Source organism: Carassius auratus, chromosome 28 (assembly GCF_003368295.1).
Source record: "Carassius auratus strain Wakin chromosome 28, ASM336829v1, whole genome shotgun sequence".
In the NCBI taxonomy this organism is placed as follows: Eukaryota; Metazoa; Chordata; class Actinopteri; order Cypriniformes; family Cyprinidae; genus Carassius; species Carassius auratus.
Genome location: NC_039270.1, coordinates 21,689,389 through 21,804,364, shown reverse-complemented (window position 1 = coordinate 21,804,364; position 114,976 = coordinate 21,689,389). Strand labels below are relative to the sequence as shown.

The 114,976-nt window shown below is 39.1% G+C and overlaps 5 protein-coding genes, 1 long non-coding RNA gene and 2 pseudogenes across 9 annotated transcripts; 2 read left to right on the top strand and 6 right to left on the bottom strand.

Moving 5' to 3' along the window:
• Positions 1-8,413: 8,413 nt before the first annotated feature.
• On the bottom strand, positions 8,414-25,124 carry LOC113047145 (transient receptor potential cation channel subfamily M member 4). Its single transcript, XM_026208424.1, has 28 exons — positions 24,910-25,124; positions 23,264-23,325; positions 22,555-22,720; positions 20,849-21,029; positions 19,717-19,886; positions 19,190-19,367; positions 18,482-18,546; positions 17,363-17,611; positions 17,180-17,282; positions 16,987-17,105; positions 16,614-16,907; positions 15,722-15,823; positions 15,474-15,602; positions 14,923-15,052; positions 14,274-14,419; positions 14,075-14,187; positions 13,898-13,993; positions 13,761-13,807; positions 13,442-13,674; positions 13,249-13,364; positions 13,038-13,170; positions 12,785-12,959; positions 12,362-12,527; positions 10,908-11,089; positions 10,452-10,584; positions 10,083-10,155; positions 9,635-9,731; positions 8,414-9,111 (listed from the first exon to the last, which is right to left on the bottom strand). The coding sequence occupies exons 1-28, from the start codon at positions 24,979-24,981 to the stop codon at positions 9,077-9,079; spliced, it is 3,765 nt and encodes a 1,254-aa protein (XP_026064209.1). The 5' UTR covers positions 24,982-25,124; the 3' UTR covers positions 8,414-9,076.
• A 9,212-nt stretch (positions 25,125-34,336) lies between these two features.
• On the bottom strand, positions 34,337-44,693 carry LOC113047143 (splicing factor, arginine/serine-rich 19-like). 4 transcript variants are annotated; one of them, XM_026208421.1, is made up of 11 exons: positions 44,512-44,693; positions 43,963-44,016; positions 43,691-43,813; positions 43,469-43,545; positions 41,666-41,766; positions 39,227-41,578; positions 37,886-39,127; positions 37,704-37,786; positions 36,034-36,342; positions 35,477-35,605; positions 34,337-35,372 (listed from the first exon to the last, which is right to left on the bottom strand). In XM_026208421.1, exons 1-11 carry the CDS (start codon positions 44,515-44,517, stop codon positions 35,214-35,216), a joined length of 4,635 nt encoding a protein of 1,544 aa, XP_026064206.1. In that variant the 5' UTR covers positions 44,518-44,693; the 3' UTR covers positions 34,337-35,213. The 4 variants fall into 4 exon arrangements, with proteins under 4 accessions (XP_026064206.1, XP_026064205.1, XP_026064207.1 ...); XM_026208420.1 differs by having other exon boundaries at positions 37,886-41,578; XM_026208422.1 differs by lacking the exon at positions 43,469-43,545 and having other exon boundaries at positions 37,886-41,578.
• Positions 44,694-45,408: 715 nt separating this feature from the next.
• On the bottom strand, positions 45,409-47,057 carry LOC113047664 (insulin). Its single transcript, XM_026209009.1, has 2 exons — positions 46,582-47,057; positions 45,409-45,681 (listed from the first exon to the last, which is right to left on the bottom strand). Exons 1-2 carry the CDS (start codon positions 46,757-46,759, stop codon positions 45,527-45,529), a joined length of 333 nt encoding a protein of 110 aa, XP_026064794.1. The 5' UTR covers positions 46,760-47,057; the 3' UTR covers positions 45,409-45,526.
• A 1,888-nt stretch (positions 47,058-48,945) lies between these two features.
• LOC113047389 (synembryn-A-like) lies at positions 48,946-53,945 on the top strand (annotated as a pseudogene).
• A 661-nt stretch (positions 53,946-54,606) lies between these two features.
• Positions 54,607-76,065, bottom strand: LOC113047142 (proline-rich protein 12-like; annotated as a pseudogene).
• A 1,599-nt stretch (positions 76,066-77,664) lies between these two features.
• On the bottom strand, positions 77,665-79,749 carry LOC113047141 (uncharacterized). The gene is made up of 2 exons (XR_003276220.1): positions 79,720-79,749; positions 77,665-78,701 (listed from the first exon to the last, which is right to left on the bottom strand). It is a non-coding gene; the product is annotated as an uncharacterized LOC113047141 (long non-coding RNA).
• A 17,700-nt stretch (positions 79,750-97,449) lies between these two features.
• Positions 97,450-98,562, top strand: LOC113047663 (lymphocyte antigen 6D-like). The gene is made up of 4 exons (XM_026209007.1): positions 97,450-97,616; positions 97,697-97,816; positions 97,998-98,123; positions 98,419-98,562. The coding sequence occupies exons 1-4, from the start codon at positions 97,565-97,567 to the stop codon at positions 98,484-98,486; spliced, it is 366 nt and encodes a 121-aa protein (XP_026064792.1). The 5' UTR covers positions 97,450-97,564; the 3' UTR covers positions 98,487-98,562.
• A 3,417-nt stretch (positions 98,563-101,979) lies between these two features.
• LOC113047662 (lymphocyte antigen 6D-like) lies at positions 101,980-103,550 on the bottom strand. Its single transcript, XM_026209006.1, has 4 exons — positions 103,465-103,550; positions 103,266-103,385; positions 102,970-103,098; positions 101,980-102,674 (listed from the first exon to the last, which is right to left on the bottom strand). The coding sequence occupies exons 1-4, from the start codon at positions 103,514-103,516 to the stop codon at positions 102,607-102,609; spliced, it is 369 nt and encodes a 122-aa protein (XP_026064791.1). The 5' UTR covers positions 103,517-103,550; the 3' UTR covers positions 101,980-102,606.
• Between the last annotated feature and the right edge of the window lie 11,426 nt (positions 103,551-114,976).

Genomic DNA, 114,976 nt, shown 5'->3' with positions numbered 1-114,976 from the left:
TATGCGGCATGAAACCATTTACAATGAGTTCACTCATTTTTGATCGTGACAGTCATAAATCCAGTTGTCAATGAAACAATAAAAACCATAAAGCTGATGCATGGAAACACACACAAACACTCGATGATCAGATCTCCACTTTTATTTTTTGGACCAGTCATCTGTCAGTCTTGGCTGTGACAGTAACAGTGCCTTGCGACCCTTTCCCTCTCATGTTTCCCAAAAATAGTGCACGGAGGGCTGGATGGGGTGTGAGTCTCTCTATTTAAAACCTAGCTCTACCACAGTCAGGGTAATGTGACCTTCCCTGGCACAGTGCACCACTGACTCTCCATAGACCCACTCCAGCCCCAGCATACCACACAGCTGACCCCCCCCCCCAACAACCCAATCTATCTATCTACAGCATCTATATTATTTTCCTCCTCTAACTCAGTGTGTTCCTCAATCCTTGTCAACCAAATAGCTGAGTGTTCATAAACTACTTGAAGCTATTTGGTTGATGGTGTGGCCCTAGAGGGGAAAGAAATCACAGTAGAATCTCTAATATCTAAGGTTTACACTAAGGTTCAATTTGTTAACAATAGTTAATTCAGGCCACAGGATACTTTCATGCTATCATTAATAAACAGTACTTTTATGGCTTTTAATAATTTGGGTTTCTACAGATATTAATAAAATGTGACATTTTTATGAAAACTACAAAAAATAAAGTTATATATAAATAAATATATACATATATATATATATATATATGTATATATAAATAAATAAAGAAAAAAAAAAATATATATATATATATATATTTTTTTTTAATTTGAATAATCCATATTAATATTATTAGTTAAATTAACAATAAGCAATAGTAATAATTATGAAAAAAAGAACATTATAGGTACAATAGTATACACTGTAAAAAAAAAAGATTAATGCTCTCTTAAACCACATTGTTGTCACGATTGGTGATACAGGAAACCACGGAGATAGAACCAGTTGCAGGTAAGTCTTTATTAAAGGGTAAATCCAAAAGAGTAACAGTCCAGGCAGTCGAAACCAAAACATCCATCCAAACATAAACAAGACACGAACACAAGGCAAGGGCAAGAACTGACGGACCTGAATTAAACATTCAACAAGGACTCCGTGACACATACTAAGACAGACCGGGTTTAAATACACAAGGAGAGACAAACGCTAATGGGAAACTAACAGAGTGTGATGATTGGTAATTAGTGAACAGCTGGGTGCAATAATTAAGCAGGGACGTGAGGAATGTGATTAATGAAGTGACAGACACTGTGGGAAAAGAGCATATCTAGTGGACACCCAGGGAACACAACCCAGACACTGTGACAATACCCACCCTCTACGGAGCGGCTCCCAGATGCTCCACGACAAGACACAACACAGAGACCAGGAGGGAGGCGGACAAGTGGAGGCTTAGGGGGAGGGACGGAGGGCCAGGCTCACAGAGGGGAACAGACAGAAAACATAAGTCCATAAGGACATCTCGTGGCGCCCACCAGGGCGGAAGAGAAGACCACCACAACCGTGTGATCAGGGCAGAAGACCCCCCAGAGCGGAGCAGAAGACCACCACATCCTTGTGGTCGAAGCCAGAGTCCTCCAGGGCGGAGCTTAAGACCACCACAACCGTGTGGTCGAGGCCAGAGTCCCCCAGGGCAGAGCAGAAGACCACCACATCCTTGTGGTCAAGGCGGAAGCCCCCCAGGGCGTATCAGAAGACCACCACAACCGTGTGGTCAGGGCGGAAGCCCCCCAGGGCAGAGCAGAAGACCACCACAACCTTGTGGTCGAGGCCAGAGTACCCCAGGGCGGAGCAAGCCTCCGTGCGGCCGGACCAACGGGACGACGAAACTCTGGTAATCCCCTGGTGTTTTTACTGGACTCCAGAAGATCGGTGCTGGCCTGACTCTGCTCGCGAAGATCATTGGTGACTGGCATTTGTTCATGAAGACCATCGGTGACTTGCACTTGTACATGAAGATCATTGGTGACTTGTATTTGCTCATGAAGATCAATGGTGACTTGCCTTTGTTCATGAAGATCACCGGTGACTTGACTTAGTCCTTGAAGATCACCGGTGACTTGACTTAGTCCTTGAAGATCACCGGTGATTAGCCTTGTCTCTGGAAAGTCCATGGTACCTAGCCCTGGCCCAGGAAGGTCATCAGTGACTAGCCCTGACTCTGGAAGGTCAGCGGTGACTAGCCCCGACTCTGGAAGGTCAGCGGTGACTAGCCCCGACTCTGGAAGGTCAGCGGTGACTAGCCCCGACTCTGGAAGGTCAGCGGTGACTAGCCCCGACTCTGGAAGGTCATCGGTGACTAGCCCTGACTCTGGAGGGTCCACGAACACCTGACTCGACTCTTGAGAGTTCACTGGAACCTGACTCGATTCTGGGGGGTCACCAAGAACCTGACTTGACTCTGGGGGGTCAACAGGAACCTGACTCGACTCTGGAGAACTCACTGGAACCTGACTCGACCCTGGGGGGTCAACAGGAACCTGACTCGACTCTGGAGAGTTCACTGGAACCTGACTCGACTCTGGAGAGTTCACTGGAACCTGACTCGACTCTGGAGAGTTCACTGGAACCTGACTCGACTCTGGAGAGTTCACTGGAACCTGACTCGACTCTGGGGGGTCAACAGGAACCTGACTCGACTCTGGGGGGTCACCAAGAACCTGACTCGACTCTGGGGGGTCAACAGGAACCTGACTCGACTCTGGGGGGTCAACAGGAACCTGACTCGACTCTGGAGAACTCACTGGAACCTGACTCGACCCTGGGGGGTCAACAGGAACCTGACTCGACTCTGGAGAGTTCACTGGAACCTGACTCGACTCTGGAGAGTTCACTGGAACCTGACTCGACTCTGGAGAGTTCACTGGAACCTGACTCGACTCTGGAGAGTTCACTGGAACCTGACTCGACTCTGGGGGTCAACAGGAACCTGACTCGACTCTGGGGGGTCACCAAGAACCTGACTCGACTCTGGAGAACTTACTGGAACCTGACTTGACCCTGGGGGGGTCAACAGGAACCTGACTCGACTCTGGAGAGTCCACTGGAACCTGACTCGACTCTGGGGGGGTCAACAGGAACCTGAACTCGACTCTGGAGAGTTCACTGGAACCTGACTCGACTCTGGAGAGTTCACTGGAACCTGACTCGACTCTGGAGAGTTCACTGGAACCTGACTCGACTCTGGGGGTCAACTGGTACCTGACTCGACTCTGGAGAGTCCACTGGAACCTGACTTGACTCCGGAGAGTTCACCCGAACCTGACTCGACTCTGGGGGGTCAACAGGAAACTGACTCGACTCTGAAGAGTTCACTGGAACCTGACTCGACTCTGGAGGGTCAACTGGAACCTGACTCGACTGTGACTGTCATCCTGTGCAGCGGCGTTGGGCAAGCAGCCATCTTGGGCCATGACTCTGGACAGATGACCATCTGGTGCTGTGGCACTGGGCTGGCAGCCATCTTCTGCTGTGGCTCTGGATTGACAGCTATCTTGGGCTGTGCCGCTGGATTGACGGCCATCTTGGGCCATGACTCGGGACGGGGAGCCATCTTGGACTGTGGTTCTGGATCGGTGGCCAACTTGGGCATTGGCGCTGGGTGAGTGGCCATCTTGCGCTGTGGCACTGGGCTGGCAGCCATCTTGTGCTGTGGCGCTGGATTGGCGGCCATCTTGGGCCATGACTCTGGATGAGGGGCCATCTTGGGCCTTGGCACGGGTTAGCGGCCATTTTGTGCTGTAGTGCTGGGCTGGCGGCCATCTTGTGCTGTGGTGCTGGACTGGCGACCATCTTGGGCTGTGGTGCTGGCTAAGCAGCTGTGACGTGAACAGTCTTGGGAATCTCTAAGATCCTTGACAGCGTGGAAAAGTAATCCAAGAACGTGTTAGCAGCCATCTTGGGCGTTGGCGCTGAGCTGGCGGCCATATTGCCCCTTGGCGCTGGACTGGTGATCGCCTTGTGTTGTGGTGCTGTGTTGGCATCCATCCTGACTCGTGGCGCTAGACATCATGGGCAGTGGCGGCACCATGGCAGACGTGCGCTTCCTCTCTCCTACGAAAAATAACCATGGTTTTATTATAGTAAAACCGTAGTAACCCATGGTTTTTTTGGCGTGTTGACTACCATTTGTATAACCACAGATTTACTACAAATACCATGGTTAAACTATGGTTAATTTAGCAAAACCATGGTTAATTTGTGGTTACCATGGATTAACTATAGTAACCATGGTTTTTTGGTTTTATTTGTAGTAAAACCATGGATAATTTTCGTAAGAGGCTCTCCATCTGCCATGGTGAGACGGTGGCTCTAATCCATCCCACACGAGCCCCGGGTCGAAGGGCGGCCCTGATTGAGAGTGGTACTGAGTACCTCTCGACCACTCCCTCCTCGGCGTCCTCCTCTGGTTCCCCGGAAAACCACCAGGCGATTTCCTTCAGATCCATTTCTCTCCCCGCACTGTGGCTGGGAAGGAGACAGAAGCCGACATACCGCTGGCTCTTGCAGTGACGGAGTCCTTCTGTCACGATCGTTGATACAGGAAACCACGGAGATAGAACCAATTGCAGGTAAGTCTTTATTAAAGGATAAATCCAAAAGAGTAACAGTCCAGGCAGGGGTCGAAACCAAAACATCCATCAAATATAAACAAGACACGAACACAAGGCAAGGGCAAGAACTGACGGACATGAATAAAACATTCAACAAGGACTCCGTGACACATACTAAGACAGACCGGGTTTAAATACACAAGGAGAGACAAACGCTAATGGGAAACTGACAGAGTGTGATGATTGGTAATTAGTGAACAGCTGGGTGCAATAATTAAGCAGGGACGTGAGGAATGTGATTAATGAAGTGACAGACACTGTGGGAAAAGAGGACACCTAGTGGACACCCAGGGAACACAACCCAGACACTGTGACAAATGTAAAGCATTTCTCAAATGTTTCACTTATATAAATAAGAGTCTCCTGCTTTTCAGAGGTTTATTAAAAAAAACCCAGTTATGTCACGTACAGTCAAAAATATTGGCACCCTTGGTAGATACGATCAAATGAGCTTGTGAAAATTAATCTGCATTGTTGATCCTTTTGATCTTTTTTTTTTTTTTTTTTTTATCACAAAAATCTAAACTTCCATTGGATAATAAGAATTTAAAATGGGGGTAAATATCATTGTGAAATGAATGTTGTTGTTTTTTTTATATACATTGGACACAATTATTGGCACCCCTAGAAATAATTTTGAGTAAAATACTTCTGAAGTATATTCCCATTCATATTCACAATTTTGAGCACTCTAGCATGATTATAAACATGAAATTATCCAGCCATGGCTTCCTGTTTCACAGAAATATAAAGAGGAGGGAAAACAAAGACCAAATTCCCTTAATCACCGATCACAATGAGAAAAACCAAAGAATATATTTCTGATGTCCAGCAAAGATAACTGAGCTTCACAAATTAGTCAAGTGGCTTTAAGAAAAGAGCTTGAGCAGTAAAAATTCCCATTTCCAACATCAGGGCAATAATTGAGAATTTCCAATCAACAGAAAATGTTACGGATCTGCCTGGAAGAGGATGTGTGTCACTGTCTATATCGTCCTAATGCTTGGTGAGGAGAGTTGAGTAACTAAAGACTCTCAAAAGACCACAGCTGGAGAATTGCAGAAAATAGTTTAATCTCGGGTTCAGAAAACCTTTTAAAAATGGTCAAACAGAACCTACATCACCACATGTTGTTTGGGAGGGTTACAAGAAAAATTCTCCTAGCTCATCCAAAAACAAACTCCAGCATATTCAGTTATCAGACACAACTGGAACTTCAAATGGGACTGGCTTCTATGATCAGATGAAACTAAAAAATAGCTTTTTAGCAGCAAACACTGAAGATGGGTTTGATGAACACATAGATAAAAAGTACCCCATGTGTACAATGAAATATACTGCTCTATTTTTGATGTTGTGGGCCTATATTTCTTGTGGAGGTCCTGGACGTCGTGTTCAGACAAATAGCATCTTTGATTCTATCAAATACCAACAGATAAAAATCAGTAAGCGATCTTCCAACTGTACAATAATCCAAACACAAACCTAAAAAACAACACCGAAATGGGTCACTGAGCTCAAAACCAAGCTTCTGCTATAGCCCTTCCAGTCCTCTGACCTTAACCCTGTAGAAAATGAGAGGAGTGAACTGAAGAGGAGAAGCTGGGAATCTGCAGGGTCTGGAGTGATTCTGGATGAACGAATGGTCTCTGATCTCTTGTGAGGTGTTCTCTAACCTCATCAGGCATTATAGGAGAACATTTAGAGCTGTTAAACTGGCAAATGGAGGTTTCAAAAAGTATTGAATAAAAAGGGTGCCGTTAATTGTGGCCAATGTGTATTAGAGAAAAACGTTTATTTCATAATGATATTTCTCCCTATTTAAAATTATTATTATCCAATGAAAGGTTAGATTTTTGTGAACTTTTAAATAAAAGATCAAAAGAATTAACAATGCAGATTAATTTTCACAGCCTTCTTTGATTATATTTGCCAAGGGTGCCGATATTTTTGTCCATGACTTTCATAATTTCAGTGATGTATTAAATTACAGTAATATTTGCCAAAGTAAGTCGCCTATTTGCCATAATCCGGCATCAAAACATAGAGATTTCAACGTTTCAACATGTTCCATCTAATTTTTCCTGGACTATTATCTATATTGATGTTTTAATGTTATAGCACTATACTTCTAATGCATTCAACAATTGTCTCATTTTTTCCGCTTTATATTTCTCTTGAGGAATTTTAGAAGAAACATCTGAGAAAGCTGATACTTAACATAAATGAGAACTTCCTGAGCTGTGAAAGCATAATAAAATGTTTCTTCTGGGAATCCAACTCCTTTAAACTGATCTATTCACTATGCACTAAAACATGAACAGTGAGGTTACTGGGTGAGGGGAGGCGGTGTGATCGAGGGGGGACGGGGGGTGGTTAGCAAGATGTTAAATTGCTATGTGGTTGAAAGTGGATACGTATGCAGACATGCCTTTGAAATATCAGGTCCCGGATCATCTTCTCTTTTTCTTTATCCTGCTCTTTCTGCTTGTCCGAGAACAGCTGAATGTGTATGGACTGCTCTCTTGATCCGACCTACTTTTTTTCATGATAGCACTCAGACCAGAAGTTGCTAAAATCCTCCTCACTCATAAACCGAAACTCTCAGCCTGTGCTCCACCTGGTCAATTCTCTGTTCAGTCTTCATATTTCAAAAAGCATCTTCAGTTTTGGATTTGCAATCACTTGGGCTAATTTTGTTTTGTGGATATGATACTTTTTATATATATATATATATATATATATATATATATATATATATATATATATATATATATATATATATATATATATATATATATATATATATATATATATATATATATATATATACCACTTCTTCATGAGTATATTTAATAATATTATGAGATTTTTGCCCCATGATTGAGGTCTATGTCTAAGCACATGACGACACATAACCTTTTCAAGCTCTTAAAGGTTAAACATGTAAAAAAGGGAATGGTTCCATGGATATATGTCAAAGGTTCTTCAAGAAACCATAGATGCCAGTAAATAACCTTCATTTGTAAGAGTGTAGTAACGGACACATAGCAAACTAAATTAGTTGATATGCTAATTGTTTAAATTCCACAGGCATGTTCATGCAAGTAAAGCAGCCTGCACACAGATTCTGTTCTGAAAACAGCAGCACTTCCATGTTCACATCGAGCGGGTGGCTAAACTAAGCTGATGTGCTGATTTAGCTCCAGTTAGATTTAAGCAGAGATCCTTAGAAGAGTCAACCCCTGCCCCCCACTCCACCCCCTTCACTTCACTGTTACTGAAGATGACAACCTGATCCTCATCGACCGCAGCTCTTGCCATGTAAGGCTTATAGGAGACTAAGACCATGCCAACCTAGGAATCAAATGCTACTCGAAAGGGGACAGGGTCATTACAGATGGTCACTGGTGAAGACTGAGAATAGAAGGCCAAGAAGATAAAAGTAAAAGCACATTTAAGTTTAATTGGTACACTTTAAAAGCCACTTTTCAGCCATTTTAAAACACATTTTATAAAACCATAAAAATACAGGTTTGTAATAAATGTGATAAATTAGGATCACGGAAAATATACTGATTTCCAATAGTCAGTAACAGACACAATAAGAAAGTTATCATGGTTATAGTTGACTGCATTGATAGTCACAGAAATGTACTTATAAATCATTTTGTATTACAGGACAAAACATAAATATCGTTGAAAACATATGTCCAATGATTAAGAGATTTTGTCTTATTAGAAAAAAATAAAATAAAAAAATTAAATAAAAATAAGATGCAATTACAGACTTGCTAGCTCTATAGCTCCATTTGAAACTTGTACTTTACTTGTTCACAAGAGCATTATGCATTAAGACTTAAGATGCAGAAACCTCTAAGTTCTTCTGAGATTTTTTGTTCAAATTAGTTTATTTTTTTTATCAGGCTCCATTGAAAATATCATTAAACATAAAAAAAATAATAATAATAATGCTTTCAATAACTGACTAATAACCTTTGTTTGCCATTAAATTGAAATTACTAAACATAAACATAAAATGATAAAAATACTCATTTATAAGAAAAAGATTTATGCATCTGAAGTCTTCATATACATATATACAAAAGAATACCAGGTTTTGAACATAAATAAATTATTTTTATTATATTCATTTTCTTTTATTATCAAATGAGAGTTTCCTCCATGCCCCTGGTGCTGATTGTCAACTCAAATAATGAAATCAAAATCAAAACTTAAAACTTCAGAACAAGTCATATCATTCTTTCTGATACAATGTAAGAAATCTGATAAAAAAAATAAAAAAAACAATGTCTCCTTGACATTTAACATGTCAAGCTAAAATGACATAAAGAATCGTACAAAAATAAGTTCATAAAATACACGATTATGTATCTGCATTATCAGCATCATTTTTATCTGGACAAAGTGGTCCGTTTAGAAGAAATACCTGAAACAAAGCCAGAAGAGACATGATAGTTAACATAACACTAATAGTGTTGAAAGTAATTCCAATTCCAATCTATCTATCTATCATCCACAAGGGTGCCCTCCAGTTTGCATATATATATATATATATATATAATATATATATATATATATATATATATATATATATATATATATATATATATATATATATATATATATATATATATATATATATATATGGAGACATAACATCATCACATAATATTTCTCTCTCTCTTTCTCTCTCTCTCTCTCTCTCTCTCTCTCTCTCTCTATATATATATATTTAGAGAGAGAGAGAGAGAGACAGATACTGTGATGTTGTTATGTCTCCATCAGTAAGAAAGTACTATAACTGTCTATTTATATGTAAATAAGTATCATTAAAATGTTACAGCCAAACCAACACTGTAAACACTGCTACTAAAAGGGAACCTGAGAAACATCAGCTACACTTTGACGCTGTAAAGAGAGGGAAAGGCAGAGGAGAGTGAGCAGCACACCTTTGAAAGGAAGAGGAGGAGGACGCGTCTGCTTTACAAGATCACTCTGAGACAGTGCCTCCACTATCCAGGAGAGGGCAGTAGAGCAGTACTCCACCTGTGTAACAAGCAAACAGAAAAAGAGAGGACAGAGAGGACTAGTCAAAAAAACTGAGCTCCCCTATAAAGCCCAGGTTCATTAATTACATCGATCGGCTGACAGCTTGGCACATTCTCAGAGCTGATCTACATTTTAAAAGGGCTCGTACAGTGATAGGGAGAATGACGGATGGGCCTTGGTCTGTGCTGAGCAAGCAAACACAACAGCTGCAGCTAAAATAAGACAAGGCCCACAGGCTTGCACCCACAGACACATGCGTGCACTCTGTGGGGTGCTGCTGGGATTTAAAAACAGGTGTCAGTGTGTTTCATAGCCACAGGTAGACAGGTGTGCACAGTCGTCACTAACCTCCGACTCCAGTTTTCTCAACCTGCGATCGTGATCGTGAATCTCCGACATCTGCTTCAGGACGCTGTCCACCCTACACACACATATGGACACAAATACACACATTCTGTCATTCAAGACGCCGGTGTCTGATTCAGCTGGAGTTGACAGTCTCTCCCCCCTTCACACGCACATAAACGCGAAACGAGAGCCGCCACTGCAAGGTTACTAAATGTCCCCGGGTGTGTGTTACATACAGATCTACTTGTCAGTGACAGATATGTTCTCCACTCACTCATCTCTTTTAGACCTCACATGTGAAGTATGTGAAAAAAGTTGGTAATTTTTGTTATATAAGAGTATTTAAGAACAGTAACAGGGTTGACTGACTTTGTGGAGGTGCGTTTGAGGCGCTCTGTGTCGCTCTCTCGTTGTTTCTTTCCTTGTGTGGAAAGCAGGTTCTCCTTCAGCGTGGACTCCCATGTGTTCAGCAAACTGGCCTCTTTGCCTTTTAGTTCCAACACTATGGAAAAAGACAGGGTTAAAGGAATAGCTCCTCCAAAAAGATGAAAACCTTGACATTATTTACTTAACTTAATGTCTGACCAGACCTGTATGACTCTCTTTCTTTTCTGAAGGTAGATGGTAACCAAACAGTCAAAAAACAGTGATGCATTTCTTAGAATAACTTCTGTAAAGTTCCTCAGAAGAAGGACAGTCATACAGGTTTGGAACGACATGAGGGAAAGTAAATGAAAACAGGATTTTCATGGGTGAACTATGCCTTTAAAGACAGAATGATCAAATGAGACTGTATGTAATGTGGCATCATATATCAGCACGTACTAAAGTGTTGGTTCTTGTTGGAGGGCAGTCTCTGAATGACTCTTTTGATGAAGATATGGAGGTGGGAGATGATGATGAAGGGCGGGGAGAGGCAGGGCCGCGAGTGGTACTCCGTGATCAGGTTGTAGCGCTGGAACTTCCAGTGTACATCACTGTGCTCCTGGACTTTATTGAATGTGTAACTGATGACAAATAACATGAACATACAATCATACCAAGCAATACGGCTAGAGGTCGTGCTGTATTGAAGCCGCAGAAGAACCCTTTCTAGTGTTTGGCATACACCAATAACACAATTCTGTCTGATACCAACGCTGATTAATATTTTCATAAAACTATTTTACTATTACACTAAATACTATTATTCTATTTGTTCTAAAAATTAGCTATAAATAAAATGAACCCTATTACGTGCTACACTACATATAATAATGTACAATATGAATCATGGATACACAGTTTAAAATTGGCTAAAGATTTATTATAATTGTTTTGTTCCATTGTCTATGTCTTTAAATATTAACTTTATGTGAGAATAAGATAATGGCAAAATTTATTCAAATATAAAAGTAAGTGAAATGAGCATGAATAATTGAAAATACAATATCAGCTGACATATATACAGTCAACATACAGTACTGCTCAAAATTTGAGGGTTGGTACAATTGTGTTATTGTTTTTGAAATGAGTGTTTTATGCTCACCAATCAACCAGAGGTTGAAAAAAAAAATTATTGTTAAAAAATACAGTTGAAACAGTAATACTGGGTAAAAACAGCAATACATTTAAAAAAAAAAATGGTTTTCTATATGAATTTAAAAATGTCAATTATTTCTGATTTATGATCCTTCAGAAATCATTCTGATATGCTGTTTTTATGCTCAAGAAACATTACTTATTTCCAATGTTGTGATGCTGAATATTTTTGTGGAAACTATGATACATTTTCTTCAGGATTCTTTAATGAATAGAAAGTTCACAAGAAGAGCATTTATGTTAATATTATAACATAAATATTATAAGTGTCATTACGGTCACTTTTGACCCGTTTAATGAATCCTTGCTGAATATAAATGTTAATTTCTTTTAATCTTACTAACCTGAAACTTTTAAACTCTTGTATATATTAACTACATAATTTGTAATATCAGCTAATAACAAATACTGCTTTCATAAACTGGTTACTACACAGATGTAAATGTGAACTTAAATGTAACTTAACTAAGCACTTTCAAAATATTTATAAATGAATAAGCACTCAAGCTGCTTGTGCTCAAGTTCCCATGGAACTATCTTTTGGAGAAATCTAGCAATCGAACATCTTGCATATTCAGACAAGTAACATTTGTAACATCAGTTCATAGTAGCAGCTACTGTTATTCATTATAAAGTCCATATTAAATCAATGTTTTAAATACAAACAGTGTTGATGGTGTTGTTTTTTTTTTTTTTACCTGAACATTGCAATGAGCAAATTCACCAACAGAATATTGGTGACCAACAGGTAGACTGACAGCAGGATAAGAACCAGCCAGTTAGCATCAGACTGTGGGCATGGCTCCGCCCCCTGGTGGATGAGCGTCATGTTGTCTGTGCACACTTTCTCTTGTCGCTTGTCAGCTAGAGTCAAAGAAAAGAATGTATTACAATCAATAAAATCAACTGAAAGTATAAAAGTTTGGGGTCAGTAAGTACTACTTTTATATTTAGCAAGGATGCATTAAAGTAAAAGTAAAGGCTTTTTACATTGTTACAAAAAACAGACTTTCGATAGAAAACAGAGTTTTAAATAGACAGACCCCAAAGTTTTAAAAGGTATACTGTGTTTAGTAAAAATAACACACTACGGAAACACAAAGACACACACACACACACACCATCAATTTCATCCAGTGGTATCTGCCCATATATGTGCATGTATGGCCTGTAGAACACACGCCGAATTATCCATCCAGGACGAGAGTCGTAGGAGTACAGCAGCGCCTGATTGGCTACTCCATATGCCATTAGCCACACCCCCAGGAAGAACAGGAAGAAAAACACATCTTTCACCTGTGGAGTAAAATATCATTCTTTAGCAGGATTATGTGCACTTTTTAGGGCACGTTAAAATGAAAGACTCCTTCTCACCATTTTCCCAACTATGATTATTTTGGGACCAAGTTGTTTGTGAACTGCAAATATATGAATGAGTCTGAGCGTGAAGACCACATAGTCGACACACATTACCGCACGACCGAAACTATACGTCCACGGAAACATCCTGTAACAAAAACGCACATGCACTAACCAATACAATCACATGCACGGACATACACAGGACAGATCTCACTGCATTCACCTGCAGACAAGCCCAAGAATGAAGAGCGCGAGGGCCGTGATGTCGCACTTGTTCCAGATGTCTTGGATGTACAGCTTCATCCTCTGAATTAGAGAGGTAGATCCTACAAAAAACGTCTGCGAGGGAGATCAAGATTCAGCAGACTGAACAAGAGCGTTGAAATGTGTGTAAACACAATGAAGATTGTTCGTACCTGTCGAATCTCCTCACAGACCAGAGTAAAAACCCAGAAATACAACACAAGCTCTGAGGGGGCGGGTCCTTTGGGAGGCGGGGGCTTGAAGTCAACCAATAGGATGTAAGCAAACAGGAAGAGGAAGAGGAAGTACATCAACACGTTGCCTAGAAACGAAGTGACCGGTGCAAACCAGAACTGCCGCCATCGGTGCAATATAAAAGGCCGTTTTAGAGCGATAGCCTTTGATGCTGAAATATAAAAAAAATTAAGAGGTAAGCTCCTTAAAAGCAAGTCAAAGTATATCAGGATTTGTGATCATGCCATTTAGACGCACCTTCCAGTTTTCCTCTTAAAGCGTTACATTCCTCCACGTCGTCCTCCCTGTGAAGCACATGTATGACTCTCTTTATTTTATCTGTGTCTCCTTTAACTTAGTAAAACTGTTTATGGTGCTGAGAAACCATGAATTACGTGTTTATAACATCAGCCAATGACTCGGCTCCATCGATGCTGTCTAATTCTTTACCAGGATGAAATTCCTCTGGCTTTTCGTATTTCTCCTGCTCCCTAAGAGATCGGAGGGCATTAAAACTTTGACGACTGTATCAGAAAGAAAACTATTGTTGGCCGAAAATATCGGGTACTGACTTGAAACTGATGATGTTGGTGTAGATAAAGGGAGGCACGAAAAACGAGAGGACCAGTTTCCACACTTCTGTATTGCTGTCCATGTCTCCCCACCAAATCTCTGACAGTAAAGTCTGGCCAAGGATGGGATGAAGAACCATGACACCAATGTAACTAAGAAAAACTGACACTCCAACAGGTAATCATGACCACTGCTTACCTGCACTCCATCATGGCTGAAGAAGAGGCGGGCGTCAGCCGCGGTGGCCATCTGCAGACAGGTGGCGCTGCCCCAGACAGTGGACTGTCTGATGAGAAGCTTGAAAGAGCGGCTCTCATTGCTCTGGTAACACTCACTGAACACATCTATGAAGACATAAAACATGTAATGTAAGATTTCCTAATGCTAAAGACTTAATGCTCCACAATGTTACACACACACACACACGTTTGTTTTTGTGAAAAGTGGGGATATCCCATAGGCGTAATGGTTTTTATACTGTCCAAACTGTATATTCTATCGCACTTCACCAACCCTAAACCTAACCCTAACCCTCACAGGAAACTTTGTGCATTTTTACTTTCTCAAAAAAACTCATTCTGTATGATTCATAAGCGTTTTGAAAAATGGGGACATGGGTTAAGTCACCTTCTCCTTGTAATACCTGTGTCATACCCATGTCATTATACAGAGTTGTGTCCTGATATGTCACAAAATCAAGAGCGCACACACACACACACACACACACACACCACACACACACACATATATATGAAGTATTTTCACAAGCTGTCTCATACTTTTGGGCCCCACTGCTACACTGAAAATCATTCCCATCTGCCATCTCTTTAACTGGATTCACACCCACCATGTGCCAGATTCTCGAAGGTTTGAGCAAGTTCTTTCATGGAAAGCTTGGCCTCAGTCTCTGTCTCCAGCTCTCTTAACTCTCTTAATATCTTACACCCAGCAAGAGCACTTAGCACCGACTCCCCTGCCTAGCATTGAAAGAGAGAGCGGGAAAGGAGCAAAACAAAGACATTTTTTTTATTTAATATAATTTGTATTAATAATAATACACTGACCATGGGAATTATCATGATCAATGACTATAATAATAATCATAATAGTCATAATAAATAATACATCTGTGGTATTCTGCATGCAACCCTCCTGCTATTGGACACTTTTTAATTAATATGACATTTCTACAGTTGCATCAAGAGCTGAATACATTAGTGTGATACTGTATCCACGCCACTAGGTGTCAGTACAGGGTCCAGGATAACTGTCATGTGCAACTTTAACCTACTCATTTACAAATGTATATTTCTGACCAAACATCGCAGGAGATTAGAAAGAATCTGCAGAGAATATGATATGGGTTTCAGTTATGACTTATGGGAAAAAAAAAACTACCATTTCCCAGAAGTAGATAGACATTTCTCTGCGATTCTGAAGAACAGCCCAAATGAACAGAGCTATCCAGGGAGTCATGCAGCGCTGCTTCCGGTACACACTCTCTGTCAGCAGCAGCTTATTCACATGCTGAAAGGACGAGACAGAAACTATGATCACAACATTGTTATCTACATCGTATTAACATAAGTGCCGCAAATCAAATCATTTCACCAATCCTAAAACCTTTGAGAAACCCTGGCTGGTACCTTCATTGCTTTCCTCGAGGCCCATCCCTGTTCTACACCAAGAGGAGCGTAGTAAAACGGCTGGCAGACATCTTCCATGATTTCTGACAACACCCGTGAAACCTGGGAGATCAAGAAGAAGACAATCATTATTATTCCTTCTTCTATTTTTTACATTTCTACATTTTTAGGAGGAGTGCATAGTTGCGTGAAGGTACAATTTATTTGGAAACATGCTTGAACAAGCTAATAAAACTGAATATTTCAGAGGGATTTTATGGTTCCATTTGTTCAATTGTTTCCCGACGCTTGACAAATCTTTGTGTGTGACATTTATATATTGTTACTTTTGAAAAGAAACAAAAATCTCATCTTTCAAATTATGTCCTTTTTCCCCAGGATATTCAAATAATAAATGTTGTTTGGATGCTCTTGTGTCTGATGTGACATGACAGGAATAAAAGTTATTCTAAAAACAGCATTATGTGCAATTAACAATATATATATATATATATATATATATATATATATATATATATATATATATATATATATAAAGTTGAGTGTTGATTTTTATATCTAAAAATAAATAATAACTGAATTGAAGTTTGGGCTCTATTGTTAATCTTATAGTACTGTAAAATGGCTCAAAATAGTTTAAATCAAAAGCTGGGGTACACTTTATTCCTAGATATTTTCTAAAGAAACAGCCAATTGTTCAGTAAACAACTGTTTAATTTAAAAAGAAAAGCACATTTATGTTTTCCCCCTGCTGTACTAAATCCAAGGTGTGGTCTCAACCATCATGTTTTTGTGTGTGTGTATATATATATATTGTCTCATAATTTCTCTGTTCCATTCTTTTATTAAAAGCTTCAAACAGTAGTGTTGGTTTGAGCATCTGTCCTCTGACCTCATACAGGGTGAGTTCTCGAGCAGCAGACGGGGCGCTGAAGGAGCTGGTGTGGTGGTTCTCATCAGGTGAAGCTAAGCGGCTCTGAGAGCTAACTAAGCCCACCCGCTCCTGCAGCCTCCTCTGGAGGAATGAGGACACCGGACTGCAGTCCGACACTGAGCTGTAAAGACTCTCTAAACGATGATACGTCAGATAGTCCAGAATGTTTAAGCCGTTTTCCACGAACAGACGCACAAAATGGGGCTTGTTGTTCACCAGCGCATCGGTCATTGATTCCTCCAGGTCTTCATACTAAGAGAAAGATCAAATCAAGAGAAACTGTCATGTTAAAACACACGTTTGGTTTCATTCATGTTGCTATTAATCTTACCCTCCAATGGATGTCACCATTAAAGAGTTCACTCTTGGCGATATCCACTCTGTCCCAGGCCACTGCCAGCTTCAGCTCTTCAGTGTACTCGCTAGGGTCACTAGCATCCCGTTTAGCAGCTGAACACACACATACACACATAAGTATGTACTGTAAACATGTTGAATTGTCAAAGCAGGTCATTTAATCTCACCTCTCACGAGAGCTCTGAGGATGATTCTGTCAAAGTCATCTCGCCCTTCCTGGTCTCCATGAAACACAGTGATCAGATCTCGGTTGTGATAGATACTGAGTGCCTGTGTGAAAAAGAGAGAAGTAACAAAAAATAAAATACAAAAACCTTCGGCCTGCATGCACTGTCTTGCTGTACGCTCACCTGATCCACAAGCTTCTCCAGTGCAGTCTCAGAAGGGAAATGTTTCTTAATTTTCTCTCTGACTTGGTCCCTCAGCTCAACACTTGCACTTTTCCTGCTTTCCTCGGCAGCGGTCGCTAAAGTGGGACTCACTGGTGGACTCAGAGGTATGCTGAGATCCTTCAGTAGAGCCGCTATCAGGTCTGCCGCCGGACCCGAGCCTGCCAGCACCAGCCATGGAGTGGTGTTTTTCAGAGATAAATCCACTCTCTGCCATAAGAAAGATGATATCGTTCATTTCAAATATGCTTAAAATGGATTAAACTGATAAAACTGTCATTTTAAACTTTACATTTAAATTTGAGATCCCTAGACATTTTTTATGACGTTTATGACTGTAACAGTTAGAGGTGTATAATCAGTCACTGCTGGGCCTCATTCCAAAAACAGTGCTAAAGGCAAAAAGCACATGGACAGCTGGGTCACAGGTTACAGGCATTAAGAAAGTATGAACAAAACAACATAAAGTAATCTTTCAATTTGCATTATTTTGTTCATGCTTTTGGAGATGACCCAGACTACACTGAATAGGTACATAAAATAACATAAAATAAAAAAGCATATTAATAAAATAAAACTGTATTCTTTTAAAATACATATTATATATGTGACCCTGGAGCACAAAACCAGTCTGAAGTCGCTGGGGTTAATTTGTAGCAATAGCCAAAGATACATTGTATGGGTCAAAATTATACATTTTTCTTTTATGCCAAAAATCATTAGGATATTTAGTAAAGATTATGTTCCATGGAGATATTTTGTTAATTTTGTTAACTATATCAAAACTTAATTTTTGATTAATAATATGCATTGCTATGAATTCATTTGGACAAATTTAAAGGTGTTTTTCTCAGTATTTTGAATTTTTGGCATCCTCAGATTCCAGATTTGCAAATAGTTGTATTTATTAATAGTTGTAGCTTATTTATATATGTGTGTGCCTATAAGCTTATTTATTTAGCTTTCAGATGATGTATAAATATCAATTTTGAAAAATGTACTCTTAAGACTGGTTTTGTGGACCTGTGTCACACATAATTTATTCATATTAAAACAGTTAAAATAATCTTGTGTCATGACCTCTAGCATGGCAGCATCTCCTGCGATCAGCATACACAGAACTGGAATCTCAATGCTTCCACTTCCTGTTCAGGACAAGAGGAAGACAGATGTGTTTATATAGGAGAAGTACAGCATTACTCAAATTATATTATGAGTTAAAACAAACAACCTAATTAAGTGACAAAAATAGTGAATTTGCCTCAGAACTTTATTCTCATTCTGATCCACCAGAGGACAGTGTAGTCCTCACATTACATGCTAAATTTGTCCTTATTTTATTCTAAAAGATATAAAAATAAAAATAAATATATATATATATATATATATATATATATATATATATATATATATATATATATATATATATATATATATACTGGTGTCTTTGTGACTGTGGATTGCATTTTATGCAATTCTGCAAAAACAGCTTTCCTGTCTTTCTTGTGTAGGGAAAATAAATATTATTACTACTACTAAATGAAATAATTCTAAGGCCCTTTACTTTTCTAAATACCATAACATTACTGTTTAACTTCCCTCTTCCTTCCTTTCATTTTGTGTTTATTTACTTTATTGAATAAAAGGAAGCGCATGGTTCCCCAGGGATGTGCTCGTGCTTTCCGTGGCAGTCCCTGATGAAGGTGCAAGATAAATGACATGGGAAATTGCTGTTGTGCTCAGGAAGACTTGGTTTACTTTTCAGTTGAACCGTCTTCCTTCTCTCACCCCAGATGCCGGTGCGCTGATGGGAGATGAAGTCCTCCAGGTTGGCTCTGAACATTGTTTCAGATCCTCGGTGTCCAACACTTCCATCATCCACCAAGAGGAAGGCCTGGTGGTTGTTGTCCAGGCAGCTGCATTCATGGGGCATGTTGTGCACATAGTACCGCGCTGGGAAACTTCCCTGGTGAAGAGTAACCAACCATACGTTTTTACAGAGCAGCCTAGCCAAAGTCCTACAGCAGTTCACAGTACCATTCAGGCCCGTGTGACATTAGTGAGGGGTACACTCTGGATATTGAACTACACTTAAAATGTTTTGGTTTCATGTGATATTTCACAATATAGCAAAACAAATGGCTTCTGCCAATATACTATACGAGACTTCAGATCATATATTATGCTTTTGTGCTAGATTTCACCTTACAAATATATGTGTAATACATATATATAATATATATTTTTTGACATTCATGCATCTTAAGTTTGTTTTTATGTTGACACTGAAGCAGAATGGACACATATGGTAATACCTGTTGGTTTACGAGCTGTTGTCGTTGGTAAATCAATCCCCAGGGCGCGACAGCAACAGCTATAACTTTGGCCTGGGAAAGAGATGAAGCTGTTGCACAATGATCCCTCACTGCCTCACCTACACAGCGGCCAACACCCTCCCTCAGACCTGACGTCAGGATCCAAGCCCCTGGAAAAAGAAAATTAAAAGTACTATTACCTAAATTACTCAGCATTAAGTCAATTGCATAAAAGTTACAAACACCAATAAAATATCACTGATAAAGGCTTTTACCGTAATGCAACACTTCTAGATGACAGCCATTTAAATTCTAACCATATACATAATAAACCTTATCAACAGACACACAGGAGGAATGCCACTGTTGAGTAACACTAGTTTGGCCTGTCTATCACTGACCTTAAGACTAGTCACTAATTACTAGGTACTACATGAAAACAGTTATTAACAGTTATTTTCCAGAACATTCCAGTGAAGCTACCTGTCCTACCTGATCTACTCTGTGAGCCAGAGGTGGCCCGAAACACCAACTCACAACCACAGCCACATCAGAGTTAAATATTCATAAAACATACTTGGTCTCTGGATGTCTATATGCAGTGATATATGCTAAAATTACATGGCCACTGTAGTGTCATTAGCGATTAATTATCATTATCAGCATTAATGACATCTCATGACTTATCACACACACACACACACACACACACACACACACACACACACACACACTCCCTGCTTTAAGTCTTCACTGGAAAAGCTGTCTCCAGTTTCACAATCTTATATGACCTGGAAGTGTGTTGTGTGTGTATGTAAAGGCATGTCTGGATATGCTGAAGTTAAACATGCCATGCAATAATTGCTTTCTTATTTTTTATTTATTATTTTATTTTGGTTATTATTTCAACCATTTACATTTTACTTCCATATATAGTTGAAAATCATTTAAAATGAGTAAAAATAACTAACTAACTGTCTTTATCTTAGTTTTAGTGCACAATATGAACAGAGGTGGAAGGGTGGAGGTTGAATGTAGGGTTAACAGTCCACATGTGTTTGGTTAGATAAGTGAGTGTAAAGGTTTCAAGCACTCTTAAGTGAGCTAGAGATAGAGGAGCAGGAGAGGTTACCTGTGCTCTGTGCGGCCCGGACTAGACCCTGTCTGATCACTTCTCGCACCCTGGGTTTCACCTTCCCTTCCCCCTCTCCCCCCACCACAGACACCACCAGATTGGGTATCGGCAGGCCCCATTGTGACGTCATCAGCGAGTACACATTGTCCGGAGGTGTATCATGTGCCAGGCGCAGAAACTTGGGGACACAAGATGAATGACGTATGAATGCACAGCAGAAAAACGGTCTTGAGTGTTTGCATGTGTGATATTGTTCATCCTAAACTAAAATACACAGGTATTCAGACTTGTTCAAACATGCACAAGCATGTAGGATATTCATGTTGTCACTCACAAACTGCTGAATGTAGGAAGGGATTTGTGTGAGAAGAGAAAGACTGAACAATGGATCTGCCTGAGGCAACACACGGTTTCCACAAAAACATTTCAGAGAGGTTTTCTTTTGTTACTGTCTAAATTTAATTAGCTGTATTGTGGCTATGAGAAGTGTATGACTTCAGGCTCTGTGGGGCTGGTTAAAGGTTTAAAGGACAAGTTTATAACTGCTTTGAGTTACATGTTTACATGTTAGCGGTTCTGTAATTGTTCAGAAGCCTGGCATACTTTTAAACAGAACAATGGTAGACTTTAGTCTGGGCAGTGCGATGTGTCATTTTTGACATGAGTAAAAAACGAAGCCGTGAGGATCGGGGAGTTCAAGGGATTGTAATGCTGTTTAACAACATGCAAATTGTTCAGTTGATGAAAAAAAAAACCTGTCAGTAGAATTTTTGTAAATTCATTTGATATAAAAAAAAAAATCATTGGATAATTGTGGCGCATTTACATAACATTTAATGATGTTTCACTGTTCCTGTTAAATACACAAATAAACATCTGTGTGTCTATCCCTCAAAGTAGATGTCAATATGTTCCGCCCCTAAGGTCTACATCTTAATGCTTTAAAGACCACAAAATAAAAATGAAAAACATTATGATTTAAGTTATTGTTTATTTATTAACAGGCTTCTTGTTAATTTGTGTAGAAAGAAACACAAATCATATACACTGTAAAACTGTAAAGATCTCACTTTTCACTTTTAAGCTAATTTTCACAAGACAAATCCAATAACTTCAACTGGAATCTGGGTGATCTTGTATTTCTAGAGAGGACTAAATATTTCTACACACTGATTTTGCAATGGATTCAGTTGGTCATGTGAATTCAGTGTAGACTGAATACAGAAAACAGAAAACTTGTGAGCGCTGCTTCATACACGGCTATAGTTTTGACAAAAGACAATAGTTGGCTCACTATTTGCTTATGTGATATCATCTTTAGTCACTGACATCTACTGCATTTAATGTCAATGTTAATGACTAGAACCTGAACAAGCAAACATTTGCATAAAGTCCTGCACACTGTGAGAATTGAAATTACATATATTTTCCTCCACTGTATATCATTCTGTAATAAACATACATAGTAATTATGTAATTAGGCACTGAAGAAGGTTATGGTGTCACCAAAATGTTCCTCAGTAAGGACGTGTTTTTTATCATCGCATTTGTGAGTTTTTAGTCATTTCTTTAAAGAATAGATCCTCAGTGTAAAGTATTACCAATTGAACACACTTGAATTGTAAGATGGAGTTCGTTTTTCAAATGACAGTAACTGTGATTGTGCATGCTTGGGGATGTGTAGAAGAAGGTGAGACACCCACTGGACTGTTTCTGCGTCCGGATCCAGCAAACTCCAGCTGTCCAAAGGCATCGGTGGGGTATTCAGAGGTGTGTTCTTTACTGTCCCACTGGCTGATCACAGCATCACCTGACGTTATGGATGGATGAATGTCCCGTGCTCCACCACACTGGCACAAAGCCCCATTACTTCCACACAGAAAGAGAGAGAGAGAGACAGAGACAGAAACAGAGAACAGGTTTCAGTGGGCTCAGATTTCTGATATCTGTATTATTCAAGCCATCATTTCAGAGGAAGAGACTTGAAGAGAAAAAAAGAAATCAACCTCCTTTGTGTGTGTCATTCATGTTACAACTAATTTATCAAAGGAAGACATTACTAGCTGAAATCAAACAGTATGTCACATAACGTACACATCATCACTAAAATTAATAAATGAAATGAAAACAGTACCTGCCCAAACCCTGTTGTGAATCACTAAATAACAATAGCTTGTAAAGGGGAAAAGGACAGGGGAAATACTGTGCTGACAAATGGCTAGTTCATCTTCATTCAAGATAAAAAAAGGCATGTTTGTTGACCCACCCTACATTACCAAATCGGCTACTTAACGGCACAGATCATATTACCAGGAGATCAATGGCTGTTTTAAATAAGCGAGTATGAAAGGACTGAATAGATTTTCTGCATACGCTAGTAAATCTGAATGCAAGAGAAAATGGCTGTTGTACCTGGAAGAGTCCTCCACAAAGGTGGTGCACACTCTCTTTTTAATCATCTTTGGGATCCAGCTCTACAACACAGACGTTACACAGTAAAGCATGAGTCAGAGACATCTGCACATGCAGGTCCGGTTTCTTTTCTTTCACAGTCAGTGACTGAGGAGAACAAACTATGAGATTACGCTTGAATGGCAAAAGAAGTTTCAAGGAAATGTTTTGATGTGTGACATGCAATTCTAAATCACAGAAACGAACAGCTTTTTTGTGTCTTCTGCCTACTTCCTGCTTAAATTTCAAAACCATGAACAACAAAACATGATAATTATAGTAATCAAAATCATAGTACTTAGCCCATAACTTGTTTTAACTATAACTGTATAATAAAATAAAAACCTTTATTCTGGGCGAAGATGGCTGCATATTAGATAACTGTATTTGGAAACTATATAATCAATGGAGAAAAAAAACGTTTTGATTATTAAAACAAATGTTGAGCTGAGATAATAATCACAGCTTTAGGAGCATTCAAAACTAAATAAAAAGAGAAAGTCTTCTTATCTTCTTAGGTTGCTGAAATTAAATGAACCAGGCCGACTTGTTTTCAACTACAAACAGCAAGTTTGTTTATCCCACATAAGAGCCGTAAAATACTTTTTAATGGATGACAATTCTGCATAAAACAAAATATACACTAGCTCTGTAATTTGACAACGTTTTCTCTTTTAACATGCTATCATCCATCTCCATTTGTTGCATTCTTTTTTTATTCTCCTATTTTTATTTAATATATTTTATAAATGTATTACATTTCATTTTCTATTTCATGCATGTAATGACTTTATGAATTGCTTTATTAATTTTGCATTTTGAGAATTATAAAATAGCAATATAGTGAAATGAATAAAACATAGAACACAAAAGGCTCTTGCATATCTTAAATGTAAGCATTGACATACAAATGTCTGTTTATGTATATGTAAAAATGGGCCTCCAATCTTCATCCTGTTCACTGAGCAAATGCAAAACCCTGTTAAACAAGCTTATAACTTTAATATGGTGCTTTAAAGTTTGGTTAATCATTTCATATGACTCCCTCAGCAACATCTGAGACAATCCCTTCCAAACCTGATTGGAAAGGCCATTAAAACAGTCATTACATTTGCATGTAGCTTACAGTTGTCACATATTAAGACACATATTCTAATACATTTTACATATTAAGATGGAGACTAATTGAAATGTATTAGAAGCGGCAGCAGGACTTTGATAAATTGCTTCTGCTTATTGTTCTCAGTCCACTGGATAAAAGCGTCTAATGCGCAGCGGTGCAAGACAATATCAAAGTATGATATGGAAACATGGAAAAGCTTGAGAAACGTTTGTCATTCAACTTATTACAGGTGCATAAACCTTGCACTCACAAAATCGTGATTTCGGACGTCTTAAGGTTTTTTTTTTTTTTTTTGCAGTGTTTACAGTTACAGGACTATTTTCAGTCAGTTTACAAAGTACTTTGTACTCAAATTACTCGTTTTAATGCAGTGGCAAAATAAATAGTACAAAGCATGAACAATAAAAAACGACTATCTTCCGTACTGAGAAACACTTAAGTGACTTTAAAACATGTTTTACTTTTAATAATGTATCAACCACACCTGATCATTTTCGGATTTTCTCTCTCCTCCACCTCCTTCATTCTCTTTCTCGATTTTCTTCATTTTGATCATCTGTCCGCCCTATTATGGATAAAATATTATTCAGATGAGATCCATGGGGAGTCTAGATCCAATTATGCTCTAGTTTGCCATCAGCCGGATTCCCGAGATATTTAATCAAACTTTTTCTGAAGCCGTGTACTGGAAGCCCCGCCCACGCTACAAGTGTCTGGACGCATTCCAGCACGAGCTCAGCTCACGACACTCGGCGCTGAATTAAACCAAACAAACGATTGTGAGCGGACAGCTCAGGGAAAACAAGATAAGAGCAGAATAAGAAGAATATGATAAGAGAGAGGTGTATTAATTCATTATATGTAAGCTGTTAAAAACAGGATACTTCTGGTTATCAGAAAGGTTTCCATTTTTCATGCCCCTACAGGCGTGTCTTTTGAAATACTATTGACCTTAAGATGCCATTTGGCGTGGCCAGTTATGCTGGTTTGACTGAAGTTAGTTTTGAACTCCAGGAAGTAGCCTAAACAAATAATCTCCTGTAAGATTCAAATATTTATTCATTTCCCCCCAAATACAGTAGAATACTCTCTCTGTCTCTAGAAAGAAAAATGACATTTAGAAAGAAATTAAAAGTACAGAAATAAATACCTAATAAAAACAAGTCAGAAAGAAAGTGTTTACACAGAATTTGACCGGAAGACAGGAACTTCCAGTGCAGAGGAAAGTACAAAGACATAATGAATTAATAGGGGAGAGCAGGGGTGAAAGTACCATTCTTCAGAAAAACATCATTTTAAAAGATAATGTTGTAGACAGAGATATATTTCTGCTGTGGCCAGCAACTCAGAAGTGTGGTCTATCAATACCAGGGGGTATTTTGTAGAAATGTAGAAAGACTTCAGTATAATTTCACTTTGAACATACGTTGCACATTGTTACTTTTGACCCCATCGGTTGGGAGGAAAGTAACACAACAATATAAGCTAGATTTTTTTCTGTTACTCTCATTTTTCTTAAGTGTACCTGATTGTGACCTTGTTGATATGTAACTGCAAACAGAGCAAGCAACCCAACTTCTTGTCCAAGCTCTTGTTCTCTCCAGACTGGACTATTGTAATGCTCTCCTGGCGGGACTTCCTGCATGTACTGTCAAGCCTCTGCAAATGATCCAGAATGCAGCAGCGAGGGTTGTCTTCAATGAGTCACAAAAAAAGCTCATGTTACTCCCCTCCTCATCAGGTTTCACTGGCTACCAGTAGCCGCTCGCATCAAATTCAAGGTACTGATGATTGCCTACAAGACAACCACTGGCACGGCACCAACTTACCTAAACTCACTGGTTAAATCCTATGTGCCCTCCAGAAGTTTGCGCTCTGCAAGTGAACAACGCCTTGTGGTGCCATCCCAAAGAAATTCAAAATCACTCTCACGGACCTTTTCCTGGACTGTGGTCAGCTGGTGGAATGACCTCCCAATCTCAATTCGTACAGCGGAGTCTTTACTCACTTTCAAGAAACATCTAAAGACTCATCTTTTTCGCCTGCACTTAACCTACTAACACCAGTACTTTTCCTCTTCTTGTTTTTTTCATTTAATAAAAAAAAAAAAAAAAAAAAAAAAAAATTATATATACCTGGCTATGCGTTCTATACTAGACTAACTGAGACTTGTCATGGCACTTATATTCTGTTGTTGTTCTCTTGTTGACCTGACTGCTTCTATTGTTCTCATTTGTAAGTCGCTTTGGATAAAAGCGTCTGCTAAATGATTAAATGTAAATGTAAATGCAAACATATTTTGTCCTTTATCTTTGCAAAAAATTAAATTACATTTTCATATTTTCATTTTAAATTTAAGTTTCATCAGACTGTATTTTTTTATTGTCAATTTCAATGTATTTTTATAAACAATGTTGTACATTTTTCAACAATGTACAATATAAAAATGTAATTACATTAGCATAATAAAAAAACTCTAAACATAATGTAACAGTAAGCATATTTATGTTTCCATCCAGTTGTTTTTGTTCAAAAATTTAAAATGTGCATTAAAACATCTGGAAACACTACAAATTCATAGGTGGAGGTGTAAAGGCTAAGATATGGCTAAAAACTAAATATAAATGTGACGTAGCAGCTACCCAGAGAGAGATGTTCCTCTATGTCCAGAAACGCCCTCTCAAAAACATCTGGATAGAACCAGACCTCCGTCTGTCTTTCTGACCCTCACTCAGACATATTCTTTTGGTATAATATGACATAAACATTTTAATAAATAATGCAAGACACAGAAATTCACAAATATAGCTTGCATTGGAACAAAATAAATACTTTTTGTCTCTGTAGCGGGAACTCCTGACATTTAAACTCAATTTAATTTTATACTGAAAAAATAAGAAAATGCAAACTTTAGGATGTGTTAAAGCACTAAATAACCTGTAGATTGATCATTACTGCGACACATGAAACAAGAAAAACAACACGACTAATTTGAAAAGATTAACGATTTAGTAATTAACTTTTTGTACTCAAACAGTTTTATGGACCTACCTTCAGGAAACGATGAGGAAATCACATGATATTTCTCAGCTCCGTCAAGGATTGAATAAGCTGTCATAAGAATGCAAATACAAAAAGAGGCTCAGAGAAAATCCCTTTGTTACTTTCGTCCCACGTTATTTTCGACCCCGCTCTCCCCTACATAACACAGTAGACATGGAATATATAATACTAATAAGAAAAACAGAAAATTAATTAATGCACTATATAGACTAACATGTAGAAAAAAAAATGTTTTAACTGTTGTTTTAATGTTGTTTAAATAAATTTACAGGCATGCTTTTTCCAAGTGTGCAGTTTACAAATGTACACATTTTGAATTTGTTGTGATGGTCAATGTAAAGGCTAGAAGTTTTAATTGTTAAGGCCTAAGATGATAGGTCTGCGGGGGAAAGCTGTTCTTGTGGCTGCTGTACTGGTAGAAGATGTTCTGTAGCTCGGACCAGAGGGCAACAGTTGGAAGAGAGAGGGGGCTCGTTGTGATTTCTTAGCCCTTTTCCTGGGCTAAGAAATCTGGAGATGGCTCCGCTTATCCTCTCAGCAGTCCTGACTGTCCAATGTAGTCTCTTGAACCAAACCAGAGAGTTACAGATAAACACAGGACAGACTCAGTGATGGCCGAGTAGAAGTGGGTGGCAGGTTGAACTTCCTCAGCTGGTGAAGGAAAATACAACCTCTGTTGGGTCTTTTTAGCAATAGTGTTTATGTGAGTGTCCCATTTCAGGTCCTGAGTGTTGCCCAGGAACCTGAATGAGTCCACTGCAGTCACAGTGTATGATATGCTGTATGATGGTAAGTGGAGGGAGAGCACGTGGTTTCTCCTGAAGTCCACGATCATCTTCACTGTTTTGAACATGTTGAGCTCCAGGTTGTTGAGACTGCACCAGACAGCCAGCTCTTTTACCATATGTCTGTAAGAAGACTCATCTGGATATATATATATATATATATATATATATATATATATATATATATATATATATATATATATATATATATATATATATATATAAATATATATATATATATATATATATATGGTAACATTTTAGAATAGGTAACACTTGTTAACTATTAAAGGGGGGGTGAAATGCTATTTCATGCATACTGAGTTTTTTACACTGTTAAAGAGTTGGATTCCCATGCTAAACATGGACAAAGTTTCAAAAATTAAGTTGTACGTTTGAAGGAGTATTTCTGTTCCAAAAATACTCCTTCCGGTTTGTCACAAGTTTCGGAAAGTTTTTTTCGAGTATGGCTCTGTGTGACGTTAGATGGAGTGGAATTTCCTTATATGGGTCCTAGGTCAAGTCTGCCGGAAGAGCGCACACTCCCGTATAGCGAGGCTGAGCCATAGACAGTAAAAGAAATGGACACAGCGACCCCATTGGAACTCAATTGAGACAAGTGAAGCCCATTTTTAGCGTTTTTTAGCACTTCCGTTTCTGACACGCAGACTCAAACTAAGCTTGATGACGTCAGCAACCTGTCTGACAGATGTAAATCTTCTAAGTGGCTGTGCGTGCAAACTGCCATCGTTAATCTTGCAGAGACGGCGAGCTTGAGCGGGGAGTTCTTTGTCGTGAGTGAGCAGGAGTAAGTATTCTGATTAATTATTTTGTATAGTATTTTAAAATGTAACGCCAGTACGCCATATTAAGTTAATTGCCTGCGAGCTTCTCCTCCTGTCTGTACGGTAATGCGACAGAGAGTCGCGTGGTTATGACACAACCGTTAGCCTATTTTTTACAAAAACTGTTTATACGGGGCCATAATGTAACATAGAAGGTAATGGAGCCCTTTATACATTGTCGTGTATCTTTAGAAATAAATAATGGACAAACGGAGTCTTTAAACGCCTCAGATGTAAAGTTATTCGCTGTCAAAGTGACGCCAAAATGAATGGGAGTCAATGGGAATGCTAACGCAAGTGAAGTTCTGCTAAAAAATGGCAGCCCCCACCCGACTTCAACTTCCGGTCGAGTTCCTTGCCCCCTGGGCTGAGCAGCACAGACATTTCACTGATCGGAGCGATTCACTGATCACAGCGAGAGCGTCGCGAAAAGTCACAAAAGAAGTGTGTTTTTGGTTGCCAGGGCAAGACAACCCTGCACAGATTACCAAAGAAAAAACAGCATTAAGGGACCAGTGGATGGAGTTTATTTTTACAGAGCATCAACGGAGTTGTGCAAGTGTTTTTGTTTGTTCCCTGCATTTCGAAAATGCTGGTTTTACAAACAAGGCCCAGTTTGACGACGGATTTGCATATCGTTTATTTCTTAAGGATGATGCAATCCCAACGAAAAAGGGTCACATTGTGTGTTGGAACCACAGGCGGTGAGTAAAACTGCTTAAAATATCTCTGCCTCCTTGTTAGTGCTTCCGCCTCCCATCGGAGACCCGGTTTCGAGCCCCGCCCGGAGCGAGTCGTTGCTGCTGCTGCACTCGTTCAGTTTCAGCCTTGGGATCTGATTCTGGATCATAAATAAACGGCTGAATCTGACTGTTAGCCATGGTTTGTTTTTGGATGATGATTTTTTCCTCAAGGCAATGTCAGAGCTTTCAAACGCTCTCAACTCAAAAGCCTACTGGTGCTCGTGATTCTTTAGCTCCGCCCACACGTCACGCCTCCAGCCGCTCGTGTTTTTCCTGGAAAAATCGGTACAGACTATCTTTCTCTTATGAATATAATAAAACTAAAGACTTTTTGGAGTTATGAAGGATGCAGTACTACTCTATAGGTACTCAAGATTAACAGGATATTGAGTGAAAACGAGCATTTTACCCCCCCCCCCCCCTTTCACTATTAACTACGACGTTTCTCTCAATAAATTCTTAATTTGATGCTCATTAATAGTTAGTAAGGTAGTTGTTAAGTTTAGGTATTGGGTAAGATTAGGGATGTAGAATAAGGTCAAGTAGAATAAGGCATTAACATGATCTTAATTAGCATTAATGCATGGCTAATGTTATAGTAATATGCATGCTAATAAGCAGTGTTGGGTATAGTTACTTTGGAAAGTAGTTAGTTAAGTTACAACGTTACCATCAATTAAAAGTAATTAGTTATGATACAGCGTTACCTATTCATAAAAGTAACGCGTTAGAGTACTCATGCGTTGCCAAAAATTAAAAGCCGTTTGCAGCGGCTCACACACGACAGACATAGCCCCCGGCCCCTTTAAATGCACCTAGAAGTCGTGACTCCCGACAATGAATAACGTCATTCATCCGACTAAATTAACACTGCAGGATAACAATAACAGGAAAGACAGTCAGCAATAGGCTATTCCACATGGCGTTTTATTTATTTATTATCACAGAACATATTATTAATCAAAATTCGCACCTAACCAGCCCGGGTAGCCTAGGCTACTGTATATTATGAGCACCACAAGATAACTCCTGATTTTTCTTTAACTTTACATAATGCAGTTATCAAAGTAAAATTATGCTTACTTGTAAACACAACCTTAAACAGGCTTGCAGATTTAAATCCATTTAGAAATGATGAACAACCAGCCAGCCAACGATCTAACAAAAATTAACAGCTGACTGTCAAACAAAAATGATAACAAACCGAATTAAATCCTTCACTGCCACACAGGCAAATGACAAATCGCTTAATAGCCGAACTAATTATTATTAAAGTGTCACTCACAGTCACAAGCCTAAATTCGCTGTAACACAGTCCTCTTACATTTACTCTTCAAAGTAGTGATTAAAACGTAGCAGAAGCAGATTTTCGAAACGTTTGTCCGACAGTCGATTTCTTTTTCGTTGACAAATTGAAAATAATGTGCATACTTCCATAAACCAAACGCGGTCCTCTCTGCTATCTTGCCGGGAGTTCGAAAAAAAAAAAACCCCACACACACAGGGTCAGGCGCAGGGCACAGACGCATCACAGCCATTGACTTTACGATCACAGAGCTTCGGCTCCGCTGATACATCCGCAGGTGGCACAGTAAACCTAGGCATACTGTCTGACAAAAAGCAGGCTGCAGTCGGGATTTTCCTTTCCTTAAAATAACGGACTACTTTTTTTAAAAAAATAACGAAGTTACTGATTACTTACGCACGAAACTAACGCGTTAAGTTACAAATTTCAGGAAAAAAGTAATTAGAGTACTGTAACGCGTTACCCACAACACTGCTAATAAGCAACTCATAGGTGTAACCTATTCTAAAGTATTACCATGTATATATATATATATATATATATATATATATATATATATATATATATATATATATATATATATATATATACACACACACACACACACACAAACCCAATTCCAAAAGAAGTTGGGACACTGTACAAATTGTGAGTAAAAAAGGAATGGAATAATTTACAAATCTCATAAATTTTTATTTTATTCACAATAGAATATAGATAACATCAAATGTTGAAAGTAAGACATTTTGAAATGTCATGCCAAATATCGGCTAATTTTGGATTTCATGAGAGGTACACTTTCCAAAAAAGTTGGGACAGAAAGCAATAAGAGGCTGGAAAATTTTTATGTACATATAAGGAACAGCTGGAGGACCAATTTGCAACTTATTAGGTCAATTGGCAACATGATTGGGTATAAAAAGAGCCTCTCAGAGTGGCAGTGTCTCTCAAGTCAAGATGGCAGAAGATCACCAATTCCCCCAATGCTGAGGCGAAAAATAGTGGAGCAATATCAGAAAAGAGTTTCTCAGAGAAAAATTGCAGAGAGTTTGAAGTTATCATCATCTACAGTGCATAATATCATCCAAAGATTCAGAGAATCTGGAACAATCTCTGTGTGTAAAATGAACTGTGGCAGAGTGGAAAACTGTTCCGTGGTCAAACAAATCAAAATTTGAAGTTCTTTTTGAAAACTGGGACGCCATGTCATCTGGACGAAAGAGGACAAGGACAACCCAAGTTGTTATCAGCGCTCAGTTCAGAAGCCTCCATCTCTGATGGTATGGGGGTTGCATGAGTCCGTGTGGCTTGGGCAGCTTACACATCTGGAAATGCATCATCAATACTGAAAGGTATATCCAAGTTCTAGAACAACATATGCTCCAATCCAAACGTCGTCTCTTTCAGGGAAGACCTTGCATTTTCCAACATGACAATCCCAGACCACATACTGCATCAATTACAACATCATGGCTGTGTAGAAGAAGGATCCGGGTACTGAAATGGCCAGCCTGCAGTCCAGATCTTTCACCCATAGAAAACATTTGGTGCATCATGAAGAGGACGATGTGACAAAGAAGACCTAAGACAGTTGAGCAACTAGAAGCCTGTATTAGAAAAGATTAGGACAACATTCCTATTCCTAAAATTGAGCAACTTGTCTTCTCAGTCCCCAGACGTTTGCAGACTGTTATAAAGAAGAGGGGACTCCACACATGTGTTGATGCCATGAAATTTATAATCAACTTATTTTTCCCTTAAAATGATACATTTTCTCAGTTTAAACATTTGATACGTCATTATGTTGTATTCTGAATAAAATATTAAAATTAGAAACTTCCACATCATGACATTCTGTTTTTATTCACAATTTGTACAGTTCCCCAACATTTTGGGAATCGGGTTTGTGTTTGATAACCCTGAATGAATATGATTTTATAAAGGCCTGTTATATATTGTGATTTAAAAAATGAATACGTTTTAAATCTTTAAAGTTGAGTTAAGCATTTCTTCCAATATATGAACCCATATGATGGGAATGGAAACATGTATAACAGGAATGACCAGATTAATTTTAAAATTTTATATGAAATCAGTATAATTGGTATGTCCAAATGAAATGCACTAATTCAACACGTGATGAAGAGGTGTTCATGTTCACACCCCCAAATAATGAAGGACATAATGCAACAAAGGTATACACAATATACTGTTTAAAAAAGCATTATCCTTGGGATGATTCATAAAACTGAGGTCCTGACCTTTTCTGTGGTCACTAAAAAAATCTCATGGCACTTCTCATAAAGAGTAGGGGTGTGTCCCTGGTGACCTGGCCAATTTCCATCCTTATAACATCTTTCAGCCCTTCAAAGAAGTGTTAAATTAGTGTACTTTAATCCCAGTAAGACCAACTTTAAGATTTTATGCAGTCAAAATAAAGACATGGGTTTTTTTTTATGTAAACTGCAATTTTAAATGAAAAGTGTACATTATCTTTCATGATAAGTTTAGTAAAATCTGTATCGACAGCTGAAGTATTAAACCTTTCAATACTACCTTTAGACAGTCCTTGTTTTATCCTCAGCTGGTTTCAAGGAAGCTTTCACCCTCAAGCTATACATATTTTTACAGTACAGTATACTGTCATTGAGGTTTAGTCTCCTTAATCTCTCTAGCATGAAGAATGGTCTCATTAGCTACATGTGAAATATTGTACACTAAGAAAGAGTCTGTAACAATATGATTTTCGTGTAATTTTCGATTTTTATAAAGGTTTTTTACCCATATTTTGAATTACACATTGCATTATGTTTGATGGATAAATGAAAGTTTACAGTATTATTACGGAGTTAGTTACATTCCAAATCTGATTTGTTTTAAATATGCACATTTGTCTGTTTGTTTGCATTTATGTAAAGTCACCATCTACTGCATAACAACATATTTTTATAATAGTAGGGTGGGAAACTGTAACATCTGTATATACTGTATAAGGTTTTAGTTTCTCAGTAATCAAGGGCAATAATAAGGCAAGCTTTTAGATGATTCATATGAATGCCTAAAATTGGGAGAAATAAATTCCAAACGATGTTGAACTCTTGCTTTTATGCTCATAGAGCTTTAAGCTGAAAACCGATGATTTGATAAAGAAAAGAGTCAGTCGTCTACATTTGGAAGGACAAATTTGAAAGTTTATCTCTCATGTGACTTTCAAAATAACTACAGTTTTCCTCAGTACAAACAAAATCCAAAACGCATGCATTTATCTCAACCATTCATATACACACGGTCTTCTGCCAACTCAATTATATTATGTGAAGCTTAGATGGGGTAAAACAAATTCTCTAGCTAGGACATTTTGTCAGATAAATTCAGCTGTTTATACTGGAAGTAAAAAGAAAAACACACACACACACACACACACATATATATACACATTCCACTGTCCTAGGAGATGGAACTGATAAATATCCTCCATTCCTTAGGTATCTCCGATTCTGAAAGTGTCACGTGTCTGAGCAGCACATCTACAAATGAATGCTCTCTGACGCAGGAAAAAGACTCAGGTTGCACTTTCAATCCTAGTTTTAAAGGACGGGGAACGTTAAATCTCTGTTCTCAGTTCTTTCATTCATTCTTTCACACTCAATAGTAATAAATGTGTAATCTAGCTGACTATTTAAAATGTGCACCCTTCTTTGAAAGGGAGAGAGGAAGAAAGAACACCCATGTAGTGTACTTAAAAGTATATACATGTTGAACATAATGTGTAAGAAAGTGTGTGCCATCTTTATCTCTCCCTCTCGAGGGTATACCTTATATCATACCACCTTTCTATATTCATACATATTTATAGCAAGACAAGAAAAAGAGACAGGAAGGAGGGTGGAGTACTCAGGTTTACATGATGTCAACACATAGGGGGAACAGAGCAATACAACAAACAACTGTCACTCAATAGCCATGGTGGGCTCAAACATGTGCAGGGGAGCAGATTTTGCAAACTTCTTTGACCAGATGGAGAGAAATAAACAGTCTTTGCCCAATCATGTTGAGGAATGCATTGAGGCAGACTCTCTGTCCTCTTTTTCCTCCTCGTCCATCTTGCGGCCATGCTTTCTGAAATACTTGTACCTCTGGACATAAAGCTTGACCAGGTTACTCACTTTAACTGGGTTTATCTCACCTGTCCGGCTGTGACAAATCTGTGAGGTAAAGACAGATTTAGTCATGGTCTGTCTAAATATTTATGAGTAGCACTGTGTTGTGTGCTGCGAATCAAGGCTATCTTCAAGTTATATTTATTTACCTTGTGCACAGCTTTCCTTAAGATATCCTTGTATTCGTCTTTGTTGATGTCTTTACGCTGGTAGTATGGCTTGATGGCCAATTTGACTTCCTCTACTGCCCTCTCCTGGGTGTGGAGCTTCTTCAGATACTAACCAAAAGTAGTTGATTTAGATTTGGATTGTTATAGATAGGGTTGCTATTCCATAAAAAATAAAAAAAAACTTATTTTGTCATATTGTAACACTGAGAGCAAGAAAACTATTAATTATCAAGCATATTTTGTCCTTGCATGTTTTTAAATTCATGTTTGGCCCAACCGGCTGCCAATAGCACTGAACTTAGAAGTAAAAAACATAATTTTTGCATCCCCATAGTAAATGGACTTTAAAGTGATTCAAATCCAAAGCACCTTAAATTATTAATTCGATTTACTCTGGCACTAAGCCATAGCGCATTTTACTTTTTGCTAATTACAGAAATATAGAAATGTATAGATCAAAAGGAATTCTATGCTTGTCTACAAGACCTGTGGGCTGAAACAAAGAGAGAGAAGAATGTTAAATTAAGTGCTGATACCTTGTCAGGGTCTTTACTTTCGCTATCCCAGCCCATTTCACTGCCCCCTGTTGGCCCTGCCATTCCCACTGGCGATGGAGGCGGTGGAGTTTGAGCACAGCCTCCACCCATTGAGAGTCCAGGGTGTAAGTGTGAAGGAGGAGTTTTGGTGCAGCCAACCAATGGGACAGAGCTGTGGAGAATAAACTGGGCAGGAGTGGGTCCTTGGGGTGGAGCATGTGATGGAGGTGGAGGAACTTGTGATGAGAGAGATGAGGATGATAAAGGAGGGTGTGGCTGGGACTGGTTCTGATTGGCCTGAGAGAGAATCTGTGTAAAATGAAAGGGAAGAATATAAAAATTTAGTTAGTTATCAATTTACTTCCCAAACAATAGCAATTGAATATGTCAATCAGCTAGCCTTAAAGCCTTTGGTAGAGCTACTTTAAAACAGGATACAAAATTATTCTGGATTGACAGTGCATTTATAAGGAAAACCAACATTATATAAAATAATAATAAACAGGAAGTAACATTAGACTTTAAAATATGCAAAAAAATAATTTCGAAGGTGAAAATTAATATTCTAATTAAAAAAAAAAGTGGAAAAAAAGGCCTGCGGTAGTAGAGGCATGGTTGTTTGCTTTGCGAGTGGGCGCGCTAGCGCGCCTGAGGGTTCAGGGACAGGTCACAGCCTAACAGGAGTCGCACTACTCAGGCACAGCATCACTGCTGAAAGTCGATGCGTCTTCATGGAAGATGCCAGCAAGTGCAGAGTCCAACTCAACAGCAGCAGAGAAAATGAGGTAAATTGTTGACCCGCGAGATAAAGTTGCATGCAAGCTATTTAAGATACAGTTAGGATAGCTACCATTCGACAACTAGCAACATGAGGTCACATCTCAAAAATGTGCACCCAAATAAGCATGGCATAATGTGTGGAACTCCAGCTTTGCATCGCCCGCTGCAAGCTCTTTGTCTGCAACACGACAAGAGGCCATAACGGATAAATTAATTTCGTTCATTTGCAAGGACATGAGACCGATCAGTATCGCGGATAGGGCACGCTTCGGGGAGTTCTGTTAAGCAATGGATCCGAGGTTTGATTATTTATTGTTTCATGTCAACGAAAAGTTCCATGTTTATCACAGCACAGCTGTCAGTTCAATGTCAGTTATATATGCTGTAAAACTTCAATTAATATTAATAATATTTGTTTCAATCACTGAATGAAGCCTGCTTTATTTGGGACAACAGTCGCGAACTTAAATTAATAAAAGAACTAAAAAATTTAAACCGTTATGCGCAGAGAATGTGAGGGTGAGAGAGCTTGAGGTCTGCAGTCTTGGCCATTAGTTGATTTCCTTGTTTTTGTGTAGGTAATACGTTGTCATATATGTTTAAACTTAAATAGACTATCTATACAAGTAGTTATGTCTCTTTGTATTATTTTGGCCTGTTATTGACGTAATGCGCGTCATTGAGAACATGCACAACCAGATGTTCGAATAGTTCGAATATTCGTGTATTTTTTAGAGGGAATATTCGAACGTCATTTTTGAGCAATTTTGACAGCCCTACTTCATATGTGCTTCCATTTCCAGGTCTCCTGAATTTGCATTCATACGAAAGTAAGTCAATGGAGAGAAAAGTTTAAAGTGACCACCTCTTAGTAATATCACAGGTTTTACCTGACTTGTGGCATGGATGAACTCTTGTGCTTTGGCTCTGCTGGCTATATTGGCCTCCTCCATTTTGAAGAGGAGAGCTGTCACTAAAAAGAGATTTAAAAGCAGAACATGACTTCTAATCCTACTATAAAATTAAAGTGCATGTGGAAAGGGAATTACTTAAAAATTAATGTAACACTCACATGCTAAAACACCTCCAGCAGTGCAGTCCACTCCGGTTTGTAGACTCCAGGGTAATGGTGGAGGCGGAGGTGGTGGTGGCTTGTTAATTGAAGATGAAGATACTGATGAAGAGGAGGATGAAAAAGGGTCATTTGCCAGAGGAGCACTGGAATGAGAGATGGAGGCTGACACCAGAGACGTTGAAGTAGAGCATGGTGGTGAGCCCTTCAGATCATCTGGTGGGAGAGGTTTAGTACTGGAAGTGGACTGAGATATGGTATCGCTCCTGCTCTGCGATGACTGCAGACCGGGAGGGCTGGAAGGGGACTTTGAGGGTGTGAGAGACAAGGCTTTGGACTGACCAGGGCCATCCTCTGAGAGGAATGAAGGCTCTGGTGTCTTGCAGCTACTATCAACAGTTTGAGAGTCTGGGGATGACTCCCTAGTATCTCGAGATGGAGGCAAAGACAGTGGGGATGTGTGTGGTGGTGAAGAGGACGGAGGAAGAATACTTGCTGATGAGGAAGTGGAGGATGATGAAGAAGAGGAGGGAGTGGGACCAGGATGAGCTGAAGGAGGACTGGATGGCTTGGATCCAACCCCAACCAAAGGCTGCATTTCTGTTGCTACTCCCGGCCAACCACCACCAACTGTGCTACAATTACTATTAACACCTTTAGAATCACTTCCATCCACATTTATCCCTTTCTCTCTGGGCTTCTTTCCAGGCCTCCTTCTACGTTTCGCTGCCAGTGAGGAAGTAGGGGAAGAGGCAGATGAAGACGTGGACGTAGCAGAGCTTGCCTTGGCCTTCTTTGACTTTAGTCCACTTGAATTTGTTGATGATAGAGGCCCGAGTATGTTCCGTTGTTTCCCAGTTTTGCTTGGGTCTTTGCCTCTCCCTGGAAGGGCCAGTGTCTCGGAGCAGGGCTTAAGAAATGGTGATCGGCTCTCATTGTCTCGGCGGAAAACCACAGCAATAGACCCACCAACAACTGAGGGCCCTGAAGCTCCACTTACAACACCACCAGGTCCAAGAAGGTCAAGGCCCAGCTTCCCAGAGTTACCAGTGGTGCTACTAACACCTTCACGCACTAGAACAGAGACTTTAGATTGGAGCTTACCCTTTCTGGTACCACCACTGAGCTTCTTGGACCTGCCAGAACGCCCGGTATCCTTCTTCCCTATTTTTTCCTTACCGGTTTTCCGTCCTCGCTTAGTAGTTGATGAGGACGCTGTGGGCTGAAAGGAGGTGATGTTGCCTGAGGATGCAGAAAGAGGAGGTGAGAGAGATGACAGAAGGTTTTGACTTTTGGCTTTTGGTCTATGAGAAGAAGAGGTGGAGGTGGATTCAGACTGACCAACTGTCTTGCTTGATCTGGATTTCTTCTTCAGATTATGTCGGCTAGTTTTGGGTGCTGCGGATTTAATTTTAGGACTGGGTTGAGGGGGCTCAGGAGGAGGAGGAAGCAGTGGTGAGTCCTCTAGTGAAGGGTAGTCTGAATCCAGTGCTTCCCCATCCAAAGAGAGCATGTCAATCTCAGGATGATCCGAGAGACGGTCAGATTCATATCCATGATAACGAGGAGGCGTGAGGGAGGTGGGGCGGGATCTGCTTCTGGATCTGCTCCTGTGGTCCTCATCCTTTCTTTCCTTATCATCTGATTGTCTCCTTCGTTTCTTTTTTCTCTTACGATGTTTGTCTGAGCTCTGGGATGGGCTGCGGGAGCACCGTTGGCTATGGGGTGGTGAACCTGGTACTGTGGTGGTCATTGTAGTGGTGGTAACAGTGATGGTACGTTTAATCGCAAAAAGATCAGAGCCATTAAGATCCTGAATGGACGGGGGTACAACAGGTCTAATATCTCTTCTCCTGTCCCTGTCTCGAACTCTTTCTCCGACCATCTCTTTCTCTCGGTCTCGCCTGTCACGGTTTCCTCTGCTCCGCTTTGTACTGCCTCTCTCTTGGCTGCTTGACCTCCTGATATCTTCATCCCTATCTCTCCTACGTTCATCTCTTCTTCTGGAGTCTCTGTCTCGCTCTCTATCCCGGTCATCTCGCCACCGCTCCCTATCCCGGTCTCTTTCATGGTTCCTTTCTCGCTCTCTTTCCTTTACTTTATCTCGATCTCTATCTTTGTGGCGATCCTCAGAGTGACTGGACCAGGATCTGCGACTGTGTGTGTGTCGTGAGGCGTTCTGGGAGTGAGAGCGGGAGGAATGTTCTGGAGTGCTCCTGCGTCTCTTTTTCATCTTGTGAACATCACTTTGGCTACTTCTCCCTCTATCCCTATTTTTGTTCTCTTTTACACTACTTTTTTCACGGTCCCTCTCTTTGCTTTCTGTTTTACCTTCACCTGACTCCTTTTCTTCTTTCCTTTTTTTCTTCTTTTCTTTATCTCCTCTTCCCTCTTTCCGCTTGCGTCTATCCCTGTCTTTAGAGCTCTTGGAGGATTTGCGACTCCTTGCTTTATCAGTTGATAGAGGTGGAGAATTGGGAAAGGAAGGAGAGGGCAAAGGCAAAACAGGAACAGGTGGCGGTGATATGGATGCAGAAGAAGGGCATGATTTGAACATCTCTTTCCTCCTACTTGTCAGTTTTCGTCTTAAATCTCCGACACCCACAGAAGCCACTGGTTCCCTCTCCCATTCTTCATCAGCACGGACAGATACAAACCCATCACCCTCTAACACTCGTAAGATCCTCTCAGGTTTTGGGACACTGGCTTGAAGATAAGAGGGACTGCTTGAAGATGGAAGCAACACCTCCCTCCTTCTCTCAATCACTCGTTCCCTTCCTCTTTCATTGGCACCCACTATCTCTCCTTCTTCTATCTCAGAGTGTTCAGAGTCTGTTCCACGTTCTCTTATATTTTTTCCCTGTTCCCTTATTCTATCTTTGATGGGTCGCTTGCTATTGAGTTCTAAAGGTACATTATTGAACATCAATGGAGCATCAACTTCTGTTGAATCTGGATGACCCCCCTCTGTGCCAGCAGGCGTCCCCATTTCCAACGCTCTATTGGGTTTCACAACATTCCCTTCACTGTTAATGCTGGTTCCTGCATTATTTTCATCCATACATCTTTTCTCTTCCTCTGCTTCAGAGGCTGGAGAACCTGTTGGCTCAAATGGATCATATTTATCAACCTCTTCCTCTTCGTCCTCAGTGGATGCCTGATCTCTCTCCCCCTCGCCTTCTGTTGGGTGAAAGGGGTCGTATATGTCATTCTCTAAACTCTCCCTCTGTCCATCATTGGATGGATTTGTGAATGATGAAGATGGATGGAGTAAAGGATTAGAAGAAGGTGGCACAGACATCGATGATGGCACCAAAGATGAAGAAGTGGATGACACAAAGTCTCCAGTTCCTTTGCTGACCCTGCTGTCTCCAGCATGGCCTCTGTCCTCATCCTCATGGTAGTTTGTACCCATTCCGCCAGGAGATGACGATGAGGGGGAGGAGGAGGGGGAGGAGGGAGAAGACGAAGGAGATGATGGTGAGTTGGAAGGTGATGAGGGGAGAGGACTTTTGGCCATCTCTATGACGCCATTAGAATTTTTGAGCGAAGAGGCCGGTTGCATTTGTCCCGAGGCTTGAATTACACTTGAGGAACATCCAGAAAAAGAGCCTAAAGGCAAAAAACTGTCTATAGAAACTCTCTTTTTCCTTAAAGACGGTGGGAAGTGAAAATTTCCATTTAAGAAGGACCCTAAGAAAGACAATGATAAAAGAGGTATCCGTTTGATCACACAGTACTATTTACATTATCTTAGGCAAGCTATGGACTTGAACCTACCTGGCTTCTGGTAACCAAGATTTGGGGTAACGCATGTCAACAAAGCAAGAGAAGAGCCATTCTCTACTTTCACTTCTGCTGTTAGCTCCACTTCAAAGTCACTAAAGAAGAAGAAAAAAAATAGGAGTTTATAGTTTTTCAGTAACACTGTTTAACACAAAACAGGGTCAACAAGATTAGATAGCATCTTTTAAACCAGAACTGATACTCAAAATATGTCCGCTGCAACTGCGACTTTATTACAAGAGTATCCTACTGATCCAGGGAAAATAATTTATAATAATAATCATTTAAAAATTAATTTAAAGATACTATAATAATGTTGTGTAGTCCATAATAGCCTACTATAGACACTATAGCCAGTTTTACTCACTGAAATATTAATTTTTCATAAAATAATTACTTCATAATTGTATTCGAGTCTTACACACATGCTATACAGATAATGTAGAGTCTTGCAATTATTTAAGTGACGACGGCTATTATGGGAGCGGCTTGATGGAGTGCAGGAGATCCAGGTAAGATAATCTTGATCCTTAAGAAACTTTCATTAATGCGGTCACGTAACAAATGTATCCAAATATAAAATTAAATGAAGAGCTACTTAATGCATTGAATGAAAAAATGTTAAGACTGTACAAATATTATAAATTGCGAATCGAAATAATTGGGAATGATGTCAAAAATTTAAATAAAACAAAAACAGTGCACATTTCACTTATCTATTATACCATTTATGCAGTTTGGATTACTTGGCTGTTTCCTTATAAAAGTCAGGTGACTGTTACCGCCAGCCAATCACTGCATTGCTGATCATGGTTTCGAGTATCGATACATAGCCCCTTTTAAATCAGATGACTCAATCCAGCCATACTAATCATCAACAACACGTGCGTTCGAAGAACCAAATTAGCCAGATCCTGATTAGCACGATGATATCATCTTATATGTGACATTTAATCTCGGATGTAATAAGTGACGTACGAGGAACGGGCCCCAGGCCTCAACAATAAACCTATTTTCCAGCTGACCCCGTTAAGATAGTATTTTAGAATATTACTTGCACTGTTGACATTTTCACTGTACCTGAGACAAAAATAAAATGTTGTAACATCTTTGACATTTTTTAGTGTTAATGTTGTAGTGCCAAAGCAAAATACATATTTACAAATATTAAAATTACATATTCAGAACACTTCAATGCAGAAGTAAAAATAATCTGATTATTCTCCAAACAGAATATGCACCAATAAAATACACCATGGAGTATGACAACAATGAAATGGCCAAGGATTTTGACTGAATTTAGTTTGATTTGATGGAGGGCTGGACAATAATTCAATATCAATATGTATTGCTAGGGGTGTGACATCCATTGTTCACACTCTTAAACAGCACTGATTTGTCATTGTGTTCATGCATACACAAAGACCAATCAGCACTGTTTAAGCGCGTCAAAAATGGACGTTTTTAACATTTCAGTACTGAACGATATTGTGGTCAGTCTGTGCTTTTGACAACACTAATCTGTATTATATAATGTGCTATATAAATAAAGGTGACTTGACTTGAATTGACAGTGTAATGGACCCAGTTGTGGTCATAAACTTTGATAAAATGTGTACTAAGCTTTTTTTTTTATATGCCAGCACCTCTCAAAGACAATTAAACACCGCTTCAACAAGCAATCAACAAGTACTGAGACAAAACACTAACATCCCTCAAAGTAAATAAGCAAACTAAGTCCAATTATGGTGCCATCATGCTCAATTTTGAACTGTATGTGCTGAATTAAGCACTCACCAGTCCAGGTACTGAGGTTGTGAGCTGAGCTGAGGCACAAGAAATACAGGCTCAGAGGAAGTAACAACAGCAGCCCCCTAACAAGAGTATAACACAAATTAAATGATTCAAGGGTCACCTCAGGTCACCGATTTCAAACCGGGTAAATTACAGACAGACAAAGCATGTAACAGGACTTAACTCAATAACTTTCAACTATGCAAATTGCCTAAATAATATTACCAGTTCACTAGGCGCATCCTCTGAGGTCTCTCTGTTTCCTTGGAAACATCTCAAGCCAACTGTCCTTCTGTCTGCTTTATTCTCCACTTCCTCCTCTTCATTAGGACTTTGTTCAGACTCTGACTACAACAACACGAGAGAGAAGACATCAAGCATATTCAGCAGAGAGTGCTGTGCATGCTGAATCTTAATCTCATTGTCAACAGTATATATATATGATCAGAGAGACTATCAAACCTGCTCTTGCACTAACAAGATGATATGACGCTTACCTCGCCTGGCACAATTTCTCCTTTGTCCTTTTCAGCCTGTCCATCTGTTCCCATCTACACATAGCAGACATCACTGTTGTTAATCAATAATCTAGATCTGATACATCAGCTCTGAACCATCATAAAGCTGAGAGATGGGAGAAAACTACTTCTGAATCTCTGTCTTTAACCTGAAGAGCACTCAGAGGAACTTGATTACACGAGTAAACCGATGAGAAAGCTTGATCTGTATTGACATTCAACACTACGCCTTCGCTTCTTGAGCCAGTGACAGCACTGATCGTGTGCAGGGAATGAAACTGATGGAAGATGATGCTATCTAGCATACTGCAGTGTTTGCCTGTGTGCTCACTTCTTATTTGTCATTTAATAACCACCAATACTGTACAGCACGTCTCATTCATAATGCACTGAGCATTAGTAGCTTACTTTCTCATATGTGCTTCATTTAAGCGCTAGCAGCAATAATTTAAAACCTAAATGATTTTGTCGCCCAGAGGGGTTAGTTAGCTGGCTAGCTAAGTTAGACAAGCTAAGAGAGCCGTTTACCTTCATAGTGCAAAGAAGAGCCGGCTGATGAATCCCAAGGCTGATGAGCTGCTAAAACCCGTCACAGTGTTTTTGCTAACTTTAAAACGACATGTAGAGGCACGAAACATTTTTCTTTAAGAGACACAATAAGAGGCCCTTCCCATCCGATTCCGCCATTTAGCTTCCCCTTCTGTGAAGCTGCCGGCATGGGCTGATGGGAAATGATGTTTTTCATCAAAGACTGTTTCTGTGGCGGCGGCGACGCAAATCAGAGATCAATGGGAATTTCTTATATATATATGTATATATATATATATATATATATGTATATATATATATATATATATATATATATATATATATATATATATATATATATATATATATATATTATTTTAGCTTAAATTATCAAATTGCATTAATATGAATTAATAAATGTAATTTAGTTGATTCTTGTTGGTCATATATATGGCGATTGTTCAAGTTATTTTGAAACAGTCCTACTATGTAGGCTAGCTACTATAGAATATAATATTTTAATAATACAGTATTTGATTTTAAATTGGTATTTAAATGCAACCGATTAATCACTAGGTTTTTCTTTGCCACTTAATGGCAAAGAAAAATATAATGGTTAATTTTTAATAAAAATATTTTAACCATTCACATTATCTTGAAAACATTTTTGCTCTGTGTCCCTTTTTTGTCATAAACATTTGTATTGTTTTCAATAATGCTTTCATTTTTTATGCATTACATTGCATGCATTCCCGTGGAATCAAACCCATCTCCTTGGTGTTGCTATAACATCCTTTGTCTTGTGCAACACAAACAAAAACAGTCTGATTAATTTTTTTATATATGCAAACATTTTAATCATAAACGTGCACATTGTGTAACATTTCAAGTGATCCTTAATTTACCAGTGTTCATAATTAGGTTGGTATCATCCAAATAGGCCTACCATATCCCAGACCTGCAGTAGTTAAATAAAGCAAGTTATTACTCAGGTGAAGTGCATGCAGCAGACTCTCTATGTGTTACAGTAATTCTCCAGGTCGTAATAGTCACAGTAGAAATGACAGCACTGCTCCACAATGCCTCTCTTTGCAACAGAACCTCTCTCTCCACTCGGAGCAGTTGCTCCAGTCTGCCACAGGAAGGGGACACTGCTCCTCATCATGACACCTGTTGAAAGACGAGCAGTGTAATTAGAAATTTATTCATTATATAATATAATAACATTTAATTAATTAATCAACTATGTTCCCATTTTCTACACAACGCATACAGATGGAAAGACCTGAATGATCTTTTAATAAATATCATACTCCGATACGAGATGGGGAGAATACCTCAGGGATGGTTGGCTACAAGGGATTAATTGGATACTGTCACAAAAATGCTACAAAAATGCAAAGAGTAGTCTAATGGATTAATATATATCATAAATCTATCCTATTAATTTCTGTCTTAAAATGTAGTTCACCCACAAATTAACATTATGTCATAATGTACTCTCTTGTCTTGTCATTAAGCCAGTATGTCTTATTTTGAGAAATGTCTTATTTAAATAACAGTGGAAGAAACGGGCAGATTGGTCATCAACTGTGTATTTGACAACATTTTACTATATAATTTTCATTTGTTTTGCACTTCATATTTGGCACAGCAGTAACTAAATAATGATCAAATTTAATGACATTTTAGGTGTGTGTGTGTGTGTGGGGGGGGGGGGGTTATAGATTGAAATATATTTAATAAATATGTTATGTTTTAAAAAATTACTCAAAATATTTTTAGATTACTCCGGGAAAAAATGTCATAGTGATAGTTCATATTATCATTTATTTTTCTTCTCTCTTGAATTATATAGCTTCTTAACCTCTTAAAAACACACAAAGACAATTTTGTGATATGCCTACTAAATGTTTATTTTTTTTACCCGATAACTTTATTGTGCATCGAATGGGTTCTCATGCTTGCTACGCGAAAAATGATCACTAAAAATGTTCAGACAGTAGGCTATCTCTTACTGTCAAGTTGACTGAATGCATCGCACAGAAATGCAGCTGTGAGCAGACTCACGGAAAGCGTGCTCTCTGACCCGCCTGGCAGGCCGGTAGGAGAGACCCTTCTCTCCACAGACGAGCAGCAGCGCGTCCACGAGCTGGATCCCGCACAGCCTTCGAGTCCCGAGCGCGCCGCTGTGGGTCACCAGAGAGCCGGCACACAGACACAGCAGCAGCATCCCAGGGCTGGCCATTCTCCTCACGACGAAACTTTACAGATCATGAAACGGAAAACAGCAACTCTATCCTGTCTGCTCAGGTTGATCGTGTCCTGTCAAGAGTGAAAGTGTCGTCCTGTCCAGTAGTGCTGGGCTTGTTGTCTCTTTCTGTGTGTGTCTCTCTGTTCTAATAGACTCTGTGTTTTATGAGGGTCCATCAGTGAACTGAACATCTAGCCTCAATTAATCACTTTCAATCAGTACAAATAATTACCCCCTATCAGCTCACCTCAGTCATCCCAGCCTTTCTCTTCCTGACCCTCACTTTGTTTAATTACCCCTATTAAGCATTAGATATAAACATGTGCTGCTTTCATCCCTCTCTCTTTTCTCTCTCTCTCTCTCCAACGCTCTGTCTTTTTCTCAGTGTTGTGTGAATGCCAGCATAGCTGCACAAGCCTTTTTTTTGGTTCATATTATCTGGCCCTATTGGCTTTTTCACTAATAGCGCTCATGTTCTGAGGATAACTCTTGCAGTAAGTAGTATTTTTACATAATTAAAAAAGAAAGAATACAATACAATACTGCAAAACCTGTGCCCACAGACAGGACAAAATGCACGGTCGTGGAGTTTTATTTGCAGTGCTGTAAACTAGTGAGAGAGGATGGATGGGATTTTTGAAAACTCGAATCTGAATCTGAGGCCTGTCACATTACAAAATGGAACACACGAAGACAGAGACACACTAAACATGTGCCATTTGCAAGGAAACTCATCACGTGCTTTTAAAACCACAGAGCTAATATATATATATATATATATATATATATATATATATATATATATATATATATATATATATATATATATATATATTTTTTTTTTTTAATACTCTTCAAAAAATTAACATATTTTATATTTGGTTGATTATTAATTATTAAGAATGCCTGTTGACATGAAGATTATTCAGTTTATCAAAAAAGATGACCAGGACAATGTTCAGATACATCTGGATGATTTTAAATATGATTTCAAGCACAATGCTCAATTTTAATTAAAAGTAAAAAGATGAATACTATGCTTAATATGATCACTGTGCCAGAAACAAAAAAAAACTGTTAGAATCTACTACTACTTCTACAACACTCAGATATTAGCAGTTTCCATGACAGCAGAACTGGGGTAAACCTGGAGGGTGTTTCTCGTTACTTATCCCGTCATTTGACAGTTTCTGCGGTGTGCTGTAGTTTTAATATGCCTAGCATTTGCAGAGCCTTTCAAATCCTGCCTCCTCGTATATTTCACCTTTTAATTCTCCCTTTGGTTTTCACAGAACTCACAATGTTTCTATTTTGATGTAGAAGAAAGAGAGAGAAGAAAGGTCAATTCTAAAGTCTGTGTTTATATGTGTTTATATGACTGCCCTCAATCCGAGAGCACACGTGGCTTGGATTAACACAGCTAATAATGTAAATCTCGCTCATCCACCTTCACTTATCTTTATCCCTCACTTCATTCACATCTCATTCATTCAGTGTATATTATAATCACAAGCATGTTTTTAATCATGATCTCTCTCTTTTTGTCACATGCTCATTATTCTCAGATTGAACTGAGAACAGCAAAGAGAGCTGGAAGAAGTAAATCTTTCACGTGACCTACAGAAAAAGAGCAGGTATTTGCTGTAGATAAATAAAGAAGGGAGTGAGACGTCTGTGGGGAAGAAAAACGAGAGAGGTGTGTAATCTGAAACTAATATACGCAGCGTCTGTCTCACCCTGGGGCCCCTTCTGTCAGATGGACCTGTTTACTCTTTTGAGCTCATTATTTTGTTGTTATTACCAGTTATTGTGTCAAAAAGATAATTGTATCTCATGCATTCACAAGAGTCATTTACACTTACACTCTTCATGATGCCCGGGCTAACAAAATAAAGCTTTTATAAATTAAAGCTTTTGTAGTCTCTCCTTTGTGTTAAAAGGATTGTACCCCAAGTCTTTAATAGTCTTCAGTGAACTTCAATGATCTGTTTTTTTATAGGTAAAGAAGCAGACCATGAATTAAATCTGACTCTTGCATTTGAAGGGCAGGCACTGACTTCATTCTTTTTCATGTCACCTCTCATTATTTCAAAAGCTTATGTTTTTCTTCTTGTTTGCTTGTTTACCTCTTCTTTCTCTTGTGAATGTTTGTTCTTCTCCACTCAGTTCCGCAGGAATAAACTGACTCTGACTCAGACTCTGATGAGAACAAGGATCCAGATCTCGTTCTGCGGAGGGTGAGTCAAACTTCTTTCCCAAACTTTTTTACATTTTTTCATAACTTCTTTCTTTAAAACTTTGTTCATAAAATATGGCCAAAAGCACAAACCAGCACCATATATTCTAGTTAAGTTTTCTTTCTTCCTATCTTTCTGTCTATCTATCTGTCTGAAAGTGACGTGACATACAGCCAAGTATGGTGACCTATACTCAGAATTCGTGCTCTGCATTTAACCCATCCGAAGTGTGCGCGCACACACACACACACACACACACACACACACGCACACACACACACACACGCATGCACACACACACACACACACACACACGCACACACTAGGCCACAACTTCCTCTTTCTGCCTGTCTGTCTATCAATCAATCATTAAAAATTAAAGTTGAATTTCAGTTCCTTACATTCAAACCGGATCTAAAATTAGACAGCTTGTCCACCTGTGTTTGGCCATGTTGTAATTGATTATATTATTCCCATCAAATACGATGCTTGAAATTCAAACCTTTCCTTTCCATATTCCTCTCTGTCTCTTCCAGAGGCTTGCTGCAGCTCTGATCTGGTTCATTCACATGCGGCTGCAGCCAGGAGTTTTGAGAGTGTGTCTGCGAACTCTGCGAATTATCTCGTGTGATCGAAAGGCCCTGGTTCCCCTCATCACAGACTATGCCATTCCAACTCTTGCTGGACTCGGGGGCATCTCTGCCCTGCCTACCTGTCCTGAAGAAGAGGCTCCTCCCACAGTGACATCACTCCTGAGAATGAGACAGAAACACGTCCGGATAATAATGGCAGCAGTACACAACACACAGCATGTTACAGGGAAGGAGATGATTCAGTCTGTGTCTCTGCAGCCTGTGCTGAACCTTTGGTTAGTGAAGGAGGCTTGCAGTTCAACCCTGTGAATGTGACATCTAACTGAAATATTGGGAGAGAAACACAGAACGACTGCCATGAAGAAAACGTGAGGAAAGATGGGGTCTTGTGTGCTGTTGACAAGAGGAAAGAGGGATGCTAGAGGAGAGAAGAATGAGGAGGGGGAGGAGGACGAGTATGATGATGGAGAGTTCTGGAGGAAAGAGGCGATGAAGGCCCTGTGTAATGTCATCTACAATATCCTGAAAGTACAAGAGAGAGCCAGCATCCTGAGGTTAGGCTCAAATTGTTACATGTGAAGCATTTGCCAAGTATGGTGTCATTATATATTTCAATGTCATTAAAGAAAACTCACTGTCTCATTCTCTCGTGCTTTGTTTTCTTCACCAGGTTGCTCCATGGCCTGTCAGAAAGACTTAAAGAAGGTGTACATTCCTCCTCACATCCAAGTGGTCAGTTTTATGAACTGCAACTCTTATTTCTGTTGACTGCTTTACGGCCTGAGCTTAGGATAGAGCTCCGCAAGGTAACAATCAATGACACAAATCTAACCCTGGAGCACAAAACCAGTCTTAAATTGCTGGGGAATATTTTTAGCAACAGCCAAAAAAACATTGTACGGGTCAGAATTATCGGTCACACTTTATTTTAGGGTCCAATTCTCACTATTAACTAACCATTAACTATGACTTTTGCCTCAATTAACCCCTTATTTGCTGCTTTTTAATAGTTTATAAGGTAGTTGTTAAGTTTAGGGTATTGGGTAGGATTATGGATGTCATGCATTATATATACTTTATTAGCACTAATAAACAGCCAATATGTTAATAACAGACATGCTAATAAGCAAGTAGTTATTAGTGTGAATTGGACCCTATACTAAAGTGTTACCAAATTATCTATTTTTCTTTTATGCCAAAAATCATTAGGATATTAAGTAAATATCATGTTCCATAAAGATATTTTGTAAATTTCCTACCGTAAATATATCAAAACTTAATTTTTGATTAGTAATATGCACTGCTAAGAACATCATTTGGACAAATTTAAAGGTGATTTTCTCAGTATTTGGATTTTTTGCACCCCTAGATTCCAGATTACAATTAGTTGTATCTCGGCCAAATATTGTCTGATCATAATAAACCAAACATCAATGGAAAGCTTATTTGTTCAGCTTGAACTGGTTTTGTGGTCCATGGTCACAAATATGGAATTAGGTATTGTTAGTGATACATACACTGTAAAAATACATTTTTCAAACTTTACTGGATTGTTGGAGTACACATTTTTCCAGGCTAATGACTTCTTGGTGGACAGAAAGATTTTTGGTAAAACCTTAGAATTCCTTTCCATCATTAATGTATACAGTAACTAATCAAGAACAAATGAGTAATGCAATATTAGCACTCTAGTAGCTACTAATATCTAACAAGGAACTCTGATTAGAATTTAATTTAATACTTGAATCATTACCAGTAGGTAACCATGATCTTCAATTTAGAATTAATTATATGCACAATTCACATTAATTAGGAACGTATACAGTAGTTTCTGAAAAGCACTGAGCACTATTACTTACTAAATCTTTAATCAGAGTTTTTTGTTAGGTAGTTGCTACAATCTTAATAGTGCATTAGTCATCTGTTCCTGTGTAGTTATTCATTAACAATGGAACAGTATTCTAAAGTGTCGAAACAATGAAACGTTTATCTTTTAACTTTAATTTTGTTTGAAATGTACTTATATTTTTGTATAATGCAAATTCTATAAACAATTAATTTAAAATAAAACAACTCAGCGTAGACCACTGTGTTAGGAGAACACAAAACTGCCTGTTTCTTTTTCAGTGGACACTTCTAGACTCCTTCTGTGTGCTCTTCCTGTGTCCATGCTGACTGCTGCTCTGGAACAGTGTTTGGAAGTGTGCTGGGGTGAAAGACCTCACAGCACCCCCTGTGTGTAAGGAGGTGACTCAGCGTGCCCTTGAGATTCTCAAGAACCTGTTTAACATTACCTGCAGCAGGGGTGTCAAACTCAATTCCTGGAGGGCCGGAGCCCTGCTGAGTTTTGTTCTGACACAGAAACCATGTAGTTTTCAAATAAGCCTGAATTACTTGATTGATGTGATCAGGTGTGTTTAATGAGGGTTGAATATAAACTCTGCAGGGCTCTGGCCCTCCAGGAATTGAGTTTGACACCCCTGACCTACAGTGTGCACAGACAGGAAGTAGATGAGGTAAAAGCTGTTTTTTTCCTATTGGCTATTTCTTTAAAGGGGGGGGGGGGGGGGGGGTGAAATGCTATTTCATGCATACTGAGTTTTTTACACTGTTAAAGAGTTGGATTCCCATGCTAACATGGACAAAGTTTCAAAATTAGTTGTACGTTTGAAGGAGTATTTCTGTTCCAAAAATACTCCTTCCGGTTTGTCACAAGTTTCGGAAAGTTTTTTTCGAGTATGGCTCTGTGTGACGTTAGATGGAGCGGAATTTCCTTATATGGGTCCTAGGGCACTTCTGCCAGAAGAGCGCACGCTCCCGTACAGCGAGGCTGAGCACAGACATTTCACTGATCAGAGCGATTCACTGATCAGAGCGAGAGCGTCGCGAAAAGTCACAAAGAAGTGTGTTTTTGGTTGCCAGGGCAGGACAACCCTGCACAGATTACCAAAAAAAACAGCATTAAGGTCCCCACCACTGCTTTGGAAAACTAATTCAATCTTTATTTAAAAATACTTTTCCTGAAAGTTTGAGTTAAAATAGTTAGCAGACTAATAAGTAGATGAGCCTTCTTTATTGTGTGTGATTCTGTTTAATGGCCCTGACAACTTTGTAGTAGCATTTAGCTATATGTTAGCAACTGATTTTTAAAAATCACAAGGGGTATTCCCAATTTATTGTATATCATTATAAAATGAAGTGAAGTCACATGTGGCCAAGTGGTGACCTATACTTGAAATTTGAGCTATGCATTTAACCCATCCAAAGGCACACGCGCACACACAGTGAACACACTCACCATGAAAACACACCCAGAGCATTGGGCAGCCATTTCTGTGGCACCGGGGAGCAGCTGGGGGTTCAGTGCATTGCTCAAGGGTCTCACCTCAGTCATGTTACTGATGGTGGAAGAGAGCACTGGATATTCACTCCCCCCACCTACAATTCCTGCTTAACCTGAGACTCGTACCTGCAGGTTACAAGTTCGTCTCTAACCAACAGGCCACGACTGCCCCCATAAAAAAAAAAAAAAACATTCAAATATCTTGGGAAATATTTTAGGCATTTAACCAAAGAGCCTATCGCCTTCAGTACAAAGGAAACAGAAGTGCTAAAATGCTAACTCGTTTCAGGGGTTGGCCTACAAAAATGTCATCACTGCAGCACCTTTCTATGACATTTAAAACAGTGCTGTCGGTATGGTATTCATGAACTCTGCTGGCGGCACGCTGCCCCTCTCCTCAACCGCAGTACTCCAGTGACTCTGACTCAGACACGGTGGAGTACAGACAGGCCAAGGACAGGATTAACACTGTGACAGGACGGGTGGAGGAAGAGTCCGATTCAGTGGAAGGAATGACTGAAGAAGAGACAGAGGCAGAGGCACTCAGACTCATAAACATGTCCAACAAACTCTCAGGGTGTGTATGTCTCAGAGATATTCCACCAGGAATGTGGTAAAATCATCACTGATTTTCGGTTCAAAATGTATGTGTAGTGAAAAGGTGACCATCTTATGATATACAGCAGCCTTATTTAATATATATACATATTTTTGTTTCAGCATTATTATCCTTCCACCACACCCGTTCAGAAACAAAATCATTCAGCCAATGAGAGTGAGTGACAACGGACGGCAACCTGGCGCCGCTCTGTGGCCAGACGAGGCACAGCACTGAGGAGGAGGAGGAGGAGGAGGAAGAGGATAGTAGAACAGAGCTGTAATGAGGACAGGATGATAATGATGATTAATGAAAGACAGCTGCAAGATATTTTATACCAATGACTGATATAGCGCTGAAACGATATTTATAATAGCGCAACTAAAAATCATGCAAATTATAATAAGGAAATAATCTATTGTTTCATTTAATCCGTTTGTGTATGTAAAAATACATTTTACTGAGACAGAAATTAAACAGAATAAACGAAGCTCTGTAGGACGTGTGAAGGCAGGCAAGAAATAATTTATAATGTAGCCTACACAAAATAGCCAAGAATGTCATCTCTTTGTAATAACTCTCGTGAGTCACGATGAGCTAGAAACCGTAAAATAGGAAGCTAGTAACAAGCAAAGGAGAAAGAAAGAGACAAAGAGAGACAGCCGTCACACCAAAGACAAGACAAACACTACTGGAAAATGCTGCTGGTGTTGTGTTGCCATGGCTATGTTACCATGGTAACAACAGGAAGTGCAGTTCTACCGATTCTTTTTTGGCGCTCTAGCAGGAGTGGAATGTTTACCTCGAAGAACACTGCTGAGGATCAGTCTACCGTTCTGTACATCCTCGGATAAACGTTTAATGGTTAGTACACTTTGAACCTAAGTAAAATATTTAGAGCAGGTTATTTTTTTGACTGTATTGCTTGATTTCTAATGTATTTCCCTCCACGATATCATTCCTACCCTTATAAAATACCCGTCCAAAATGAAAAACAAAATGAGAAAATAATAATAATAATAATAAAATTCCAAGGCAGTCTTGTGTGAAAATGCATCATTTTCATAAACTCATTTTCTTTTCTTTTATTTGCGTTTGTCAAATACAGGAGGACTCATGTACAGATGAGGGACAAGTAGAGAGAGAGAGACTGAAGCAACTGTACAATATTTACAGAAGAGAGAAATAAGCAAACCTCCAAAATAATAATAATAATAATAACAATAATAATTATCATAGTAAACAACCAACAGATAAAAAAAACAAACAGTAAACACAGACATTTTGCACATTTTAAAACTATTACATCCCTCTGCACCTTTGTGTTTTCTTTGAGAAAACGAACACACACCTCTTTTTCCGCATTTTTCTTTTAAAGAACAAACAGAAAGTTTTTATTTTATTTTTTTAAATACATTTTTCTTTTGCTCTATTTTTTGACAAAAAAAGGAACTACACACTGCTTTGACCCCGCTCTTTTTATCCGCCTTGTCCTTCAGCTTAGGGGACAGAGAGAATAGGGGGTTACGGGTGGGCCATTTCATGTACACCCTCATAAAACATGAGCATTATTCAAAATAATAACAGCAAAAAGCCTCGGCTTTGGGAGGTAACCATGTATAAATGTCCATGTATAAATAATACAAATCATAATTGTTCATAATACATATTTATATGTAAGAGTGTGCATGGAACATAGCATTCAAAGCTCACCTCTGCTGACCAGTGAGGTTTTCAACCCTGTTCCCTTTGGCACTATCTTTATTCGTCTCTGTGCAGACAACTGTCTTTACACAATCTCGCGCTTTAGTTTTTTTTGTTTTCATACCGTCTCCCTGTGGCTCCCGTCGCAGGGAGCTGACACATAATGAAAGAGAGAGGAATGAAAGCTTTACAAAAACATTTTTATGTTAAAATGCAACAGCTTAAACCGCCAGTGGCTCTTACACATTCTGCAAAGGAAAATCTCATTTTCCTGCAACCTGGAGGTGCACCGGTTTTGTTTGCGAGAGAGGAGTTTCTCCCTTCTCAAAACAGGACGTGCTAGGAACGTCGACAGCTGAATCTTAAGCCTTGGTGCTGAGCGTCAGCAGTTCAATGAAGGAATTGAACAGCGTCTCGAGCCAGCCCTGGTTGGCCATGCACTGCTGAACCACCTCCTCCTGACCTGGATCCTCCTCCGCTGCCTGTTCTATGCTGTCCGTCTGAGGAGGGAGAAAGACAGGCGAGGGCTTTTACGGGCTAGTACACGGATACAGTGTTGCTTTTCTCAAATAAGCTCATATTTCCTCATACCTCTTTTTTACAATGCAGAAATGTGTGATATTTGTAGTGATGGAGAGAGTGATAAAGACTGTATATTCGACAAGTCTCTGTCGACAGCTTCAGGTCCTGCCAAGCAAAGAGAAATCTTGAAAATAAATGCCTGTAGGTTTTTGTCATATAATGCAATAGAGGTAAATAAAGTTAATTGTAAAGTTTTGTTGTGATACAATCTGAAATCAATTCTCTCAACCAGCAATATAATATTTGCCGATACCTTAAAACATGCTGCGATACTATTACAATTTGATTAGATTTATCCCACTCCGTGTGGATACTGAGGATAGAACAGAAGAATGCATTGCAAAATGGCACTTCAACTGCTTAGTTTTGGCTCCACAGAACAAAAATGCTAAATAAACAAATGTGTCCATCATCTCATACAGTGTGCTGTTTTATAGACAGGTTGTAGCAATCAAATTTTTACTAAATGAAATTGACAGTAGTTTGCAGATACTAGCATGCTGGTTTTGAGTGAAATTACAAATTAATATAGAAAATACTGTGTTGGAACTCTTGAAAATACTGAATGGTAATTTGTCATATATAATATAGGTAATAGTTAATTGTAAAGTTTTGTTGTGATACAATCTGAAATCAATTCTCTCACCCAGCAATATAATATTTGCCGATACCTTAAAACATGCTGCGATGCTATTACAATTTGATTAGATTTAGGGGCCTATGATCGATATAATGATATTATTTTACACAACCACTTACATTTTTATTAACCAAATGCAACTATAGTTTCACAGTCAAACAAGTCAAGTCATCTTATTCATTTATAAAAATATATATAGATTTTTATGCATTGCATTGACATATCATATAGTTACTCATTTGATCAATGCATCGTTACACCCCTATAATTCAACAACATTCATTTTTTCTAGGTATTTTTTCTAGGTATTCTTTCTTACTAAATGGCTTATTTATGTGAGAAACAGTTGTGTATAAAACATGCCTGCGGTTTGGGAAGGCTCCTCTTGACTCTGTTGAGGGTTTTACGGTTGTAACTCTCTCCACCCAGGTGCACTTTAACCGCTCCAGAGTCTAGGGGGTCTGCTGTCATTTGAGGGAACATGTGCAGTGCCTCCTACAGAATGGGAAAGGAAGGAGAGTGAGAGACTGCCGGACATGCTCCTCACAAAACACAAATCAAGACATCTAAAGTACTCAGAAGAAATGCATTTGTGTATCACTGAAAGCCAGGGTCACCTGATGCTGTACACTCATGTTGACCCTTCTTAAAAGCCTTCGTTTCTGTTCGTTGAGGATACTGTCAATCTTTCTCATGGGTGGGAGATAAAGCTCATCTGAGGACAAAAGGGGAGGAGCCAGTGGTAATGCATTGGTATTGAGTAATTCAATTAAAAAACACCACTACTTAAGATTCACGTTTAAATGATTATAGAATATATGCATCTTACATTTTTAACTAGTTAATATTGAAATGGTCCTACAATGTGATAATTAAATGTATAGTTCAGTCATGAAACTCTAGATGGCGCAGGCTGACGGGTTGTTAATGTAACTGATGATATTCAGAGAGTTAAACAACTTGGCACAAGCTGATTGGTTCATTACTGCCTCACATTAATATGGCTGGCTAGCATTCACTTGTGATTCCTGCAGCGCCCTCCACCTTCCCCAGCTCCACCTGTATAGATCTGCTGTGGGTTATTTTATATGCTATTTGTGCAGCAGCAGTATATCTTAAATACTCATGGCACCGTATCTCCGCATACATTGGCAGTAGCAAGTTCCTGTACTTGCAGCAGCAGCGTAGCAGATCTATTCTGCCAAGACCAGTTACATTAACATTGTCATATCCATCACCATGCTAAAATCTGAGTTGTCATGATTGAACTATAAATATTTAATTTTCATTTTTAGGTTTGGGGGTGGGTTTAAAAAATATATATTTTTGTTTTGTTTTATTTTGTAAACAAAAGCACTGAAAACAAGTTTTCTTTTCTGGAAAATTTTACTTTTTTCTTTTAATAATTATTTTATGCATATAAAGTAAGTTTTAAAAAAAATGCATTTATTTGAAAATTAAAAACTAATTTGTAACTATATAAACTTACTTTTGATCCAATTAGCTGCTTTTTTGCTGAATAAAATTATTAATATCTCAATAAAATTTTAATTTTTGAACCGTAAGAATTAACTAGCAAAAGAATTAGAAAAATGCTGTTTAAAATAATGTTAGATGCTTTTTGCAAATTGATCTATAGGCACAGGTTTAATCACTGCTATAATATGTTCATTCTTCAGATATCTTTGCATTTAGGCCTGGAAAGATGACATCAGTGGCCTAAAAACTTAATTTAATGGAACTTACATTAACAGCCTTCATTAGTCACTGTGACTTTCCACTCCTCTTTTCTAAGCATATTTTGCTTGTCATGATTTTTCTAGCCTCACTTCATTGTCCTCTCTCTCTGCCTCCTTTACTTTATTAAACTCGTTTCATTATTCTCTCCATCCTTCTCTCCCTTATCCTCCACGCATGCACTTTGTATTGAACCTAATGATGTGCACTCACCGTTGGTGTCCTCAAGAGCTTGGATCATGTCCGGGTCCAGAGCAGTGCTGACCAGCATCTCTACATAACTGCGGAACATCTCTCTCATGGCTCGACTGTTCATCCCACTCCGTGTGGATACTGAGGATAGAACAGATGCAGAACACATTGCAGAACACACTTCAACTGCTTAGTTTTGGCTCCACAGAACAAGAAATGCTAAATAAACTAAATTCAGTGTCCATCATCTCATACAGTGTGCTGTTTTATAGACAGGTTGTAGCAATCAAATTTTTACTATATGTAAAATTGAACAGTAGTTTGCAGATACTAGCATGCTGGTTTTGAGTGAAATTACAAAATTAATATAGAAATACTGTGTTGGAACTACTGTATGAAAATACTGAATGGTAATACAATGTACTATATATATATATATATATATATAGTTGTACTGAAAGATTACCATATTTACAAATCACGGTTTTAACATGGGACTTCAAACCATGGTACCACCATTCAAAAGTTTGCGTTCAGTAAGATTATAATTTTGTGTTGTTGTTGAAAGAACAGAATTATTTTATTCAGCGAGGATGTAATACATTTTCAAATGTGGCAGTGTTGTTGTTTTTTATTTGACCTTCTCTTCATCAAAAATCCTGAAAAACAAATTAGCATGGTTTCCACAAAAATGTATTTTTTGAGCACCAACAATCTTTTTGAAGGACTGGAATAACGGCTGATGAAAATTCAGCTTTGCTTTCACACAAAAAATGCATTAAAATATATATATATTTGTTTTTTTTTTAAATGCAATGATTCATATTATTAATGTTTTTACTGTGTTTGTGATCAAATAAATGGATAAGAAACTTCTTTCAAAAACATTTAAAAATCTTGCTAACCCATCTAAAGTGTAACACTGAATGAAGCTGCTCATAGCTTTGCATAATATTGGAAAACCACACACACACAGTATACTGCACACACATAAGCAAGCCATACACACCTTCATCCTCACTGGGCGGGTCAGGGGAGGAGTCGGAATCAGATGAAGAGGGCATTTCTTTAAGCCACTTCTTCCTCTTTTTAGGAGGAGGTTCTGCCTTTACTTTCACAGGTCTGCTCCTCGTCCTGTCAACCCTCTTCTCTCCCACTCTTTTCTCCTCTTTGACCCTCCCCCGCTCCACAACGGCAGTTCTCCTCTCCAGCTTCTCTTGAGTTTGTCGCTCTTGGAGCTTCTTTTCCTTCTCTTGCTCTTTCTCCTTCTCTCGTTGTTTTTCCCTTTCCTTCTCTTTCTCCTTTTCTTTTTGCCTCTCTCTCTCCTTCTCCTTTTGTTTTCCTTTTCTTTCTCTCTTTGTTTTTCCCTTTCCTTCTCTCTTTCCCTTTCTTTTAGTTTCTCCCGCTCTTTTTGCTTTTCAAGTTCCCTCTCCCTTTCCTTCTCTTTCTCCTTTTCTCTCCGAGATTTCTCGATCTGCTCCCTCTCTCGTTCACGCTCCCTTTCCTTTTCTCTTTCTCTCTCTTTCTCCTTTTCTTTTTCCCTTTGTTCCCGTTGTCTCTCTCTGTCTTTCTCTCGGTCCTCTCGTTCCATGCGAGGTGGAGTCAAGCTCCGTACAGGTTGTGGCTTAGGAAGTGTCTGGCGTCTGGTAGAAAGGAAAGACATTCATCTTAGCAACAACAAGATACTGATAAAACTAACAGTTCACCTGAAATTAAAATTTTGACATTATTTACCCAGCCTTGTGAAGTTTTAAACCTGTATAGTATTGTTTCTGTGGAAATCAAATTCTGTTATGCTTTAAGCCTAAGCCACAGGTTGGAAAACAAATGTCCTTAGCTTTAGCATATCTCCAGATCACTTATCATAACGTCAGTATTTTATTACGGAGCTGCAGCAGTTGAAAGATTATTAATGAATAAATACTTAAACTGTGTTGCTTTCTCACACAAACCTATTGTGTGAATGCAGATGACTTTGAATATTGCTAATGAGTCAGATGGACTACATTTCTGCTACTTTTTTTGTGTTTCATTAATTTTTTAACACACCTAGGCCACTGTGAATTGTTTTATGAAACAAGCTGTTTGAAGATTCTTCAAAAGAACTCTTTGATTGACAGTAACTACTGTATTGACGGCAATATAGCACGGGACAACAATAGCTCCAGAAGAGCATTTAGAGTGAAATTACCTCAGTGTGAGACTGGGCCGATGCCAGGGTTTCCGCGAGCACACTCGGACATAATCCTTTTTATTCACATTCTCCAAGAATTTGACATATAAACGCTGATAACGCATCTTTGCATCTCCAAAGTAACCCAAATACTGCCAAAGAGTGACAGAGGACAGAGAGCATGAGTTTCAAGAGGTGGTGTAGTGTTACATTTTCATGAAAGCCATCTAAGGCCTGCTATTATTTCTTATCAAGTACAAAAACACACTCACATTACTGGTAGCACAAAACTGCCGCTGTCCATCTTTGATTTCAGGAGCAAACTTCTGCAGCAGAGCTTTCTGGACCCTCCAGATCGGAGGAGGTTCTCGTCCGGTCTGCAGCGCCAGCTGAGAAAAGCAATGAGAATTGAGCATCTAGTTAAATTGGCAGTAAATAAAAATTAATTATTTATCTATTTTGTAAATGTATGTTGTAGATCTTATTGTGGACGATTCATCCATGCACATGCTTCATTTTTTGACATAACTGGACCTTTCACAGAAACAACAGACTGGTGATGTATACCAGATTTTTCCAATCATTTACTCTGCTTAACCCCTGCCCTTCCGTAATCAATTCTAAGCATACATTTTTCACTGAAACACCGACATTTCAAGATTCAACCATTGATCTCCAACCCTGTTCCTGGAGAGCTACCGTTCTGCAGACCTCAGCTCCAACCATGTTCCAACACGCCGGTCAATAATTTTCAAGTAACCCTGAACACTTTGATTAGCAGGTTCAGATGTATTTGATTGAGGTTGGAGCTGAATTCTGCTGGACAGTAGCTCTCCAGAAGCAGGGTTGTAGATCCCTGATACAGACAGAATCAAGTCCCCACCATAATTCTTTTCTTTTCTTACAATCTATTTCACTCGTATGTACATCGCACTACGGAAGAAAATATCTGTCACTATTTCCGTTTAATTGCGACTTCAATTATTAAAAGGATAGTACATCCAAATATTATAATTCTGTCATTCATTACTCACCTTCATGTGGTTGCATGTGTGACATTCTTTTTATGTGTGACGCAAAATAAGATCATTTAAAGAATGTTGGTAACCAAAGAGTTTTGTTAATTATCTTCTAGTATGTTCCACAGAAGAAATCGAGTCATGTAGAACTTAAATGAGATGAAGGTGAGCAATAATAGAATAATAATTTTTGGGTGAACTATCCCTGCAAAAAATCTACATATCAATTCTACACACAGAAATCTACTTAAAAAAACAAACAAAAAACAAACAAACAGGAAATTTTACCTTAAGAGTACCAATATCTTCAGTGCGCACCACAAATTCATCCCTCTCTCTGAAGATCCCCTCCCCCCCACTCTCACTGTCATCATCCTCACTCTCTCCGGCGATGGCCGTGTTGGACTGTTTCTTAGCCAGGTGCAGTGAAGTGATCTGAGGCGTCAGGGCATCTTCGGGGGTGGGGGGTGAGGCCGGGGAGGGCTGGGGCAGCTCTTCAGGAGGAGGCGGGGAGGGGGACGGTGGGGGTGTAGCAGAGGGGGGCAACGTGGGCGGAGGAGGGGAAGGAGAGGGGAGAGCAGGTGGAGAAGGGCTGGGAGGCAGGGAATTATGCAGTGGTGGCTGTTGCTGCTGCTGTAGATTCTCCTCCTCTTCTTGAGATGGGAGAGGGGAGGGGAGAGACAGAGGAGGAGGAGGCAGAGGTGATGGGGAGGAGGAGGTTGGGGGAGAAGGAGAAAGAGATGGAGGAGAAGGGGGTGCAGGTGGAAGCTCAGATGGAGTGCCTAAAACAGGGAATACGGTTGAGGAAAGAAGAAAATAATTAATATTTAATTGATTGTAATATCTGACTGTAGATATGTTAATATACTCACCATCAACCTTGGGAGCACCCAGCATTTCATACTCGGGCTCTTCTTCTTCTTCCGGCTTGCCCTCCTCTATCCTTATCTGATCAGCTTCCTCCTTCTCACTTCTGTCTTCTTCCAACTCCTCTCCTTCCTCCTCACATTCAGTTTGCCTGTCTTCTTTCTGCTGTATGTCTTCATGTAGCACCTGCACAGGTTCTTCCCATTCCTCACCCTTGCCTGGAACATGTGCCTCCTCCTGCAGGTCGGGCCTTGAGAGCGAATCCAGCTCCTGTGACGTGTTTATCTCATTCTCAGGTTCAGTGAACGGGACAGACTCAGGTTGTGGGAGTGGAGGGGGTGTGTTAAGAGACACCGTTTGCGGAGTAGGCGGCGATGGTGTAGGAGGAGGTGGAATGGCAGCGAGACTGTGGGCCGTGTCATAGAGGGCAGAAATGGCAGATGAGATGCTCTTCTGCAAGTCCTGGTTCTTACTGACCGAGTCTTCTTCGTCTGAGGAGAACGACGGCAGGGTCTCCAGGTTCCTCTTGAGCTCCTCGTCAAGTCTTTTACAGGGGGAGGGACAGTTACTGAGACCCAGGCTTCCATCACCCTCGTTCTCTCCAAAAGGGGGTGGTGGAGGAGGAGGTGGTTGTGGGGATAATGGGCGGATGCCTCCCTTTACTGAAGAGGAATCTGTGGAAGTGCACCCATCCACAGGTGGAGCTTCAGTGCCCGGCTGTTTCTTCCCCGTTTTCAAGAAATCCAGAAAGGAAGTTATAAAACCCGACTTCAGCTCTGAAGATTTCTCCTCTGTCTGTGAGCAAGAGGTGCAGAGCAATGAAAGATGGCAAAATACAAGCAAAAAAGAGTTGAATAGCATTGAAATTTTTACACAGAAGGCAAGTATAGTAAAAAAAAGGGAAAGAAAAAGAAAGAACAACCAGAAAACAGCTTATAAATCAATGACAAACTGTATTAAAATGTACTTCTTTAATAAACATCTTTATATTATATAATCTCTGTAGTCCCATTCTCTCACTATAGGTGTGTCAAGAAGGAGGTAAAACACCTAACTGAACAGCAGGGTGGTTGATGATGGTTACTATGAATCAGTAACCTTAGCAACAGCCACCCTAGCAACAGCGCTCTCCCTTTCTTTTATTGCATTTTTTAAGAACTCAGTCATCAGAGGGGCCTGCCAATCATCCTAGTCTATGTAGTTTGGTCCCTCTAGTGGCAAAGTGAACACACTGAGAACAGTGCTTCTTCTGTAAAATAATTGCGTGTGAAAGAAATCCAAATGCATTTAATATAAATAGGTTTTCTATCAGAATTACCCTGATCTAAAATAAGACTTGATGACTTACTGAGCCGGAAAGCTTCTGCATGGTGGCCCAGGCCTCTGGGGTCATTTGGTCATCCATGTCTCCCTCCCAGGACATCTGCAGATACATAAATCATAAACATTGCATATACATTCATAAAGAAATGGCACATATCTACACATAACACCCTAGACTGGCTCTTACACTCTTCTTTCTAGACCATTTTGTCATCATCTAGATTTTTCTGTATTTGGAAAGATCCTACTCAGGTTTCTGATCATCTCCTCATAGTGAGTTTGGTCGCTGCTCAGTAAGTATAAATCCTTTTGAATTTGCATAAATCATAATTGATTTCACATGCTGCTTCCCACCAATCCCTTCTACTGCTGAATAATATTGTTGAACATTGAAATGCACAGCTAACAAAAATGACTAAAAATCCATTTAAGAAATTTTAAGAAAAGAAAAGAACAGCTTTAAATAAAAAGAACAAATTTAGCAAAGCATTTTGCTTTGGAAAAATTAATCTATCACAGCTGCCAACAAGGCCTGGCAGGTCTTCCACAAAATATTTGACCTCCTCTAAACTTGCCTCTAAATCTGCAGGTCATCTGAGGACATCAAAAAGATCCAATATGAACAAGCAAATTGTTTGTTATTTTTTTGGACACATAGTCTGCAAAAAGTGAGATAGTCAGAACTGATTTTATGGTGTATCTTTATGCAAATGTTTTAAAGACACCAATTTATCTTTATAAGGATTATGAAAGGGTACAGACATTGCAACAAATAATATCCTAAAATACCACAGAATTGCCATTTGCTCTACATTTTACATAGAACATCTGTAGTTATTTAAAAACAAATTTTGCAAGCTAAGACTTACCTCTTGGGGATTCTGCTTCATCCTTTCCTGACCATAGCTCATATCATTTCTGTTCATATCCACACTGCTAGTGGGTCCTGGGCTCAAACCAAGAGATGGTGCAGATCCTACTGAACCATCAGACAAAACTGGATCTGTACTAGACAGTGAGTCTGTCCTCAATAGGGAGTCAGATGAGGGCATAGAAGGAATAGGGAGCTTAATCTGGTAGAAAAACAATTAAGTAATTAATTAAGTTTTTACTCAACCATGCTTTTGCATTTGTTACAGTTTCATTGATCCATCATTCCCATAAACATAATTCTTCCCATTGGTGCAAATCATAAACATTGACTTACTTTGATTGGTTTGATGGGTTCCTGGTATTGTTGCTGAGGCTGATGCTGTACAAGTTGTTGATGGTGTTGATGAAGTTGTTGTACTTGTAGATGCTGCTGTTGGTGCATATGTTGTGGTTGGTGTTGCTGTAGATGGTGGTGCATGTGCTGCTGTAACTGTGGTTGATGATGGAGGTGAGGTGCTTGTTGTTGGTAATTCTGCCCCTTGTTCATGTCTCTGTGCATTTCTAGCATTTGATCATCTTTCCTTCCACGCCCTCTTCCTCGCCCACGGCCCCTTTTACTCTCTCCACCAGGTCCCATCATGTTCCTGCAATAAGGAGGCTCGGGGAGAGGCCGAATACGTGGCCTACCCCTAGGTCTTGGTGGACCTTCACGTTTAGGTTTGGTGGGTTTCCTCCCCCTTTTCTTTGGGCCATCATGTGGGAGCAGCTGTGGAGGAGGTCCAAGGGATGGGTACCCTGAGGGGTTGCAGAAATCTAAATCACCCATCAAAGGACTTAAACTGCCAACTCCTGAACCACTTCCAGACTTTCTGCAACTGGAAACAAGATCAGGAAGCAAGTCTGGAAGACGTCTGCTGTTTAAGCGGATGTCAGCTGGAACATCTGCTTTATCCTCGTCATCCTCAAATTCATATTCTTGAGCATAGTTCTTCTTAGCCATTGATTGGGCATTAGGGTCTTTTCGCTGTTTAAGGAGGTGAAATGAGCTTGTTTTCAAAAGCTTTTTAGGTCTAGAGGAACAAAAGATTGGTGAGGTGAGCCCTGCTGTGCCAGGACCACTACCTACACCTGCAGAGCCCATCATTTTGTTTCCAATTCCGTCCACTACGTGTCCCGTGCTGTCCATCCCAAGGCCTGGACCCTGAGACTGAATTAAGCCTAGTTGTTCTGTGTTTACAGTGGATGGGAGTTCATGTGATTTCAAGGGGTCTAGATCTAAGTGCATAGTACCATTGCCAGATTCAGACAAGCTGTGACAATACTGTCCGTACCCCTGATCACCATGATGACCCATCATGTCATATGTACCTCCCCCTCCACCACCTGTAGCTTTAACTGCATCCATTCCATCTTGTACTGTTCCACGTGCCTCTGGCACTCCATCCTGACCCCCTTGTCCTGCACTTCCAACTCCCCCAGTACAACTTGCCTTGTAGTCCTCAGAGCAGAACATGTCCTCCATCCCTGGAAAAAAGGAACGATCCTCTTCTTGGAGAAGAGAATCTGGGAAACAAATAGATGTCAGTGGCATGAACCGTTGTTGCTGCTCTTGGCTTTGACCCTGATTCTGAGTTGTTTTTCCCACAGGGCTACCAGTGTCATATTGATGCTCTTTGACCTGATCCAGCTGTGGCTCTTGTTCCCTGGGCTGGGACTGGTGCTGTGGAGGTCCAGAAGCTGGTTGCATGTGGTGAGGGAGCTGGTGATGATGTTGATGGTGAGAGTGTGCCTGATGGTGGGAATGAAGGGATGGATGGTGTGAGGCCATATGATGCAAATGAGAGGGGGTTGACATGCTCAAATCGGACTCGGACAAGAAATCATGAAGCTCTGCTGCTGGTTGTTGAGAGTGGTGGGACAGATGGTGTGAGGACATCCTATGTTGTTGCTGTTGTCTTTGATGATCAGCAGTGCTCCCATCTCTTGCACCCACTCTATCAGTGGGCAATGGCCCTTCCCGACTGTTTGTCTTGGAGAGAGATCTCTCTAGCATGTCTAGTGGTGAAACAGAATTTTGACTTGATTGGCTTTGGTTTCGTTGAGCCTCATGTCCAAAGTGGACCTCCATAGTTTGGGACTGGAGCTGGAGTTGAAGTTGAGAGGCCTGTGGCTGAGTGTCTACTCCTCCAGAGCCACCAGTACCTAATCCCCCATTTGGTCCAATCATGGCCTGTTGGCTCATTGGGTGTTGTTGTTGCTGTGAGGGGGTCTGTTGGTTGTCCATCTTGTTCCGAGTGGTATGAGAAACGACAGACTGGAGAAGGTGAGCCTGGGAGGTTTGCTGAGATGGGTCAGGTGGAGAATCCATTAGCCCAAGGGAGGACTGGGTCTGTCGCTGCTGCAAGTCTGGAGTCTTTCGTAGGTAGGGTATTTCTGAAGGATCCTGAGCTTTCTTAATATCTATATGTGAGTGGGACATTGAATGGGGGTGAGAGTGCTGTGAATGCTGAGGGTGTTGTGAGTGCGATGGGTGAGGAGGGTGATGTTGATGTGTTTGATGAGTGTAAGGGTCTCCTCTGCCATAGTGGACCACTGAACCTAGGGAGTCATGTTGACCATGGGATTGAGTATGTGACAAAGAATCAACTGCACCTCGACCTCCAGTTGCACCAGCTCCAGCAAGCACTCTATCAGACTTAGTCTGCTGCTGCTTTTTCAGAGACATCTCCAACTGGTTCTCTAAACCTGTGCCTGGACCACAAGAGCCAGCAGAAACTGAAGCCACATTGTTGGTGGTATTATTAGCCCGAATAACACTCTGTAGATGATAACGTTCTTCAGATGCCTTGTTCAGATCATATGCAGAGAGAGACTTCCCTCCATCTCCACTCTGAGAAATGGACTGGGACTGCGGTTGTTGTGAGGCTAGTTGCTGAGCTTGTTGAGAATGATGCTGGGAGGGATTGGGTGCTGGACTCTGTGAGTGCAATAAGTGCTGAATCAAAAAGTCATCCTCATCTTCTTCGTCCTCTTCTTGAGATCTTTCTACCCCAAGCATATCAGAATCAGACTTTGATTTTGGCGGTGTTGTGTGATAAGACTGTGTTTGCTGGGGTGGCACCCTGTGTCTGAGTATCCTTGTGGAGAAGCCAGGAATGCTGGGGAAAGAACTGAAGATAGGTACTTGTTGCCCCCATTTCCTCCAGGTGATTGTGCAGGACGAGTTGGGGCAGGAGAGTGCAGACCTGGGCGAATTATTCCAGAATTACTTGACGGTGAAGGACTGGAATCCGGGATGTGGTATGATCCTCCACCACTTGCTACACTAGCACTACCACCACCTGAACCACCCACAACGCTTCCTGAACTACCTGATCCAGATCCGGTGGTACTGCTTGTTGTACCAGTTCCACCTCCAGACACCATTAGTGCAGGTGAATGTCCTGTACCACCATAGCCAATTGAGGGACTCCCTGCCCCTCTGAGAGATGGTGGCAAAGATCCATATCCTGAATCAGAACCATAGACAACCTCAGCTGAAAATGAACGCCCTGTAGCTCCAAGATTTCCATAAGCTTTTCCTGACCCCCCAAGGCTGGAACCAAGATCCTGAGCCTGTGGAGAACTGAATCCTCCATATGGCTGGGGCAAGTGAGAGGTTGGTGGCTGGCTTGGTGAATATGACTGTTGCTGTGGTGGGGTTTGACCAGCTGTTGGCTTCACGGGAGCAACTGGAGAGCCATATGTAGACAGGCAAGGTTTGGGTGGCTGCTGCTGCGTAGCAGAGGATGACACTGTTGGTGGTGGAGGTGGCGGGGGTTGTGGTGCTGTCTGGGGTGGTGGTTGCTGCCTTGAGGGTGCAGAAGAGGTACTGGATGAGACATTAGGATTAGAGGCAGAGGAGGAAGAAGAGGAGGTGGAGGAAGCTGAAGGAGGAGTATGAGGGGTTCGAGATGAGGAAGATCCAGAGGAAGAGTAGCCACTACTTGAACTGGAACTCTTTCCTGTTTTCCCAATACCACTACCCGAGCCAGCTGAGGAGGAGACCGAGGAGGAGGTGTACAGGGGCTGGATAATAGGACGATATACCTGCTCTGATCGGGGAGAGGGTTTGGGGTCAGATGATGGGCTCTGCTCACCCAGTGGGCTACAGTTTATGGAGGAACCATGCCGATGATGGGATATCTGCTGGTATCCTGATGCACCACAACTAAGATAGTGTTGTAGGGGATGAGGTGTGGAAGAAGATAGTTGAGACTGTCCAGGAGAAGGTCTCTGGTAGTGCTTAATCACACTGTCTTGCCTGGGGATGGCTCTTTCCTGGGACTGTGGTGGTTGAGAGTGTGCAGAAGAAAAGACAGAGGAATTGTAGAGTTGAGAGGACTGATCCTGCAGTTGTGAGGACAGTAGGTTAAACTGAGGCGGTAAATGACGTGTTGAAGAGGATGTAGGTGCTTGTGATTGAGGAGCACTAGTGGGCTCTTGTGGCCCTCTATATGAAGCAGTCCCACTCTGTGAAGACAGAAGACGGTCAAAGCCAAGACTTGACTGGGAGGGTGTTTTAATGTGTAGCAAAGGATCATGTGGTGACAAAAGACCATTGGAAGTAGGACTGAAGGTAGGTGTGTCCTGCAGAGATAATGATGGGGTCACTCCAGGGAAGGAGCGCCCTGAGAAGGATGCAGGGTGCTGATATGCTGACAGAGCAGAGGAAGAGGGAAATGAGCCAGAGCCAGGTAGTGCACCAGAAATGAATAGCTCTGCAGGGGCTGGAGTGTGCATTGCTACAGCAACAGAGAGAGAAAGCAAAGGAAAAAGAAAATGATCCAGCAGTTAGTAAGGCGATTCTATATATTTATTTATGTGTTTATAATTACATAATTTTCTATTCAATAACTCACAACACTAACCAGTTTGCCAAGAGGGGGTACGAAATTGGGAGAGAAGGGAAGAGGCAGAGGGGGGTGGCTGAGCACCTCGGGATTCCAAAGCAGAGATCAAGTTCATGACTGAAGCATCTGGTCCTGAGGGACTGGCATGATGTAGTCCAGTATCAAACAATCCTGAGAGCCCTGTGAGAGATGATTATTAAAATAAAGTCTAACAGTGCAGTGATAAATCAAAGCAATTTCTGAAGAAATATGTTTTTATGCGCTGTCACCATTATACTCAAACAAGCTGGATGAATCAGCAGAGGTTTCCCAGTCATTAACTACTTAATTTTGTTGACCGTACCTAAGCTCCTTCCTGTGCCCCATGCTCCGCCTTGTCCAGAGGTGCCTGGATGATGATTTGTTGCATATCCTTGCAGCGGGTGTGGTGTGGCATAAGGTTGACGGTGGAGGAGTTCTGCGTCTGGATGGGAGGATCTGGAGCTCCCATAAACCAAACTGAAAGACAGATAATTCAAATAACAGAGGGAATTTTACAGGAAAAGACACAATAATAAAGTAATTGTTTACATTTTATGCATAATGTAAAATTTGGGCATATTATAATGTGTGTGTGTGTGTATATATATATATATATATATATATATATATATATATATATATATATATATATATATACACACACATATTCTAAAACATATATAAAATATTATAACACTCATTATATTATAACACATTAATTTTGAATAAGGCAATCAAATTGAATAAAATATATTTGCGCCATGAATTAATTTTGATTATACAATTGATTTGGTTCACTGTTTGTTGCTAATTTAATAGGTGTTTTGTAATGTATTGTTGATCAATTAAAAAATAAAGGGTGCAAGTATTAAATTCCACTAATTATCTAATTAAATAATCACTAATTTTATAATTTTATAATAAGCCAAATTACTGTACAATCCAATTATAACTTTTATGTTTTTGTGTGTATGTTACTTTTTACTTGCTCAAACATCAACCACTTGTTTTCTTCATTTAAAAGTAATTTTGGAGGACTAAATCAAACAATAACTCACTGTTCTGTATCAAACGTCAGCCATGTGACATTTGAATGCATTTCATTGCAAACCCCCACCCCCTCCAGTTCAGAGAAAAGTCTATACTCATACTAAATCCCTGTATAGGGTATCAGTTGACCCAGCTTGGCTTTATCCCTCGCACCATAGCCACACGCAAATATTAGCTCTTTAATCAGCCTACTCACTTCCACATCCTCCTTCAAAAAGAGAGCAGGATCTGATTTTGACACACTATCTACAACAATAATAACACTAACAATCATAGCATAGCAAATCATTCTCAATATTGCCTTCTCTCTCTATAAATTGGGCAAACATGTTGCTTCATCTATATGCAACTTATGAATGACTAAACAATTACATTATTTATTTTTTTACCTTGTCTTACATTTAACACCTCTACGCTTCAAGATGTGCAATGATACCGAGTGTAGCTCAGCATTCTGATTGGCCACTCTGTCTGTTGCCAGCCAATCAACTGTCTTTTGCAGTCTTTGCAGACTGTCTCTGTTGTTCGCCTTCATAGAGACTGGCCAGTTCAGTTGACAATGGCGGTTAGGATGTTGCTGAGGTAAGACACAGAGCACTCATTGATAAAAGCCCTCCACTGACTGAATTGCCTTGGTAACCCCCTCCCCTCCATCCTCAACAGGCTCTTAGTGTGAGTACAGCTCAGTTAGTCTAGATCCCTCTCACTCGGAGACCAGAGTGGGAAGCCACAGACACCACATACTGAGTGAGCGCGTGGTGAGGGGGTGGGTGTCATTCAACAGAAGCAGTGGAGTGGACCAGAAAATCTATTTTAAAACCTATTAACGAAAGACCTTATTCAAACCTACATCTTCGATTGTACTGTAGTATTCTAAGAATTACATAAATAAATCTGTCCAATCTATATGCACAGCCTCACATTATATGCTTCCCAATTGAGTCCGGACAGGACGCAAGACTAGATTTATGTTGTCATTCTCCATTAAATAGACTCCTGGGCTCTGTATAGTCACCAGAATACGCATCTCTCAAAAGACCGTAATAAAAGTGACAAAGACAACTGATGTCCATCCTGAGGGGGTTCCATCTGGGAGCATGTCCATCTCTTTTAAAAACACCCTCATCTTGGAGGCACAAGACTCGCGTAATTAACTGGATAAAGGCTCTAATGAACTGGGTTAAACATTTAAATGCATGAGTGAGAGCGCACATCCCGGCTGCCAACTGCTTCCCTGATTGTACCTCTGGCATAATAGATAATATACAGTGTCATGACAAAAGTACCCTTATGATGTTTTGAAACATTGCTGTTTCTGTTTGATACTGGTTCTATTGATAACTACATTTCAGGTTATGCAGAACAAGGCAAGAATTGTAGATAAGCTGAGTCACTGCTTTAAAAATGGTTAAGAGTCATAGTAGTAGGCTACCATGGAAAAAAAGCCCCACGTCGCATTTAAAAAGGACCATCAAGTTATGAAATGGATATTTTAAATAAAATAAAAAATAAACACATATGATGAATCCCGACAAGCAAGTGCTGCTCCTGCAACTGAATGTCTTCTCATCATGAATAAATAATGATCATAGCATCAGTACTCTCTTCAAATGTGAGATCCATGTACATGAAATAATTATTCTGTGCAACCAAAGAAAGCAGTTTCACTCGTGGTAATGTGAGGTTTGATAAGAATTAGACAGTAATTGGCTCTTAATCCCAAAGAGGCAGCGCAGAGACGATCAGGGAATAGATGTTTAACTTCACAAGAATAAGGTAAAATGAAGGATATTGTACAAACAGTGGGGTTCAAAAGTATGAGACAACTTTGAGAGTCTATTTTGATTTTTATTAAATATTCTTTTATTACAAATTAATTCATTAGTTTTTATTTTTTTTATTTATCCATGCACATCTTTAAATGAATTTGCACTCGTCATTTTTAATCATGAACATGAACTTTTCCTTCCCCTCCACCTCACAACAGCATCTCTTCTCTGATCACGTGTGCACCGGCGTGAGGGCTGGACAATAATTCCTCCCTCCAGCAACCTGTCACTCATTTGCGATCGCAGCAATTAAACAACAACAATCAACTATCCACTCAATTAACAATAGACAAAAACAACTCCCGTCCAACATTTTTTCTCAATCGACAAGTCATTTCACATGAATGTGAATGTCACAATAGGGAAGAGAAGACGGTTTCTGTTTCATGCTGAATTTAACAACAGCAGGAATGAGCAATAGTTTTGATTTTTCAATTTAATTAGTGACCTACAATTACATTTTCTTTGTTTTAATATTATAACATCTAATTGATATTACAATAAAAATATATAGGGACTCAAATCGATTTAATATATATAAAAAAACATGTATGTATTTACTATTTCATTTTTATACATTTCGATTTTTATACATTTGAACTATTTTACATCTACTAATTTCTTCCTCTTGGTCTCTCCTCTCCTTTCTCACCTTTTTTCATCATGCTGTCTTACACCTTCAGTCAATCAATTCATCTTGTTAAACCTCTCACCTCCTGCCATTGTGCCTGTTCTTGAGCTTATTGAGCATAATTTGATAATGGAGGAAAGAAGAATAATAGGGAAAAGGCGAAATGTGAAAAATAAACTAACACACGGAAGGAAACCGGAGAAAAAACAAAGGGAAGGGTTAAATTAGAAAGCTTGATTGAATTCACTGTACAAGACTGCTCCTAATTACATAGGCAGTAATTCAACACAGCCCCCCCCCCCCCCCCAACAGGTGCAAAATGTTTACAGCCTGATGGGGAACTCAGTCACGGCCATTAATCTCCATTAGGACTGTACAGATGTGTGTGCTGGATGTATGCTGCCCTACGAAGGACATAGGGCCTGGGGAACCTTGTCATCATGGAGTATGCCTTTGTCGTCTTCACAACCAAGATTCAGTGTGCAGAAGTCTTGCTTAGCAACAGTGCTATAATTTTATAAGCTTATTCTCATTTAATATTAACACATGCAACAACATTTCTTAACATAAGATCCAATATTGCCAAATGTGGTGTCCTACACAGACCCTATAGTGTCATTTTATTTTATTTTATGCTAATTTACCACTTCCCAGTGTTTCATCATTGCATAATAGCTATGCTTCCAATGACCCAAAGCAGCAGTCTCACTATCTAATATTCTTTCAAAAGCAGAAGCAATTTTCGGAAAACTACAAGAGAGAAGATACAATACAAAAGCATTTTATTTCATTTTATTCGGCGGGTGCATTTCAGCCTCTGCAGCAGCAGAAGCAGCACTGAAGCTTGTCCATCATCATAAGCCTGAACTCCTCATTAAGATTCTGGATTCTATCAATCTGCCTAGGATTCTACAGAGATGCTCTCGAGTCAGAAACACAATATTAAAGGTTCCGACAGAAAATAGAACAATTTCTCTTCAGACTGCTAAGAATCAGCCAGAGATACAGTGTTGCAGAATATCGGGGGAATGTTACATGTTAGAAAAACTCTGACCACACACAGCTTTTGTGCTCCTTTTGTAGGAGTGTGATTAGAATTCTTCATACATACACACAGGGGTTTCCACACATCTAGGGATGATTGCTCAAAAGAATAGCCCCATTGTTGTCCTGTCATGTAAGAAAAAAGGAGCCACTCCAAATGTGTTGCGATGAACAAATTATGAGATTTCTTGACACATTATGACAGAGACAACAAATAGGCACCTGAACTTATTTGCATATGTGTGTAAATAATAATAATAATAATAATAAAAAGGATTAAATACAACCTACAATAAATTATTTATTATTTAAAGCAGAAAAAAGTCTGCAAAGACAACTAATAGATTGCATAGAATCCACCGTATCGCATAATACACCTAAATTATCATAAATAAATCAAATGTCCTAACATTTCACTTCGTGCCCATATAACAATAGGCTAAAGTATGCTGTAGATGTGCACCCAAGTGAAGTGTAGGCAACGACTGACTCCATACATGCAACGCGAGACACTAAAGCCACCAAGAATGATTGCACGCGCGCTCTGTAAGCTGCTAAGATTGATTTGGTTGTCACGGCGACTGATAACGTACATAGCGGTGCGCCTTTGAACTGTAAGTAGGCCGCGAAAATAGGGAAACACGTAACTAACGTAGAGCACGACGCCGTCACAGTCCCGTTTTCAGGTAGCAACAGAATATTTCATTGACATTTAAATATTGCAATGCAACACTTTCTACAAGGATCAATCCTTTTGAGCAAGCTTATTTCCCCCCGCAGAGATTCAATGGCTAGTCAATGTGAAACTAAGCTTTGTCGGGTCATTTTATTAGTTGTTTCAGATCTTTGTGAATAATAATAAAAAAAAAACATAATGCAGTTAAGTATTTATTGATCGTGTTTTCTGTGGGTGGGTTGCATATACGCTTGCAGTGCGTCTTACGTCTATGTTTACAGTGTGCACGTCTCGGTCACGCTGTAATTTCACTGAGGAGCACTACACACTATTTGGTACGTTGCCAAGAGACTAGTAAACGACAGTATCCTCAACAACATATATGGTATTTTTTTCTATAGATTATAACTATATGCTATGAAATGTTTTTTTTTTTATATTATGAATTAATATTAGAGGTTGTTCATACACCGTTTAATATACAGCAAATGTTGTGACTTGTAAACGAGTACATGTTGACCGTAAGGAACTTCACCTCTGAATTTAGTCATTTAACGTTCAAGTAAATCTAAAAAAAATTATCTTTTATTCATTCAAAATAAAACCTAGTCGATTTACAGACAAATACGCGTACGTACAGAGAAAAGCAGCATACAGTAGCTAGCGACCATTTCATCCCCCAAAAATGTGATTGCTCCTAATTGGTTGCCTCCAAAATAACGCTTGTCAACGTGCGTTTTGCGCCACGCATTACTCACTACGCCGAATTGGCGTGTATTTAAGCACGGCATGCAATGTCCAGTTCGGAGAGCTTCCAAGCCAGAAGGTTTGATTTTTCATTTTTGATAATACGCTAGCAAGCTAGCTAGCAACATCATCCCATCCCCCCTCTTTTCGCCCCTCTCCCCCTTTTCTGTCTCGGTCTACCTTCCGTATCACGCATTAACTCTCAATCGCATTCCTTGCATTTTCAAGACACCCCCTCCTCCTTCAGAAATGACAATACTGATGGCTGTGCGTAGAGCCAGCGACAATATAACGCATGGAAGTGGTGAATGAACACAGCACTGAGAGCGAAAGTGGGAACATGCAATGCATTGCATTGCGTCCGTCGGCATGGGCATTGTTACAGCCAGCTAGGCATATTTCTGCATCCAGTGCATGGGAGAAGTGTACTTGCACAGGCGCCTTACCTTGCCTTCGCCGATCTCTCGTAACTCCATCCCGCTCCAGCGCCCAGATCACCAAATCCTGTGCCAGGATAATTTCTATCCATTAAAGAAGAGACAAGGGGTGAAGATGGAGAGATAGACAGGGGGAAGGGGAGGGAGGTATTTCCTAAATTCTAACACACTATCTCTCCCCGTGTCCTTTCCTCTGCGCTCAATGTCTGTTTATCTCTCCTGTTTCACAAGCAAGTCCTCAAGAATAGGACCAGCACTGAGGGGGAGAGGAATGGAGGGAGGAGGAGAAGGAGGAGGGGGAGATGGAGGATACAGGGGGGAGGGAGGGGGGTGAAGTATTACACCAACCACCGCCACCTCAAAAAATCCGGTTTCTTCCTCCCCTCCCCTCTTTTGCCCTCTTATATATCTCGATGCCTATTGTCCTTCGTAGCAGAAACAGCAACGCGGCCGATGCACTGCATGTCTAATTCTGCTTGTTACAACTACGACACGTGCTTGATTGTAGCATATTTCTTCTCAGTGTTTCGCGTACTGCATTGCCACAAAAAAGGTGAGATACAAGGTCTCTATAAATAATGGTCAACCGAGCGCGCGTTTTCTTTTTTATGCAGCTGTTGCGCCCCAAATATTTACACCATGGATACAGAATGGTAGGCTACCTCCTCGTCAGAAACAAAGTGTCTTGTAAGGTAGATTCTAAGAATTATGCAAGGGACCAGTGTCGTGCTTCAAAATCTCACAAAAATTGTAACCAACGCACGGGATTCAGATCGCTATTTTCAGGTATTTAGCCAAGAAGACGCCATTTTTAAGAGTGGACTAACAGGCTCACACACACACAAACCCATCCACACACGCCCCCCTCTGCCGACTCGCTTGTCACACTCTCACACATACGCAGTCTGTCTGGAAGTCTCGTGCGTACTATGGGGTGTGGTTTATGCATTTGATTTGCAAACTAAGCAATCATCGTGTCGATCGTCGCGTACCTTGCCGTGACCAAAGACGTGTGATAAGAAGCGCGACACTTTCGTCGCCCCCCTTCTCGCGTGAGAAGCTACGTGACGTCAAGCGCCTTGTCCTTTTTAATATCTTTTTTTTTTCCATTTGTGTGTGTGATTTTGTCAAATGCCTTAAGTGCTGTAGTTAAGTGTTTTTTTTTTTCCTTTTTTTTTGTTGGGAGCAAAAAGAAAGAAAAACCTGCATGTTATAACAATTAGCTCCTCCAAATCCCCACATATTTCATAATCTTCAGGATGCTGACGAAAATATGATGAGTAAAATTAAAATTAAACTGCAGTATATCTAATCAATGAACTTACAATGTTATTTAGAAGTGCACATGTAAAACAACAACCAGGAACAACCAATTCACAGCTTTCTTGTAAGCATCATATATAAATAATGGCACCAAGATAAGGACAGTATAAACCAAAAAGACAACATTTGTATAGGTTCAAGTGTTTTGTCCACCAGAAAACATAAATTGAAAAATGTCTTAATGCACTAATAGTTAAATCCAAAGGCCAAATTCGAAATTAACAATGGACCATGGGCCATGAGTAAACACTTCAATCATGTAATGTTTTAATAATTTAGTAGTTTAGAAATTATAATATTCATATATACACACATTACAATTTTTTTTTATGATTTCTCCAAAGTATCAGTCATAAAACACAAACACATCAAATAGTTAACTCTATTGTCACAGTATGAACTCAAATAACACACAATTATCCATAAGCAAGCATTCAGTAGCACAGGTGACTGCTTTAAAAATGCATCCTAGCACTGGAGAGAGAGCTGAAAGAATCACACAGTGTAGTACAGTATAGTTACAGTACTTTATTACAATTACAGTGTTTTGAATTTATCTCACTAGTGTGCACTGGGCATGTGCTTGTCTGCACTGTAAATTATAATGAGTAAACCTTAAAAAAAAACAAGTAAAGTGAAATAAGAATAGTAATTTGTACTAACAAAGGTTTATTTATAAGTGTTGTAAACGTGTAACTCAGAATTACTATTTCCAACAACTAAATTAAGTACATTATACTATGTACGTATTTCAAACAACTCATTTAAATTTAGCTAAATCAAGTAACATTTCCTGCAACTTGGAATTTCTAAGTTGTATTTACTTGAACAGAAATCTAGTTTTGACCAATTGCCTTTAAAAAAAAAAAGTTACCATTACTCTAGTAACTTAAATACTTCAAAAATCTATTACAAATTCATGACAACAATGTTCTATTCTTCACACACATAATTACCCTAAATCAAATGTAGTGACAGTTCAAAGTTAAAGATGATATATTTTTTTCAATGTAGTTTTAACTCGTATTACAAAAATTTTGAAACAAAGCAAAAACAATCTGCTTTTAGTTATGTTAAACAATGGAGGTAGCAGTACAATGATTTTAAATACGGCAATGAGTTGGCCACACAAGTTGCCAATGTTTTTTTTTCTGTCCCAAGTCAAGCATCATATTGTAGGTTTTCTTCACAGTATCAGGGTAACCCACATGTAGTGATGCAAGCGTAGCACATGGTGGTCGGGAAGCAAATGTTGGAGGCAGACCCTGGAGACTATTCTTTGCAGTACTACCCTGAACAATGATGGCAGAAGACACTGGGTCAAGATTTGGAGAAGTACTTCATCGTCAGTGATAGTCAGCAAGCCAACAGATACTAGTGCCCAGACTGCATCAGCATCAGACACCTGTATAAAACCAAATAAAAACAATATTAGCATGGAAATGTGGATGATCAGTTTTCAGTGTTTTCTGTCTTGCCTACACTGCCATAACATTGGGTTAGTTCACCCAAACTTGAAATTCATGTCATCATTTACTCACCCATGACTTTAAGTTATTTTCAGAACACAAATAAAGACATTTTCAGCTAAATAAATTTCTGTCCTTTAACTGAATGTCTATTTACCCAAAATATTAGACACTTGATAATATAGCAATTACGTCTCTTTCAAAGATTTGAGCCTCTTTTCCACTGTCAGGCCAAACCATTCTTAATTCTCAATGCTTAACCATTCCATTCTGTGCTAATACGGATATGGTTTAATTTTTCACTGTTAGGGTGTTAACAGAGCTCTTTTGAATGCAACATAAATGTGTCAGTCATTGCTTTAGTAATGCAATAGTTAAGATATCGAACCTGATGTAAAAAGCACCCACGTTACGAAAGATTAAATATTTATTTTTAATTTTAGTATTACCTAGTTTACTTAACTCAAATAGCATGTTGCCCAGCTGCAGAGAAACTGGTGGCTAGGCAAAAACAAATGACCAACCCTGAGCAGTGACTACCATCTAGGCTTTCTACAGCACGTTCAGTGTGTTCAGATAAGAGTTCTGGATCAAGAACAGTTCACCAGTCCATGCCTAACAGAGTTCAAGTCGAAATATAACTGAAACTTCTCCTTACAATTCATTGAACAGTTTGGCCCAAAAAGTAGATTAATCGGCTCCATTCAAATGGATTGATTTGATGGTTTCTTGGGTGTCAGAGATTTGGGTTAAATATCTTCATCCGTGTCAGGAAGATGCACAGTTTTTTTATGGAATAGATTGACAGGAGGGAGATTAAATGGCACGTTTTTGATTTTTGATTGAACTAGGTATGTAATCAACATTAATCTTTATAAAGGTATCTCAGTAATATACCAGCAAATACACAGGCATTTTTTTTCTAAAATGGTGTTACTAACTATGAGAATTTACCAAGCAGGTTAGTTGTAGAAGTATCCGGGGGATCATGAAATTAAAACAGGTAGGCCTCAGATGGGTATGTAGTTCTGTCAAATCTTTTCTAAGTGTCAATAAAGAAGTCATTGAAGTCAATAAGCGCTGTTTATTTTAAATATTATTAATAAATATAATAAAACTATTAAACATTTAAGGTAGCATCATACATTTTATGGGTTCTAGGATGTGAAGTGTACTCTTAGATATGTGAAAAGAAACACAGTTACAAATACGGAAATATGGTTACAGGTATTCTGGATCTGCAATAAATTATTTGAAATTGCAAATAAAACATAGCACATGATTGAGTCAAAAACGGCTCTACTGCTGTTGAAATATCTCACCTTTATTATACTGAGACCAGTGATCACAAGAGCGCTGCTCAGAGAAGACAGATGACACAAGCTTTTTTTCCTAAATATGAAAAATAATTCTTCATATTAAATCAAGTTCCACTAATGTTGTGAATTGTAGAACAAGGACACATTCATTTCTTGATATTTGCATTTTTAACAATAGAAATAAATTTTCTATACATCTCTATTTGAGGCATCAGTAATAAAACCAATTCAAAGGCAGCATTTCTTCTGTTACAGTACTCTGTGTTTTTTAACACAGCAAAGAATTAATTACTGCAAAATAACGAGCTCATTCAGTTTAAACCTTTTAGTCTGGTTACGCAATGACTATGATTGTATTAAAATGATGAAAATACATTTGTAAACTGAAAAATGACTTTAACCTAAAAAGTGGCCAAAGCCTCACAAGTGTTATAAAATTATAGAGGAAATTTTGCAAACGATTACTGTTAACAATTAATACTATAAGTGGCACATAAAGATCATATTGACGACTTCTTGCATGTTCTTGAATTGTTTTTCGGAATTTACATGCTTTCATTTTTAACTAGTAAAACATTTTTCAATTTGAGAAATGAAATAAAAAAAAAGTCTTTAAAAGTTTTTACCTTTACCCAAATGTGCCACAAGTTGTGTATTTCTATAGTTTTTGTTCTAATAGCAGAATAGCAAAGATCGTTGCTCCCTGTTGCTAACACTGGTGCTGACAAGGAGAAAATGTTAGTCAGTTCAAATTAGCAGCACACAGAAAGATACATCCACACACTATTTTTTTTACTTACCTTATTATTATTGTGTAGAAGTAATCAATCATTCTTTGTCCAGAGGTGAAATGTAAACAGTATTTCTACTTTTTAGTTTAAGCAAATTCGACGCAGCTTCAAAACTTTGCTTGCTGCGCATGCTCACGGTCCTTATTTCTTCTTCTGTTGTTTTGTTCCTGTTGCACATTAGCGCACTGCTGCCTCTCACTGGTGAATTAATGTCATCTGTTTTGTTGTAGCTACTTGAATATTTTAAGAATTACTCATTGCAGCATGTTGTTCTATTCGCCTTAAAATTAGCAAATTGTGTAACTTAATAAAACCTAGTAAGTATAACAACTAAGTAAAGATAACTTATTATATTTAAGGAAGCTAAACAATTGTAGTGTGTGTATTTGTACTGTAGGTTTTGTCATCTGAGGCCAAAGTTTGATATTGATAGATCATGTAAGGGTTTTTGACTGGAGAATTTGATTTTGACATAGAAGTTTGCACAAGTTTGTGGCCTAATGGTTAGAGACTTGGACTACTTACAAGAAAGTATCCGGTTCAAGTCTCGGTGCTGGCAGGAGTTGTAGGTGGGAGTGAGTGAATGAACAGCGCTCTCTTCCACCCTCAATACCCTGAACTCAGTACCCTGGCACTGAAACCCCAGTTGCTCCCAGCGCTGGATCTGTAGCTGCCCACTGCTCCGGGTGTGTGTTCACTTCTCACTGCTGTGTGTGTGCACTTGGATGGGTTAAATGCAGAGCACCAGTTCCTTATTACAAGAGCATTTTCTTGTAGGCTACTCTACATGTTCAAATTAATAGCCTATATATTGATAATTAATTAATACGTTTATATATGCCTATTTGAAATTTTTTAAACTGTTTTGACACATTTTCATTTTCAAGTATTATGTCTATTAAAATAAGTCGGTACTATATAGTAGCCTACTTTTGTGTTGATGTCTACTGAAGCCTTATGATCACAGGGAGTCTGTCATAGCGAGTCAGTTCCGGACATATATGCAAAAAACTACGTACCAACAATAAACGTCTTTTTTAAAGCTTTTTATGCTTAATTTAGTGAGATAATTTGGTAACTGCATATGAATCAATTATATTTTCCTCTTCAATATTTGCAGCACGAAATAAACATTACTATTTGAATGAATGTTGAAAAAAAACTGGGCTGAGTTTCCCAAAAGCTTCGTAAGCCTAAGAAGTTCATAAAAACGATCATACTACTGATCTTAATATCACGGTCTGTTTCCCAAAAGCATCGTAAGCCTAAGAAGTTCATAAAAAAACGATCATACTACTGATCTTAATATCACGGTCTGTTTCCCAAAAGCATCGTAACTTAAGTAGCACTTGAAAATCATCGATCTACGGGTGCTCTGGAGTAATAGTTAAGCCCTAAGTGTATTTAAGAAACAGATTTATGCGGTTACCTGCAGGACAATCAGCAGATTACACCTTTAACTTGATTCAAGCGAAATATGATTATATTTACATTTACATTATTCATTTAGCAGACGCTTTTATCCAAAGGCGACTTACAAACGAGGACAGTGGAAGCAATCAAAAACAACAAAAGAGCAATGATAAGTGCTATAACTCAGTTAGGTTAACAAAGTATAGCTATGTAGCATAGGTTTTTAAATGATATAATAAATAAAAAGAAGTGTTAGAGGTAGTGTTAGAGGTCTTTATATCTTTATACATACATACATACATACATACATACATATTATTGCATAATACATGATAAGATAAGATGGAAGAGATGGATTTTAAGACGATTCTTGAAGATGGCTAAGGACTCAGCTGCTGGGATTGAGTTGAGCAGGTCATTCCACCAGGAGGGAACGTTTAATTTAAAAGTCCAATAAAGTGACTTTGTGTTTCTTTGGGATGGCACAATCAAGCTACGTTCACTTGCAGAACGCAAGCTTCTGGAGGGCACATAAGTCTGAAGTAACAAATTTAGGTAAATGGGTGCAGAGCCAGTGGTAGTTTTGTAGGCAAACATCAATGCCTTCAATTTTATGTGAGCAGCAATTGGAAGCCAGTGCAAATTGATAAACAGCGGTGTGACGTGTATTCTTTTCTGCTCATTTTTTTAGACATTTAGAAATTAATTAATTAAAAGGGGGAGGAAAAAATAGAAGCACATCTAAATTAAATGACTGAAAATAATAATAAAAAAAACGAATAAAAGAAATAATGTGGGAAATGCTTCAAAGACTGGGGGGGGGGGACTTGCTGAAGTTCATAAAACCAATAACGTCTCTCTCTCTCTCTCTCTCTCTGTCTCTATACTGTATATAAAGTAAATTATATATGATTATGTAAAGTATAATACACTATAATATAATAGTGTACTGTATTATAATTAATTATAATTATTATATCCAAGTTGTCTGTCTGGAACGCAGCATTAGGTTAACATCAATAAGCAATCGTGCACTACTGTTGAGCCATTCTAAGGTGAGATTTCAGCACTTGACAAACGGATAGCAACTCCTAAGTAACACTTAAAGGGGTCATGAAATGAGAAACCAAATTTGCCTTGATCTTTTGGAATATAAGAGGTCTTTGTACCATTAAAACGTTCTGCAAGTTTCATAGCTTAAGACGTCCTCCCCATTATAAACGAGCCATTTATTTAATCAAGCTCTAAATACACCTCGTTCTGGATCCATGGTAAGAAGTGACGTCACGGTGCGAAGTGACGTTCCAACCATTTGCATATGACCGCCTCCAGCACAAGACAACTACGCTCATTTCGGATCGTTGTCGCGCTGCGCGCCTCACAAGTGTTCAGTCGACGGACAGCGAGTGGGTCTGTGTACAGGAAAATTACAATGCCACGCAGATGTGCTGTTCCTGGCTGTGGACAAACAACATCTTTGAATACGCTGCCGAAAGATCCTGACGTCAGGGAAAAATGGATGCAGTTTATTTGTATAAGAGAATCTTGAAAATATGTCGCCTTTCTAGTAGGCCTACATGTAATAGAAGATTAAAAATGTTGCCTTATCAATGCTGCATCTTCAAATATGGCCTGTGCATGCATTTTTGTCCGCAGTACACCCTATCATTTCATTGAAATTAGGTAAATAATGTTGAACTGTTAGCATATTAAACTATAGAATAATTATGCAACAATAAACCGTTTTCAAGTGTCTCGGGTTACAATTTTTTTATTAATTCAAAATAGTTTCACTTTCCATGTGGACACGGGCTGATCCAGTCTTCGTTGTTGTGGTGATGGTTCATTTTCCTCTGATTCCTCATCTGATTCCGGCTCAAACATATAAGGTTTTATCATTGCAAGAGCCATCGCTTCGAATGCATCACTCGCTACTAAACAGTTACGCTCAATCCGCAAATGTTCCGTCAAATGTCGTTAGCCAATCATAACAGTGGGCGTTAACACTGAACTCTTAAAGGGGAAACAACCCAAAACAGACTGTTTGAATCAAAGGATGAGAAACAGGGTGGGAAAATGTCATAATTCACTACATTTTAAAAGTTTTTTTTTTTTTAACTATAGTAATACTATAATTGCACCTAGGGGACCATAATAATAAAATAAAAAAACCCATGTCATGACCCCTTTAAAGCACGGCTACGTGAGATTGCTTTACGTGCATATTTGGGAAATGCACGTGAAACAATAACGAACGATCGTAAAATTACTCGTAGAAAACGCTCTTAAGCGATAAGATCAATCGTTAACGGGAAACCCGACCCAGAACAGTTTAATACAAACGAATGTCTCGTGAATCGATCAGAGTTAGTTAAAAAAAAGTTAAAAGAATGATCGATGCCACAGACTTTTTTTAACTTCACAATATAACATAATTTTATTATCGTAAGCTTGACTTTATTCTTAAATTATGACGTTAATCTTATTTATTCAGTTATTTTTGAACGTGGCACAAAATGCTGCCTTAGGCTGCTGAATGAAAACACAATTTTGGCACAGCGAAAAAAAAAACGAAAAATGTAAAACCAGTGGCGATATATTTGTATTATCTAATAATAAAATAATGTCTTCAGAGTCAATGTTGCAAAAATGAATTTGACGAACCTGACTTGCCATCTCTGCCTTTATAGAGAAATGCATCTTTAGAATTACATGATGAAAGAGATTTTGTTTTCGATTTGAATTATTACGTTTTAAAATAGTAATTTAAAACGCAAAAAGCATTCTATAGATATATTTATCATGTCAGGGAAGCGCTCCTGCTAAAGACCAAGAAGAAATCGCATCCTGTTTGTTTTCCTTATTTTACAAAAGCATAAGGTTTTGTTGATATTGTGAGTGCACACATGTACAAGTAGACCCTTTGGAGTTCCAAATGATGCATACTCTTATCTTTATGAGCAAAAATGACGGCGCATTTTTAATTTTTTACTGTCATTAAAACAAAAAAGCAAGCTGGCTCCTCCATGTCCTGCAAAGCGCTCACTCTCCGCACAAACGATTGGATATGCGCCTGTGCTCATTTTCCTAAGTTAAATGTTTAAATTAATAGGCCTACTGTGAAATGCATGAAGTGTAGGCCTATTATGTCTGTTTATTTTAGGCAAGTCTTGTTGGTTTGAGAAGGATAAATTGATCAAACATCTAATGCTCAACTTACTGTCTGAACGAGCTGCAGCTTGCTCGTTCCTTTAAAAAAAAAAAAACTCGAATTTACCAAACGCAAAATTTTCCAAACATATTTTAAAATTAACTTAATAAAGAAACAAATAGAAATGACAACTTTTCTATTAAAAATCAAAAGTGAACTATTTTAATAGCTGTGTAATAGGGAAGAGAGAGAGAGAGAGAAAGTCACGGTATCCAGTCGACTCGGGCAAAGAATTCACACAAGCTGTTGGATAAAGGCCGGGCCCATTCATGGCTCTATTCGTTCCCTTGTTTTAATTAGAAGTTCTCCCCCAGCTATGTCCCAAAACTGCCAGGGCTCATATGCACCTGCATATCCTGGACCCAGACTATTCCACTGAGGAGACAGATGTGTACTTTAGGTGCTGTTATCATGATTATTACCTTAAAGCCTTACTTAGAGCAAAATAGGACAACGCCAAATTATTACTAATGTACTTATTCACACGTACGTCATGTACGTCATGTACGCATGTACGTTATCCAGACGCTTATCCAGACGCTTATCTACGCGTACGTTATCCAGACGCTTATCCAGACGCTTATCTACGCGTACGTTATCCAGACGCTTATCTACGCGTACGTTATCCAGACGCTTATCCACACGTACGTTATCCAGACGCAAAGTTAAAAACAATAATTTTTTTGCTACGCCGCCGCCGCGCAGTTTGAGCGCAGCTCCAACACGTGACCGTGACGTCTGACGTCTCATATCTTACGTCTGACGCCTGAATACTATGGGATTTTGGCCAGACGGCTGGCGAGCGTATACACGTTAGTTCTCCTCTCAGTTTGCTTAGTAAGTAGCAGATTTTGCACAAGATACACCTCATACATTTGAAGGATCCTACGAATTTGGACAGCCTTCGTCGCGGCGCTGTGACGTAACATCCTTCAAATGCGTCCTCCGAAGGATGTAGACCCTGAATTTGGACACAGCAATCGTCTGGCATAGCAGGCTAGTGTTCTGGCATGAAAATAATGAAAAATTAGCGTGAAAACTGAATATAATCCTACAAAATGCAGCGGGCTAAAGAAAACATTGTCGGAGCATACTGCCTAAAACTAAATCATAATGCAAAGATGAGATATGACGAGAAAATAAAGAGAATCAAAGGACTCGTTACGAGCAGAGCGTCTGGTCAAGGTAACACCCTCCAGCCCAAAAGAAGGGCATGTGAAAAGGCTGTGTTGTGGTGCTTTTGCAGACAGCCTGAAGAGCTTGATGACATGTTTGCTTGCGATAATCAGAACTGTCCTATACAGTGATTCCGTTTAGACTGCGTGGGACTCAGGAGCGCACCAGCCAGAGAAGAGTCATGTGTCTGTGACTTATCACCCACAACCTACCTCATACATTTTCAGTTTCTCATCATTTTTATCGAATCTTTATAAATGTATTCATCTAATTGTATTTACATGTTTATGTATTAATCTAAATGTATTTACATGTTAAATATGTAAAGAAACTGAAATTAAGTTGGTTGTTACTACTATTTAAGTTATGTAATTGTGTTTGCAACCAAAGAACACTGATTTTGCACAATTCTTCCTTAATAAAGATAAAGGAGGCAGAATTACATTCAATCTTTGTGCATTTTATTTACAGACATGGCTAAAAAAATATTACATGTGAGAAGAGACATTACTAAATCTTTTTTTAGAAAAACAAAAAACAAAAAAACATTTTACATATTAGATGTGAGCATGGTGTATAATTCTAACATGACACCTTCACAACAATACTTGGACACATTGGTCAAAGCACAGCACACAACCACAATTATTATCCAGCAAAGTCTTCAGCTCAGTCTCATGAGTGGTGTGGACAGTGTCCGGTGATGGAGGTGGATTCTCAGGATCTTCCATCTCAGGTGCAGGTGTAATGTCTGACAGTAACAATATAAAGAAATCGTGTCATATCTCAACCTCTATTCCTAAGGATTCCAGAATATCTATACACAGGGGGCAACATACACTACCCTTCAAAAGTTTGGGGTCAGTAAGATTTTTAAATATTTTTAAAAGAAGCATCTTCTGCTCACCAAGGCTGCATTTATTTGATAAAAAAAATAAATAAATAAAAACAGTAATATTGTGAAATATTATGACAATTTAAAATGACTTCTCTATTTTAATATATTTTAAACTAATTTATTCCTGTAATCAAAGCAGGATCACACTCCAACATTTCATAGGCAGGTTTGACTGCAAACAGAGTCACCAAATAAATTGCAATGTAGCCTAGATGTACAACATTTAAAACTGATTAACGTTACGCTTTAATACACTGGTAACTTAAGTTCATTTTCTAGCCATGTCATGCTAGTTAACAGTTAACATTTACAGAGAGTTATTGTAACTTACCTTTGTGAAAATGCTTTGAACACCATCATGTGTGTTATCGAAGGTAAGCTTGGCCTCCTTACCGCTGCTATCCACAAGCGTGTACCTCTGCAGACTGCAAGACGGGGGCGTAACTTGAAGTTGTCCAAATCACACAGAACCACGCGAGACCTCAAAACGATAAATTGTTGGCAATATGGCGGCACAGAGTAAAATATTGGTTACGTTTTAAGGGAGGCAGGGATTTTAGGCAGGATTTGATTAATGATGTGTGTGTAGATATTAATGTTAGGGGACAATGTGAGAGTGTACGTTTTAGTAGGAAAACGTATTATCTGACCCGCACTCCGGAACAGAAGAGGGCGGTAATGCACCAATAAGCTGGATGCCACCCGCCGTTAAACTGGAAGGAAGACGAATATGACAGCTTGCTGTGAGAGACAACGGTGAGAATATATATTTTTTCGAAATAATTATTTCAATTGAAGTGTATAAATCATTTTCATACAGTGGTATTGTTTTTGGAGTTAATAATTTATTCAAACTAAGGCGTAAAGTAAGCAACAAATAAGCAAAAGGTCTGAAGACGCCATCCCCAGGTATCACAGGCTCAGTCCGTCTGTGACCTACATAATATAGCATATTTGTGATTTAGCTGTAAACATGTTTTATAACGCATAATACTGCTAGACTATGAAAAACTGCAAAAAAAAAAAGTTTGCCTCATTTGCAGGAATTTTATGAAGCAATGATATCTGCAAATTTCCTTTATATTTCCTTTGCCTTTCCTTTTTTCTATGTATTTAAATGTATCTTTCTAAACATTATTACAGCATATAATAAATGATCATAATTAAAAAAAATACAGTTTTAAAAAGGTTTGGTAAGCCCAGTTGTTTTTTCAGCAGTTTGCTTGATTCAGTTCATAGCAATAAAATAGAACATAAGCATTGAGTTAAACTACAAACACACATTTTTAGACACTTATGTTTTTGTTCTTGATCCATTCACACAATAAATTAATAAGCAAGGTGGTCTGTTACTTGTTGCAGCTTAACATTAATGTTTAAACATTAGTTTATACTCATTTTCAGACCTCTCATGTCACTTGTGTAACCTCTCATATGAACTTGATCCATAACTACTATAAAGAGCTCCTATGCATGCATTAGAAATGCGCAACTATATACTGTTTTGTAAGCTTATGCAGTCCACAAATATTTATTCTGCACAAATAAAGTGAAGTGACATTCAGCCAAGTATGGTGACCCATATACTCAGAATTCGTGCTCTGCATTTAACCCATCCAAAGTGTACACACACACACACACACACACACAGCAGTGAAAACACAAGGGCACCTACAGTAAATCATGGTATTGCCAGCCCAAAACTCAAACCCACAACCTTAGTGTTAAAATTTTAATGTTTATGATGTGCATTGCTTCAGAAATACAAATTCTCTTTGACATTTGGAAAACAATATCATCCAACAATTGCCTTTAGGATGCACAGACTGGATAACAAGAAATGCTGAATAAGGTTTAGATTTACTACAGTATATTCAACATACCCTCTTTATAGGGACTTACAAAAACGTTATGATTTTTGTCCTACTTCGCAATAGCCACAAGACCACAGACACACATTGCATATTTTCCTAAACAAGTTCAAGTTCAAGTTGAGCCTTTTTGTCATTCAGCTACATGTGGGGACACACAGTGGAATGAAATGTCATGCCTCACAGGACCACGGTGCTACATAAATACAGACATATAACGATGAAGTAAAACAGTTTAAACCTATACACAACTTACCTACTGACAGATTTTGAATATGAATATACTATATATAAATGTTTACCTATATAGACTGAAAAAGAAAAATATATAGACTATACGAATGCTTCACATAATACTGTACATGTGCAAAGAGAAACATCATAAGTCAAGCAGCTGGATTGAGAACAGTGCAAGATGATTTGTAGAGCATGTAAAAACATAATCAGTCTTTTCTGGGATTATGTACATCTGGTACTCTTGAGTATTATTGAAGTGGAAGCATCTAAAATGAGCATTTGGTTCTACTGTGATATGGCTGAATAACATTTCTGGGACGTGTTCATAAACATAACCGCTGCTAAGACTGTGTCTAAAGAACTAGTTTGACCAACTAGACAAGCAGTAGTTAGTCTTAGTAGACTTTTGAAGACTAATCTAAGTTTAGTTCCACCAGTCAAAAAAACTAAAAACATCCAGTGGTTAATTTTTTTTCCTTTGCAAAATTATCAATCATAGCAAAATAAACCACCACACCACTTTTATTATTATTATTATTCATGTTATATAAAAAACTATATAAAAAACTTGAAATATTAAACCATCATAATCAGAAACAAAAAGTCTATCCACTCCCCATCCACTTTCACCCATCTCTCTTTCCCTTTCTTTTATTCATTTTTTTTCCTACTTTACAGTATTAAGATTATCATCATTATTACTATTGTTTCTTTAATCTCTGCCTTTCTTAAAGATCCCTTATCATCTACAAACCTGCACATTTTAGTATTGTGATTACAGCAGAGGTGACAGTAAAGGTAACAACAAGAGCAATCATTTAATGTTGTACTTAGATTATTTACATACAAAACATACTGTTTTTCCCCCTATACATTTACAAGTGCATCTGCTAAGAATTATTATTTTTTCTTTCCTTATGATCCCAAAATCAATCAGTTGGATAAAAAAACTGTATATTCTATATATTACACAATTAGTGCACAATTTACTTTCATATTCAGAACACAAAAAAAGAGATATGTTGTTGACAAACATTATTGAACCCATTGATTTCAGCTACTGGACAGAACACACACACACAATATATTATTTTGTGTTTCACAGAAGAAAGTAAGTCAAAAAGGTTTGGAATGACATGAAGAAAAGCAAATGATGACAGAATGTTCATTTTGGGGTGAACTAACGTTAAGGAGGTTGGTTTAAGTAGACCTTTTAATTCCTGATTAAAGTTCCCTTTTTCGTTATCTGCCATGTAGTTTCTGTTTCCAGTAAAGTAACCACTTCTGTTAAACTTTAATTTTCCATAAAGACCTTCTTCCCCTTTGCAAAGCTAAAAAATGAGCACTGAAACAAGCATGTTATTCATGATCATAGATGTAAATAGATTAAAATTAACAAGGAACCCAAACTTGCATATTCAACTGCTATTTATTTTCAGATATAATAATCAAAAATTTTATACAAACATTTAAATTGCACATAATGCAGGCTGGATGAAGGCATAAACTGTTAAACAAGTTAACAGAAATTCTGAATATGTTTGTCAAAATTCTGAATTCACAATAATGAATTTGAGTCACTTTGACACAGAAACACTTTTATTTAATTGAATACTGGGAGTAGAATATGAGTGTATTTCTCTTTGAAATATATTTACCTCAGAATTATATACTATTTATTTCTATAAAATAATCATAATAAAATACTAGGAAAAACACATTTTTTATTTTTAAATTAAAGGGATAGTTTACTAAAAAAATCTGTCATTAATTACTCACCCTCATGTCATTCCAAATCCCTTCATTCATCTTCAAAACACAAACTGAGATATTTGTGATGAAGTCTGAAAGATTTCAGATCCTGCATAGGCAGCAGCGCAACTGAAACGTTCAAGGCCAATTTACCAGTTTCTTCTTTTCTGTGTCAGTCTGCTGGGCATTTACAAGAGTATCCATCTCTCTTAGTTGATATATTTTCTGTATATTTTGGTTCAAATAATTAAAGCTGAGCAAAAATTGCAAGTCATTCTCTCTGTCGAAATCTTCAGACATGTTTACAAAGAATGCATCTTCCTCTGCTTGTAAAGAGCTCTACGTGAATCCCAATGGTTAAGTTGAGAAGTTTTGATAAAGGTGTCTGAGTGATTAATAATCAGTTTCTAACCAGATGAAAAAATATTTATTTAATGGTATCCTCATTATATTTAATCTGCAGCAACGTGACCTTTTATAAAGAAATGTTTGGTCATTAACTTTCAAATGCATCAATTGAGGAAATGTGGATCACAAAGCACTTTTGGATCACTTTTTCTTTATTAAGAAAAAAAAAAGCCCAAAATAGACAATTGTAATCATAAAAACTCCATGATCACGGGAAGAAGGAGGCGGGAACCGGCGGACAATCAAATAGAAACTTTAATGACAAAAATAAAGACGAAATAAAAACCAAACACAACCAAAACCCAGGCCTGGTCCTCTCTCGTCCTTCACTGCCGTCGCTCCTGTTTTATATCCTTCCATCTCCTCCGTGGGACTCGAGACCGGTGGGTCGAGCAGGTATCACTCATTTCCAATCACTCTACCGGCCTCGCTCCTGTTCCCACGTCTCTCCTGTTCCCACGTCCCCACTCGCCACAACAATGAACTCAGGAGACAGAGGACATTATTTACACAGGCTAATGAGAATAAAACTAAAACGAGGTATAAAAATAATCAGTAAACAGAAAGAAATGGAGACATAGGAAACAATAACACAGGTACAACACAGCTAAAAGAAAACTGAAACCAGCCTGGAATGTGGAAGCTGCCAACACTTTTTGTAGTGAGAGAAAGTGAATGAAGTGAAAAATGAAACCGAACTGCGTTCACAAATGTTTGATTCGGTCTGAGATGCAGGTGTGTGCGACATCTAGTGGTTGAAAAATCATATATAGCCCCTTTAAAATGTTAAGATCATTGCAACATTAGATTAAATTAAAGGGTTAGTTCACCCAAAAATGAAAATAATGTCATTAATAACTTACCCTCATGTTGTTCCAAACCCGTGAGACCTCCGTTCATCTTTGGAACACAGTTTAAGATATTTTAGATTTAGTCCGAGAGCTCTCAGTCCCTCCATTGAAGCTGTGTATGGTATACTGTCCATGTCCAGAAAGGTAAGAAAAACATCATCAAAGTACTCCATGTGACATCAGAGGGTCCGTTAGAATTTGTTGAAGCATCGAAAATACATTTTGATCCAAAAATAGCAAAAACTACAACTTTATTCAGCATTGTCTTCTCTTCCGTGTCTCTTGTGAGAGAGTTCAAAACAAAGCAGTTTGTCATATCCGGTTCGATGTAACCGGATATGTAAACTGATCTTCTTGAACCAGTTCACCAAATCGAACTGAATCGTTTGAAATGGTTCTCGTCTCCAATACGCATTAATCCACAAATGACTTAAGCTGTTAACTTGTTTAATGTGGCTGACACTCCCTCTGAGTTCAAACAAACCAATATCCCGGAGTAATTCATTTACTCAAACAGTACACTGACTGAACTGCTGCGAAAAGAGAACTGAAGATGAACACTGACCTCTGCAATGCTGCAGGTATTGTTCTTCATATGATCATGTGCCAAATTTCATGTATGTGTTTTTCCCCTCACAACAACTATTACAGGAAGTTAAACACATGATTGTTCAAAAAAAAAAAGCAAAATATCACATTTCAATAGTCCAAAACTAGAACAGCATGAAAAGGAAAAACTTATATATTAGACTAGCATTGACTGGGTTGTTTTTAAAATGGATTAAAATTGATTGGTTGAGAGTCAATACAATGTCTAATCACTATTATTATTAGCAGTAACATTAAATAACAGTAATTTCTTCATTCTGTTGATCAGATGGCGTGTATAAGGGGAGCTTCCTGCTGCTGTTGTCTCCTCTGCTCTTTTACTTCTTGTTTCAGTGAATCCAGCTGCGCTTCAGATTCTACAGCTGCAGCAGAAACCGATTGATACACATATTTCTATTCTTCAATAAATAAATAAAGCTTGTCAATCGTGAAAATGTGCTTTTGGCTGTTCAATTATATGGTTAACCAATCAAATAATTGAAATGCTTAAAACAATATAACTGTAAACCATACAACCTTTTTCTAGTGAATAAAGATAACAAGTGTGAACATGCCCTAACATATTTCAACTTGAAAAGATGCTCTGAGCTGCAGAAAAAAACGTGGCGTTGGTGTTTACAAAAGTTGCTAAGGACATGATTTACTCCATAGGATTAAAATAATAATAATAATAATAATAATACATTTTATTTATAATGCGCCTTTCACATGCTCACAGCACTACAACATACAAAAAGTCAAACAATCAAAAAAACATTGCAGTAAAAAAATAAGTATCAAAAATACACAATTTATCAATTAAAAGCAACCTCACAAGCAATAGCGGTATGGATATTCTAAAGACACTAGGAGGTTTGATTAGATTATTGACTGCTCTAAACAGAACACGGGGATTAGAGATGTTGCTACTAATAATAGTAGAATAATATGCCCCTTTTGCAGCTTTGGAAAACATATGCTGGCAGCTTCAAAAAAAGATGCCAAGTGTCAACTTAGCTTACATCAATCAAATTGATAAGAAACATGAATACAGTATATTTGCATATTTTACATTTGTGTATTATTAATATTATCATTTGTCATTTACATTGAAATGCTGTCAAACCTCTTTGCACTTTTTATTTTATTGCATTATAAAGAGTAGTGATCGACCGATATTGATTTTTTATAACCGATACCGATACCGATTATTTGCATGTTTATGTACCCGATAACCGATATGCAGAACCGATATTTATTTACTGTTATACTTCTGTTTCTGACAATTATTACAACACAAATGAGCTGAAAAAAAAACATTTTATTTATAACAATCACTCCTTCCTTGCATACAAAAAAAACTTTATATTTATACACAAATAAATAGAGGGGTCTGAGTCCAAAAAATTTAAGTGCACTGTGCAAGTGCAAGTGTCTTTGTTTTAAAATAAAAGCTTTGATGAGGTAAAAAAATAAAAACGGGTAAAAAAAAAAATAAAGCACAAAAATGATTCTAACATATTGGTGGGGGCGGGAGGGCTATTTAGGAGTGCATAGCTATTTAGTAGTGTAACTTAATACTCCCAGTTAAGCAGAACTAGGTTTTAGTGTAGAAAACAGAGTCTTTCAGCATTCTGCCCTGTAAGCCTGCTTCCTTCAAAAGTTTTATGCAGTGGCCGTGCATGAGGCTTCCTAATCATCAACCCAGTCAGGTGCTGAGCAATATGAACGAACTTTTATCCCGAGACTATATAAAATTAAACAGCACTTGTCAGTTGGCATTTTATGATCTAGATTCAATCTAACGTTAGATCATGAAATGCCAACTGACAAAGTGCTGTTTGACTATAATTTAATCAACCGCGATCGCGCATGGAGATAATAAATAATTAATTTCCACAAAGCGGTATATGTATATATGTATTAGCGAAATAATTGTTATGTAGTAAATGATAATATAATCTAGTGTGTTTAAACAAGATAATCTTGTCAAAAGTTTCATTCAGTGGCATTGCTTGAGGCTTCCTGATCATCAACCCAGTCAGGTGCTGAGCAATATGAACGAACTTTTTTTCCCGAGACTATATAAAGTTAAACAGCACTTGTCAGTTGGCATTTTATGATCTAAATTTAATCTAATGTTTAATCATGAAATGCCAACTGACAAAGTGCTGTTTGATTATAACTTAATCAACCGCGATAGCGCATGGAGATAATAAATAATTAATTTCCACAAAGCGGTAGGCTATATTTATATGTGTATTAGCGAAATAATTGTTATGTAGTAAATTAAAATATAATCTAGGGTGTTTAAACAAGATAATCTTGTCAAAAGTTTCATTCAGTGGCCGTGCTTAAGCCTCCAGATCATCCGTCAGTTGCTAAGCAATATGAACAAACTTTCTCTTCTAGACTAATGGTGAGCAAATACAACAGATAGAGAATTAAATTCAACGCTTTTCAGAATCAGAATCAGAATCAGAATGAGCTTTATTGCCAGGTATGTTTACACATAGCGTACGAGGAATTTGTTTTCGTGACAGAAGCTCCTCAGTACAACAGAATAACAGCGACAGAACATAAAACACATAATAAAAGAATAAAGAAAAAACATTTTTTTTTATTTTCAACATGCACTCATTCATGTCTGTTTTATTTAATTCATTTAAAGATACGTCTTTATTGGAGCAGGACATGACGAACACTACGTAACTCCATGAGTTCGTCTCAATTGTTTAGAAACAAGCTGCATAAATTAACTATATCAGGAATTTATGTCTCAGATCTCATTTGTGCATGTCTGTTATGTTAAATAAAGTTGATTAATTAAAGCAAACCAAGTAGAACATATACTTTACCTGTGCACTGAGTTGTTGTTGACTGATCACCTCAGACGCCCGGGCTGCAATGGCGGAAATCTCAAAACGGCCACAAGATGGCGCCGTAAATCGGCGAATCCGATATTACAAAACCGATACCCGATTATGGAAAAATGCTTAAATATCGGGAAAAATATCGGTAAACCAATACATCGGTCGATCACTAATAAAGAGGTCTTCAGTGTGCTGTAACACAGATGGGTGTAACGTTCAAGATGCTCCAGGTATTGTGATTTACTGACCAAATGCAAATGACTATCTTAAAAGTCAACACTCACTTTACTTCCAAAGGACATTCAATCAGGAAAAAATAGAGAGTGCAGCTTTTCAGTTGTGAATTGATTGAATGGAGCAGCTAATAGAGTGTTATTTCATTACATGTTATACTTTGTACAGAAAATACAACAGTCCTTTTTTTTTCTTCTTGTAGATACCAGCACTAGCATCCCCAATGAAAAGACATGTTACTCCAGTGATGGACAGATCTACTTTAACACATTGAGCTGAACAGGGATCTGTCAAAATACTGAAAGTGATTCACAATAATAAACTTGATGACTTTGAGTAACTTTGACCAATAAACACATTAATTGTACTGAATTTGTGCTTCTACATTACTGCCTGTTTAGCTCCGCCCACCGATTCACACACGTAGTAGGTGAAAGACAAGAGCGGCAAACACAGGTTTATACAGAAACCAATTGATAAAGATGGTTTTAAAGACAAGCCGCTGTGAAGTGCCTTCCTTCTGATCCCAACATTAGGTAAGATTAGATTAACTTTATTTTAATGCTGTACCAGACCACATCAGTCTGAAACAAACAGGACAATTTGATGCAGGATTTTCATAAATACTGAAACTAAAAGACAGTACTGTGCCTATTACACTGGATCTAACTGTAATGTGGCAACACATAAGTGTGAGTAAATGTTTTTATTACGTGGTCACTATTACTTTGTCTGTTAAACATAAAAAATAAATGAACCAGGTGTCAACTGAACTGAGTCAAGTAAAGTCCAGTCTAGTCCAGTGTTGGTCCATTGTGTTTTTTGAAAACCAAAGCCACTGCACCCATTTACCAAGAAAGTTTGGAGCACTTCATGCTTCCTTCTGCTGACCAGCTTTCTGAAGATGCTGATTTCATTTTCCAGCAGGATTTGGCACCTGCCCACACTGCCAAAAGCACCAAAAGTTGGTTAAATGACCATGGTATTGGTGTGCTTGACTGGCAGCAAACTCACCAGACCTGAACCCCATACAAAATCTATGAGGTATTGTCAAGAGGAAAATAAGAAACACGAGAACAAAACAATGCAGATGATTTGAAGGCCACTGTCAAAGAACACCCCTTTCTGAACAGACAAGAAAGAAACAAGAACAGTTACTTCATTATGTTCCTGACACATGATGGATCTGCGTGTCTCTGTGGTTCTTCTGTTCGTTTTTCTCACTGGAGGTACAAAAAAACAGCAAGTAGTTAATTATATAATTTGGTACACAAAGGGAGGTCACTAAATGTTTGTCTCTGTCTTTAAGGATACTCTCTGAAGTGTTACACGTGTGTACCTGATCTGACGGGCTCCTGTAATGCAATAGAGAAGACGTGTGGAAATGGAATGTACAAATGTGAAAGCTTTACAGGAGAACAACCCATTGGTAAGTCCAGTATGATTTAAAAAATGTACAGTCATAGTTTACTGAAAGTGATGATATGAAGTGTACTGTATTTGTTAATCTCATCACATAATTGCAATTATTTGTCTATTACAAGAGGAATATTTGCTGGAATTGGTATCATATAGGCATATTTTTAGTTTTATTTATTTTTTATTTGCAGGTTCCACTAAGGTGTCTGTCACAATTAAACAGTGTTCAGCTACATGTGAAGCTGGGACCCAACAGCTCGTAATTGGAGGGACAGTAACTACCCGGTGCTGTAACACTGACCTCTGCAATGCTGCAGGTATTGTTCTTCATATGATCATGTGCCAAATTTCATGTATGTGTTTTTCCCCTCACAACAACTATTACAGGAAGTTAAACACATGATTGTTCAAAAAAAAAAGCAAAATATCACATTTCAATAGTGCAAAACTAGAGCAGCATGAAAAGGAAAAACTTATATATTAGACTAGCATTGACTGGGTTGTTTTTTAAATGGATTAACATTGATTGGTTGAGAGTCAATACAATGTCTAATCACTATTATTATTAGCAGTAACATTAAATAACAGTAATTTCTTCATTCTGTTGATCAGATGGCGTGTATAAGGGGAGCTTCCTGCTGCTGTTGTCTCCTCTGCTCTTCTACTTCCTGTTTCAGTGAATCCAGCTGCGCTTCAGATTCTACAGCTGCAGCAGAAACCGATTGATACACATATTTCTATTCTTCAATAAATAAATAAAGCTTGTCAATCATGAAAGTGTGCTTTTGTCTGTTCAATTATATGGTTAACCAATCAAATAATTGAAATGCTTAAAACAATATAACTGTAAACCATAACAATACAACTTACTAGATAAGTAGATTTGTTTTCTTACTAAGTCATACACCCAAACAACCACAGACTCATATGTCACACATGCAATGCACACACACACACACACACACACACACACACACATCTCACATATAGATAAAATATAACAGGTTTAACAGAAGTATGTGACCTGAGAAATCACACGTTTGTTTGTGACAAACATTGTACAGAGAATTTTGTCAGAGAGCATTCATCTCTAATTAAAATAATGATCTGAAAATAAGATGTAAAGTAAGACTCATAAGTTTAATAAGATTAAAGATTAAAGCTGCACCTTTCATAACACCTGTAGTGATTACTGAAGATCTGAGGAATGATCCAAAATATCCTGACAAAAATTTAAGAAATGGCAAAAAATGTACAACAAAGAGCCATTAGTTAACATTAGATAATACATTAAATAAATGAGCATCAAATTTGTTACAGTATTTACTAATATTTGTTCATATCAGTTAAAAAAAATACAACTTATCACCTTGTTCATGTAACCTCAGGCCCATTGTTTCCAGATACAATTTTTGATTTTAATAATGTACATTTTTTAACAATAAATAATATAAATAAATGTTTCATGAGTATTTTTCAGTTTCATCAAAATCATCAAATTCATTTTATCTGATGTATTTAAATAATGTTAAAATAGGTATCTTACTGTAAAATGAAATAAAAAATAAAACAGACTCAATAAAAGACATATGTTATATATTGTATATAATAAAAGACAACTTACTCTAGTATTACAACAATTTCTGAAGCAATGTTAATATAAAGATATTTCATAAATATAATTATAAATGTAATCAAAATATACTGTACATTTAGCATGTTTATTATTAAGTAAATACTGTTCTATGTGTTTAATAAGAAACAGCAAGCAGAAATGGAACATAAAACGTGCTAAACTAAAGAGGGGGAAAAAACATAAAACCAAAGAAGGGAATTTTCTTTTTTTTCTTTTCAGAAGACCACTCATGCGACTGTGTAAGAAACATCATGATTGTCTTTCCTACACAACAACACCCACAAAACCACTAACACCACAGCCTGTCCTCCAACAAAAAACGACCATATAGGTCGTTTGTGCAAGCATTTATTACGACCTATATTTACGTTTTAAAGTTAAGCGCCCTCTAGCGGGAGTAAAAATAATGACAGTCTCGCGTTGCGTCTGTCGTCATGAATTGACGTATAACATCATTACCAATCAAAATGCACGTTTATTTAAATGCAATGTGTGGGCGTTTTACACCGATCTCACAGTATTTCCTACATATTTTACTACTGTAGGTGGCTTATTCGTTCGAATGACCACACCTAACCCCACCCCTAAACCTAACCCTCACAGAAATCATGCTAAATTATGATTTTTGAGCATATACATTTTCGCGCACGTCTGTTCCCTGGGATCGAACCCATGATAGCATGATTACATATCAAGGTATAACGCAATAATCTACTAACTGAGCTACACGAAACGCAAACCGGAGGGCAAATGAAAGAGGAGGACAGGTTGCATTACTTAATGCGTTGCAAATATAGAAAAGATCAGTTCAACCAGGGCCGTAGCAACCAGGGGGAAAAGAGGGGTGGACTGAGAACAGAGGGCCCTGAGTCCCTGCTAACCTCCAGGTTTACACCTATTCACTTCATGTGTTATCTCTGATTGGAAATGTATCAGCGTAAAAACAAAAACAAAAATAAAAACCCTGTTCCATTCAGGCGGCAAGGAAGTCGACCGGAAGTTGAAGTCGGCTGCATGCTGCCATCTTTTAGCAGAACTTCACTTGCGTTAGCATTCCCATTGACTCCCATTCATTTTGGCATCACTTTGACAGCGAATAACTTTACATCTGAGGCGTTTAAAGACTCTGTTTGTCCATTATTTATTTCTAAAGATACACGACAATGTATAAAGGGCTCCATTACCTTCTATGTTACATTATGGCCCCGTATAAACAGTTTTTGTAAAAATAGGCTAACGATTGCATCATAACCACTCGACTCTCTGTCTTATTACCGTACAGACAGGAGGAGAAGCTCGCAGGCAATTAACTTAATATGGCGTACTGGCGTTACATTTTAAAATACTATACAAAATAATTAATCAGAATACTTACTCCTGCTCACTCACGACAAAGAACTCCCCGCTCAAGCTCACCGTCTCTGCAAGATTAACGATGGCAGTTTTCACGCACAGCTTGCTGGTTGCTGATGTCATCAAGCTTAGTTTGAGTCTGCGCGTCAGGCTAAAAATGGGCTTCACTTGTTTCAATTGAGTTCCAAGGGGGTCGCTGTGTCCATTTCTTTTACTGTCTATGGTTCCATTTACACTTTGTGTCTCCACAAACTGGATACGTATCCGATCTTCAATTCCTGCGCTATATGCAAATATAACGGAGTTCACGGCAACGAGAGCGTCTGATTTCAAGATGAAAGGCTACACATTTTAAGCATAATATTAGAACGTGCATTGCAGGATAACAAAATATAGCTACTCCCAGTGGTATATCCCGGTTGTCTGAGACAAGGTCTTTACATGGGATCTGTATATGGGTCTCTAGTTGTCCTAGTCCTAAAGTAAAAAAAAAAATGTAATGTAACTTACCACATTCACTTAAATTTTACCGTGTTTACAAATTCTGAGCAATTTTCTCACATCTTAGCAACATTTTTATTCATATTTTTCATCCTGTAAAAAATAAATATATAGGCCTATATAAATAAATAATCGAAAATTAGTTTTTTTTTATTTTTTTGATGGGAAGTTAACTGCTGTGCCAAGCTGAGTGTTTGTTAGGAGAACTGTGATTAGAGTTTTGAAAAAGTGACCTCAGTATTGAGAAATGTGTCCTATAGTGATTGTAACTCATGTGTCAGACCTTGCATGCAATGGTCTTGTGTAAAGTTTTTCATTGCATAGTGACAAGGAGGTATGGATGCGTTGTTGTACAGGTCCTTCCCAAAAAATTTGCATATTGTGATAAAAGTTCATTATTTTCCATAATGTAATGATAAAAATTTAACTTTCATATATTTTAGATTCATTACACACCAACTGAAATATTCCAGGTCTTTTATTGTTTTAATACTGATGATTTTGGCATACAGCTCATGACATTTTTTTAAGATACTTTTTTAACATTAGTTAAATACATCAGATAGAATGAACTTACACTGAAAAATACTCATGAAACATTTATTTATATTATTTATTGTTTATTAAAAAAATGTACATTAAAATAAAAAATTGTATCTGGAAATATTATTTAATGGGCCTGAGCTTACATGAACTATGATAAGTTGTATTTTTATTAACTGATATTAAGAAATATTAGTAAATACTGTAACAAATGTGATGCTCATTTAATGTATTATTTAATGTTAACTAATGGCTCTTTGTTGTAAAAATTTTGCCATTTCTTAAAAAAAAAAGTCAGGATATTTTGGATCATTCCTCAGATCTTCAGTAATCACTACAGGTGTTATGAAATGTGCAGCTTTAATCTTTAATCTTATTAAACTGATGAGTCTTACTTTACGTCTTATTTTCAGATCATTATTTTAATTAGAGATGAATGCTCTCTGAAAAAATTCTCTGTACAATGTTTGTCACAAACAAACGTGTGATTTCTCTGGTCACATACTTCTGTTAAGCTTGTTATATTTTGTCTATATGTGAGATGTGTGTGTGTGTGTGTGTGTGTGTGTGTGCATTGCACGTATGACATATGAATCTGTGGTTGTTTGGGTGTATGACTTTGTAAGAAAACAAATCTGCTTTTCTTGTAAGTTGTCTTGTTATGGTTTATAGTTATATTGTTTCTAAGCATTTTAATACTTTGGTTGGTTAACCATATAGTTGAACAGCCAAAAGCACATTTTCATGATTGACAAGCGCAGCTGGATTCACTGAAACAAGAAGTAAAAGAGCAGAGGAGACAACAGCAGCAGGAAGCTCCCCTTATACACGCCATCTGATCAACAGAATGAAGAAATTACTGTTATTTAATGTTACTGCTAATAATAATAGTGATTAGACATTGTATTGACTCTCAACCAATCAATGTTAATCCATTTAAAAAACAACCCAGTCAATGCTTGTCTAAAATATAAGTTTTTCCTTTTCATGCTGCTCTAGTTTTGCACTATTGAAATGTGATATTTTGCTTTTTTTTTTGAACAATCATGTGTTTAACTTCCTGTAATAGTTGTTGTGAGGGGAAAAACACATACATGCAAACTGACACATGATCATATGAAGAACAATACCTGCAGCATTGCAGAGGTCAGTGCCACAGCACTGGGTAGTTATTGACCGTCCATTTGGGAGCTGTTGGGTCCCAGCTTCACATGTAGCTGAACACTGTTTAGTTGTGATAGACACCTTAGCGGTTCCTGCTAATTTAAAAAAATTACATAAAAATATTTTACAATTCCAGCAAATTTTCCTCTTGTAATAGAAAAATAACTGCAATTATGTGATGAGATTAAAAAATACAGTACACTTCATGTCATCACTTTCAGTAAACTATGACTGTACATTTTTTAAATCATACTGGACTTACCAATGGGTTGTTCTATTGTTTTGCTTTCACATTTGTACATTCCATTTCCACACGTCTTCTCTACTGCATTACAGGAGCCCGTCTGAGCAGATATGCACATGTAACACTTCAGAGAGTATCCTTAAAGACAGACACAGACATTTAGTGACCTCCCTTTGTGTACCAAATTATATAATTAAATACTTGCTGTATTTTGTACCTCCAGTGAGAAAAACGAACAGAAGAACAACAGAGACACGCAGATCCATCATGTGTCAGGAACAGAATGAAGTAACTGTTCTTGTTTCTTTCTTGTCTGTTCAGAAAGGGGTGGGTTTACTGAAAAGCATTCGTGAGGTCCTACACAAGACTATGACACTCACTGTTAGAAAGCGAAAGGAATTTGTAACTTGAACATCAGCAAACCTGGCCACATTTGAGACCAGAGCAAAATGAACATAATGAAAAATAAATATATAATAATAAACTATTCAGTCCCACTTTATATTAGGTGACCTTAACTACTATGTACTTACATAAAAAATAAGTACAATGTACTTATTGTGTTCATATTGTATTGTAAAACACTTTTGCTCCTATTGAGGTGGGATGGGGTAAGGTTAGGGAGAGGGTTGGAGGTATGGGTAAGTTTAAGGGTGGGTTAAGGTGTAAAGTATGGGTCAACAGTGTAATTATAAATGTAATTACAGAAATTAAGTACAGATGTAATTACATGTTATTTTTTTAAATATAAGTACAATGTAAAAACATGTATGTACACAATAAGTACATTGTACTAAATTATTAATTAAAATGTAAGTACATAGTAGTTAAGGCCACTTAATATAAAGTGGGTCCAACTATTCTACTGTACTGCAAATGAACACAATTAATTGCATCATTTTATGTTAAAGTGGCTTAAAGGATAATTCTCAAAACTCACTGATGCATCGTCTATTATATCAATAAATGAAAATGTCATCAGTATACTTACAAAATATATTAAAATACATACCTATAATTATACATACACTTCTATACATATTATTTAAACAATGTTAGCCGCTTAACCGCTAACACATCTCTTACGCATGACACACACACACACACACACACACACACACACAAGGTTGCCATTTCAAGCAATATGCTATTCACCCATTACAGCACTCAAATAAACTTTGTTTAATAGATTGATAACTCAAACTAATGGTCAACTATAACAACACATTGAATACTTTTTCCACAATTGATCTTTTAAACAAGAAATGAACACCTATAAAACAATTTATCATCAGATGATCGGAGCTCATGAAACATCTCGGTTACGTATGTAACCATGGTTCCCTGAATAGGGAACGAGATGCTGCGGTGACGTCACCTGCTATGGGAACACCTTCGGTGTGACGAATGTCTGAAGCCCTATACCATCCCACCAATCCTATTGGCCAAATAGCGCTTGGCACCGCCCTACGCATGCGTACGCATCGTATACCTGGGTGTCGTGCGCCATTTCGCTCAGATTTCATGACTGAAGAAGAAGAATGCTATCAAGGTACGGCACGGCCAGGACCGCAGCATCTCGTTCCCTATTCAGGGAACCATGGTTACATACGTAACCGAGATGTTCCCTTTCATAGGTTACTTCGATGCTGCGGTGACGTCACCTGCTATGGGAACGCTATACCAAAACGCCTGACGTACCTGATAGCTGGGATCCGAGGAAGCATCTGCTCAAGCGGAGAGAACCCGGGAGCCAGGAGCCATCCTCACATTCAGACTGTAGGACTTGATAAAAGTGCTCGGTGAGGACCATCCTGCCGCAGCACAGATATCATCCATAAAAGATCCACTGAGAAAAGCTTGAGAAGAAGCCACAGCTCTAGTGGAATGAGCTTTAACTCCTAAGGGCGAAGCGAGTCTGCGCGCCTCATAGGCTAAAGATATTGCCTCCACTAGCCAATGGGACATGCGCTGTTTGTAACCACATGGCCTTACTCTTATGTCCAAACAGACAAACAGCTGGTCAGCTCCCGGTGCAAATTACATGCACGAGGGTGAGACAGAGAGAGCCTGTAAATCCCCAACTCTCTTGGGGGAGGATAAAGCCATAAGAAGAAGTCTCTTCAGAGTCAGGATTTTATCCGGTAGAGTTTCCAAGGGCTCAACAGATAACCTGATAACCCTGCAACACAATGGATAAATCCCATGAAGGACTCGCACGGGGCGGAAAGGCCTCAGCCGTCACGCACCCTGTATGAAAGAGAAACCAGTGGATAACGGCCCACTGAGGTACCGTCTATATATTTGTGGTAAGCTGAATAGCTGCCACGTAAACCTTAGAGTGACTGGCGTCACTCTATTCGAAAAACGATCCTGAAGGAACTCCAGCACTGAAGCCACTGGGCAGTAAACTGGATCCACATTACGATTTTAACACCAGGTCGTAAACAGTCTTCACTTGAAAGCATATAAGCCTCTCGCAGAAGCTGCTCTAGAATTCAGTATAGTCTCGGTAGTTTCAACAGAAAGACCGGGACATACTAACACACTCTGCTCAGAGGCTACGCCCACAGTTTCCACATATCTGGCCTCGGGTGCCAAATCAGTCCCTGTGTTTGTGATCATAAATCCTGTCTGAGGGGAAACTCCATGGAGAGCCCGCTAACAGACTGATCAGGTCCGCAAACCACGGCTGCGTGTGTCATCGCGGAGCCACCAGCAGCAGCTGTTCCACTCTGTCCAGCCTTATTAGGATAATACCACTGGGATCAAATTAATCGGGGAAAAAGCATACAGACTGGTCCTGGGCCAACTGTGAGCTAACGCAGCAAAGCCCAGGGGCGATGGGGAGAAGCATAGTGGGCAATGCGTAGGCCATAAGAGATTCATCGTTTGGGGGTGTAATCTCCATTACCCTTGTTCCAGAGCCTGTCTGGATAGCATATCCGCTCCGAAGTTCAAACGTCCGGGGACATGAACAGCTCGGATCGACAGAAATTTGTTCTGAGACCAAAGAAGAACATGTCTCGCCAGCCTGCACAGGGGGCGAGAGCGTAATTATTCCTGAAGATTCAGGTATGACACATAAACGGGTCATCTGTGTAGGACTCTTGAATCGCCCCTCGAATTCTGAAAGCTGGATTGCGCAGAGTGTAAAGGGATTTTTTTTTTTTTTTAGGTTGGCGTTACAGCCCGATCCAATGCTGCTCGAAGCGCTGTTTGCTGCGTGACAGTCAATGTTAGAGCGTGGGGACTGCAGTGAGAGTGTTGGATGTGCATTAGCAGTCCAACAGCACTCTTAGTGGAGGGCACAGACCCTGGCAAACATTGAAGGAGAGCGCATGCATCAAACTCGCTGCGTTTCGTTGTGTATAATCCTGAAGCATGTCCACGGCAGGATTTAATCCAACGAGATAAACATAGGGCCACGCCGCTAGCGAGAACGCGGCAGCTGTGTGAGCTGTCATAAACTGGCCATATTCGCCAGTCTCTTATGCCGTTCCTCAAACTCTGAAGACTGAATTGTGCAGTGTCTGAGGGGGCGCTCAAATAAGAGCTCAGTTCAGTGACGCTGTTAGAGCGTGGGGGTTAAGATCGAGAGGCTTCCGCCATAAAGAGAATACATTTTGCCGAAATAGACACGACTCGAATGTCTTCGACAAGACTTCGGCGGAGTTCGGCGCGATCCGTTCTGCTAGAGAGGTAGTCAAACAGCATTGCTGTATAATAGCAGTCCGCCATGTCACTTAATCGTGGCGAAACCTGCGCCGTTCGTGATATGCGCTGATTAAGGCTGCTTCCAGGACCTCGAAACCTCTTGGTGGAGGTCCGTGAGAAGGGTAGTTTATCCACCGTGCGGATAGCCACATAAATAGCACACTGAGGAAGGGGAGCCGCGTTTCTCCTGTCCGCTCGGAGGGAGAGAACCGCATATGAGAACCGCGTATGCCGGCCAGAGCCTACTCTGAGTTCGAAGCCGCGGTTAGACAAACATAGTAGAAAAGCAAAACTGCTCTGATTAACGCGCTCGAGTGGGGAGGAGCGAGCAAGTGGAAAAACTCCAGTGCATCACTGTATTCATAGTCAAGCCGCACATATCGCCCCTAACCAACACCTCGTGCGGGGCCTCGGCGACCGCAGAAGTGAACGGTGGGGGTTAGACGCGAGGCGACTTAAGAAATAGACTCCAGAGCGCGGATACTTTTTTTTTTTTTTTTTTTTTTACCATAGCCGTAGGCTATCACAGAGATAACATGTAGAGAGGCTGCTAACGAATCTCTCATGAGTGCCTCCCTGTGATAAACCCATTATACGGCTCTTACCTTTCGTTGACTCATCACGTCCGCGAAAGAGGAGTTAAACACTGCTCGTAGAAACCGCTGGAGAACGCGAGATGATTCTTAGGACACAGATGACTCGCTTCCCTGAAGGAATGAAATCTGAGCGAAATGGCGCGCGGCACCCAGGTATATGATGCGTACGCATGCGTAGGGCGGTGCCAAGCGCTATTTGGCCAATAGGATTGGTGGGATGGTATAGGGCTTCAGACATTCGTCACACCGAAGGTGTTCCCATAGCAGGTGACATCACCACAACATCGAAGTGACCTATGAAAGGGAACCGTACCTCTCCTCTATAATGACATTGCAGGAAAGAGGACGAACTCCAATTGCGCTGTGATTTGAACCTCTCACCTACGCATGACATCAGAGCGCACAACAGTCTTTCAAAATAAAATACCCCCTAACAAACGATTATTAAAACAAATAATAAAATAAAAATAAAATGTATAATCGGGTGTAACAACATACCCCTGCTACATCCACCCCTACTGTTTTACCTCAGATTATGAATAACATACAGAGGCTTAAATTACCAGTCACTTCTTCAGAGATCACTTTTGATCTGTTCAGTTCGCAACTATCTCTTTCGAGATTAAGGAAACCCAGGGGTAGCTAATCCCCAAATTACCCATAGAAAACAATGCCTTTTACATAGTTAAATACATGACATCAACAATGTACCCAATAATGTAAATGTACTTGTTACACTCACAAAACATGTAATTAACAAAAACAAGCAGAAAAAAAACTTTCAAACACTTTAACAAACCTTTCTGTTGTTCTTTGTCAGCTAAAATTTCATGAATTAGATGTACTCTCTGTGTAGACATTGACTGTATAAGCCTGTTAACTGGCTTAATGAGTCTCCCAAAACTTGACCTAAAACCCTCTTGATCATTTGATTCTCTTACACTCCTATGATCTTGCACACTTGACACTGTCATAGGAGTTTCCGTAACAGCTGGATTATCACGCTCATAAATTTTGGAAGCACACGCATTACTCAAAACTGTTGATACAGAAGAAGCACCAGACACCAATGAACATACTGACAGCACTGGACTAGGCAAGTTGTCAGAACTTCTCTTATGGACGTCTCTTATTGACAAGGGTCAATTCTTGCACCGCTCTTGTTTAGCCTGTATATGCTTCCACTAAGTCAAATAATGAGAAAGAACCAAATTGCCTATTACAGCTATGCTGATGATACCCAGATTTAAATAGCCTTATCTCCAAATGACTACAGCTTCATTGACTCCCTCTGCCAATGCATTGATGAAATTAATAGTTGGATGTGCCAGAACTTTCTTCAGTTAAAGAAGGAAACAACTGAAGTCATTGCATTTGGAAACAAAGATGAAGTGTTCAAGGTGAATGCATACCTTGACTCTATAGGGATCAAACAACTAAAAATCAAGTCAGGAATCTTGGTGTGATTCTGGAGACAGACCTCAGTTTCAGTAGTCATGTCAAAGCAGTAACTAAATCAGCATACTATCATTTAAAAAAACATGGCAAGAATTAGATGTTTTGTTTCCAGTCAAGACTTGGAGAAACTTGTTCATGCCTTTATCACCAGCAGGGTGGACTATTGTAATGGTCTCCTCACCGGCCTTCCAAAAAGACCATTAGACAGCTGCAGCTCATCCAGAACGCTGCTGCCAGGATTCTGACTAGAACCAGAAAATCTGAGCATATCACACCAGTCCTCAGGTCCTTCCAGTTACATTTAGGATTGATTTTAAAGTACTTTTACTCGTATATAAGTCACTAAATGACCTAGGACCAAAATATATTGCAGATATGTTCACTGAATATAAACATGACAGAGCACTCAGATCACTAGGATCAAGTCAGTTAGAAATACCAAGGGTTCACACAAAACAAGGGAGTCTGCCTTTAGTTACTATGCCGCCCGCAGTTGGAATCAGCTTCCAGAAGAGATCAGATGTGCTAAAACACTAGTCACATTTAAATCTAGACTCAAAACGCATCTTTTTAGCTGTGCATTTATTGAATGAGCACTGTGCAATGTCCGAACTGATTGCACTATATTTTCACAGATTTTTTTTTTCTAACTGTTTTTAAATGTTTTAATCATTTTAAAAGTTTTAAAATTGCTTGTTTTATTTTTGTTATTATTTTTCTTCATGATTATTTTACTTTCTTTTATGTAAAGCACTTTGAATTACCATTGTGTACAAAATGTGCTATATAAATAAACTTGCCTTGCCTTGCCTTATGTACCAGTACCCCGTCCACTTCGGTGTCATATTCCACAACCGTGTCATCAGGTACATCACTCTGATCAACACTGGAATAACCAACAGACTCTTGTCTCATCTTTGAGGCAGCATTAAAATAAGCCACCCAACGAGACGTTCGATCCTCACTCTGAGATTGATAAAATTCATCACAAGAAGCACATACAGTGGAATTCTCAACCATTATCACTATCACTGCTTTCATTTCAAGCGGGCACCGGCAGGAAATTGACAGGCATCAACAGATTACAATGTACAGTCTTGATTTGACCAATCCCAGGGTTTCTTATCTTATACGTGTTCAAAGTGTTACTTTTCCCCACGATGACATATACCACCCTCTCCCATTGGTCTGCCAGCTTCCTTTTTCCACGTTCCCCCTTATTCGCAAGAAGTACTCTGTCACCCAACTCAAGAGAATGCCCCTTCCCTTTACGGTCATAGTACTCAGCTTGTTTAGTCTGTTGCGTTCGGAATGTTCTTGAGCGATTGACATAGCTTCCCTCAAGTCTTTCCTAAGTGACTGAACATACTTGTGAACATCAACAGTCTCATTATCCAAGATGACGCTTTCAAACAAAATCTCAAAAAAATCAAGAAAAACGGTGGATACCCAGTGGTCTCATGCCTTGTACAATTGTACATGAAAGTAAGTGTGTTCAACAACTGTGGCCATGTCGGAGGAAGCGACTTTGGATGTCGGAGGAAGCGAATGGATCATATCACCCAAGGTACGGTTAAATCTTTCTGTGTGTCCGTTCCCCATGGAATGATATTGAGTGGTGTGTGATTTTCTCACACCAGACAATCTCAACAGCTCAACCATCAAAGAGCTCTCACTGATCATTTCACATCGACCGACTTGTTCGAATCCTCTGCTGACCAGAAGTCAAGGCACACAATTTCTAGTGGAGCACTTGTCTGAATTAACACGAGTGGAGCCCTTGCCTCAGGCTCGGGTCTTTTACTCAAAATCCACCGCTCACACTCTTTAACGTATTTCTTTATGTCCCCCTCCATAGACTCCCAGAAGAACCGCTGTCTGGCCAACCAGAGGGTGCGATGCTGACCCTGATGACCAGCGTTATCATGCACACCCTTCAGGACAGTACTTCGAAGAGCTGTTGGCACAACAAACTGTTAAGTATTTTTCTTAGAGACTGGATTCTTCATGATTCTATAAAGAATAGAGTTTGGACAACGCGTCGAGGTCATCGATGACGTCGACGCAAAAAATACGTAGATGCAAAATATGCGCATCGATCCGTCGACCTGTTTTTATTTCTCTAAAAAACGTTTGCAAAACGTTTACCTTATGTGCGCTGAATATACGCGATGGCCGGATCAACATTCTGTCCAACGTTATATAACCAATCCAGGGGTTTTTCTGCATTGATCTTTTTTTTTGGCGGCTGTCAAAGCCTTATTTGATCGGTGAGTGATGTAGAATAGAATGACTGCTGTGCCTGACAGGGCGCGTACGAGAAAGAGCCCCAGCTGTGCGCGCACACTCACAGTCTTCAAACAACACGAGCGCTTCTTGCTCTCTCTCTCCCTTGTGCATATTAATCAAAATCATTAAAGACGATAGAAAAAGGGTGAAACACCAAAGTTTCACGCGCGCTCGCGCACTCACAGTCTTCAAACTACATGAGCTCTGTCTTGCTCTCTGTAATGATAAAAACTTCCTAATCATCAGGAAGAAGGAGGCGGGACCGGCGCACAATCAAAATGAAACTTTAATGACAAAAATAAACACAAAACAGCGCACCAGCCCCTCACGGACGACTGGTGCACACAAAATAAAAAGCAAACATAAAATATGGCCCAGGCCTGGTCCTCTCTCGTCCTACACTATCGTCGCTCTAGTTTTATATCCTTCCATCTCCTCTGTGGGACTCAAGACCGGCGGTGGGGCACAGTTGTCGCGTATTTCCCAATCACTCTACCAGCCTCGCTCGTTCCCACATCTCTCGGCCCCGCCCCACTCGTCACATACCCCCATCGCCCCTCGCAGGCCGGGGGGTACTCCCGAGACTGCGCTCTACTCCCCCCCCCTCCCTCCGGGGGGGACCGCTCAGGGGACCTGCGGGAACCTGGGGGTAGGACAGACGAGGCGAGAGAAAAGGAGATGGAAGGAGGAGTGACAGAGACGAGAGGGGAGAGAAAAAAAAATAAAAAATCTGGTTCCCAGACTCGCTGCTGCTCGGCCCTCCACCAGCTGGGTGATCTCCTCCGCAGTGTCTAGCGGTGGCACTGGACGGCCCTCGGCGGACGGCACGACACTCCTCCGCCGCCCGGTGGACGGCGACGGCTCCTCCGGTTTTGGGCAGCCGGCAGGAGTCCCCCATTCCCTGCTCCTCCCCGTTCCGGCAGATGGCAGCAGGCTCCGCCCCCCTGGCGAACGGCCCCGACTCCTCCGCTCCCTCACGGATGGCAGCAGCCCCTCCATATCGTGGTGCATATCGCCCGTCCCCGGCAACTCGCTCCAGCCCACCGCCTCGAACACTTCATCGCCAGCTCGAGGGCACCGCGGATTCACCACATCGGCGAGGGATCTTCAGCACCGCGTCCCTCCTTCTCTCGGGTTTCGGCACCACTGTAATGATAAAAACTTCCTAATAATCAGGAAGAAGGAGGCGGGACCGGCGCACAATCAAAATGAAACTTTAATGACAAAAATAAACACAAAACAGCGCACCAGCCCCTCACGGACGACTGGTGCGCACAAAATAAAAAGCAAACATAAAATATGGCCCAGGCCTGGTCCTCTCTCGTCCTTCACTATCGTCGCTCTAGTTTTATATCCTTCCATCTCCTCTGTGGGACTCAAGACCGGCGGTGGGGCGCACGTGTCGCGGATTTCCCAATCACACTACCGGCCTCGCTCGTTCCCACATCTCTTGGCCCCGCCCCACTTGTCACACTCTCTCTCTCTCTCTCCTGCATATTAACCAAAATCATTAGACACGATAGAAAAAGGGCGGAACGCTAAAGTTTCACGTGGAGCATTCAGAGACTTTTTTTTTATTTTTTGGAAAAGCACTCTCTGTATTAGCTTAAAGCCCTCAAGTTTACATTGGTTACTGTATTCTTTCAATTGCTCTAAACAAGTATTTTGGGTGACCTTTTTTATTGAATGCTAGACATCAAGTTGTTATTTTCATCTGAAAGAAGAATTTTTTTTCAGTAAGCTATGATTCTGCATAATAATAATAATAAAAAAAATAAATAAATAAAAAAACCTTACAGTGCTGGCAGCTGTCTCAGTTTCGGTTTACTATGTGTTTCCTTTTTTTTCATTTATAGTTTATTACTATAGGGGAGACCAGGTTGTAACATTGTAACACCAATTCCACCAATCATGAATAAGCTAGGAGCCCTATGATAATTTTCTTATTTACCCACTTCCTCTCAGATCGTAAATAAATAGTTGTCAAGGCTGTAAATAGGAACTTGCAGATTAAACAAAAAAATGACCAAAACTATATATTTTTTTAGTACTTATGCGTTTGCAGATAAAAATATATAATTTACATACATCTATGCATTTAGCAGACCACTTGAGCTACAGGAACACATTGCTACATTATTTCTCTCAACTGTGTTATTTTAATACATACTGTTTACAAAGTAGGACAAAATGGTCACAAAGAAAACCAAATATTGTTTAATTAAATAATATAATGAATACAGATACAGACTGATGACTGTCTCAGCACCCCAAAGTCGCTTTGGATAATAGTGTCTGCTAAATCCATAAATGTATTTATTTTATTTATAATTGTAATAAAATTACCTTTACACAAACTATGATTCACGAGTTCACATCTACGTATATTAATACCGTAAGTTTATGCGTATTTGGCGTGCTGTCCGGGTGGAGGGCTCCGAGCTCGGGAAGTGGCCCGAACCCAGAGTACTCCCCCCGGTTGTGGTAAGAGTAGATGGATCTATAAGTGAGGAGAAATGGGGTGGAGGAGGGATGCTGAAAACGGTCAATGAACAGAGATAGGTTCTGCTGTCATTTATACCTTGTCATGAGTTGATTACTGATTGGTCTCCACTTGTGTTAATCAGGTTAATGAACTGCGACTGTTCCTCCCGAACTTTGTTATAAAACAGCATTTATCTCTATGTATCCCTTTTACCCTTAAGTGATAATATTTTTTAAGCCTGTATCAAGTAAATACAGTGTATGCCATGTTATATTTGATATATTGTTTGAGTATGTGGCCAATTTTATTGTTTCCACCAAACATTTTACATACACTCACTCTGGTGGGTTGTTTCCATATTTGACCCAAAGTTGGGTTGAAAACAACCCAGCATTTTTTAGAGTATACTCTTGAAGATTTCTTTAGGTTTGTCTCAGACCCAATTTCTCTGGTCTCTGACATGACTAGGACACAACCCTCTCTGAACTCAGTCTTGACTTGGAGTTGAACCTCTCTGTACTCAGTCTTGTCTATAACACTGATAAATCCGATTTCTAATATGTTCGATTCCGAGTCAATACCGAGTCAAAATGCACACAAGTCCATGACAAGACCAAGACCATTAAAAGCAGTCTCGGGACAGAGTTCAAGACCGAGTCAAAGTCTCTAGGACTCAAAACTGCTATTTTCTTTTATGTAAAGGTTATGTTTACTTTCTCCTGTTTGATCATTCTAGTTGTCATCTTGAGTTAGGCCTATAGACCCCTTTTGTTCAGACGTCACAGGTACGTCACGGCGCTAGCTGGAGGCAAAACACACGGAAAGAATAAATACAGAAAGTTTATAATTAATTTGCAGTCTTCAGAATTTTTATTTCTAGAAAATATTTACATCTTAATAATAATTTTACTGTAATGTCACTCTTTATTTAAACTAAGGATTTATACGCCCTCAGTTTCTCTTTACTATACACGCTCGGTTTCTCTATCAGGTAAGTGTAGATGTCAGGCCACTCAATCGGAGGTAATCCTGTCAGATCGTCCATCCAATGAGTGATTGTGTAAGGGTCGACCAATCTGGTTCCGTCCGTTAAAGTTAACTTTTTCAAATAATTATCGCGGTCCCAGACAGTGAGTGACCTTAAATATTCAGATAAAGCAGATATATTCAGATTTTCTCCAGCC

Excerpts from the sequence above, each read along its gene's own strand:
- LOC113047145 (XM_026208424.1), bottom strand. The coding sequence starts at position 24,981 with ATGATCAAAATGAAGAAAATCGAGAAAGAGAATGAAGGAGGTGGAGGA. Across the intron at positions 16,908-16,986 it reads ATGGTGACATCCATTGGAGG|TATGAAGACCTGGAGGAATC; the intron begins GTAAGATTAATA and ends TCTTTCTCTTAG. Across the intron at positions 13,365-13,441 it reads TCTGTGAGGAGATTCGACAG|ACGTTTTTTGTAGGATCTAC; the intron begins GTACGAACAATC and ends TCTCCCTCGCAG.
- LOC113047143 (XM_026208420.1), bottom strand. Across the intron at positions 43,546-43,690 it reads AGGATGCGCCTAGTGAACTG|GGGGCTGCTGTTGTTACTTC; the intron begins GTAATATTATTT and ends TACTCTTGTTAG. Across the intron at positions 36,343-37,703 it reads TCATCCATGCCACAAGTCAG|ATTCTCTCTCAGGCCAATCA; the intron begins GTAAAACCTGTG and ends CATTTTACACAG.
- LOC113047664 (XM_026209009.1), bottom strand. The coding sequence starts at position 46,759 with ATGGCCAGCCCTGGGATGCTGCTGCTGTGTCTGTGTGCCGGCTCTCTG. Across the intron at positions 45,682-46,581 it reads GGTCAGAGAGCACGCTTTCC|GTGTCATGATGAGGAGCAGT; the intron begins GTGAGTCTGCTC and ends GTCTTTCAACAG.
- LOC113047663 (XM_026209007.1), top strand. The coding sequence starts at position 97,565 with ATGATGGATCTGCGTGTCTCTGTGGTTCTTCTGTTCGTTTTTCTCACT. Across the intron at positions 97,617-97,696 it reads GTTCGTTTTTCTCACTGGAG|GATACTCTCTGAAGTGTTAC; the intron begins GTACAAAAAAAC and ends TCTGTCTTTAAG. Across the intron at positions 98,124-98,418 it reads TGACCTCTGCAATGCTGCAG|ATGGCGTGTATAAGGGGAGC; the intron begins GTATTGTTCTTC and ends TCTGTTGATCAG.
- LOC113047662 (XM_026209006.1), bottom strand. The coding sequence starts at position 103,516 with ATGATGGATCTGCGTGTCTCTGTTGTTCTTCTGTTCGTTTTTCTCACT. Across the intron at positions 103,386-103,464 it reads GTTCGTTTTTCTCACTGGAG|GATACTCTCTGAAGTGTTAC; the intron begins GTACAAAATACA and ends TCTGTCTTTAAG. Across the intron at positions 102,675-102,969 it reads TGACCTCTGCAATGCTGCAG|ATGGCGTGTATAAGGGGAGC; the intron begins GTATTGTTCTTC and ends TCTGTTGATCAG.